Here is a 122140-nt window from a genome sequence, read left to right as displayed (position 1 = left end):
GATCTGGCTTTTAGCCCCATGATTCAATGGAAATTGCCCTCTCCAAAGCTGTGTACTTAACCACCCAATCTAATTAATGGCCTTTTCTCAAATCTCATCCTTCTCTGGCATTTAATAGCCTACTTCTTGGTATGGCCTCAAGTTTCTACCTATCCCAAATCATCCTTAACTCAGCTTTCAGTGATCTTCCAAAAATATAAGCCTTACCATATCACCTTCCTATTCAATAAACTCCATGGCTCCCCTATTACCTCCAGAATCAAATATAAAAATCCATGTTTGGTTTTTAAAGTTCTTAAAACATGAACCTTTCCTCTCCTTCCAGTCTTTTCACATCATAACCTCCTCCCCCATACTCTGGGATGCAGTGACACTGGTCTTGCTGTTCTTTGAACACAAAACTCCAACTCCAGATCCCCTTTCCTTCCCCCAAAGCCTGGAATGTTCTTCCTCTTTATCTCTGCCTCCTGGCTTCCTTCAAGTCTTGGCTAAAATCCCAGTTTCTCTAAGAAGCCTTTCACTGTCCCCCTTAATCCTAGAGTCCTCCCTCTGAAATTGCCCTCAATTCAACTGGTCCACATAGCTCTTTGCATGTTGTCTCCCCCATTTGATTGTAAGCTGGGGCAGTCTTTTCATTTTTCTTTGTTTGCCCAATGTACAGTAAAGTTCCAGGCACATAGCAAGTGCTTAATAATAGTAAGGCTTATATAGCCATCCCTCCAATTCAGCCACTCGTCACCTGGCCAATAGATTGTTGAAATCTGAACCGGTCTTTCTGTCCCATCTCTCCCCATCCCATTGTGTGGCTATCCATTATTTTCCTAGAGTACAAGTTTGACCATAATGGAGTATGAAACTCCAAAAGCTCTTTCACATGGGTACGTTACAGATTCATGTTGCCTTTTCTCAATCTGGCCCTCACTGCAGCAAGGCAATCCTTTTATTGATTCCTTATCTTATTCCTCACTTTTTCTTCCCTTTTCACCCTTCCCCTCCCCCAAGCCGAATCTCGGAGATGAGAACTTTACTTTATTTATTTCTTTACTTCACTAAGAAAATTGAGATCAGTAAACATGAACTGCCTTTTATTCCATTCCCTTCATCTCAAACTCCTTTGAGATTGTTTTGGATTCTTTTGGAGGCAATTGGGGTTAAATAATTTGCCCCTCAAACATCGCCTCTTCCTTCCCATCCTTTTTCAATCTCCAGCCTCCATCTACTGGCTCCTTCTCATGGGCTTCAACATGTCCAAAGACTGCTCTTTCCTTAATAAGAAAAAAAAATAACAATAGTAATAACAAAAATCCTTCCTTAGCCCTCCTACCCTCAAGCTTTCATCTATACCTCTCCTCCCTTTATTACACAAAATCCTAGAAAAATGAATCTACACTTAATACTTTCACTTCTCTTCTCTCACTTGGTCCTCAAGTTTTTGCAATTTCACTTCTAATTTAGTTACTCAACCAAAACTGCTCTTCAAAGTCACCAGAAAACCCTAAATGACCAGATATATTGGTCTTCTGCTGCATGTGATACTTTCCTCCTAGAGAGTTTCTCCTCTTCAGATTCTTTCTCGTGACCTTCCTTCCTCCCTCCCAGTCCTCCTCGAACCTGTCCGACTGCTCTTTTTCAATCTACTTGACTGGCTCTCAACTGCCTCATATACCATAACTTGGGTGTTCCCCAAGATTCTACCCTAGGCTTTCCTCTATTTTTTCTCTATATGTTCTCTCTGTAATTTTATCACCCTCATAATTATCTCTTTGCAGAAGACTCCCCTAAGTCTCTTCCCTGAGCTTCTGTCTCATATCACCGATGACCTACTGTACATTTCAAACTTGGGTGTCATGGACATATCTTAAACTTGAGGTGTCCCAAACCGAACTCATCTTTTTTTCCTCCAAACTTTCCTTTCTATTGAAGATACCACCATCCTTCAATGTCTCAGGTTTGTATTTGTACAGTTATTTCAGTTGTGTCCAACTCTTCATGACTATATAGTGGGGGTTTCTTGGCAAGGATACTGGAATGGTTTGCTATTTCCTTCTCAAGCTCGTTTGTCTTGAAGGGGAAAATGGGATAAACAGGGTCAAGTTTCTCGCCCAGGGTCATCCAGTTAACAAGAGTCAGAATCTGGATTTGACTTCAAAAGGAATCTTCCTGATTCTAAGCCACTGGGCAGTTCACAATCAAGGCATTATTCTGGACTCCTTACTCTTTTCCCCTCCCACTAATATCCAATCAGTTGCCAATTTTTGTATTCTTGTCTCCACGTCATCAAATCCAACTCCCCTCCAATCAAACACTTCTACTAGTTTTCACTCTTGAAGATTATTGCACATTTTCCTAATTGGCCTCTGTGCCTCAAGACTCACTCCATTCTAATCCATCCTACACAGGGACCTGGGTGAATTTCCTTAAGCACAGATAAGATCCCGTCACTCTCCTCAATCAACTTCAACAGCTCCCTATTGCCTTTAAAACATATACTTCTCTGTTCACTTCTTAAAGAATGACACAATTCAGCCCCAACCTACCTTTCCATGGTGTTGGGTATTCTCTCTCTTATTCTGAGAAATAACCGGACTGGCCTCTGTTCTGTTCTTCACACATACACGATATTCCATCTCTGATCCTTTGGTATATCATGCTCCATGACTGGAATGCATCTCCTTATTTCAACCTCATGGATTCCTCATTTTCCTTTAAAACATAGCTCAAACACCATTTTCTGCACAATACCTTCCTTGATCACCCCATTTGCTGAGTGATTTCTCTACCAAATTCTCTTCAAATATCTGAATTTCTTCAATTTCCTTTTATGCTGTATATATTTACACTTGTACATACACATGTAAACACATAATTATATCTACATATATAAATATCCATGTGTTTATATAAGTAAATATAGACATTATTCAAATGTATAAATATGTCACACATTATATATTTACATTTAAATATATGCACATGTAGAGTTACATGTTTTTATGTCTCTCATTAGAATTAAGTTCATTGAAGGAAGGAATTTTCATTCTTTATATTTGTATCCCCAATGCTTAACCTACTATTAAGCACATAATAAGTGTTGGTAGATGGAAATATAAATTCCAAGTAGAATTTAGAACTCTTACCTCGACTTTTTCTCTTTCCAGTCTTTTCCTTCTTACTTGTTCCTCACACAGAATATTTCATTTCCCCATCTCTTTATCTTTCCTTCAAACTTTGAACACTCTCCCATTTAGGACCTGACTTGCTGACTCACTTCAGAGGCCTTCTGCAAGCCATTCCCAGAATCCATAGCTGCCCAATGCTTGGTAGATGCATTTTCTCCTTCATTAGAATGTAAGTATCTGTTTTTTTAAAATCTTGTATTTTTTTGCCCCAGTGTTGAATTCATAGTAAGAATTTAATAGATGCTTTTTGATGAACTGATTCCAGATGCTTTTTGATTATGATTCCAGATTTGCCATGTGATGTCGGGCAAACCATTTCAACCTAAGCCTGTTTCTCTATCAGCAAAATGGGAATAATACTCATAAAAAATAATAATATTCTTGCCCACCTTACAGTTATTGTGAAGAAATGGGTACTGAGTTTCTCCCATCAAGGGATCCTGCCAACAGGATCTTCTTGTCGGGGTTTCATGCAAGGAAATTCATCGTGACTTTTATTTGAAATGCTTCCTCCTCTCTAAGTGGGAATGTTGGGCTAGTGTAGTGGAAAGGTGTTGGTTTGAAGCCCACTTAAATTGACTCCATTATCTGTAAGTCTCTTCCCAGCTCCAGAGGACTCACTGCTTTACTTCTCATAGCAGTCCCATGGCAATTCACTCCATTGTCTTCTCTAAAATCCTCATTTTCTACATGAAGCCTTTCTTGAGGCTTCTCAATGTAAATGCCCTCCCTGTCAATTACCTCCAATTTAACCTGTCTAGATCATGTTTGTATACATCTGTCGGCGGTCTCCTCCATTAAACTATGAACCTCTAGAAAGCTGGGGCTCTTTGCTATTTGGCCTGACCAGTAGATGGTGTTTAGTAAATGCTTATTAACTTCTCAGCACAAATGAATACATATGCTTTTCTTTTTTGTCTTATTTTTTTTTTATTCAATTGAAAACCCAGATAATGTTCCCAGGCTTCTGCAAATGGAGTTGGGGGAACAAGTCATGCACTGTGGCCAGCTAGTGATGGAAAGGGCAGGGTGACCTCTGACTTCTCTACAGAGGAAAGCCCATCTTCGGGTGACAGGGCGAGGAGACCTCAGGGCAATGAGCAAAGTAACCAGGCCCAACAGACCTAGAAGCCTGGGATGGCAGGGAAGGGAAATGGGGGGGAACTACCCAAAGGCTTTGGTCACATTTAAAAAAATCACACTTGACATAGGCTGGCAACATGATATCGACGTTCATCAGCAGCAATAAACTGTACAGGAGATCTAGAAATTCAACATGTAAAAGGCCTGGTACCTGGGATTCTCAGCACAATTGAGGCAGGAGCTTAACCCCAGAAATCGCATACATGCATACCAAAATGTAAACATTGATGGCATAGAAAACAAGGGGAACAGGAAGGAGCGGCTCCAAGTTCATACAAAACTACCACCACAAGAGGGGTCAGGGAGTGTTTGAAGCTTACCAACTTACACAGAACCCTGGCAGCAGAAAGCCCCCTGGTTAAAGGGGTGTGGGAAACAGCACTTGAGCTATTATAGGGGAGGGGAGCAGACACTGCTAATTCTTGTCTTTCAAACCACAGGAGGAAGCAGAAAGCTTATGCCATGGCAGCAACATTCCCTTGCTGCTGAATTTTCCATTACAAGTTGTAATTCTATGAAATGTTTCCCAAAAGACAAACAAGAAGTTGGTCCAGACATTTCCTTATGTATTCTGACTCTGGGGGGGGGGGGGGGGGGGTTGGGGTAGGGAAGGAGCTGGAAAAAAAATGTAAAAATTCCCATAGACATGCTGAACATTTCCTAGATTTCTTAATTATTCCCTCTAGAATTCAGGGCAGAATTTCCTCATCTGATCATTCCTACTTCCTCTCCAGATTTAATGGAAGAATAAGAAAGGGGGTTATGGGAAACTGGTCATTCAGAAATTTGGTTTACCCTTCTGTAAAAACAGAGGTTTGGAATAACTTCTACTTCTTGTCACTTACTGGCTAACCATATCTACCAAGACTCCTTCTGGCTACAGATGGATCATTTGGTCAAACAATCTCCTAAACACTCCCCATTAGGACTACAGGAACTCTGACCAGCGGATGGACCACTAACTGTACACAAGCTGCAGGTCAGAAGGGGCCGGCGTGCTACCTAAATAAATGTCTTGCTCAATACCCTGAGTATTCCTGCCAGATTTACTTCTATAGGTCTGCAAACAAGCTTCGGGAAGTCAGCTGGGACCCTGTGGGAATTCTGTGGGCGAGCTCTTGGGGTTCTCTACAAGAGGAAGACAACACTGTTGTCACACAACTTAAGTTCACACAGGTCACAATGAAAGGTTTTCTTCCTTGTTGGATGGAGTGGTTCCAGTTTCTACCACGATAAATGTTTTGCTGAACATCTAAGGTCTAGAAGAATCCAAGATTAGACTTCTGGCTAAGCTATTAAGCCTTAAAGGATGCAACCACCTGGCTTCAAAAGAGAAAAAAAAATCATTTAAAAATGGCTATTTCCTGTTTTAAAGGAAACGCAAGAGAAATTAAATCCATGGGTGTTATGCTGGCAAACTAGCCCTGGAATGTCCCTGTAAAGTCAAAGTCCTTCAACATAAACTTTTTTTTTTGTGCCTGAGATTAGGGGAATCTCCTACTTAGAGGCTTGATCCCCAAATTTATCAGCAGAGGGGCTGCAGCAGCCTGCTGTTTTTAACTCCTTGGGCGACCTGATGGCCCTTTACTCCCACAAGCTCCCTCAAATGATAACTTAGGCGGCTGCAGCTCGGAATCCTGAGCTCACAAAATCCACCAGCTGGAGCCTCCCCGGGAGCAGGGATCACAAGTAAATGACACTACTCCTGGCTTTAACCTAAATCTATCACAGATGGTCCTGAAGCTGCCAATGTATATACTCACATTTTTCAGTTTTGGAAAGTGACATCTTGCCCCAAATCTAAGCCCAATGATGTTGGTTAATGGATTTCTGTCCTGTTTCACTTTTGTCTGGCCCCAGAAAACCTGGGTGAGTTATTTTTCTTTTAATATCTGCATGCACACATGCTATGTTCACTTCTTTCTTTTTTTATGATTTTTTAACTCTTTTGATTTTTCTCTCCCAACGTGCTTCATAAAGAAACCAGGAAAAAAAATTAAAACAATTAAAAAAATGAAAGATGTCTGAATGATTAGGGAGACTGGACCAGTCCTGATTTTGCCAACGACTGCCAAAGCGTGACCTTGGACAAACCTCCTGTAAAATGGATCAATTGGACTGTAAGGTCCCTGATCCTCATGAATTAAACTACAGTAACACGGAGAAGTCACTTCAGCTCTGCCTGAAGCCCTCTCTGGAGAGGGAACACCTCCCAATCTAACATTGTTTTCAACCCCCCTTTCAGCTCGGAGAATCTTTTTTAAGATTCCTCCCACTTCTGACCTTGCTTTCTCAGCTTTAACATTTTAAGTTTCCTTCTGTTCTATGCATGTTCTAAGTACCTTCCAGAGCTGCCATTTGTAACTCAAAAAACTATGGCAGATATCATGATATTATTGGCAGATAATAATAAAGGGGCTCTCTCCCTCTGGGGAGAAGGGAAGGGCATAAACATTTATAGAACACCTACTGCGTACCAGGCACTGCACTAAAGACTTTACAAATATCTCACAACAACCCTCTGAGGTAGGTGCTGTTTTACAGAGAAGGAAACTGAGGCAGGTGAGATTTGAACTTAGTTCTCCCTGACTCCAGGTTCAGCCCCTAATCCACTGGGTCACTTAGCTGCCTCCAATAGGAAGGCAATTCAGCAAGACATCACTTAAGTAGGGAGTTTTTAACCTATCATCAGTGAACACTTAAACATTTACTTTTTTGATAGTTACCTCAATTCATAACTTTCATTTGTAATTCTACATGTCTTGTTTTAGACATTTAAAAAACATGATTCAGGACACACACAAGAGGTTAAGGGCACTGGGCTAATCCAGCCCCTTTGGATGACAGGGGTGGAAATTTATAGCCCGTGAAAAGTGACTGGCCAAATGTCCCGTGGAGGACGGTAGCAGAACTGGCTCTGAAGCAGTTCTTAAACTCGGGTCCACAGATACCCCTACCCTGCCTCCAAGTCTGTGGATAGCTATTAGGGAGTGTACAAAATGGATGGGGACAAAATGATGTCTTTATTTTCACTAACTTTTAATGGAAACTTGACATTTTCTTCAATTTTCTCCAAGGCCACACAGTAAAAGCCTGAGGGCACATTTGGACTTGCAGGACCACGGCTCTATCCACTGCGCTCCCTAGCTGCCTGATTTTCTTCACTTATTTGGAAACATGATTTTGAGAAGGAGCCGAGGATCATGTAGGGATCAGCAGAAATCCTGACTTGGAGGCCCGGCCTCCTGACTCACCATGAGAGAAATGACTACCTTTTATGCTCGTCTCTGACCCACTTCTAAGCTGCTAAGTGAGTGATTAATGATGATTTAATAAATGATTCCTGAGTTGACTTATGACCTCCTGCAACACTCATTAGCAAAGCTCTCTCCAGGTCACTATTTTTCTCTTATCCAACATCCACTATGCACCAGGAATTAGACTAGCAATGGGGAACAGCAATTACCAGCAGACAAGATCCAAGGAAGGAGCATGAAATCACTGGTCAATACTTGGGAAAGACGTGCAAGATAAAACAGGGATGACCATTCAGGGAAGCAAGGTCGTCCTCGTGGTCCCGTTGAGACCGGCTGTATCAGCAGAGCTTCTGCTCTTCCAGTCCCAGCTACCGGTTAAACCTTTGACTATGGGCCTCGGGCCTGACTGTGGTTGGAGGATTCTCCTGGGGAAGCATGAGGAAACTTGGCTCCAACACATTGGACACTGTCCACTAAGGATCCCAAGGGAAACTCCCATTGATGCTTTACATCTGGGGAAGTAAAATGTCCAACTGGAAGGGAAACGGGGAACCTTGTTCCATCTATTCCCCTGCTGTGGAGAACACAGATAAGAGATCACACAATTTTAAAGCATTATCCAAATGTAAAAGAACACGAGATAATTAAAGAAGGCAGAATGCATGTTCTCAAGGTTAAACAGGGGCCAAGGGTAAATGAATAGAAAAAATATTTTTAAAAGATAAAAATATATGACCGGGGAATTTATAAATGGTTACACCTTACCCTACCCCCTGAACATTTCCAGTAATTGGGCTTCAGGTCATGAGCTCCTACAAAAACCTGAGTTTCCTTCAGAAGAATGTGCTTCCAGAGGACAGGGGCTGGTCTCCCTCTTTATGAGCTGATGGATACAATAAGTGCTTAATAAATGCCCATGGATCTATTCTGGAAAGATGCATTTTTAAACTTCTTCCCATTGCTCCTCTTAGAACCAAGAAGTTTAAACTGGTCGGGCCAAGGTTTATCCCCGGTTCTCCCCCAGTGAAGCTCTATTCAATGCTTCTGGACTCTGCAGGTTCTAAGAGGCTAAGAGGGTGTGTAGTGGGGCCCACTATGGGTCTGTCATCACCTTAAAGTTGGCCATAAGATGACCCACTTTGTCAGTCACAACAGACTGGCCATTACTGATACTGATGGAGGAGCTACCTGCACAGAGGATAGTAGGAACATAAACTGAGAGCTGGAAAGGTCTTAAGGGGCAGCTAGGTGGCGCAGTGGATAGAGCACCAGCCTTGAATTCAGGAGGACTCCAGTTCAAATCTGGTCTCAGACACTTAACACTTCCTAGCTGTGTGACCCTGGGCAAGTCACTTAACCCCAGCCTCAGGGGAAAAAAAAGAATCCATCAAGCCCATTCCTCAGATAAGGAAACTGAGGTCACACAGCCAGTAAGGACTTAGGTCATCTTGATTTTCTCTCTAGCATTCTATGCTCCCAAGTCAACCAGCTTAAGGAATTTCAGGCCCTTTAGGCACTGTAGACAAAGCTTCAAACAATCTAACAAGAATAACAACCCAAAGAGCTAATCCATAATCTAATGTCCGGGATGGTGCAAGTTCCATCTGTTTTCGGCTGAGGTTTGGAGGACCCACTCCCTGCCGGAGTGGAAGTAATGACATCATTCACTGAACAAAGGGCTAGCCTTGTCTCTAGCTGGGCCAGGATTGTGGGGAAGAGCCCAGCTCAGGAACAGGGTGCCTGCAGGCCGACCCACAGGAAGAGAAGCTTCTCTGGTGATGGAGACTGGCCCTGCACTTCCCAGGGAGCCCGGCTTTTCCCTGGCTGGTCCCACAGACAACACAGCCCCACCTCAGCGCAGCCTTAAATACCCCGCTAGTCCAGACAGGAAAAATGCCAGTGAAGGTGTGCTCAGTGAATTAAAGAGGACCGTGACTTGCATCTTGAAGTAAGATTGCACTAAATTATAGCAAGGCAGCCCTATTCCTGGGCATCCGCCTGCCTAGCTGCACTTCTCACAAGAAGTTTGGAAGTTCAGAAATGCAGGTTGGAACTCTTGAAACCAGGGTTTTGGGACCAGAGACAAAGCAGAAGCCTTCTGTCCCCCAAGACCCAAAGAGAGAAAAATCCCTGCAAGAGGGACCCAGAGAAAAACAAAATGTAGAGCAATGCCCAGCTGGCATCTGATGGCAATGGCACAGGGCTGAAGGAAGAGAGAGATCCCGGGCTGGAGGTTCTAGGCAGGTCGTAGTCCTGGCTCTGCTACTAACCTTGGGCAAGTTAGACCAGCTCTTAACATTCTCAGTTCTCTGTTTTGCCATTTCCTGTTCTCAGGGCCCTCCCAGCTCTGATCTCCCGGGTTCTAGGGGCCCTCCCAGTTCTGACCTCCCGGGTTCTAAGGGCCCTCCCAGCCCTGACCTCCTGGGTTCTAAGGGCCCTCCCAGCTCTGACCTCCTGGGTTCTAAGGGCCCTCCCAGTTCTGACCTCCCGGGTTCTAAGGGCCCTCCCAGCCCTGACCTCCTGGGTTCTAAGGGCCCTCCCAGCTCTGACCTCCTGGGTTCTAAGGGTCCTCCCAGTTCTGACCCTCCTGGGTTCTAAGGGCCCTCCCAGCCCTGACATCCCAGGTTCTAAGGGTCTTCCCAGTTCTGACCCTCCTGGGTTCTAAGGGTCCTCCCAGTTCTGACCCTCCTGGGTTCTAAGGGCCCTCCCAGTTCTGACCCTCCTGGGTTCTAAGGGCCCTCCCAGCCCTGACATCCCAGGTTCTAAGGGCCCTCCCAGCTCTGACCTCATGGGTTCTAAGGGCCCTCCCAGCTCTGACCCCCTGGGTTCTAAGGGCCCTCCCAGCCCTGACATACCGGGTTCTAAGGGCCCTCCCAGCTCTGACATCTCTGGGTTCTAAGAGCTCTTCCAGCTCTGATTTTAAAACTGCCCGGGAAAATCCCACACTAATGCTAACATCCCATGAGAACTTCTGTTTTGGCAGAAGGTGTCCCCAGAGGCTCTTGTTTTCCTCCCAAAGTGCTGATTTATGGTAAACATTCAAGGTCTGTTTGGGTGTGAGGTGGAGAGGAAGCGGAGGAGCGCCTCCTTCCTTCTTTAAGGTCACTGGACAGAGCAGGGGCAGCTCCAGCCCGGGACACTGTTTAGGGGAAGTTTGCAGCTGTAGCCATTTCTGCTGTGCATGTGCATGTGCCTGGGGCCGGGGGGGGCATCTCACTGAAGGAGAAGACGGGGTTACTTCTGAGGCGGGGTGGGGGGAAAGAGGAGCTGCTTGTGTCATCTCTGAATCACACAGCCTGATCTAGACACCCCTGGCCAGAGGAGCTTCCTGGAGCAGCTGTCCGCACCATCCTGCTCTGGAGCAGAAAGCCCCCTCCCTCCCGTCTGCAGCCGGGCAGCATCCAGCCCTTTCCCGACCGCAGCCAGACCACGAGCCGGCTGGATCCCCCAGACGGCGCGAGTTAAACCCCAGCCCTCCCCTCCCCCCCGTAGAAAACCCCCAGCCGAGGGATGCGCAGGCGGGCTCCTCACCCCTGGGGGAGGAGGCAGCCCCCCACGCTGGGTCAAGGTGCCTTCACAGAAGCTCTGTGCTCCAATCTCAGCTTAGCTTATAAAAGTAATAAATTAATGGTAGGATCTGCCTCCTGGCTATTTACAAAAGTGCCCTTCTCTCACCCACGGCCTGCTACAAAAATAAGGAGACTTCTTTCCAGTTCGTAGAAAAAGACGCGTCCGAGTCCACGCTGCTCGTCCTGGGCTTGTTCCGACGGCCCGAGGCTCGGCCTTCCCTTTCTCCCGCTCCCGCCGCGAGGACGCATGCATGACTCGGCTCTGAGGCAGATGCGGGTGGGAGGGAGGGGGGCAGGCTCCCGGCGCGTGGCCCCTAGCGCCGGTCCCCGTCCTTCCTCCTCGAGGGACCCGCGTCTCGCGGACTCCGGGGAGTGCGAGGGTCAGGTCCCGCCCGCTCCTGGCCTCCCGAGAGCTGGAGGATCGGCAAGGACTTGGCCGCCTGCAGGGGCCCCCGCAGGGCCCGGCCCACCCTGGATGGCTGCGGCCCCGAGCCCAAGTCCCGGAGGTCCCGGCTGTTCCGCCGCTGGGACGAGAGGCTCTTGTACTCGACCGCCTTGGTCCCGTCCGTCTGCTCGGTGTAGACCTTGGCCACCAGCTGCAGGGGCGGGTAGGAGCCCTGGCACTCCCACTCGCCCGCGCCCGGCTCGTGCACCCGGCCCTCCAGGGCGATCTGGGGCACGGGCGGGGGCTTTTGCTCGCGCGCCCCGGGCTGCGCCTGGCCCTCCTGCCTGCAGGAGCCCTCGTCCCCCGCGCCCAGGGTCTCGGGCTCGTCGAAGCTCACCTCCTGGACGGCCTCCTGCTTTTTGAACGAGTCTCGGCGCTCTGAGAGGTTCAGGCGCCTCATGACCACCACCTCCTGGTCGCGCTCGTGCCGGTCTCCGGCCCAGTCTCTGCCCCGGCTCACTGAGCCCGCGTAACCGGCCCCCGAGAAGGCCTGGATAGACGCCTCCTCCAGGCCGTCCCCGTCTCCCGCCGGCATTTCAAGGGTGAGTTTACGGCCCCCCGACGGCTTCTTCTCCCCCAAGGAGGGGGTGATTTTGTCAGCAGACTGCCCTCGCTTCAAGAGGGGAGATCGGGGGGTCTCGGCGCTCCGGGGCCGGGACGTCTGCCTGGTGATCATTGGGGGGGACAAGGTCTTACCCTGGAAGGCATACAGGTTTTTGGGGTAGCCTGGTAAAGGGGATGGAGACCTCTGCGGGGAGGGGGGCTGCGGTCCTGGGGACGGCGTGCAGGCCAGCGGAGAGGGTGGGATGCTGCTTGTTGACTTCCGGCGACCCACTTTATAGCGCGGGGCCCCCAGCTTGGAGGCCAGCCCGTGCAGGGAGCTAGGCCGGATGTGGCCTGCGGGGGAGGTGGGCGTGCTGGAGGAGGGTGAAGTGCTCTGTGGAGACGCGGTATCTGAAAAACGAGGAACACCCCAAGTGGGACCCCAAGTCACAGCTCTCCCCAACCACCCAGGCCACGAAGGAGGGCAGCCCCCCAGAGAGCCCTTCTCTCCTCTCCAGGGAAACTCAGCCAAGCCTTCCTGAGCAATCCAACTGGTGTTCTGGAGAGTCGGGAATGCTTCCCCCAGCAAACCTCCTTCCTCCTCCTCCTCCTCCTCCTTCTGCCTGTTCCCTGACGAGCCCAAGCAGAGCCCTTGGGAGCAACAGGGGATGGTGGAGGCTTCTGGGGGGCAGCTCCCTATCAATGGTGCTTTCTGTCCCCGTGCTTCAGGGTGGAGCAGAAGCAATAGCAATGAAGGGGGTGGCCTTGGCAAGTGAGAGACATTATCATTAGGAAGGAAGGATTTAAGCACCTACTATGTGCCAGGCCCTGTATCAAGTGCTTTTCAATGATCATCTTAACTACTCTGGGACAGAAGGGCTATTACTATTATTATTATCATCATCATTTCATAACTGAGGAACCCAACCGAGGCAGCTCTTAGATCCCGGATTCAGAGCTCGACATGAGCAGAGGGATAATGTCGACCACGCCTTTGGAGGCCCCCAAGCAAGGAGACCTCAGGAGTTGTTGGTGGCTCCCTGGTGCCTCTGCTTGAGCCTCCTTCATCGTCCGGCCCTGGTCCATTGCTTGGGTTCATTACCCCAAGAATACCCTGGATGCTAAGTTTGAAGTGCATGGGTCTATTTGCTGTTCCCGACTATCTCTAAATTATTATTATTATTATTATTATTATTGCCTAGATGCTTCCTACGTCTGGAAGGCACACTCTCTCTTCAGCCCTGCTTCTGAAAAACCCCTAGCTTCCTTCAACCATCATCATCATCACTAGCATTTACATAGCATTACAATTTGCAGAGCATATTACAAAAACTACCTCACTCTAATCACTCTGGGAGAGGGAGATGCTACGACTGTCTCCATTTCACAGATGAGACAACGAGGCAGGATTCCCTTAGCTAGATAATATCTGGAGTTTTTTTGTTTCCAACTCCAGAGGGCCAATCGCTGCACCCCCTAGCGGCCTTCAGTGTTCAGCTCCCGGACTGTGCTCCATGAGAAGCTTTCCCAGGCTGCCCCTAGCGAACTAGTCCTTTCCTTAAACATCCTCCTGATGACTGACTCTTCTACACATTGTATCCCACAATAGAATGGACTCTTCTTGAGGGACGGGCAGTTTTTCACTGTTGCTGAACCCTTACCACTTGTCCAGAGTATGGCACACAACAAGTGCTTGTTGGACTGGACTGACTTGTCTGAAGACAGAGGGTGGTGAGGAGGAGGGGCAGACATTGAAACTATCTCTATTCCTAATGACCAGATGATTCTCAGAATAAGGTTTCACTTGGGGGAATTAGCAAAAATAAATCTGGCAGCTTTTTTCCCATCCCTGCTCATTTCTACCCTTGGATTCCCAGACTTCCTTCCAGTCCCAGTCCCTCTTAATTTCATGCTTTTCCCCTGTGAATGATTTCCATTTTCTCCTGTAAATAACTGGCTTGTACAGAATTGTTTTGCATGTTGTCATTGGAGTTCAAATTCTCTGAAAGCGGAGTCATTCTTTTGCCTTTCGTTGTCTCCTCTGTGCTTAGGAGAGAGCCTGACTCATAGTAGGTACCTGATGGTATGGATGATATTAAATTCCATGTTGGTGCACAGGAGAGACCCACACAGAGGAGTTTAAAATAAAAAGGCAGAATTGACCAAAATTCTGAGGAAGACAAACCTCCTTAGAGCCCAGAAGTGTGCTGCTGGTGAGAGCTAACCACCCACCTCAATCTGGAGTTTTCTACAAGGATTTTCACACTAAAAGACATTGATTCAACTGGAAAAATAAACCCGAGAGAAGAGATGGCCCCAAATACTGAGTGGGCTTCCTTCCTTCCCAGATACCTCCTGGGAAAGGGGGAACATCCTACCGGTACCTGGTGGGACGTCAGGGGCAGGGCTGCGGCAAGGGGTGGCCGGTCCAGGGGACAGACTGTGCGTAGGAGAGCCGGGAAGGCTCTCGCTGGAAGACAACGAGTGGTGGAGGCCAGAAGAGAAACTCCGACTCGTGTGTAGCATCGTTGACTGCTTGGAGATCTTTTTGAAAAGAGACTTCCTCCTTCAAAAGCAGAGAACAAAAATTTCCACGTTAGGAAAAAAGGAATAAACTTCAGCTCAAATCGTCCTTGGAATGGACACAGGGCCTATGAAGGCCAGAGTGTGGCTGTCCCAGGTCCCTTTGCTTCTCTCCTATCTTCCTCACTTGTAAACTAACAGAGTTTCGGAGGTCCTTAAACTTTTCTGTGACATGGTGCCTCTGGAAGTCTGAGGAAGCCCAAGGATGGACTGACCCCTTCTTTGAAGAACTTTAAAGGCATAAAATTAAGTCCACAGGAGTATAAAGAAAACCAAAGGGAGATGAAAATAAAGAATTTAATCTTCCCCCTCATCTTAAAATCTACTCCTAAACCAGGTAGTCTCTATGTCTTTTGTACTTAGTGCACTCTGACCATTAAAAAAGCCCCTTCCAGCTCTTACAGTCTTTATTCTGTTATAAAGATCTTTCTACCTCAAACATTTTATATTTTAAGTTTCTTCCCAGCTCTGACCTCCCAGCTTCTAAGGGCCCTCCCAGCTCTGACCTCCTGGGTTCTAAGGGCCCTCCCAGCTCTGACCTCCTGGGTTCTAAGGGCCCTCCCAGCTCTGACCTCCCGGGTTCTAAGGCCCTCCCAGCCCTGACATCCTGGGTTCTAAGGCCCTCCCAGCTCTGACCTCCTGGGTTCTAAGGGCCCTCCCAGCTCTGACCTCCCGGGTTCTAAGGGCCCTCCCAGCTCTGACATCCCGGGTTCTAAGGGCCCTCCCGGCTCTGATATCCCGGGTTCTAAGGGCCCTCCCAGCTCTGACCTCCCGGGTTCTAAGGGCCCTCCCAGCTCTGACATCCCGGGTTCTAAGGGCCCTCCCGGCTCTGATATTCTAAGGACTTATCTCTCAGGTTCTCAGGCCTATTTTTGAATCTATCAATTTATGCTAGGATAGGGAAAATCTCTGAATGTAAATTACTTTGAATGACATCATTCCCTGGTTTGAGGTGTTGGGAAAAAACTGTTTTATGTGTGATTATGCAACAAGTTCCAAGGCAGGCGGCCTTCAATGCTAAAAGGCAGTGGCAAGAATCCAGGCGACATGGGGGATGCTCGGGCACGGCCATCTCCTCTGGAGGAGGCTGGTTCTCGGCAGCCTTGGATGGTGCAGGGTCATCCCAGACATGTCTGGTGGCGGTACCATAAATGGCCCTGCTGGTTAGCCAGCGGTGCCTGGGGAATCGGGGCCCCTCGCCTTCTCCAGACTTCTGCCAGAGATTTATTTTGAGCAAAACCCATAACTGGAAAACCACAGATTCCTCATTTCTTTTTAGAGCTTATGAAATCACTCCTCTTGTTGCTCACCCTGAGAAACCCCATAAGGAAGTTTTCTGCTCAGAAAATAAAGCGGGGAGGGAAGCAGACTGGACTGGATCACTTTGCAAGGTCCCTTCCAGGCATTTTTATGTGAAAATCAGAGGATACGCAGACAGTTTGAGGCAGGAGACCTTAATTTGGGATCCATGGGCAGATTTCAGGAGAATGTGCAAACTGGAGGGAAAAATGCCCCATTTCCTTCAGTTACTCAGAATCCTTATTCTGAGGAAGGGTCCATCCGCAGGCAGACTGCCGAAGGGGCCCCCCTGCAGCAAAGGGGAAGGAGCCCTAGTTGGGAGGATTTTGCATCCTATGTCCCACACCCACCGGCGGACTTGAGGCAAGTCATTTGACATCTCAGAAGCTCAGATTCCTCATCTGAATATCTATAAAAATAATACCAGCATTTCTACAGCACCTACTATGTGCTGAGTACTTGTAAAATACGATTTCCTCTGATCCTCACAAGGGCCTTGGAAGGGGTGGGTGCTACAGTTATCGCCATTTTACAGAGGAGGAAACTGAGGCAGACAGAGCAGAAAGCACCTGTTCAGTCACACAGCGGAGGCTGAATTTGAATTCAGGTCTTCCTGACTGGAGCCTGGTGTTGTCTGCACCCCGGCTCCCTCTAGTGGCCTACTACAACACACACACCTGGGGATCCTGTCAGGTAAAGGATGTAATTAATTGTTCCACTGTTTCAGTGGGGACCAACTCTCCAGGAGTCCACCTGGGCTAAGGGGATTGCCCCGCCCTTCTCCAGCTCATGTTACCAATGAGAACACGGAGGAAGAAAGGAGAGACTTTCCCAGGTTCTCCCAGCTTCTGAAGCCACATCTGAGCTCGGATCCAGGACCTAACCCTAAATGCCCACTCTACCCTGTGCCACCCGGCTGCCCGCGCCGCAGTTCCCTGAGCTGAGCCACGCCGGGCAAGGCTCACCTTCCTGGAAGGGACCAGAGAACACAACAGAAAGCCCTCCCTTTTTTTTAACAGCTGGGGGAACCGAGGCCCAGAGAATGACTCCCCCAAGACCCAGGAGCTCGAGGGCTTCTCCTGTGCCTCAAAAAGAAACCTGCTGCTCCCTCACTTAATCCTCATCATCCCATTTAATCTTCAGGGCCAGCACAGAAGTGCTGTTAGCACCGCTCCCATTCTAAGACTGGCTGCCCGGACCGGGCTGGGGCAGAAACAGCTGGGCCTGCCGGACTCCGAGGCGGGGCTCTGCCCCAGCCGCCCAGGCCCCGGGGCCCTTCTACCCCGGCCTGCCTTAGCTCACCTGTCCTGGCTCTCCCGCTTCCGGCTCTTCTTGCTCCGCCGGGCCATGCGGCCTTTGTTGCTGTGTTTCCGGGCTGGGCCCACCTTGATGGAGGTGTTCTCCAGGGCGGTGGTTCTAAGGGAGATCTTGTTGTTGCTCTGAGGACAGAGGACAAAGCTGAACAAGCAGCCAGCGGCTGACTGGCACTCAGGGCCCGCTGCCCGCTTCCACCCTGCGCGTCCCTGCCTGTTCCCCCATCCTCATCCTGCTTTGTGTCCGTGTAACGACCTCCCTGCCCGGGAGCTCCTTTCCCCTTTCCATTTCTGGACGCCCCCACAGCTGGGAGGCCCCCCCTTCTTTGGTGCCTTCTCATCCCCCACTTTCCCCCGTTCCTCACCAAACCCCACCTGTCCATGGCACTCTCACTCGCTCCGCAGTCCCTACCACCGCTCTAACCCCTCCCCATTTGATCCCACGCCCCTGGCCTGGGAGTCCCCGGCCGCGGGTACCTTCAGCAGCAGCTCCACGACATCCATGTGAACCAGTCCGAGCACAGACTCTCCGTTGATGTGAGTGATGAGGTCTCCCGCCCTCAGTCCAGCTTCATGGGCAGGGCTGCCTTCCTCCACGCTCTGAAGGAAAGAGCGGCTGTTAGCGGCCAGTTCCCAGACTCGTGGGAAGCTGCAGGAACGCTGCCTTGCCCAGCCAAACGCAGGTGAAAGGGGCTGCAGACTGGCCCCACTGTCCCTTTGTCCACCCAGAAAAGTACATGAAAAACGTTCTCTGCACTGGATTAAATCACGACCTGCCTGGGCTCTGGGAGTGACGGCCACTAGCCCAACCTCAGCGCTTTCTCTCTGGGAACATCTCCAATGTATCTGTTGTTTTCCTCATTGGACTGGGAGCTCCTCGAGGAGAGGGACTGGATTTTGCCTTTCTTTGTACCCCTGGTGTTTAGCACAAGGCCTGACATACAGAAGGCATTTAATAAATGCTTGATACTTGATTCACAAAGCAATGTGTGTCAAAAATAAATAAACCTACTGCAATTAAAAAATAGATACTTGATACTAAATTCACTGCAAAATATTGGCAAATTACTTCCTTTCTCTGGGCCTCAGTTAACCTGTAATAACTGAAAATTTTGAGACATAGTTTTGAAGTAATTCAATAATTTTATTAATAAGACTGATAGGTTATTTAAAGAATGGAAGCTGGGCCATCTCTTTCAGACCAAAGTCCCTTAAGGACTGTGGGGTTACAGTCTGTCTGCCCTTTGAAGGAGGTGTTTTCAAGGGGACCTATTCAACCCTGATCGGTTAAGCAAACAGATGAGCTATGTTGGGGTACGTGACTGAGTTCACCCAAATCTTGATCAGAGAGATACCAATTTTCATGTTTCCAATCTCGATAAAAGGGATAATTATCCTAGTAAACACAGTGACTAGGAAATTGCCCATTAGCCTAAACTGATTAGACTTCAGTCTAGGTAAATCTATGAGAGAGATTCCCCACGCTTTAGTTTTTAATTACAAGAGAAATATTCATTTCTCACACAACTATAAAATGAGGCTGGATTAGATTCAGACTAAATCTGAGGGCCAGAGGTTTGTGAGTTGGAGGAGAAAAGAAATTATGCCTTAATTTTCACTAACTTTTGGTTTCCTTTGTAAGCTTTGTAATTTGTTTTAGACATTTAAACATGATCTGAGAAGGGGTCCATTGGCTTTTCCAGGCAGACTACCCCCCAGGCGTCCAGGAGGAAAAAATGGTGAATTCCTGGCCCTTTTCATTTAACTCCTTCCAGATGCTTCCCCCTCTGCCATTTCATGTTCTAAGGTCGGTGCAAGTGCCGACATTCCATTTTCTCAGTCATTCTGGGTACACGTTACTTGAGACATACATAATGTGGAGGATAAATGTAATTTCTCCAGAACATCTGAAATGAATCTACAAAGCAATGAACTGATTTTTGTTACGTGCAGCTTGTGAGTGCCACAGGAGTCGGGGCAGAGGGTTCTGGGCCCCGCTCCAACACCAAGAACACAAGACCTCGGGACAAAGTGTGACGCTAAGTGGGACTTAGCTCTCCTCCCACACGAATGAAACGGCACTAGAGGGGCTCAGGAAAATGAGCCTTCCTAATTCCGGGCCCACACTGTGCCACCTGGCTGCGAAGAAAGTGACCTGACCAGAAATCAAACTGTGGTGGGTGAAAGAGCCAAATCCAAATCACTGACCACCAGGGGTAAAATATAATCGATAATCAACGTCCACTACCTGCCGGATCCGACACTACATTTTAACCCCCCGCAGTACGTCGCCCATCCCACCCAGCCCCTTGGCTCACCCAGACCACGTGGTGCACGGTGTAGACGTCGCTGTCGCCCATGTAGACACGGATGGCTCTGAGGCTGAAGCCAAACTTCTTCCCGGAGCTGTGGATGATGATGGGCGGCCGCAGGTTGGTGATACCGAGGGAGGAGTCTCGGCTCGGGGAGGAGTCCCGGGAGGAGGGGTTGGAGGAGAGGGAACGGGGGGAGATGGGACTCATGAGGGCCCCACTACTGCAGTCATCTGTGAAAATTCAATTCAATGAGCCTCCGTTAATGGCCAGACCCAGAGCCACACAGAGGTGTGAGCAGAAGAGCCCCTGCCCTCGAGGAGGTTCCGTTCTACCGTGGGACAACGCCACGTGGCTCTGGTACCACAAGAAATGAACAGATGAAAAGAGCAGAGGGAGAGAAGGGAAAGGGAGCGATTCAGCGCTGGATGGGCCGTTTGCTCCTCCGTGACTCATCCGGGATCCCTGAACGCCATTCCCAGAGCAGAAGGTCAGAAGCCAAGGCTCCGACTCGCAGCCCGGGCCCTGATTCACTTTGTGACCTTGGGAACAAGGGCCTTAAGTGCCCCTGAGCCTCCTCTGTGCAATGGGGGTGAGTCACTTCCCCTCTCCGGGTAAAAGGAAGATCTGAATTAGATCATCTCTGATTTCTTTTTTCCGAGCTCCAAGTGCTTTGATTTCACAGAATTCTGGGGTGAGAAGGGGCCTCGGGAAGCTCCCAAAGGAACTCGGGCCACAAGCTTTCTGGCGGAAGACTCCGGATGAGGGGAGCAGCACCCCCACTAGCCTGGGCCACGCTCGGTCCCCTTGTGTTATCAGGACTTTTCCTGACCATCAAACCTAAGTATTTTCTAAGTAACGTCTCTCTGCTGCTCCTGGTTCTGTCCCCAGAGAGGACAAGTTTGTCTGACTAAGCTCCCCGAGGGCAGGAACTCCTTCCTCTGGTGTATCCCTACTGCTGAAAGCCCAGTTTCTGACAGAGACACAATAACTGTTTATTAACTGATTCTTTAAGTCACAAGTTCTTGCTCTGCCTCTTCCCTCCCTGGAGAAGGAATGAGACCTATGCTGACTTGAGCTCTGCCGAAAGGAAACACTGGAGCGGGCCACAATCTCTCGGGAAGTCCCCTGAGGAGGCCCGGAGAACGCCCCCTCTCTGTCCAGGAGTCGGGGGCTCCTGGGAGGCCCGGGGGTCAGGGGCCGCGGTCCGGAGGCCCAGCCTTACCTGAAGTGATGACCAGCGAGAGGGCTGAGACGGAGGCTGACTTGGGCACCCGGCCCCCCGCGGGGGACGTCTTCTGCTTCTCGGGAGTCTCCTTCTGGCCACCGAGGCGCCGGCTCGTCCCGCCCTCCAGGCCCCGAGGCGTGGAGTTCTTGGCCCCGGTACTGTTACTCCGCAGCCGGATGTGGCTGAGGCTCGAACCGTCGGCTACATGAATGACAACGGGGAGACCGTCGGTATGAGTGACCCTTGCACCGGAGCACCGACTGGGCACCTGGGAGAGGCCCCGAGCTCTGCGAGCCAGCAAGACCAAGACCCTCTCCCCCCTTGCAGAGGTGGAGTGGACGGGGCCGAGCCGGAAGCTCTGCATCCACACTATTCTCGGGCACTCGCTGGCTGGGGGTCTCGGAGCCGCAACTTCCCCATCTATAAAACAGGACTAGGAAGGCGCAGGAGCTCCCTGGCTGTCAGAAAGCACCCCCCCCCCCCCCCCCGTGGGGAAAAGGAAGCCCCCAGGGAAGGGAGGGGCAAAGGGCTGAGCCCCCAGCCGCACCCACCTGTGAGGGCAGATGCTTTGGCCGTTTCTTTCACCGGCTCCTCGGGTTCCCCCAACACAAAAATCGGTCTTTCCGGTTGGGAAGGGCCCTGGCTGGAGGCTTCGTCCTCGGAGGAGAAGGCGAACTTGGGCATGGGGTCCAGGCTGTAGGTGGTGCTCAGGGCCGAGGGGCTCTGGCTTCGCTCAGGCTGGGAGGACGAGGAGGAGGAGTGCCGCAGGGAGCCGGAGGAGGTCCAGGATCTCAGCCTGTAGGGAGAAAGCCGCAGGCATGGAGGGGCAGCCACTGGGCCAAGGTCCTTCCTCCCCGAGGTGTCGGGGCCCTGGCTGTGGTCTGGGCCTTCTACCAGCGCAGAAGAGCCCCTTCTCTGGCACTCAGGGCTTGCAAAGCCCTGCCTGTCCAGTCTTCTTGCATTGTGCTCCTTCCCATGCACCGATGACCGCGGGCCTTCCCAATTCTGGCCATGTTCTCCTGCTGCCCCCGATGTCTGGCTCCCTCCTGGTTTCCACCCGAAATCCCACTTTCTACAGGACTGTTCCAATCCCTCCTCTGCTGCTGATCACCTCCTCTTCACCCTGTCTCCATCTCATTCCCACATAGTAGTTTGAGTACTGTTTCCTCCCTGAAACCGGGAAGCTCCTTGGGCCTGTTTTTTTACCTTTATATCCCCAGCATTTAGCAAAGCGCCTGGCACACAGTAGGTGCTTCAATACTTCTTTCTCCCTATTTCTATTCCTCCTCTATGTCCTCTGGCTTCCCCTGAGATCTTAGCTAAAAATCCCATCTTCTGCCAGAAGCTTTTTCAAGTCCCAGTTAATAGAAGTATCTTCCTTCTGGACTACGCGCTGCCTTTCTTTGTACACTCCGCCCAAAGCCTGGCACACAGTAGGTGCTTAATGACTGCTTGCTAGTTTACCATCTGAGTAACGCAGGACCAGCTGATTCTTATGTCAGGGGTTCCTAACCTCAAGTCTTTTAACATTATTGGAAAAATGCTAGTAACTACTATGTCAATTATATATAATCGGCTTCCTTTGTAAACTTATGTATTTTATTGTAGGCATTTAGAAGCATTATTCCAAGGAGAGGCCTTGGAAGGCTTCACCAGGCTGACTGCCAAAGGGGCCCAGAACATAACAAAATTAAGAGCCTCTGATCTATGTAAGCCGGAATCCCCTCGGTCCCAAACGGCATCCAGCGTCTTCAGTGACGGGGAACTCGCTACCTTAACGCAGAATTCCGCTGCTGGACAATTCTGACTCTTAGGTCAGTGTCATGTGGGTTTATCGGACTCGTTCCTCACAGCTACCTTGTGAGCTTGGCAGTTCCCAAGCCCATTTTGCTAATGAGGAAATTGAGATTTGGAAAGAGGTAAATTGACTTTTTTCAGAGAGCCAGAAGAAACCCTGGGTGGGTGGTCTCAAGCCCCTAACCAGGCAATACCAGGTGTTGGTAAAGTGCCAGCAGTGCCCTCAGGCCTCCGGAATGGACAGCAGAGGCAGAAGGAACAGAAAGCGGCTCCCCTGGGCCTGAGCTGTGGCCCTCCCTGCCACCCATGGGGCTGGAAGAAAGCCAAGGCCAGACAGTGGGTGGTGGGCGGGCCCTGCGTGCTCCCACTCACCTGACTTCTGTGCTCAAAGGGCGGGTCTTCTCTTCCTCCCCTGAACCCCGATCCCACCTCTCCGATCGCTCTTCCTTGTCCTCGCTGTAGCTTCTCTCAGAAAAGGTCAGATTTGACTGAACAGCAAGGAATTCGGAACTGCTATAAACCTTCAGGAGAGAGTGGAGGAAACGCACAGGTTGGTCCAGAAGGGACAGGACTCGCCAATTCCTTTTTTGTTGTTGTTGTTATTTATTCATTTTAGCATTCTTTTCTTTTTAAACTGTGAGCTCCAAATTCTGTCCCTCCTCCCTCCTTCCCAGAAAGCAATCAATAAGTATCAATTACACATGTGAAATCAGGGAAAATGTAGCTCCCCATCAGCCACACTCTCCTAACTCCCGGAGGGAAACTGGACTCCTTTGTCTCTCTATGTGACCATGGGGAAGCCAGAATGTCAGAGCGGACAGCGGCCTCGGGGCTTTTAAGTATCAATGGAAAGGAATCTTCACCTGCAGAGAAGGCTCAGGGGACCAAGGGGACAAAGGCCTCTCCTGCAGGGGAGGTGAGGGTTGTTCTGCTTGATCCCATGAGGCAGAGCCAGGAGCAGCAGGAAGCGGGAAGAGACACAGCTGTGGTCTAGAAGTCAGGAAAACTTCTAACAATCAGAGCTGTCCCAAAAGGGAATGTTCTTCCCTCCTTTGGAAGTCACCAAGCATAAGCTAGATGGTGACGATGCTACTGGCTGGGAGTGTGCCTTAGATTAAATGGATGCTTAAGTCTCCAAAATTCTGTAAATTTATCTTCAACTATAAGAGCTGGGAGGGCCCTTAGAACCCGGGAGGTCAGAGCTGGGAGGGCCCTTAGAACCCAGGAGGTCAGAGTGGGAGGGCCCTTAGAACCCAGGAGGTCAGAGCTGGGAGGGCCCTTAGAACCTGGGAGTCAGAGCCGGGAGGGCCCTTAGAACCCAGGAGGTCAGAGCTGGGAGGGCCCTTAGAACCCGGGAGTCAGAGCCGGGAGGGCCCTTAGAACCCAGGAGGTCAGAGCTGGGAGGGCCCTTAGAACCCGGGAGTCAGAGCCGGGAGGGCCCTTAGAACCCAGGAGGTCAGAGCTGGGAGGGCCCTTAGAACCCGGGAGTCAGAGCCGGGAGGGCCCTTAGAACCCAGGAGGTCAGAGCTGGGAGGCCCTTAGAACCCAGGAGGTCAGAGCTGGGAGGCCCTTAGAACCTAGGATGTCAGAGCTGGGAGGGCCCTTAGAACCCGGGAGGTCAGAGCTGGGAGGGCCCTTAGAACCCAGGAGGTCAGGGCTGGGAGGGCCCTTAGAACCCGGGAGGTCAGGGCTGGGAGGGCCCTTAGAACCCAGGAGGTCAGAGCTGGGAGGGCCCTTAGAACCCGGGAGTCAGAGCCGGGAGGGCCCTTAGAACAAGGAGGTCAGAGCCGGGAGGGCCCTTAGAACCCAGGAGGTCAGAGCTGGGAGGGCCCTTAGAACCCAGGAGGTCAGAGGTGGGAGGGCCCTTAGAACCCAGGAGGTCAGGGCTGGGAGGGCCCTTAGAACCCAGGAGGTCAGAGCCGGGAGGGCCCTTAGAACCAGGAGGTCAGAGGTGGGAGGGCCCTTAGAACCAGGAGGTCAGAGCTGGGAGGGCCCTTAGAACCCAGGAGGTCAGAGCTGGGAGGGCCCTTAGAACCCAGGAGGTCAGAGCTGGGAGGGCCCTTAGAACCCAGGAGGTCAGAGCTGGGAGGGCCCTTAGAACCCAGGAGGTCAGGGCTGGGAGGGCCCTTAGAACCCAGGAGGTCAGAGCCGGGAGGGCCCTTAGAACCCGGGAGGTCAGGGCCGGGAGGGCCCTTAGAACCCGGGAGTCAGAGCTGGGAGGGCCCTTAGAATCCGGGAGGTCAGAGCCGGGAGGGCCCTTAGAACCCAGGAGGTCAGAGCCGGGAGGGCCCTTAGAACCCGGGAGGTCAGGGCCGGGAGGGCCCTTAGAACCCGGGAGTCAGAGCTGGGAGGGCCCTTAGAATCCGGGAGGTCAGAGCCGGGAGGGCCCTTAGAACCCAGGAGGTCAGAGCCGGGAGGGCCCTTAGAACCCAGGAGGTCAGAGCCGGGAGGGCCCTTAGAACCCAGGAGGTCAGAGCTGGGAGGGCCCTTAGAACCAGGAGGTCAGAGCTGGGAGGGCCCTTAGAACCCAGGAGGTCAGAGCCGGGAGGGCCCTTAGAACCCAGGAGGTCAGAGCTGGGAGGGCCCTTAGAACCAGGAGGTCAGAGCTGGGAGGGCCCTTAGAACCCAGGAGGTCAGAGCCGGGAGGGCCCTTAGAACAAGGAGGTCAGAGCTGGGAGGGCCCTTAGAACGAATCACTTAATAGAGGGGGAGGGGAGGAGAACAAAAAGAAGAAAATTCAATTTATTTACACTGCTGGAAAAGACATATACTTTATAAATAACCTGTTCCCTTTCAGTCTCCACACATGGATAGAGGAAGGAAAACTAAGAGGGAAGAAAAGGAATAGTGTGAGTACTCCTCTGATGGGACATTTGGTTAAACAGATAATTGTGACTGTGAGAAGCCAGACGGGAAAAGTGAGTTTCTGAGGCCAGAATGCCTGAACAAGGAGGAACATTTGGGAAGGACTTTTTGGCTCAAAATAAAGAATTTTTCAGAATTAGATTTAACAACAACAACAACAAGAAGTTTATAGCTAGTAAAGAAAGAAACCAAGATGTTTTATTTCTTTCCATCTCACTCTGTGTATTTTCTAACTCTGATGATTAGGAACACTGACTGTTATGCTAAAATACTTTCATAAGAATTTCCCGTCCTAATAACCCAAGGATTTTATGATTTGGTCGGTGTGGACAAGAGCTCCTCAACCACTGGTCTGCTAACTGGAAGAAAGCTGCTATGACCTAAGACCTTCTCCACTGGTGGAATCTGAACCACTCTGAGAAGCCCGGCCAGCCCTCGACGCTACGAGAACGCAGCAAAGCTGGGCTTTGGGGGAAGAACAGAGTCTTGCTTTTGTAAATGAAATGAGCACCGTGTAATTCGCCCTGATCAAGATTAGCCTGGAGAGGAGTTGAGAAAAGGCATGTCCCTCCTTTCCCAGCAGAGGTGGGGACTAGGAGTGTGGAGCACCATACAAACTGGTCAGACGTGGTCAATGAGGGGGTGGTTTTGCTGAACTCCACCTCCACCCCCAACTGCTAAGGGAAGGACTAGAATATACTAATACTTGAACATGAAAGTTTTTGTTTTTAATAAAAAACGTTTTCTCTTAGTAAAGTTCAGGTTTCTAATTTCATCTAGGAGAGATGACTCCATTGGAAGGAATCTTGACCTTTCCTACCCTAGTGGTGGCTGTTCCCTCTGTTTAGCTGTAGTGAGAGAATGCTCCTTGCCCCATTCCCTGGATAATGTTTATTACTGGTTGAAGAAAGAGAAGGGGATCTCTCCTCCAGGAGCTCTGGGGCTGATGAAGCCCTGAGCTGTCACGGGAACACTCAGATCCTAATTGCCCAGGCACATAGTCAGCACGTAGCAATCCCCCTCGAATCCACGCGCGTTTATTGTCTACTATTAGTAGTAATACATGTGATAATATATGGACCGACATATAATAATGTTACGTTATTATACAACATTACATAATAACGTGGAGCAATGTGTATTCTAGTGCAAGATCCCCTGGTACTTGAAACAAGAACGAGGTAATAATACCTAGCTCTGATCCATTACTGTAAGAACAGTCCCCCTCTTGAGGCTGTGGGGAATAAAAGGGTAAATACTCCACGAGCTCTGGCTCCCGCAGACCACAGGCGCGGTTCTGGAGCCGGGCTGGCATGAGGAGAAGTTTCATCTGGTAGAGGTTCTCACTACTAGGCAGTGTTCCTCAATTCCTAGTCTTCCCCGGCCCAAGGGTCCCCACAATACCGAGGAGTCTTCTCCTTTTCAGCCTCAACCTCCTCCTCAGTTCCTTCCGCAAACCCTCAGGGCACGAATCCGAGCTTCCCTTCTCTGCCCCCCAGGCTGCGGCCCCCACAACGGAGCGAACTTCTCCAGACGTGGTCGGCCCAGAGCCCTCCTCTTCCTCCTCGTCACGCAGCCCGTGAAGCCGCCAGACAGGCCGCTCCCGGATCCCTCTCAGACAAACTGCTGTTCAGCCAAAGATTGCTTGAGGAAAGCTTATCCATTACTACTGTTCTATCAGATACTACATAATGTTATATATCATATGTAATACATACTATAACGTACTGTGATAATATATTACTACTAATTCTAGACATAAATGTGTGTTGATAGACTGACAAACTTCTGGGTACAGTCCCCAAGAGGAATTAATCGTGCGTCTGAATGCTAGTTTTGCAACCCAGACTCACAGGAGCAGAGGCTCATAAGACACACACACGGAGTTCAGTACTAAAACAGCCCTGTACCTTACTGAACCGGTGTGAGCAGGAAGAGAACTGGGGGATTTCAGTAGAGGATTCCTCATCATTAGTCTCGTCATCCTCCGAGCCCAGGTGGCGGTAGCGTTCCGAACGAGCTGGAAGGAAGAACAAGGGTACGCGGGTGACGCCGGAGCTGGTTATAGAGGTCTCCACAAATCAAATAAGAGAATTTTCGACTTCTGTTTGAGTTTTTCTTGAAGGTGGCAGCCTTGGGGGCTGGGTGTGACATGGTCAGACCTCTGCTTTGGGAAGATTAATTTGACAGCTGGGTGGAGGATGGACTACTTCAGGGGAGATAGTTGAGGCAGGGTCGCCCACCAGTCCAAGAGGGACCCCAGAGTGTCAAGGGGAAGGATGGTAGAATTAATAGAACTCTCCACGTGTGAGCGAGAGAGGATGAGGAGCCAAGGAAGGCGCGTGGGCTGCGATGAGGAAAGCTGGACGGAAGGTGGGCTTGGGGGGAAAGATGCTGACTTCAGTTTTGGATCTATCTACACGATATCCAGCTCGGAGGTTCAGCCGGCAGGGGAGAGGTGAGAATGGAGGTCAGACAAAGGTTGGGCGGGCCGAATAAATCTGAGTCATCCTCCGGGAGAGAACAGTCAGATCCGTGGGAACTCCACTGAGACCCCGAGATCACCGCGGAGGAGGGACAGGAGCGACCCTGGCCAGAGAAAAGCTCAGGTACACCCATTTGGAAGCCAGGCCCAAACCCTCACACAGGAATCCCAACAAGAGCTCAGCCCTCAGCCTGACTTCCCAGGACCACCGAGACCGCATGTAGCGAGTGCTCAGTCAGTCATCTCCCAGGTACGTGTCAGGGGCTGGAGATACAAATCAAAGACAGTCCCATTCTAAACAAAACAAAACAAAAAACCCAGAAAAGCTTCCACTGTAAAACCGAAACCAAACCAACCCCCAAAGGAAAAGCTTCCATTCTACCATGGCTTACAGAGAAGATGGAATGACAGACACAGGAATAAATACAAGGTGTGTATGTGTACTATGTGATTCACAAAACAAAGAAAAGATAACTGGGCAGGGATGGGGAGGACAGTGGCAGGCAGGAAAAGCCTTCCACAGGGAGAGAGAACTGTAAGCAAGGTGGAAGTACGGGTGGAAGCATCGGCACAGGGACAGGACCTGAAACGTGTACCAGGCAGAGTCTGTGCTCCCTCCGTACCCCAGAGGTCCAGGCCCAGAGGACTCTGGCTCCGACCCCGGAGACGACAGGAAGCCAGTCCGCTTTCCTGATGGCTAAGGGCAGAGTGTCAGCTCCCAGCTGTGGGCACGATGGAGGGGGGAGGGAGTTGTGTTAGGGAGATTTTTCTTCACACTGAGCTAAGTCAGGCCTGGCTGGCACCAGAGCTGCCCCCTCTGAGGTTATACACGAGGGCTCATCCTCTGGCTGCATCAGGGACAGAGGCCTTCCTGCTGTCTGAAAGCAGGACCAAAGGGGCCTGGGGAGGCCAAGGGGCAGTCAGTCACCTGCAGCTCCCGGAAATCCTGCCTCGGGGCGTCACTCAGGGCCTGCTCCAAGCCCCGCAGAGGCAGCCCCCAAGGGCAGCTCCCTTCGTGGAAGGCCGGGCACATCCACAGCCCGGCTCCCAGAGACAACGCCCAGTCCCTTGTGCCTGGGCCAGGAGGCCGGGTCCCACCCAGAAGAGCCGGAGTTCTTGGAAGTGCTGGGGGAAGGAGGGAACCACGAGGTGGGAGCTCAAAGCTGCCCCCAAACTCAGTCTTGGTCGGCAGGATTTCACCTTCAATCCGGATCCAACATGAGATTTCGGAGCTACAAGGGCTGCAAAGGTCACCCGGCCCTGAGGAGGAATCTCATGTTTGAGAAGTGGTCCTCCGGCCGCCACGGGAATACTCGAGGTGCCGGAGAGCCCCTCCCTGCACACAGCCCGGCCCACTTGTGCACAGCTCGGAATGGCTGGGAAGCCGCTGTTTACAAGGATGTGGGAGCTGTGTCTTTCGTAATTTCCAGCCACTTGTCCAAGGGTTCCTCTCTGGGACCAAAAGGACAAGTCTAACGCCTATTTTTTTCTTATTCATTATTTTTTTCTTTCTTTTTGTTCCTTTTCTTATTTTTTTCTTTCCTTCTTTCTCAAGTGTTTAGCACTGGCACATACATAGTAGGAGCTTCATAAATGCTTATTGAGTGACTTACAGAACACTCTTCAAACATCTAAAGGCAAACAGCTGGCCCCAAACCTCCTCCTCTCTAAGCTAACCATCCCAATCTGCCTCTGTGAGACGAGCACTGAGAGTGCCATCCGTTAGAGCCTCCCTGTTAGGTAAGGAGCCTTAGCACTCTCCATAAAACAGGGAACCTGAGACACGGGGAGGCCGTTGCAGGGGGAAAGGAGAAGAGAAAGCTGGTCTGGGGTCTCAGGAGACCCCTGGTTCCAGCCTGCAGATGCGTATTTCTCACACTGGAGAAGGGAGAGCTCAGAGATGAGGAGATTTGGGATGGACCTCAGGCCGGGGTTAACAACATTTCCTGCCCCTCCCAAAGCAGAGAGGGCCAAGCTTCCTCTCGGCTCCTCACAGACAGTTCACTCCTCTCCCGCTTGCATTTCCTCTCCAAGGTCAGGGTCAGCAACAGCTTCCCAGCCCTGGCCACAGGGGACTTCTTTCTACCCTGCCTAGATGCAGCAATACAATAGCCCGGCTAGACAGGCTAAGGAGCAAGAGGCAATAAGGGGAGCGGCCTGGGGGTCACCAGCTGAATGAAACTCAGCCCCAAAGACCCAGGGACCACCAGCCCTCCACTGTAGGAGATTTCAGGACCCTGGACAGATGTTGCCATCTGCTGTAGCAGACTCACTGCAGACATACAATGTCAGAGCTGGGAGGGTCCTTAGAACCCAGGAGGGCAGGGCTGGGAGGGCCCTTAGAACCCAGGAGGTCAGAGCTGGGAGGGCCCTTAGAACCCAGGAGGTCAGAGCTGGGAGGGCCCTTAGAACCCAGGAGGGCAGGGCTGGGAGGGCCCTTAGAACCCAGGAGGTCAGAGCTGGGAGGGCCCTTAGAACCCAGGAGGTCAGAGCTGGGAGGGCCCTTAGAACACAGGATGTCAGAGCTGGGAGGGCCCTTAGAACCCAGGAGGGCAGGGCTGGGAGGGCCCTTAGAACCCAGGAGGTCAGAGCCGGGAGGGCCCTTAGAACCCAGGAGGTCAGAGCTGGGAGGGCCCTTAGAACCCAGGAGGGCAGGGCCGGGAGGGCCCTTAGAACCCAGGAGGGCAGGGCTGGGAGGGCCCTTAGAACCCGGGAGGTCAGAGCTGGGAGGGCCTTTAGAACCCGGGAGGTCAGAGCTGGGAGGGCCCTTAGAACCCAGGAGGGCAGGGCTGGGAGGGCCTTTAGAACCCAGGAGGGCAGGGCTGGGAGGGCCCTTAGAACCCAGGAGGGCAGGGCTGGGAGGGCCTTTAGAACCCGGGAGGTCAGAGCTGGGAGGGCCCTTAGAACCCGGGAGGTCAGAGCTGGGAGGGCCCTTAGAACCTGGGATGTCAGAGCTGAGTGGACCCAGAGAATGGCAGAGCTAGGAGGGCCCTACACTAAAGAATGTCAGAGGTGGGAGGCGCTCAGAGACTACCTGTTCTAGCCTTCTGACTAATATATACGGTTTTGATTCTAAAAGAGGCTCCACTCCTTCACCCCAAAGCAGGGGAGCATAACCATTCCCCTTCCAGAGGAGCACACCCTCCCCCACACCTCCAGAGAACTGCTTCCCACTCACTGTCAAAGTAGCTCGTGTCATCTTCCGCCTCCAGCTGCGGGATGAATTCTGCCTTCTGCCGGAGGAGCCCCGTCCAGTCGAGGTTGTGGAAGAAGGGGTGCTGCTTTACTTCATAGGCCCCACCTGCAGGGGTCAGACCGGGCTGGGACTGAGCATCCCGCTCCTTGGGCCTCTGCCCCCTCCCCAGCCCCCTGCCTCCACGAGCCCTTCCAGCTCCTTCTCTGTAGCTCAAGGGCGCCACAACCAATTGTCAGAAAGCTTTTTGGGGTGGGGCATTAGGGCACGCACCCTCTCAACAATTTCTTTTTTTAAACAGCCAGCTGCTTGTTTCTATCTATGTAAGTTACTGGCGAGTGAGGGGAGTAAGGCAGAATGGGGGCGCAGGAGGAGGCCAGAGTCAGGCCAGGGCGGTGCGGGGAGGGAGCGGCGGCAGGAGGGGCAGAGGGGGATGCTCTGAGCTCGCGCCCGCCGTCCATCGGGTACCAGGAAACGCTTGCTTGCCAGAGGACTGAAGATGGGCCCGAGGGGCCGGCTCTGGTGCTTCAAGGAGAGCATGTTAGGGGGCTTCAAGTTAAGGAACAAGTGATCTGACCTCCCTCAGGAGTAGGGAAGGAGAGAATTTGGGGCTGAAATCTTTAGAAAATTACAAAATGAAATCGAGAAACATTTAATGAAATAAAACTTTTAAAATATTTTTTAAAAAAAAGGAATTTGAGAAAACCCGTGGGTCAGACAGAGCTGGCTCATCAGGGTGGACACAGAGAGAAAGAGGGGCGGACACTCGGTGGGAAGGAAAACATAACTCAGGCCCAGCCTGCCCAGCAGGAAAACATGCCTGGGGCTGACTGGGCAGACCCATCTCAGCGGGGGGCAGGGAGAAGCCCAACTGTGCCTCTGAGCACCGGGCTCTGACTAGGGACCAGCTTGTAGAAGCCCAAGGTTCACGTGACCCGGGGCCTGTGGCTGCCGGGCCCCCCTCCCCCGGGCCACGTACCGGTACCGAGTCGGTCCAGGGGACTCTGCTTCAGCAGCTTTGTGATCAGGTCCTGAGCATCCGCGGGCAGCGCCTCGTCCCCGTCTGGCCAGATGATGTCATCTAGACAAAGAAGGGTCAGCTCCCAGCAGGGGTGGCGAAGCTGCGGGAGGCTCTGGCCCAGGCCCGCTCTGAGCAGAAGCCTCTGGGCCGGGGGTCTGCACAGCCGGCGGTAGCCAGCTGGACCCCCTCCCCCTTCAGTGCCATTTTGGAGGGAGGTCTGAGGGAGAGCTGGGGAGGATGCCTGGAAAACCTCCCTCACCCCCGCCCCTCTCCCCTGGATATGTTCTAGAGCTGGAAGGGACCCGAAAGTCCCTCAGTTTACAGATAAAAACCTGCTGTGTAGAACCAGCATCGTATCCTTCAACAACAATCCTATATGAGGAACAGTTCTGACGGACGTGGCCCTCTCCAACAATGAGATGAAATCAGTTCTGATAGATCAGTAATGAACTGAACCAGCTGCACCCAGTGAGAGAACTCTGGGAGACGACTATGGACCACTACATGGAATTCCCAGTCCCTCTATTGTCCGCCTGCATTTTTTATTTCCTTCACAGGCTAAATGTGCACTGTTTCAAAGTCCGATTCTTTTTGTACAACAAAATAATTGTATGGACATGTATACAAACAAAAGGTTTTGCAACTGTCAATGCTGGAAAATTACCCATGCATATATCTTCTAAATAAAAAGCTATAATAATATTAAAAAAAAAAAACAAACCCTGCTGTCCAGAGAGGGCCCTGCCCAGGGACACAAGAATTAGCACCAAAGGCTGTGCTGGGATCGAGGCTCCTGCGACCCTAATTCCAGTGTTCCTTCCACTGGAGCGGAGGGTCGGAGCTGTCCCACCTTCTTACAGGTGGGGGGCCAAGGGGGCAGAATGAGCCACATGCTTTTGGACACAGCCAAAGGGGGATTGTTGTCTGACTGCGTATTTGCTGCAGAGGTTCTGACTTTTTTTTCAATTGGAAGGGGAAAAAATATCTTTGTTAAGTGAAAAAAAATTTTTAAGTGGGAAGGCTCCTTCCTCCCCGGCTATCAAGCTGGAACCTGGGTTCCTTCGGAAGGGACAGCGCCAGAACATCGTGGTGACTCAGGGGGAGAAGCTGACTCACCCCGGGTCTCCTGACCGCCCCCGCCCCCTGCGCCCCATCCCCCGTCCGGGCCCATGCTCCACGGGGCCTCTCACATTCATCTTCGGGGGGCTGAGGGGGACGCCCCAAGTCCCGGGGGGAGACGTACCACTGATGACCTGGCCGAAGAGTTCCTCAGGGGTGTCGCCGAAGAACGGGACGCAGCCCACCAGAAATTCATAGAGAATGACACCCATGGCCCACCAGTCCACCGGCTTCCCGTAGCCTTGTCGGAAGATCACTTCGGGTGCGATGTACTCGGGGGTGCCACAGACCTGGGGGAGGAGACGCCCAGTGAGAGCTGGGCTCCGGCAGGCAGGGCCTAGGCCAGATGCTCCCATCATTCAATTAGACAACCAGCACTTCCTAAGCACTGACTGTGTACCAGGCTAAGCGGCGGAACCAGGAAGGGCTTCCAGTCCGAGGGGGAGGGAGCACGTACACGTACCAGACGAGAAGGGAAGTTCAGGAGGGAAGGCAGCAGGAGAAAGTCCTATAGAGGATGGGGCTCTGGGCAGCCCCAGGTGTGGTCAAGGGGGACCAAGGATAGGGACGCTAGAAAAATGGCCAACTCAAAGCATGTTCCTCGTGGGCTGTAGAATCAAGAGCTAGAAGAACGCCAACATTTCTTTCTACAGATGAGAAAAGGGAGTAGGAAGAGATCCGCCCAAGCTCCCTCAGACAGACAGACGGACACACACCGGGTCAATGAGAGAGCGGGCACTTGGGCCGTGCTGGGCAAGGGCTGGTGAGCCTAAAACACCCAATCTCCCTGTAGACCAATCAACCAATCAGTGAAGTCCAGCTCTGCCCCTTGTCCCGGGGCAAGCCCTGGATAATGAGGGCACAGGAGGGTGGTAGGCACTTTTAAATGCCGCTGTCTTAGGCAGTAGACAAGGAAGCTTCCCGACAGCTGGAGAGGGGCTGCCCGGCTCCCCACCTCTGGGGGTCTCATCCCCCCCACCAGAGCTGGCCGCCCAACTCCACCCCCCACTCCTAAGCCCGTTCCTCCCACAACCCCCCCGGAGACGGAGACACTCACTTGCTTGTCCACAAACTCCCGGGCGTCCTTCTCAATGTGGCCCTCGTACAGGTTCGTGGTCATGCTCATCAGTCCGATCTTGGACAGCCCGAAGTCCGTCAGCTTGATGTGGCCCAAGGACGTGATTAAGAGGCTGGAACAGAGCAGGGAAGGGGCCGTCACACAGGCTCAGGCCGGAGAGCCCGAGGGGCAGGGCCGAGGCCTCCGGGAAAGCCTCCACATCCTCCTGCGCTCCTGGAGCCCGAGGATGTCTCCAGCCCAACCTTCCACAGGGCACCGGCCCTCACGGGAGCAGGGGGCCAGGCCGGGACACTGAGCCAGCAGGCACCGGAGGCACGCCCCTGCAAGCAGCAGGCAGGGCGGAGGAACGCCTCCCGAAGGAGAGAACGGGGAAGGATGAGACCTCAGCTGGTGCAACTCCAGGCTGGTGGGTAATTAGGGGGACACCCCCTGCCCCGCACAGAGTTCCCTCCTCTGCAGTCGCTGGTGGGACACGCAGGATTTCAGATCCAGACCCAGCCCGTCCTTCTCCAGGGGAGGAAGCCAGGCTCGGCGGGGGAGGGCCAGGGCCAGGGGCTCTGTCTGGGGGAGGGGCTGACAGGCCAGAGGGGAACCGAACCGAGGCGCCAACATCGGGCTTCACAGAGCCGGCGCCAGGGCCCAGACTCTCCTAGGAGCCGAGGGCTAAGCCGGGCTTCCCCAGGAGTGTATGCTGTTCCCAGGAGGGATGATAAAGATTCAAAAGAGGAAGCTTCTCCCAGATTGGCCGGGCCCCCCAGAGGGAGGAGTACAAAGGGAACAGGAGCCAGAGCTGCTGCCCTCGAGCTCCAGTCCTGCTGGGCTGAGGCCTTTCTCGGAGGCGGCCCAGTTTCTGTCGTGGGGAGGCTGAAGCCCAGGAGCTCCAGGGTGCTTCTTCTGGGCTCTGGCGGCTGCGGATTTCCAGGAGCTGCCCCCTGCAGACCCTCCGGCCCCGGGGGCAGCCAGGCCTCCAGTGGATCCCGCCTCCCCCATGGCCTCCCTCCCGGACGCTGCCTCCTCTCACTTGTCTGGCTTGAGGTCCCGGTGCACGATGCCGTAGTTGTGTAGATACTCCAAGGCCAGCACGGTCTCCGCGAAGTACATGCGGGCCATGTCCACGGGGAGGGGGCCCATATTCTTCAGCAGCGTGGCGCAGTCCCCCCCTGCAGAAAGACCAGCATCAGGTGGAGTGAGGGGCGACCCGGCCTCCCCAGGGAACGGGGACCCCCCACGGGACAAGAGAGCTCTCCCCGGCTCCCGTCTCAGCTCCTGACGGGAAGGCTTCAACCAGAGAAGGTCGGGCAGATGAGCGAGAGAGCTGGAGGAAAGAATGAGCCTGAGCCACGGACCTGGTCAGAGGCCGAGGCAGCCAGGGAGGACAGGGCCCCCGAGGGCCGGGGCCGAGTGAGGGAGACAGGGAGCTCATCACCCCTGCAGGGGCCTGCTCATGAAACTGCTGTGGGCTTAAAACACTGAGTGTAAGGGCTGGGAGGGGGCTTAGAACCCAGGAGGTCAGAGCTGGGAGGCCCTTAGAACCCAGGAGGTCAGAGCTGGGAGGGCCCTTAGAACCCAGGAGGTCAGAGCTGGGAGGGCCCTTAGAACCCAGGAGGTCAGAGCTGGGAGGGCCCTTAGAACCCAGGAGGTCAGAGCTGGGAGGGCCCTTAGAACCCAGGATGTCAGAGCTGGAAGAATCTTAGAACACAAGATGCTGGAGCTAGGAGGAACACTTAGAGACCATCCAGTCACAGATGGGGAAACTGAGGCCCAGAGAGAGGGATTCACCCAGTTACACAAAAAGCCTGAGTAGAGCTGGGGAAGGAACTCTGAATACTGACCCCCCCTAATGCTGATCTCCTGCCATCACCTCCAGCTGCCCAGTACTGACCTTCCACGTATTCCATGACCATGCAGAGGTGCCTGCGGGTTTCAAAGGAGCAGAACATACTGACGACAAAGGGGTTCTCAGCAAAGGTGAGGATGTCCCTCTCCACAAACACTTGCTGGATCTGGTTCCGGAGCACTAAGTTCTGCTTGTTGATCTTTTTGATAGCGAAGCGCTGGCGGGTCTCCCGATGCCTGACCAGATACACCGCCCTGCAGGGGAGGGAAGGATGGGATGAACAAGGTGATGACGAATAATCTACGTTCTAAGACCCCTCCTAGCTTTGACAATTTACCTTCTAAGGGCCTTTTCAACTATGACATTCTATATTCTATGGTCATACGCTCTGCTAGGCTCCGACCTCGGGGTCCTAAGGCCTCTCTTAGTCTGGCACTCCATGTTCTGCAGATAAAGCCACAGCATCTTGCCCCCCTGGACTTCCCTGGAGAAGTGGCCCTTGTCAGCTCTGCAGCTGAGGACATTGGTGCCCCCACTTCAGGAAGGCTGCCTCCCACTTACCCATAAGCTCCGTTGCTGATCAGTTTGATGGTCTCAAAGTCACTCTCGCAGGGTTTCCTTCGGGAAGGGACAGTGAGAGATCGGTTCTGAAAAAAACCAGAGTGAAAGTGGAGAGGATTCCCCAGCTCCCAGTGCCTGCCAGACCCCAGGGGCACCGGGACCGGTCACCTTCTGCCCGAGAGCCCCAAGAAATCCTCTGCCCTTGGGCTCAGGAGGTCGGCCATCTTGTACCCTCCTCCAAAAGCTCAGCCTACAGCACCCTGCCTCAAAGGGCAGAGCTGGTGCAGGGAAAAGACCAATGAACTGGGACGTCCCAATCTCAGCTCTGCCCCGTGTGACTTCAGAGCAGTCTCACTCTGCGTTTGGGGCCCTCTGACTTGAGTTCCAAACCTGAGTCACTGCCACCTCAACGCCTCTGGCAAACTGTTTCACAGGTAAAAGTGAGAGGCTAGGACTGGATGATCTCTAAGGTTCCTTCAAGGCTCCCATAAACCCCAGAGACTCCAGCTTCTTCAATCTGGCTCATGACCCGTATGGGGTCTAGTCACTGAATGCGGGGTCACAGAATTGTGAGTTATCATAAATGTCTGATTTGCATGCCTATTTTATAAACAGGGTCATGTAAACATTTCTCAGGTTAAAACGAGGTCACAAAAGGAGAGAAGTGTAAGAAATCCTGTTGCAGACCTTTTGGTTGGGGGAAATTTGGGGGGTTCAAAAGGAGGCAGATTGAAGGAAGACTAGATCAGCCCTACAGGAAAGCTGTTGACTTAGGAGGTGAAGAGTTCCTTGTCACTGAAGTCACAGAGTAAAGAGCTTGAGTTAGACGGGACCTCACCGGTCATTTGGATCGATCAATACCATCAGCCAGTGTTAGCGGCCCCCCCCAGCTTCCCATTATCTGTCCATCTCAGAGGCATGTCAGAGCCCTCTCCCCATGCCGACCCTGCACATTAACAACTACTGTTTGACTCCGGCCACCCCGAGGTCGAGGAGTCCCCATCGCTCCGTCTTCTCTGCAATAACACAGAACACTTTAACCAAAATCTCGGTAAACAAGCACCGGCAACACGTCCTCCATCTCATGCAGAGGAACCCTGTCCCGAGAGCAGGAGGTTCATTAGGCAGGCCCTGTGTGGGACCAAGCTGCCGGGCCGATGCTCGGTGACCCCTTCCCTTTCTAGATGTTCACCAGCCATCTCTCCCAATCCCTTCTAGAGTGTTCCTGGAACTAATGTCAAGCTCACTGGCTTAGAATGAGCAGGCTCTGTTCTCTGCCTTTAAAAAGCCTGGAACCACGTTCGTGCTTCTCTAACTTTGTGGCATTTCTCTAGTTTTTCCCAAATCCTTCAAGTATCACTGACAAAAGCTCAGTAATGACATCTGCCAGCCCCTTCAGGGACACAAACAGAAGCCAGTGGACTTAAAGGCTTCCTAAAAGGGAGCCCTTTAATCCCCACACTTCTGTCATGTTGTCTGGTCCCTTCCTGGCAGCAATTCCCTCTCCGAGGTCCTAGAATTATTAGTGCCCTCCGAGTGCCCATTCCCTCTGGGCCCCAGGCTGCAGCTTGTTTCACTTCTCCATACTATCTGGCCCAGTTTTACTACCCTCGTTTCAGTTCTGGAAATCAAAGAAATAAAAGTAAGCAACTGTCATTGTTCCTGAAAAGTGTCACAACTCTTCTGTGACTCCATTCCCCTTCCCGGTGTCTTTCTAAACCAAAATACCCTTTCCCACTTCCACACCATTATGTGCATAGTCTTCTTCCATTAAAATGTAAACTCCCTGGGGCAGCTGGATGGGGCAGTGGGTAGAGCACCAGCCCTGAAGTCAGGAGGACCTGAGTTCAAATCTGACCTCAGATCTCAAATACTCAACACGTCCTACTGTGTGACCTGGGCAAGTCACTTAATCCCAACTGCCTCAGCAAAAAAAAGCCAAAACAATCCAAAAAACCAAAAACTTCTTGAAAGGCAGGGACTGTCTGATTTTTATTTGTAGAGCCAGTACTTAGCAGAGTGTGTGGTTGATAATAAATGCTTTTCCATCAGACAAATTATTAAGCACCTATTATGTGCACAACAAGGATAGGGCTGAAAAGGTAGATGTACTCATTTTAAGCATAGAGATAATTGAATTCCTCTTTGCTGACAAGATCAGCAAGGGAGAAGGTACCATCAGCCTTCATTCATTAACTCATTAAAATGAGCTCAGGTCAGAAAGGGCCTCCGACCACTAAGGTCCCTTCCGGCTCTGGGATTCCAGAAGCTCCCCTCTGGCATTTTCCCAACCGAGAAGATCCAGGTCTTTCTTTCCCCAAGTGTAGAGTAGAAGTGTACTTGAAACAAGGTGTTAACTCAGTGTGATGGATTCTCTGAGTTGAGACATAATCAGTAAGCTGTAATGATGTAATTACAATAAGGTTTATACAGGCTAAAGGGCTGGAAGAGTCTCAGGGTGGCTCCCCTGCCTCCTGCACTAAGATCAAGGCTGGGCCAGAATAAAGAATCTAGACTCACTTATCCTCTGGGGGAGGGGGTGGGGGGGAGGAGGGAAAGGTTGGAACAGAAGGCTTTGCAAGGGTCAATGCTGAAAAATTACCCATGCATATGTCTTGTAAATAAAAAGCTATAATAATAATAATAAAAAAGAAGAATCTAGACTTTATTCCTGATCATTCTTGTGGTGTCTATCTTGCTGAGACCAAGGCCCGTCCCACCTTCCTGATTTCTCCAGCCAGAACGGCTAGTACTTCCCTTTCTCTTTTCCCCCGATGCAAGAACTCAGAGCCTGGGCTCCCCAGACACCATGCTTACCCCCACACCAAACCAGGGGAACCCTGCTCCCTGCCCTGCTGAGGCCAGACAGAGACGGAGCTCCCTCCAAAAGAAGCAGATGCCAGGGGAAAAGTTTGCAACCTCCAGAGTGTCCCCCACTGTCCTCCAGCTGCCTCTGTTAAGGAAATCCCATCCCAACAATGATCACTTGCATTGACAGTGCAACTTGAGGCTGGCAGAGTATTTTGTGTCTATCTCTTTGAACCACACAACAACCCTAGGAGTTGAGGATAATTATTACTGCCATTTTATAGAGAAAGAAACTGAGACTGAGAGAGGGAAGTGCCTTCGCCATGATCACACAGCTAGCGAGTCCAAGACAAGACTGGATGTCAGATTTTTCTGACTCCAAGCCCAGCTGCCCAAGCCCTTACCCCAACCAGAAGAAGTCTGCAGTAGCCACTAGTGGTAACCAGACACAACGTGTCTCACCGATCCCTCACTTGCTCCCCATTTCCTCTAGCTCTGATTCTCTCGGGTGGCCGGGCCCTCCCACCACAGACGAATCGTTTTCAACCCTAAAGACTGGTACACTCACCTCCGGGGGGTCTCCGGCGTCAGCATCCTGAGGACCCAGCTGCACCATCTCTGGAGAGACAAAGAGAGCCAGGGTTAGCCAGAGTCAGCCAGAGCAGGGGGAGGCCTGGTCTGGGAATGCTGGCGCAGGCCGGGAAAACTCTTCAGTGTCTCAGCTCTGTCACTCACTCCGTGCCTCCCCAGGGAGGGTGGGAATCACAGGGTACCAAAATTGGCTGGGACTTGGGGGGCACAGAGAGAATCGGAGGATCCCTTCCCCAAGCCCTGACCAAGGATGCCTCGTCTACAAAGCCGGTGAGCTTCTGGGCAGCCCCAATGCCTTCCTGGCCACTCTGGCAAATCAAAAGCTCTCTCCCTGGGTGCCAAGGGATGGGCTGGGCTAAAGAGAGGCAAGCAGCCCCAAAATTCACCAGCGCTGCCTGAAACACATTACCATGGAACTGGGGAATGATTAACAAAACAGAATACAATATAGCTAATGTTGTCAATAGTAATGGTAATCGATTATTAATGTTATAATCAATAAGTCAATATACGGCCAGCAAGGATCACTTCCCATCTGAGTTTACACCAGTGGCCATGGGGATTCTGAGGGCCCTCCCAGCTCGGAATCCTATAGTCCTCTGTTAAAGACTTTTAGTAGAGAGCCCACCACCTCCCAGGGCAGGACTAGCAACTTACCCTCTAAGTTTCTGGCTGTAAAATAAAGAAATTGGAACAGATGGTCTGCAAGACCCCTTCCAGCTCCTGCACCTTGGGTTCTGAGGCTCCTCCCAGCTCTGATGCTCCTCCTAGCTCTTGTACCATGTGTTCTAAGACTCCTCCCAGCTCTGATGCTCCTCCTAGCTCTTGTACCATGTGCTCTAAGGCTCCTCCCAGCTCTGATCACCTGTGCTCTAAGACTCCTCCCAGCTCTGAACACCAGTGCTCTCTAAGACTCCTCCCAGCCCTGACTTTCCAGCATTCTGTTTACTTTCTAGATAACTTCACTGCTGGCAGGACCTCAGTGACAGACCCAGAAGTCTCAGGATGAAAGCACCCAAATCTTCTGCTCCGGGGAAGAATGCCAAGAAGCCAAGTCTCCTAGCACCAAGTACTCAGCCGCCTACATGCCACATCTGCTTAGCACAGGGTTCTTGGCAACTACCCAGGAAGCTGCTTCCCCCTCCTCCTCCCCACCCCCATCACCTGGAAGTTTCCAAGGACCGAGCTTCCTTGAGAAGCAGCAATGTATTGGGGGAGCTGCTCAAGGGGCCTTAGAGGTCAGCCGGTTCAACCAGTGGTCTCTGGAGCTTCCCCAGCAGCCCCATTAGCCACGTGTGGAAGTCCTTGCCCCAAATGGAATTTTTTAAAATGAGAAATAATTCATTATTACAGAACTTTAAATTATGCAGAGAGCTCTATATAGCTCGGCTCATTTCTGTCTCACAACAAGCCGGGGCGGCAGGTCCCAGAGCAGTTACTGGCTCCATTTTACAGATGAGGCCTGAGTCTGGGAACAGCTCACGCGACACCCCCGGTATCAGAAAGAAGAGCGCCAGCGTCAGGATCTGAACTCAGACTTTTCCCACTCCACACTTCCAGATCTGGAAGCAGCTACCTCACTGTCCCTCTCATTCCTTCCCCTGGCTCCCCAAGTGACCACTCAGCTCTCCTTCTCTCACACTGCACTTACACTGGACAACCTGTGTCCTGGTTCATTAGGACAGAGGCCATCAGAGCTCCCCCGCCTCCAGCCAAAACCTCCCCCCCCCCATGAGCCTCCCTCTAAACAAGAAAATCTGTTTCTTCGGAAACCAGAGCTGGTCCTTCCGCTTCTTCCTTCCCATCTCTCCTAGGACCATTTCTCTCTTCAGGTTCTAGGGACTCTTGCTCCTTCGCCTACAAAGAGGTTCCCCTTGACTGACAGCTCTCTACCTCTCCAGCCCTCAACTTCCTGTGAAATTTGTTGAAAAAAAGTTGTCTAAGGAGGACTCCTTAGAACCCAGGATGTCAGAGCTGGGCCCTAGAGCAGGGGAATGTCAGAGCTGGTCTTTAGCACCCAGGACGTCAGGGCTCTTGGAAACACAATGTCAGGACTGAGGGCTCCTTAGAACAGATTATGGAGGCGATTCTTTGGGCCCAACCTGTTCATTATACAAACAGGGAAATTGAAGACCCCAAAAAATCCCTTACCTAAAGCAAACACGTAGCAAAGCCAAGATTAGACCAAGTGTTGCAGCTTCAGGATTTCAGCAAGGACTGACTCAGTTTCCCCCCACTTACCCACCAGAGGGTCCTTGGTAAGGCCTAACTGGCCAATGATGTATCGAGGAATGTCCGTCTTGATGCCCTGACCCACCCGGGCATGTCCTTCCGCGGCTTCCAGAAGGTGATAGAACTCCTCAGGATCAAATTCCTGGAAAACAGGAGGGGAAGACGAGCTGGAACGGAGCCCCAGACTCTCGCACCACTGCCTACGTCCAGCGGGCAAGTGCCCGACAGAGGGGGCTGAGCACGGAGCCGGGCACATCTGACTCGCCTGACTTCCCCCTTCCCCCTCAGTCACAGGAAAATCACCTCTGCTGGTCTCTAATACTCCTCTGCCAATTAATCAGACAAGCTTTGTGGGTCTCAGCCCCAGAAGGCGGGCAGGGATCACGCCACAGGATCTGAGATCTCTGGATGGGGTCCAACAAAGTCACATACTCTAATCCTCTCCGTTAGCAAAATAAGGAAACCGGGGACACTGAGAACTTGTCCATGGTCCCATCACTGGAAGAGGGCTCACCTCTTCTGTGTCTCCTTTAACAATTAGCACAGTGAATGGGACATAAAAGGCATTTAATAAATGCTTGTGGACTGCCTCCTCCCACTGTCCCAACCGCAGGACAAACATAGGACCAATCAGCCACCCAGAGTCCAACCCATTTATGCACAAGGATCCCCTTCCACAACAGTCTCTCAGGGTCCATCCAGACTTCTGGATCATCCCTCACACTCCACTATTTTGGACAGAGAACAAAGGGTCTTTCCTCTCCCTTGCTACGGGCATGGTGGCTCTAAATACAGCTTAAGATTATGGCAGCCCTTTCTTGCTGTCATATAGACAAAGCAGTATCTTATTGTGCTTCACACTTTAACTCCAAATTAATTCCTCTGCCTCAATTTCCTGACAGTCTCGCCTTGCCTCCCAAATCTTATTCTTGGGTTAGTGACCATTTGAACCTAAGTGTAAAACTTTACATTGAATTCACCCTCTTGGACTGGTTTTGCCTCTTTTGGAGCCTGATTCTGTCGTCCAGCGGGTCCTATCCCACCATGCTTTTATGTAACCCGCAAATGTAACCAGGGGCTATCATGGCCAGTTCCAAGGGGAGCGCTTTCTCTTTAAGGCGTCAGTGTGGAGCGGCCTCCCCCTCCTTCCCCACGGGAGGCTGCCCCAAGCTAGGCAGGGCATGCTTACCAGGCATTCCAAGAGACGAGCTGGGCGTGAGATGACAATTAAGAGCTTTCGAACCAGCTGGCCAATGAAGGTGACCTCCTGGCTCTCCGAGCGTTCGTGCGCCTGTGGGTCACACAGAGAAGGGGCAAAGAGCATCACTGACTGGGAAGGTCTCTGTCTCCAAACAAGTTACTTTGCCCCTCATGGAAGCAGGAGGCAAAAGAGACTCGGCCCAGAGACTTTCCCTGTAGGGGAAGCCTCCACAACAGCTCCTCTATGCTGTGTGGATACCCCCATGTACAGATATATACAAAATTATATACACATATATGAATACACACAAAATTAGCAGTACTGTTGACCTGAGAAAGGACACAGGGCTTCCCTAGTCAAGGTCTGAGCCCCTTGGATCCACAGGAGCCTCCCCAACCATGCTGTCACCAAATCTCTTGTCAGACTTGATTTTCTCTTCGGGCTGGGCAGGAAGGTGACCTCCCCATACTCACTGGCATTTCTTTAAAGGTAACTAGGGCCCCAGACCTACTCTCCTCATCTCTGCGAGGGAGCCATGGAAGGCTAAAAGTCTGCTGAAGATGCACAGTGTGGTAGGAGGAGGAAAGCCTACAGCTTAGACTTATCTAGCTTTATCTCGGCCCTGACCCATAGCTCTTTAAGCAGGAAAAAGTTCTCTGGGACTGATGTTCCCTCATTGGTAAATTGGGGATGATCTCTCTTTTTTTTGGGGGGGGGGCAGTAGACAAATAAATGAGATGTTTAATACAAAAATATTAGCTATCAAATAATACAGCACAATAATAGTTTTCCTTAATACCATATTGGAAGATGGGCATACTACACTGTGCTCTTCCATTCAATTGGAAAAAAACTTTTTTTTTTAATAGCTTTTTATATACAAAGCATATGCATGGGGAATTTTTCAACACTGACCCTTGCAAAACCTTTTGTTCCAACTTTTCCCCTTTTTCCGCACACCCTCTCCCCTAGATGGCAGGCAGTCCCATTCATGTTAAATATGTTAGAGTATATGTTAAATACAATATATGTGTGCATATTTATACAGTTCTCTTGTTGTATAAGAAAGATCAGATTTAGAAAGAAGGTAAAAAAAATAACCTAAGAAAAAACAAAAATGCAAGCAAACAATAACAGAAAGAGTGGAAATGCTATGTTGTGGTCCATACTCATTTCCCACAGTTCTTTCGCTGGGTGTAGCTGGTTCAGTTCATTACTGATCAATTGGAACTGATTTGGTTCATCTCATTGTTGGAGAGGCCACGTCCATCAGAATTGATCATCATATAGTAGTGTTGTTGCCATGTATAATGATCTCTTGGTTCTGCTCATTTCACTTAGCATCAGTTCATGCATGTTGGAGATGATGTCTTAAGGCTATTCTGAAGTAAACACCTTATAATTGGGATAGTTGCTCTATAGGATGATCCAGTCCCTTTCTAACAGGTTCTCAGAGAAGGAAAAAGAGAAAAAAAAGGGGAAAAGATAGAGAAAATGGGAAAGGAGAAAAGGAAAAGGAGGAAAGAGAGGGAAGGAAGAAGAGGAAAGGAAAGCAGCGGGAAACTCACATCTTGCAGCATCTTCTCCAGCTTTTCCTGAAGCTCCAAGAAGTAGCGAGAGGTGACCAGGTCTTCCCGAGCCTTGGCCAAGCAGTCCCGAGCCAGCTCCACGATCTGGTGGTGAATGAAGCTCAGGACGCCATCAGCCAGGGCCAGGGTGTTGGATGGGGAGAAGGTGGTGATGATGTCCTGCAGTCGCTCCTCCATTTGGGCAGTGGCCTGTGGGGGGAGCGCAGAGTAAAAAAGTGGGGAAGAAGGGGATAGATCAAGGCTCTCCATGGCAACGCTGCTTCTGCCTCAGCCCTGCTCTATCACTTGGGATGTATCCCACGGACCTCTGCTGGGTCTTAATTTCCTTTTTGTAAAGGGACTGGGCTCAGTGGTCAGAGGTCATATCTGTTGGTTTGGGACATTTACAACCTGCGTAACCTTTTCCTCATGTGTATGTTAGCCTCTTCTCTTCCACAGGGAAGTCCCCTGAAAGAAGAGACTCTTATTCACTATATTATTATTTTTGTATTATATTATATATGTGTATGTTATAATTTTGTACTGCCCTCTGTGCTGAGAACATATAATACACAATATATAATAAATGTGCATCAAATGGAGTGTCTTTCACGTTCCCTAAAATGAGAGTATCAACTCCTATACTTCCTACTCCACAAGGGCATTCATTGTGAGGAACAATGGCGATAATACATATGAAGTAGGGTTTCTTAACCCAGGGCCCATGGACTCCCAAAGGGAAGAGGAATTGTTTTTTTTTTTTAATATTTTGATAACTGGATTTCAAAAGAATTCATTTCCTTTGTAATCCTATGTATTTTATTTTATGGCTTTATAAACCCGATTCTGACATGAAATCTTTGACATTAAAAAAAAAAAAAGTAAAGAAACCCCACTATGGAGAGTGATTGCACAGTGGTAGAGAACTGGATCCTTGAATTCCTGTAGCAATCACAGAAAAGGATCACAATGGTTCCGTCTCCTCCAGACCATTAAGACAGAGACTGACTCTCGCAGAGCCATAACCAATGTGAGACAACTGGGGCTCTGGCCCAGGATGCTGATATTGAGGGGTTGCTTCCATTCCAATTTCCATTCCCAAACCTTGTAGCCTGTTAGTTCCCCCTGGCTCCCCGCTCTAGGGCCTCTCTCTTCCCATCCCCAACTCCCATGGAGATCACAGGCTCGCCTTCTGGGGGAAAGGTGGCCTCCCAGCTCCCAGGGTAACCCTGCATGTGAATCCCTGAGCACTGTCACAACTACCTGCAGCTCCGGCTTCCCCCGTGACCCCGGCTAGGAAGGGGATGTTCCATCAACCACAGACATCACAAGTACAAGCGTCTGTGAAGGACTCGTCACCCTCCTCATTCCTAATCGGGCACCTTCCTGACTAACATCCCAGTCTCTCCTCAGAGACCTTCAGCAGGAAGTTCGCTGCCTTTTAAAGTCGCCGGTTCCACTTGGGGATGATTACAATTATTAGGAAGTTTTCCCATATTATCAAGCTGCAACCTCTGCTCTACCTCCCCCACACACTGTTCCCCATTCTGCCCTCAGGGCCAAGCAGAGCATCTCCCGCGCACCTCCCCCACTGCCACCCAGGATTCTGCTGGCGAGCGGCCCTCTCCCCCTGGGGAGTCTAACCTTGGGGAATCGTTCCTTGTAGACATGATTCATCATGACAATGTCACTGTCAAAAGCTCCTGTGGTTCGCCCGGGGCTGCAAGAGGGGAAAAAAGACCAGTTCCAATCTGATTTAAATGAGGTCAGGCCACGAGGGGCTGGGCTGGAGACCACTGCCACCCACCAACGCTCCTCCCCACCCACATCTACCACAGGACGAGGGCTCCAAGGAAATTTCACTGACCCACAGGACCTCTTGGAGAGGGCTGGGGGAGCTCAGGACCCACTACCTGAGGCTGCGGGAGCGAGGACGCATGCAGGGCGAGCGGCGGCCCCCATCCTCGTCCACGATGCTCTCCGAGCTGCGGAAGTGCTTGGAAAGAAAGTGGAGCTCATCTGGTGTTGGCTGGTATGGCAGCTGGTGCAGCCGTTCTCGGGAGGATGAGGAGGACTTGAGCAGGAGGAGAGAGAAAAGCTGTGGGTCTCAGGCTCACCTGCCCTTGGTCCCCTAGGGCTGGGAGCTCAACCATGAGGCTGTCAGCCATGTCAGCCATGACAGGGTGAAGGACACACCTTGGGCTGCCACTGGCAATGGAACAGTGGTGGGGGGGAGGGGAAAACTTCCTTTCAAGGCCCCATGCTGTCACTAACCCATTCAGCAAATCACTTCCTTAGAAGACCCTCCCCTAATAGATTGCAGCCCAATGAAGGCAGGGTCTGGGTTCTGGCTGTCTGTGTATGTTCCTCAGTAGAATGGAAACCCCTAGTTTCATATCCCCCTTACTGTACAGGAGGTGCTTAATAATTGTTGAAGTTGGGTCTTTAACTGCCCTAGGCAAATGACTGACAGATCATTTAATTAACATATGCCCTCATCCATCAAATGGGGGTAAGAGCCGCAGGCCTGCCTGCTCCCTGATGGGATGGGAGACTGACTGCGAGGCAGAGGAGACACGTGAGAACCATTTCTGGCCCTGCCACTTATCTGCTGCGTGGTTCTGGCTAAGAGGTTTCCATTCTCTGAGTCTCTGGTCTCTACCTGTCAAATGGGATGGATAATCCCTGCCCTACTTGCCTCAGCCTCACTGGCTGTGAGGGGCCAGCTAAGATCCCCGTCAGGGTAATGTTTGAGGAGCTTGATAAAGTCCACGGGAAACAGCTCATCTCTGGAGAAGGGACCAGGGGTTGGGGTTCCCTCCAGTCAGGGAGAGCCTTACCGAAACAGTCGAGCTGGGCGTATTGGTCCCATAGCCAGAGGAGGGGAGGGAAGCCAGTGACCATCTCCGGCCATCAGCCCTGGAAGAAGAAACAAGCTGTGGTCAGTTGGTAGCTGGACTAGGGAGTGATGGTGGAGGAAGGCTGCATTCAGACCCCACTGAGGGCTCTGTGCCCACTCAGGGAACTGAGGCCCACGAGATCTCAGCGGGCTTCTTATTCAACCCATGCCTGAACAGAAATCCCCTTTATAAAATCCTGGACAACTGGTCATCCGGGTTCTGCTTGGACACATTGAGTCATGATGGAGTTAGGGAGTTGGGATGGATAATGAGGAGCCTGGAACCCAACCCCAGGAGGGTCAGCTGGAGGAAACAAGGAGGAAAAATGAGAAGGCTTTGGTGGAGGTGGGGAGGAAAAACGACAGCAAAGTGTCTTGGAGGCTGGCCGAGCTGCTTCTTTGTGGTCCCAGAGGGCAGAAGGGGGAGCAATAGATGCCAGAGAGGTGGATTTCAGCTCCCTCCCAATCAGGATAAAGAAAACCCTCTTAACAGTGAAGACTCTCCCAAACTACACCTGGCGCCTCGGGAAGGGGTGAGCTCTCCATCCCTGGTAGCACCTGAGCCATGACTGGGGGGGGGGGGCTGCAGAAGCGGGGGATTGTGTACATCTGGGTCAGGCTAGTGGCAAGTTAAGGTTCCATCCAGCCGCCCGGTCCTGGGTCTTCCCCGAATCTAATGTTTAAAAATACAGTCACATCCCTGTACTCTTATGGGCTGGGCTGATCTGCGAGGCCCATAAGCTCTACCACAGACTCCCAGAGAGTCAGAGGAACAGGCAAAGGAAAAAAGGAAGAAAAAATGGGGAGGGAGCCAAGTGAGGGGAAAAGCTAGCAAGGACCGAATGGGACCATCCCAGCTACAAGGCTAATCCCAACTGGAGGAGATCCTCAAACACTGTGGGAGCAGGTGGCAGGCAGTCCACCTCCTCCTGGAAGCCTGTCCTGACTGCTGCTGCCTACCATGCTCTCTCTTTTTCCTGGAGTTTGCGGGACTTGCTGCCAAGACCAAATGCATCCAGTCTGTCTCCCTTGGCAGTGTGACTGCTTCTGGCTGGCGGCAGGTCCTACCTCCCCAGCTAGCCCACACGGCAGCCAGGGCCAGGAATTCCTGTCCCCCAGCCCCTCTGAAAAGGGCCCAGCCTAGAGCTGAACCCACCTCCCCCTTGCATCCCCACCCACGCTGGCCCAGGATCTGCCCTGGCCTAGATCAGCCTTAGCCCAGGATCATCTCTGGCCCAGAATCAGCCCTAGCCCAGGATCTGCTCTAGTCTGGGATCTGCCCTGGCCCAGGATCTGCCCTGGCTCAGGATCATCTCTGGCCCAGAATCAGCCCTGGCCTAGATCAGCCCTAGCCCAGGATCTGCTCTAGTCTGGGATCTGCCCTGGCCCAGGATCTGCCCTAGCCCAGGATCATCTCTGGCCCAGAATCAGCCCTGGCCTAGATCAGCCCTAGCCCAGGATCTGCTCTAGTCTGGGATCTGCCCTGGCCCAGGATCATCTCTGGCCCGGGATCTGCCCTGGCCTAGATCAGCCCTAGCCCGGGATCAGCCCTGGCCCAGGATCATCTCTGGCCCGGGATTTGCCATGGCCCAGGATCAGCCCTCAGAAGCCTATCAGAGGTGCTAGGAGGTAAGAACACTTCTGACCCACTCATGAAAGAGTTTCCCTGGGGGATTTCTTGGGGGAAAGTGGGGACAGAAGGGGGCATCTTACATCCTGGGGTTCTGGAAGCGGCTCTCAGATCTCAGGGGGGAGGGTCAGCTGACTCCCTTCATGCTTGAAATGTGACTCTCACAGCACCCCACCCCCACCTCCTGTCCTCAGCCATTCCTCTGTGTGTGTGTGCTATCCCATCCCCCACTCCACCAAAGGAAGCACTCTGTGCCAAATTCCTGGAAGAAATTACCTGTCAGTCCGGGGCCCATGGCTGCATGAAGATTGGCAGTTTATCTGCCAGGAAAGGGGAAGGACAGTGGGGAGGGGAGCAGAACCAGGGCCAGGGAGGGCGGAGGGGGCGGGGAGAACATAGGAAGAAAGGCCGGATTTAAGGACTGGGGCACGGAGACCGGCAGCCTCTCAGTTATTGGACTTCAGGTTGGGGTCACCCCCTCTGGGGTGAAGCCAGGGGCTCTCGGGGAGGAGCAAGAAGGAAGTATTCTGAGAAAAGCTCTAGGCTGGGAGGCGGGAGGGAGGCTTTGAGACCTGGGACAAGCCATTTTTACCTCCGGGGCTCAGTTTTCTGTTCTATAAAATGGGATACGTTGGGACCAGATGGCCCTCTCAGCTCTAGATCTAGGATCCCCCAAGTATGAAGGAAGCCCCCTCCTTCCCAAAGATGGAACTTTGGTCCCACCCGCTGCTGGACATCACCAGATTAGGGAAACTTACCTGCGTGCGAAGGGGAAATTCACGGTAGTGCTGGCTGAGAAGTTCCGGGGACTGTCCAAGGGGCTGCTACCAGCTATGGGGGAGGAGGGGGTCAGAGCAGGGAAAGAAAATGAGTCACAGAACTCTGACACCAATCCCTCCTTATGTTTCCCCCCAGATGTGATGTCTAGGTCGAGGGCCTTGTGCTCATCCCCCAAGATGAGGGCGAGGGCAGGAGGAGAGCCGGGGAGGGGATGGGCAGGGTGTCTGACGTCCTCCATCTCACACTCACCTGTGGGCACAGAGAGCGGGGACAGAGGTCGGGAGAGGGTGGGTGAGGGTGTCCCCACCACCAGGCTTTTTCTGTTGCCACTGCGGCAGCTGCAAGGGAGGAAACCAGGAAAACATCAGTGGGCAGGAAAGGTCTCTCCTCTCCTGGAAGTGAACCTGGGAAGACCCCACATCCCTGTCTCCTAGGGCCACCTCCAATTCTCTCCTTTGGCCCTCAGGTATCAAGATCCCTCCTAGTTCTAATCATCCACATGCACAGGACAGCATCAAAGGCCCAAGGGCTGAGAGGAAGCCCATCATTCCACTGGGGACACCTCACAGTTGGGGGCTTCTCCCCTACCTCTTGTCTAACCCTGGCTGCCCACAGCAGTTCTTGTCTCTGCTGCCTCGGCCCCAGCAGAACTGGGTAAAACCATAGGAAACCCCTCAAACACAAGAAGGTGGAGCCCCCTCCCCCTGCTCTCCCATGCACACGGTCCGTTTTCCAGCTTCAACGGCTTCTTTCTTTGAAATGATGGTCAATGGAGGCAGCTAGGTGGTGCAGTGGATGGAGCACCAGCCTTGAATTCAGGAGGACCCGAGTTTAAATCTGGTCTGAGACACTTAACACTTCCTAGCTGTGTGACCCTGGGCAAGTCACTTAACCCCAGCCTCAAAACAAAACAAACAAACAAACAAAAAAAAGAAATGATGGACAATGGCATAAACTCCAATATCCTTCACCATGCAGCCTTCCCTTCTCTGTACTTTCTTTCTTTTCAATGTCTGGCCTTATGCTGGCCAGCGAACAAGGCTTCTTTCCAGTGCTCCAATAGGCCGGGCACAATTACAAAAAGCCAAAAGAGTCACTGTCCCGAAGGTTCTCAGGGACTCCCTTGCTTTACTAACATCCTCTGTTCTGCTCTGACATTCCATATTCTAAGGGCCCTTCCAGACAATGTATGTTCTACGTTTCACATTTATACATTAAAGTTTGCAGTGTTCAACAAACATTTTATTTGATCTTTGTAATAGCCCTGTGATGTGAGTGCTACTATTCCCATTTCACAGAAGAGTAAACTAACAGTCTTAAATTACTTGTCCAGAATATCTGAACAACCATTGTAAATCAGACCTACCTGATCCCAAGCCCACCACTCTTTCCATTAAGTCCCCACACTTTGTGTTCTATTCGTTTTGTCCGTCAGAGGCCCTTAGAGTATAGTTGGGGGCCCTGATTTGGATGGCCTCCCAGAATTCTGCTGCCTGGTGGAATGGAGTCTGCCTTCTCTGGCACACTATGGATGCCTCTGGGCACCCCCCTCACACCTAGACTGTCTCTTCTGTGGCCTGGCTTAGGCCCCCTGCCCTCAAGGAGATCCTCCCTAACTGCCCTCTGCCCACAAGATACTGGTACATTTCCTCTCTTCGCCTGTCTGTCTCTGTCCTCTGTCTCTGTCTCTCTGTCTCTGTCTCTGTCTCTGTCTCTCTCTCTCTCTCTCTCTCTCCCTCTCTCTCTCTCTCTCTCTCTCTCTCTCTCTCTCTCTCTCTCTCTCTCTCTCTCTGTCTCTCTCTGTCTCTCTCTTTCTCTCTTTTTCTCTTTCTCTCTCTTTCTTTCTCTCTCTCTTTCTCTCTCTCTTTCTTCCCTCTCTCTCTCTCTTTCTCTCTCTCTTTCTCTCTTTCTCTCTTTCTTTCTCTCTCTCTCTCTCTCTCTCTCTCTCTCTCTCTCTCTCTCTCTCTCTCTCTTCTCTCTTCTCTCTCTTCTCTCTCTCTCTCTCTCTCTCTCTCTCTCCTCCTGCCTCCTACTGTCTCCATCCATGTCTCTCTCTTCCTTGTCCCTCCATCTCCCTTTATGAACCTCATATCCTCCCCCTTGATCCCAGAGAGCCCTTTCTTGTTCTCCCTTCTTGTCTTCCCAAGCAAACTATGGCTTGTGGAGGGTACTAGACTCTGTCCTCCCCTCTCCCAAGTGCTGGCCTTGGCCTGGCCTGGTCAGGTCCCAGCAGGATGCTTTGGGAGCAGCCCCAGGACAGGCCCCCTCAGCCTTCTGTGCTGAGCCCTCTCCATTCCCACCTAATGAGGATGAACAGAAGGAATAAGGGAGCCGCCTCCACCCTCCACCCCCCACCCCCACGCAGCCACCCGAAGAACAGCTCCTGACACCCTAACAAGTCAAGCTTTGCCCACAGAGCCGCCAACGCTCCCCACAGCTCCCAGAGTGGGTGCCTTCTGAAACACACGTACACATCTTTAAAACATGATATATATGTACATGGAGATGGAGGAGAGCACAATAGGAAGCCTTCACAACCCAAGCTGGATGAGGCCTGTTAGCACTTCCTATTTCTACAGTGCAGGGGGACGGGGGGGGGGGGGTCCTCTCTAATGCATTCTAATTTAAGCCTGTGGAAGGAAGTCGAGTGGACTTTACAGGCAGAGAAATGGAGTCAGAAATGTTGATGTTTCTCAGCATTCATTATGTAAAGAGAAAACCCAAGCTCTGAATCAGGAAAGGGGACTTCCACTAGTATATTTGAACAATTACTATTGCTACTAAAAACAGGTTCCACAGCAACCCTGTGAGGTACATTGGTACATGGATCCCTCAATTTACAGGTGAGAAAAATAAGATCCAGAGACTCTCCTCACAGTGAACTCCACAAGGGCAAGGCCCTTTGTCTTTCCTAATTCTCTGCTGAGGATAGCCACTTCATGAATATTTGCTTAATAATAAAAATTATTATGGTTTCTCTTAGTAAAATCCAATCAGGTTTACAAGGCAGCACTCAACAGACCTTATCTCCTGGGGACCCACACAACAGCCCTAGAAGGGGGAAAGCTAGTGTTTATGCTGGTTTTACAATTGAAAGGACTCAGGAAGGCTGAGAGATTTGCCAAGATCTCAGGGTTTGCCCCACAGGTCTTCCTATTTCCAAGTCAGATTCTTACCCGTCAGGCCAACAGGCCCCTTACAGAACAAATTCTATGCTCCTCCCCTGCATTGGTTTCTGCAAGGGGAGGAAGAAAGGGAGGTTAATAAACATTTATTAAGAGCCTACTAGGTGTTAGGTACCATACTTATAAATATCTCTTTCATATTCACTACAATTCTTCAATGTAGATATGGCCAATCTCCATTTTACAGGTAAGGAAACTGAGGCACAGCTGCTCAGAGTCACAAAACCAGTACATATCTGAAGCTAGTTTTGAACCTGAATATTTCTGACTCCAGGCCCAGGGCTTCCTCCACTACGCCATCAAATGTTTACTGCATGAATACACTGCTGAAAGTCAAGTGTAATGGTAAAAATCAGCCACAGACTTAGAGCTGAGGGTCCTGGATGTTAGTCCCAGATGGGCATTCCTTAATAGCCTCGGTTCCCTTGACTGTAAAACAAGATAACTAATTAAGCCGGCCCTGAAGATACCCTCTTTTCTGTGACTGTCCTTAACATGTTAATACTGACCTTATCATCTCTACCCTAGAGATGCCTCACCTGCCTGCTGGTCTTGGTAAACTTCCCTTATTAAGTATAGAAGAACACCATTTTCCCAGGCTCTCAAGCTCCCAACTGAGGAAACTCCTGGACTCCCCACTACCTCTCACCTCCACGTCCAAGCTGTTGTCAAGGCCTGTCAGTATCACCTTTGCAGAATCTTCTCTCCTCCAACACTGTTATCCCTCATCATCTCACACCTGCATTACTGCCAGAGCCTGCCATGGGTCTGTCTGCTGTAAGCCTCTCCCCACTCCCCACTCCAGTCCAGCCTCCATTTAGCCACTAAAGTGATTTTCCTTTTTTTTTTTTTTCAAAGTTTAAATTATATTTCAATCTCTTTTTTTTAGAAATAGTTTTTTATTTTCAAAATACATGTAAAGATAGTTTTTCAACATTTACCCTTGTTCCAAGTTTTCTTTCTTCCCTTTCCGCAGCAAATAATCCAATATGGATGAAATATATGTAATTCTTCCAAACATATTTCCACATTTATGATGCTGCACAATAAAAATCAGATCAAATTCTGATGGACATAGCTCTCTTCCATAATGAGATGATTCAAACCAATTCCACTTGTTCAGTGAGGAAGAGAGCCATCTACACCCAAAGAGAGGACCGTGGGAGCTGAGTGCGGTCCACAACATAGCATTCTCTCTCTTTCTGTTGATTTTAGCTTGCATTTTGTTTTCTTTCCCACTATTTCTTTTTCTTTCTTGATCCGATTTTTCTTGTGCAGCAAGATAATTGTATAAATATGTATACATATATTGGATTTAACATATATTTTAACATATTTAACATGTATTAGACTATCTACCATCTGGGGGACGGGGTGGGGGGAAGGAGGGGATAATTTGGAACAGAAGGTTTTGCAAGTGTCAATGCTAAAAAACTACCCATGCATATGCTTTGTAAATAAAAAGTTTTAATTAAAAAAAGAAAAGAAAAAAAATTAGATGAAAAAGAAAAAAATGAGAAAAAAAAGCAAGCAAACAACAAAAAAGGTGAAAATATTATGTTATGATCCACATTCAGTCCCCATCTCTCTGGATGAAGATGGCTTTCTCCATCATAAGACCATTGGAATCGCTTAATTGTTGAAAAGAGCCAAGTCCATCAAAGTAGATCATAAAGCAATTTCTTAAAGCACAGAACTGACCAGACCATACCTGTACTCAAGAAATTCCAGTGGCTTTCTATTGTCTGCAGGAGTAAATATAAAATGCCTTACTTGATATTCAACCTATCCTACTCCTACATTTCCAGTCTTCCTATAACTTAACTCTCCAACAGTATTTTTGATCCAGTGTCATTGGCCTCCTGCCTATTCCACAAAAAGACACTAGTCTCCAGACATTCTTTCTGGCTCTCCCCCTTATTTCCACCTCCTACCTTCTTCTATAAGAAGCATTTCCTGATTCACCCTTAATTCTAGTACCCTCCCTCTTTTGATTAGCTCCAATCTGTCCTGTCTGTAGCTTGCTAGTACATAGCTGTCTCATTAGACTGAAAGCTCTTTGAGGTCAGGAACTATCTTGCTTTTCTTTGAATCTTCAGCATGTAGCACAAGGCCTGGCACACACAGAAAAGGGGCACTGGAGAGAATGCAAGAAAACCCTTAGCTCAAACCCTTCGCTTTGCCAATTATTATATGTATGATTTTTTTTAATGTCTGTTTCCTCAAAGTTTTCTCGATGTAAAATTAGAGGGTTGCATTAGATGCCTTCAAAGATCCATCCCAGTTCTGAATCTATGATCTCATGAAAACAATGAGTAGGAACCTTTGGGGACATCTATGTGGTTCAACCTATATCTGAATAAGAAACCTACTTAATAATGTCGTTGGCAAGGGACCATCCACCCTTGCTTGGATACCTCCAATGATTGGAGGTATCTCTCTCTCTATCTAGATCCATCCATCCATCCATCTATCTATCTATCCACTCATCCAATCTATCTGCTGAAGCACTCCATTCTCCTTAGGGAGTAGCTATAAGCATACTTAATAAGGAGTCTGACTCAGATCTCAGCAAAACTTCCTGTCCCTGAATGTCTGACTAGTCCTGAGCTGCCCTCTCAACTCTGGATCCCCCCAATCTCTCCGGTGTGGTCTAGTTTAGTCTACCATTCTGGAAAGCTTGACTAAGCCACTCCCTCCACTGATGGCCTTGTGTCAGATCGGGAGGAAGCACTGCCCTTGATGCTCAGCTGAATCCCAGGGGCATATGTATGTGTGTGTGTGTGTGTGTGTGTGTGTGTGTGTGTGTGTGTGTGTGTGTGTGTTTACACATGTGAAACCAAACGGAAAATCTGCCTGGCAAAAAACCAGAACCCACTCCCTGCCCTCCTGCCCCACCTTCAAAGGATGTGATGGTGTTATCACAGGGCTGATCGCAGTAGAAGAAGCCCAGGAGAGAGGGAGGAAATCGCATCTCACTCTGAGGGATAGACTGGTGTCAGCTGGACAGGGGAGGCTCTTGCTACCTCTTCTTCCCCTAAGACACACTCCCTCCTCCCCAAAATCTCCCTCTCCTTTGAGATCTGGCTCAAGGCCATCTCTTCCAGGGAGCTATTTCTTCCAGGAAAGCCACTGCTTTCCCCAGTGACCTCTCTCTTCTCAAAGAACTGGAAGAAACCTGAAAGACTGAAGCAAGGAGGGCTCTTAAGAGATTGTCAAGTCTTCTCTCACTTTACATCTTAGGAAAACTGAGGGCAGAGGTGAAAGGCCTTGGTCAAGATGGTAAGTTTGCACAATAGGGAGTAAGCAAAGGAAACAGGATTCAAATCCAGGGCCTCTGGCTTTGAAGCCAAAGCACCTGCCACTTCCAAGGAGTTGGTACATCTAGACTTGAAACCCACATCTGTCCTAGGGAGCTCCCTCCCAGAAGTCTTGTCTCTGAATCCCCAGCACCTCAAGTGGCTCTACTTTGACCTGGATTTGGAGGTACTCTTTCCCATCCTTCTATGGGAGCATGGGAATAATCTTTCAAGGCCCTGCTCTAATACCTTCTCCAGGAAGCCAGCCCCAATCCTATCCTTCCTCCCCAGTGGTCCACAGCTCACACTACCTTGTCCTAACATTTTAAAAATGGCATCCCCTGCTTCTTGGACCAGAGATCCTTAACTCTTTGTGTTATGGGTCTGCCAAGAAATTGCCAGAACAAGGTCTTTGAATGCATAATTAAAACATTTAGAATTAGCAATCACGTTGGAATACAGAAATTCCAATATAGAAAACCTATTATATTAAAATATATTATAACTTTTTCCTTTTTTTGAAATCATGTTCATAGATCTCATGTTAAGAACCCTTACTTTCTTAAAACTATAAGCCTCCTGAGGGCAGGGACTTCTTGGAATCCAACCCCAAGGACTCTCAGAAGGCTTGGTGACTGACTAAAAAGATCCCTGAAAAAAATTTTTTCACCCTATTTCCCACCCATGGTCTAGATATGCTTCTATCCCAGAAACCTACAGGCTACACATTCAGAGAAGACACATGCACATATATAATATACATATATATAAAATAAAAGCTCACAGGAAAACTCAAAGGAAAAAACAAAGCCCAAAAGGCTATTATGTGTACCAGCAAGGTTCGGAAAAATACAGAGATTCAACATTCTAAGGCTCTATATTCTGGAGTCAGGAAAACTGAGTTCAAATACAGGCTCACTTATTAGCTGCATAATCCTGGACAAGTCACTTTACCTCTGTCTACCTCAGTTGCCTCAACTGTAAAATGGGGATAGTAATAGCATCTACCTCCTAGGGTTGTTATTCTGAGGTTCAGATAAGATAATTGGGAAGTGCCTTAGCACAGTGCCTGGTACATAGTGGGTACTTAATAAATGCTTGCTTCTTTCCTTCCCTGACAGATCTGACGTTCTAGTTCTGTTCTGAGCCCTGACATTCTATGTGGGCTCCTCTATTCTAAGGACCCTCTAAGCTCTGATATTATAGCAAAGCACAGGCTCGAATCCAGCCCTGCTGGTTGACGAGATAGTCTGTTGTGGTTTCCTGTGAGCCACGGCCTAGGAGCATACTCTATGCACCACTCCCTGCCTCCCCCCCCTTTCTTGGCCTAAGCTGTGCTTGCCACCCCAAGCCAGGGCTGCTCTCCCTCACAAATGCCTCAGACCCTTATTCCAATGGTCCAAATATTCTAGAGTTCCTCCCAGCTCTGCCGGGCTGGAAATCCTGTTGGCACAGTCAGCAGACTGGGTCTAGGGCCTCTGGGACCATGGCCGAGCCCTTAAGCTTTCAGAAATCGGTTTCCTCCTCTGTAAAAAGAGAAATAATGAAACCCACAAGCACCTGCCTCTTTGCAGAGGCCCCGGAGAGGCTCTACAAGTTAGAATACTGGATCATGCATTTAGAGTTGTAAGGAACTCAGAGGCTGTCTCTTCCTATCTCGACCACCTCACTTTGCAGAGTAGGAAACTGAGGCTCAAGGAAGAGGTGGACACAAGGAAAGATTCTGCCCCTCCTCCCCAAGAGACAAGGGCTTCCTTAGGGTTGATTGTTACTCCTACTGTCAGGCCTCTGAGGTCTGTTTTCTCATCTGTAACACAAGACGTTTAACTGGATAAGCAGCTGAAACCCTTTCCAGCTCCAGGACACAGTCCTACATGGACCTAGGACTAGGGCATTTTCCAGCTTTGTGGCTTAGGGTTCCCCTTATTCACCCACACCACTCCTTACCAAGGAGCAGGGGCCACATAGGGATGGGGCAGGAGGGAAGGGGCCAGAGGGAAGGGGCCAGAGGGAAGGAATGCTCCAACAATCAGGCCTGGAGACACCTGAGATGCCCCATTCCTGGCTGCCAAAGAGCAGGAGATGCTTTCTTGGCGGAGTCACTGCAACCCCAGGCTGTCCAAAAGGGGGAGGGCAGGGCACAGGGCTGGAGAAGGGGATGAATCACTGGGAAGGGGGAGGAGGAGGCATGGGTGTAGACCACCAGATCTATTCCTGCTTTCTCCTCGCCCACCACGGTGCTAGGGTCTCCTTAGCGCTTTGAGGTGGAGGATGCTTCCCTATCTTTACCTTGTTTTACCACCCCAATACCCTCCGAGATGGGATGCTAATATTATGCCCCTTTGTGAGGAGGGGAAACTGAGGCCCCGGATAAGTGACCTCCTGGTGGGATCAAGGAGCTAGACAAGTCCGAGAGATGCCCAGAGCCCTGACCACCAGCTGTGCCAGGCTGTCTCCCCCACCCCCCACCTCCTCCCTCGCCCACGCCGTGCTGGCTCCACGCCCACCTAGGAATCTGCGGATGGACGCTCGGCTCCGGGGCACCCCTGAGGATCAGGAAGACCCCTGCTCTGAGACGCCTGGGTGGGGGTGGGGGCTGACGGGAGACACAGGCAGCAATCAGCTCCCTCCCACCCCGCTTTAATCCGGCGGAGGGGGGGAGGGGAAGCCCCGCACCCGGCCCCCTCCCCCGGTCCGCGTCGGCAATCCCGGCGGACCGCTCCGAGGCGGCGCCCGGCCCCCTCCCCAGCTCCCTCCCTAGTCCGGTACCTTTTGGAGCGCTGCAGCAGCGCGCCCTTGGCCAGGCGGCTCCGGTGGCCCGGGGCTGGCGCGGCCGTCCAGTAGCTGGGGTCCGACATACTCCGGCCTTTGTCCGCCGCGGCGGGAGCCCCCCGGGCCCGGGCCAGGCCGCCGGGGCATGCACAGAGGGCGGGAGGCGGGCTCAGCACGCCGCGGGGCCCGGGAGCCGCCGAGGGAGCCGCGCGCCCGCAGCCGTGGCCGTAGCCATGCCCCGGCCCGGCCCGGGGGGGCTGCTCCACGCGCGGGCGGCGGGGGCGGGGACGGAGGCGGAGGAGCGGGCGGCGCGCGCCAGGCCGCCTGGCGCGTGGAGCTCCGCGGGGGCGGGAGGAGCGCGCGCGAAAGGAGCGCGCGCGGGCCGGCGGGCGGCAGCCACTGCGCTCTCGCCGCGCCCCCGGGCCAGCCGGGTGGGGAGGGGCGGGGCTGGGCGGGGCCGGGCCCGGGCTGGGCGGAAGACTGGGCGGGCCCCACAGCCCACGTGCAAAAGGGGGCCGAGCCACCGGGCGGGCCCCCGCCCCTCAAGTCTGGCCTGCGACCCTCGGCGCCCAGGGCCTGAAGAATCTTGCATCGAGCGGTGCTGGTATCACACCCCAGCCCCCTTCACTGAGGACTAGAGGGCGGACACAGGGACTCGTGGGTGCCTTAGGGACCTGCCCAAAGCACCAGGGTCCCACCTGTAAGTAAGCATGACGGTAATAGCCTAAGATTGTAGACAGGAGAGAATTCCCCCCTCCCCCCAGTCAAGAAGTCTCATCTTCCTAAATTCAAATCTATACTCAGACCTTTACTACTTACTGGTGTGACCCTGTTTGCCTCAGTTTCCTCCTCAGTAAAATGAGCTGGAGAAGGAAATGGCAAAAGCCTGCGGTATCCCCAAAGGGGTCACCAAGAACTGGACGCAGCAGCAGCAGCAATGGTCTAAAAGGAAGGGGCCCAGTGGAGCAACAGTGGATCCTGGGCCCCGGGCTTTGTGTGGCACTCAGGACCCGGCACATCCACCCCTGGGCCTTTTACCGGCTTAGCTCCCTGGGGCTTCCCCGACTGAGTGAAGGGAGGCAAGGTGGTGGATGGGAACCTGGCTCCAGATAGAGCCTCCAACTCCCCCTCCTGGCTGTATCCCACAGCAGCAAACTGAGTGTTCCCACACAGAGGGCCCAAGCATTGGCCTGGGGCCCTGGGGATCGCCTTGTCCAGCCCAAGATCTTCCGCAGTCCCAGGCCTTGAAAGGTCACAGTTGGTAGCAAACTCCTGATCTTACTCAGAGGTGCCTCCTCATCGAAGGCCCACGTCAGTCCTTCCCTCTCCTGGGACCAGTCTCAAAATCAGAGCTTACTGGAGCTGGGGCTCCCACTGTCCAGGACGAGCCACCCTGGGAATGCGTGCTGCCTCAGACACGGTCAGGGAGCAAGAAAGAGGGGGGCCAGGCTCACCGGCCTCTTTCAGGATGTATGCAACAATTTCCCAGCACATGAGATATTTACAAAGTCTCTAAGCCTGTTTCCTCATCTATAAAATAGGGATGTAAATTACAGGAAACAATGTTTGAAAGGGGAAGTATCAATAGCTCAGGCTGCTGTCTTACCTGCTTACTTCCTGGGGGAGGGCTTCCATGAGCTCCTGGGTTTTAGTTGGGTGTTAAAGCCTTCCTCTCTGTTGATTAGTTCCGATTTATCCTGTCTACATTTTGTTTATAACATCCTACTTTGCACCCAATCAAAGGGGAACTTCTTAAGGGCAGGAACTGTCTTTTGTATTCCCAGCATTTATTTAGCACTTAGTAGGTGCTTTGCACATAGTAGATGAATAAAAAAATGTTTTCCTGCCTGCCTGACCAACCACAGGTGTATAGTGTGGAAAGGAAAATCCCAAAATTGGGATGCAGGAACATCGAGCCCTACCTTGGCTTGTGGGTAAAATAGAAGGTTGGGCAAATCAGGAAGTCTCTCCTTTTATGTTTTTAAATGCATAAAACACATAGGGTTACAGAGGAAACCAGTTATATAGAAGTAAAGATATATTTTCCCATCCAAATTAACACACTTCCCCTGAAATCTATCCCCAGACCCCCTTGCTGATTATGAACTCCAGATTAAGAACCTCTAGATTAGTTGACCTCTGAAGTTTTTTGTTCTTAGGACAATCTGTCCCAAGGGCTCAACCAGCTCTGACATTTTTGGGTTAAGGACCCCCTCAGCTCTGACATTCTGATTTGTAAAGGCCTTTCCTGCTCTGGTGTTCTGTGACTTTAAGGATGACTCCTTAAAAGTCAGATTTCATTCTCATTTTCAGAGGCTAGGAAAGTCCTAAGCTGTGACTCAAACATAGGCCAGAGTGATGCAAAAGGATTCTTTTACTCAATTTCCACCCATCTTGAGCAACCAAACAGGAAGTTGGAAAACACCTTTGTCAAGTCCATGTTTCACTTTGTCCTCTCAACGGCGGGAGTGTTTATGACTTGGGAGAGAGAGGGCTCACATGGGAACCATAAAAAGGGGATGGAAAGGGGCTGAGAACATGAGCACCCTCCTACAACAAACCAGCAGATCAGTGTCCTGGGATCTCCTCCACCCAACCAGACGTGTACTTGCCATGTAACCACATGTAACCATGTAACCACTTCCCATCTTTTGGCCCTTCATAGTGAAGAGCTGCCCTAGATGGAGGGCCCTCCCAGCTCTGACATTCTAGACTCTACATTCCACCGTCCCTCCCTTAACTCCGAGCAGTTTGATCTCAGCACTGAACATCCAATGAGCAGACTACCAAATGCAATGGCCTTTTCTGAGCCTTCTGGAGCCATCTGCAGCCTTCCATGCTATGGATTACATCCTCTCTAGTTCTATCTTTGTTGGATCTCCCCCTGGGTCACACAGATAACTATGGGTGTCCCCCAGTCTCTGACCAGGACCATCTTTTGTTCTCTCTTTGTATCATTTCATCTCTGATTTTATTAGCTCTCATTGATTCAATTATCATTTCTTAACATCCTTGATATTGCAGTCCTCACATCACTAACTTCTTCCTGGTAATCTCTTACTAGATGCTCCCTAGACATCTTATACTCAACCTGTCCTAAATTGAACTCCTTACCTTTCTCTCCAAGCCTAGTCCTCTTCCTAAGTGGTGTCAAGAATATCCCCATCCTTCTAGTCACTCTTTGTTAACCTTCAAATCTCCTCTCTCTTACTCAGTTGCAAAGTCCTGTTGATCCCACTTTCAAAAGATATCTCTCCACATATGTCTCTGCCTCTCCTGATAGTGCCACCATTCTGGCCCTAATCATCTCACACCTGGATTCCAACAATAGTTTGCTAATCTCTCTGCTCCCATTCCTCTATTCCAGTCCATCATTTGCTTAGTAATCAAATTAATCTTCCTCAAGTCTGACCACATACACCCTCCTGCTCAACCAGCTCCAGTGGCTGCCTGTGATCTCCAAGAAGGCAGTTGGGGTTAAGTGACTTTCTCCTAGGGTTACACAATTAGTAAGTATCTGAAGCTGGATTTGAACTCAGGTCCTCCTGACTTTAGGCTTAGTGCTCTAACCATTGCACCACCTAACTGTCCCTTCTGTCTAGTTTTTAAAGCCTTCTATAATCTTCCCAGTCTTCCTTCTTCCTTTTCTCTACGGACTCTTAGATCTAGTAGCACTAGCTTCTTTTCTGTTCTTTGAACAAGAGACTTCATCTATTCACACTGGATATTTTCTTTCTTTCTTTTTTTTTTTTTTTATTTTACAATATTTTTTTTTCCCAGTTATATGTAACAACGACTTTTGACATTTTTTTTAAATAAAATTTTGAGTTTCCGATTTTCTCCCTCCCTCCCTCAGACAGTAAACAATTTAATATATGTCATATATGTTTTGGCCATCTTCAAAGTCTCCCAAGACTAGAATTCTCTTCCTGTCCTTCCCTGGATTCCCTCCAGTCTCAGCTAAACCTACCTTCTCAATGCTATCCTGTATACACCTAGTTTATACATAGTAGTTTGCATGCTGTCTCTACCAGATACCATTTTGAGATCCTAAAAAGCAGACAATGGGTTTTTGGGTGTGGGTGTGGGGATGAGGGGTTTGTCCTTTGTAACTCCAACACTTTAGCACATCTAGTAGGTACTTAAATAAATACTGGTTCCCTAAATTAGGCTTGGTCCCTCCCTGCTTTGAGGGTCTATGTTTGATGGGCCTTAGCTCAAACTTCCTTTGTTCTATGCTTAATTCTACTGAATTCTTCAGTCCACACCTATCACTTCCTCATAGGAGAGAAGGTACTAACAATCAGAGCTGAGCTGCCCCACTAAGTTATGGGCTGTCTTGTCCAAAACCAAACTCTCTCCTCTTCTGAACTTCCCTATTTTGGTCAAGAATGCCAACACCCTTCCAGGCAGTTGAGTTCAAAACCTCAGAATCTTCAATTCCTTGCTCCCCTCCTCCAATCAGATGCTGTCTTGTCAGTTCCATATTCTTCTCCATTCACATGACCATCACCCTATTTTAGACCCTCATCCCCTTTCTCCTGGACTCCTGCAACAGTCTCTCTATTGGTTTCCCTGTTACAAGTCTCCATGTGAATTCTCCAAACAGCTGTTCATGTACAGCCCTAAAGTAGCCCTTTCTCAATAAATTTCAATGGCTGTCTATTGCTTCTAGGTATACATACAAATCCTCATTTCTGACATTTGCAGCTTTTCAAAAATCCCTCTGGAGCTTACCTTCTAAGACTTATGTTCTATAATTGATAGAAACTAGAAATTCCCTTTAATATTTGGTCCAGGCAGACTGACTCACTTGTGGTTCCTCATCCATTAATCTCCATCTCCAAACTCCTCTTTGCATTTGCCTATGCTGCTCCCATACACTCCCTCCTCACCTCTGCCCTTTAAAATCTTCAATTTCCTTTATTGCTCACTGAAAGCTCCATCTTCTATAGGAAATCTTTCCAAATCCCTCAGTTGCTAGTATCTTCCCCCATCAAATTACTTTTTATTTTCTTTGTTATGTATTTTATATTAATATGTATGTACACGGTATTTTTGCTGAGAGACTGTAAGCCCCTTGAAGGCAGGGACTATTTAATTTCTCTTTATCAATAAGTTATGTATATGAATGTTATGGAATATTACTGTTTTATAAGAAACAATCAGCAGGATGATTTTAGAGACGTCTGGAGAGACATGAACTGATGCTGAGTGAAATGAGCAGAACCAGGAGATCATTGTACATGATACAATAAGATTATACCATGATCAGTTCTGTTGGACATGGCTCTTTCCAACAACGAGATGATTGAGACCAGTTTCAATGATCTCATGATGATGAAGAGAGCCATCTACACCCAGAGAGAGGACAGTGGAAACTGAGTGTTTATCATAATATAACATTCTCACTCTTTTTGTTGTTTGCTTTCATTTTGTTTTTTTTCCCTCATTTTTTCCTTTTCTGAACTGATTTTCTTGTGCAGCAAGATAATTGTGTAACTATGCATACATATATTGGATTTAACATATATTTTAAGATGTTTAACATATATTGGATTACTTGCCATCTGAGGGAGGGGATGGGGGAAGAAGGGGAAATTTGGAACACAGGTTTTGCAAGGATCAATGTTGAAAAAACTTTAATAAAAAAATAACTTTTCTTTATCTCTCTACTTGTGTAGCATATAATAAATGCCTAATAAATATTTAGGGATTGATATAGAGTACGTGCATAACAATTATTAATTGTTGATTAATTGAATGGGAGCATCCTAACACTGGAGAGCTTAAAGCAGACTATTTCTTGAAGAGGCTGTCACAGAGATCCCTTGGAGGATGGATTAAATAGTCTCTCAGGCTCCTTGGGGGCACTGGGACTAAAAAAAGTAATCCCACCATTATAACTGGGCAGCTTTCAGAAAATCACTTCCTCCTTCAGGTCATTTTCCATCTACTTGGTCTACATTCCCATTATTTTCATGTTACCTCACACATTACAATGTAAATTTTCTGAGGGCAAGAACTGTCTTTTGTCTCTCTTTGTACCCCTGGCATTTGGTGCACTTCCTTTCATGCTGTAAGTACTTAAGAGATGCTTGCTAGTTGACTTTAAGAAGAATTTTACTTTCCCAGTTTTCAAAATGGATACAACTTGCCCTTCCCCGTCTCTTTCTCAGAGATGCTCAGAGGCTTATATGATTATAAGGCACTTTAGAAATAGCCATTATTACTAGGAGATAATGATAGCATGCTACATTTGTCTTTTTTTCTCCCCCAGGGCTGGCAGGTACTAACCAGCCCTAACCTGAAAGATCATCTGGGCTGGGGAAGCTGGAAGTACCAGGGTCAGGATCAGATTTTCAAACTTGTACCAATAATGGAAGTGACACTCAGTGAAGGACAGCTGTTTTTTTTCTGAAATCCTATTGGGTTGGGGGCAACTAGGTGGCACAGTGGATAGAGCACCAGCCTTGAATTCAGGAGGACCCAAGTTCAAATCTGATTTCAGACACTTAACACTTCCTAGCTGTGTGACCCTGGGCAAGTCACTTAACCACAGCCTCAGAAAAAAAGAAAAAGAAAAAAAAGAAAGAAAGAAAGAAAGAAATCCTATTGGGTTCTGAGGCCCAGACAGATATTCTAGCAAATCCCAGGATGATATAAGAGTCTATGTAGAATTAGAGGGATGGTATGAAATCAACCCCCAAAGAATTGGGAAAGAGCCTGAGTTTTGGATTCAGGGGACTTGAGATCAAATCCTGTTACTGTCACATACTACACAAGTGATCTTGGACAGGTCATTGATCTCTGTGGGTCTCAATTTCTCCATCTGTAAAATGAGGGATTAGACTAAATGGCCTTTTAAATTATTTTCCATCTCAGCATGTATGATTCTATTATTAGGATCCCAAGTCATCTACTCCAAACTTCTCATTTTCAGAGTCCTGAAGAAGTGGCTGCAGGGAACCTGGACCAGCCTTCAGAATCACATAGGGTTAGAGAGAATCCAGGGAATCATTTTGGTTTTGCCCTCTGGACTGTGGAACTAGCTATTGAGCAATTGAGCCTGTAGAGACACAAATGGAAGGCACCAGGAGAGAAAGATCCATGAATTGGGTGGCAGAGAATCTGGGTTTTAGTCTCAGCTCTACCACTGATTCAGTTTGGACAAAGCATTGCCTCTATTTTATATCTTTAAAATGAGGGGATTGTACAAGATGTTCTCTAAATCCTTTCTGGCTCTGATATTTTAAAACTTATATCCCAAGGCTCTCTCTAAAACCTTAGAAGACATAATGAACTTGGAAGGCCCTTAGAACACAGAATGTCAGGGCTGGAAGGGCCTTTAGAACAGAAAATATGAGAACTAGAACCCAGAATGGCAGAACATAAAGGTGGGAGGGCGCTTAGAGATGATCTTTTCTTAGCACTGAGCGTATTATCAAGGATACAATATATAGTTTCAAAATATTTGTTAAATCGTCTAATAAATCCCCTTTTTTCATAAAAGAGAAAACCAAGACCCAGGTCTCTTATTATTACATTGCTCCTCTCTATACATCCAAAGTAACATGTCTGCCTAAATTTGAGTTTCACCTCTGACATGTAACTAGCTGTCTTATCATTCTTGAGCCCTTCTCATACTCAAATATACCTCCACTAGGCCAGCTCCCTTCTCCTATAGTTCAGTTCATCCAGCAGCCTCCATTTTCTTTTTTTTTTTTCAGCCTCCATTTTCATTCCTCCCTTCAACTCCCTTTAGTGTGTTGCCTCTCTCTCGTTTCAGAATGTAAGCTCCCTGAATTCAGACAAGTATTTTGGTTTATATTTGTATCCTTAGGGCATAGTACAGTGACTGCACAGAACAAGCACTAGTTTGTCCTTTATTCTCCAAGAGAACATGACATTAAGGAAGGTTTTGTAAGATCTCCTACCTCACTTTCCCCTCCAGAGCCATCTGGGTCCAATAGAAAGAGAAGGATGCTGGGAAAGGTCCTGGATGCAATGGGAGACCTTAGCCTTTAACAGGTCTCAGTCTGAATGAGACCACACTCATTCAGTGACTGGAGACCCAATTGGAACTGTAAGTTGGGAAACTCCCTCCCTCCCTCCCTTCTCTTCCTCCTTCCCTCTCTCTGTACCATACTCTTATGTACACGTGCTCTTAAAAATTTTATTTTTTGGATCGCTACATCCTCCCAAGAAACCTTGAGGTTTTCTGGCTAGATTTATTTTTTAAAGACTATCCATCCTTAAACCAAAACTATTCAGACTCTCATTGGTTGACCAACAATAGGTCCCAGCCAAGCCCCCGCTGGTTATTTGTTTGGTTCCTGATTGATTCAGAGTGAAGGTAAATAGCAATCATTTCTGGTTTCGGCCAGAAACTCTGAGGATCTTCCCCTCCTCCCCTCCAAGATTTATTTAGATTTTTTTTTAATTAGGTAAATGAAGCCATTCTTTGCCTCTATGCTATCTAGGGTGTAGCCTCAGTCAAACTGAGACTTGTTAAAGACCTCACTTCATCCAGAGCCATCTTTTAATAGTCCAGATCTGTATTGGCTTCTGGGCCCAGATGGCTCTGGAGGGGAAAGAGAGGCAGGTGACCTAGTACTGCCTTCCCTCACTTAAATCCAATTCACTTGCATAACATTGCACCACCGCCCAGATATCAAGATCATCTGGGAGAAGAACAAACAATAACAAGAAAGCACTTGTATCCTTCTTCGGATAGTCTGGGCAACTCAGCCTCCAATTCCTCATCTATAAAATGGATACAATAATACCTCTCTTATCTACTTCTCAGTATTTTTAGGTTCCAATGAGGAAATGAACATAGAGGGTTGGCCAACAGGACTTGATTTCTTAGATCTCCGAACTGTCCAAAGGCAACTTCATTAAGGCTCACTAGCTCTTCCCCTTCTTAAAGGATGAAGCTTCCTTTTAGCCAAAGTCCCTCAGAATCAGGACAGCCTCAAATCTACCTACAGTGAGCTGGGACACGCTGCCCCCTCCTGGCCACCAAGAGCAAAAGCTTAGCCTGCTTCTTTCCCACCAGCAGCCTTCTTGAATTAATGTTCAAAAGGTTTACAGGAAAGAAGGACTAAATAACCTGGTGTAAGTTGGTATGAGGGTGTCTAGGGAAGATCAGCCCTTTACCCCCAGGGAATAATTCTGCTTAGAGAATTCTCTTTTAAAAATCGAGGTTCAAGATATACACTAATGCATTGCTGGTGGAGCTATGAATTAGGCTAGTCCTTCTGGAAAGCAATTTGGAACTGTGCCTTCAAGCTACTGAATTGGTATATTTTTTCACCTAGCTAAACATCACCATGTACTCCAACAGAGATCAAAGAAAGAAAAGGATCTGTGTATAAAATACATTTATAGTTCTTTTTGCAGTAGCAAAAAAAAAAAAAAAAAAAAGAAGGAAGAAAGAAATAGAAGAAACAAAAAATACTATCTATATTAAAGAATAGTACAGTAAATGAATACAATGGAATCTTATTGCACTGTGAGAAGTTATGAAATGGACAATTTCAGAGAAAACTGGGAAGACCTCTATGAACTGAGGCACAGTTAAGTGAGCAGAATAAAAGGTACAGTGTGTTGCCTTATCAGTAGACAGGAGAAAGGGAAGAGGAAGGAGAAGAGGAGGAAGAATATGGAACAGAGAAAGAAAAAACTTTGAAAGGCTTAAGTACTTTGATCAATCTTGCCAGAGGTAATAGACTCAGATGCGATGTGACTTTTGGACACAGACAGAGAGGGAATTTGCTTTGCTTGATTATATATTTCTAATCATTTCCTACTGCAGATATGTCTTCCCCTATTGTGAAAAAGCAAACAAACCCCAAACTCTTAATTTGATCACTACTAATTTCCTCCGATGCCTCTTCTTGGCCTTTATGGCCAAACCCTTCAAAAGGCTTAAGACTGTCTGCAATATGCCCTTCTACTGCTTGCCATCTGGGGGAGGGGGTTGGGGGAGGAAGGGAAAAAATCTGAATAGAAGTAAGTGCAAAGGATAATGTTGTAAAAATTTACCCATGCATATGTACTGTCAAAAAAATGTTATAATTATAAAATAAAATTAAAATAAAAAAATATATATGCCCTTCTACTTTCCCTTCTTTCACTTTCTTAAGCCCTAACAATCTCATTTGTGGCCACAACACTCTACCTCCTGTCATGCTGATCTATTTTTTTCTTCTTTTAACGTCTGAAGTTTATTTTTCATAGTACTTTGTTTTTCTAACTACATGCAAAGATAGTTAAACATTCACCTTTGCAAAACCTTGTGTTCAAATTTTTTTTCCTCTTCCCCCCCTTCCAAGACAACAAACAATCCAATGTAGTTAAATTTGTGCAATTCTAAATATATTTCCATATTTCTCATACTGTGCCCCCAAAAAAAATCATATCAAAAGAGAAAAAAAAAAACACAAGAAAGGGAAAAAAACAACAACAAGCAAACAAAGAACAAAAAGATGAAAATGCTATGGTTTGATCCACATTCAGTTTCCATAATTCTTTCTTTGGATGTAGATGGCACTTTCCATCAGAAGCCTATTGAAATTGACTTGAATCACTTCATTGTTGAAAAAGAGCCAAATCTATTACAGTTATTCATCACAATCTTGTTACTATGAATAATGTTCTCTTAGTTCTGCTCATTTCACTCAGCATCAGTTCATGTCAGTCTCTCCAGGCCTTTCTGAAATCAGCCTGCTGATGATTTCTTTCAGAACAATATTATATTCCATAACTTATTCAGCCATTCCCCAACTGAGAGACATTCACTCAGTTTCTAGTTCCTTGCCACTACAGAAAGGGCTGCTGCAAACATTTTTGTACATGTGGGTCCTTTTTTCTTTTTTATGATGTCTTTGGGAAACAACTGATTCCAAGGGCATGCACACTTTTAGAGCCTTCAGCGCATAGTTCCATATTGCTCTCTAGAATGGTTGAATTAGTTCACAACTCTACTGACAAAGCATTAGTGTCCCAGTTTCCCTACCTCCCCTGCAACATTCATCTTCATCTTTTCCTGTCATTTTAGCCAATCTGAGAGGTGTGAAGCACTACTTCAGAGTTGTCCTAATTTGCATTTCTCTAATCAATAGTGATTTAGAACATTTTTTCATGTATAAATGGCTTTAATTTCTTCATTTGAAATCAACTGATGCTGAGTGAAATGAACAGAACCAGAAGATCGCTGTACACTTCAATGCTGTATGAAGAGGTACTCTGATGGAAGTGGATATCTTCAACATAAAGAAGATCCAACTCACTTCCAGTTGATCAATGATGGACAGAAACAACTACACCCAGAGAAGGAACACTGGGAAGCGAATGTAAATTGTTAGCACTACTGTCTATCTACCCAGGTTACTTATACCTTCGGAAGCTAATAATTAATGTGCAACAAGAAAATGGTATTTACACACATATATTGTATCTAGGTTATATTGTAACATATGTAAAATGTATGGGATTGCCTGTCATCAAGGGTAGAGAGTAGAGGGAGGGAGGGGATAATTTGGAAAAATGAATACAAGGAATAATATTATTAAATAAATAAATAAATAAAAGAAAAAGAAAAGAAAAAAGAAAATTGTCTGTTCACAGCCTTTGGCTATTACCTGATCTCTATCTGGCCACTGAACCCAGAAGGCTCTGGAGGAGAAAGTGAGTCAATCAGCCCTCCCTCTTAAGTCTGATTCATTTGTATATTATGGCATCACCATCCATTGGTCAGGATCTTCTCTGAGAACAAAGGACAACATTCCACTAAAACTGCTTTCTCCAGAGTGACCATTGAAGCCAAATTCAATGGCCTTTTCTCAATTTTCATTCTCCTTGATCTCTGCAGCTTTTGCCCCTGTGAATTACCCTGTCTTTCATACTTCTAGGTTTAAGGGAAACTGCTCTCTCCTGATCCTGCTACCAATTTAGTAGCTTGGAGGCACAGTTCCAAATTGCTTTCCAGAAAGACTAGCCTAATTCATAGCTCCACCAACAATACATTAGTGTATATCTTGAACCTCAATTTTTAAAAGAGATTTTTTTTTCAGTTTCCTTTGCTGGATTCTGCTCCAGATCATGCCCTGATGTCCCTCAGAGCTCCGTCCTCCTTCTCTATTCCTATAAGACTTAATTTAATGATCTCATCAACTTCCATAGAACTGAACCAGCTCTCATCAAATCTCCCTTTCCTGCCAAAGAGAATGGCCATTGTGAATTCTTCACATGACTGAACCCAATCTCTCTGCTCCCCCAATTTCACATCTCCAACTGCATTTTCGTCATCTTAAACTATATATGTCCAGTAAATATCTGAATAAAATTCAGTGTCTAAAACAGAACTCTTCTTTCCCTCTAAAGCTTCCCCACCTCCTACCTTCCCTATGACTATGAAGGACAACACCATCCTTTCAGACCCTCGGGCTCCGAACCTATGAGTCATTCTGGACTCCTCACTCTCTCACCCCTACCCCCCCATTTCCAAGCTGTTGCCAAGGACCGTCAACTTCACTTCTAAAACACCTCTTGAATATACTCCCTTTTCTCTCAGACACTGTCCCCACTCTGGAGAAGACTTATCACTTCGAATCTGAACTATTTCAGATCTACTGAAGGATCTACCCATCTCAAGTCTGCTCGAGATCTCTACAGAAGTTGGAGCTCAAGAGTTTGACATAACTTGGATTTCAGACTGGTCAACCTCCCCAGAGGGTGGGATCATGGAGTTAAATTGATCTCTATCAGAGTCTGCCTCAGGGATCAATTCCCCTGCTAACCACACCTAACATGGAAGACCTCATCAACAAATTTATTTATTTTCAATTTAGGAAAAAAAATCATTTGAGTGGCTGGATGGAGAATGGACTGAAGTGGAGAAAGACTTGCCATGCCCTGTCAGAAATCCCATCATGTCTCTGAGGTTAAATTTTCCCTATAAAATCTACTTATCGGCCATCCCATGGCTGCTGCCTTCCTTTGGGTGAGTCCATCATGGCACTCTGCCTCGTAGTGTCTTTCTCCTTACCAATCTGCCCCCATGCCATATGGTATCTCCCTTAATTCCACTATGCTTTCCAACCCTACTTACTTCCAACCCAGCTTCCTTACAGCTAACTAACTTTTAGGTTGCTAAGCCCCTTTTAGAATTTAGTCAGCCCCAACCTGTTGGGGTGCTCCCTTTCTAATGGGTAAGTGGGAGTGCCACTGAGAAACTTGACTTTCACATGCTCTCCCACTCTATTTCATATTTACCATTCCTGGTGTCTACTGTATCCCTTCATTTTGCGTATCTTCTTCCCTAAATAAATCTACCTTTTGCCAAAGAGAATGGCCATTGTGAATTCTTCATGTGACAGAACCCAACTTTTAGTCCTAAGCTCTACATCATCAACCCCACATCCTCAACCACATCAGTTTGATTGAGGCTGCACCCATTCAGTGATTAAGACCAGGTAGTAACTGAGGCAAAGAATGGCCTTTTTCACATAGTTAATTCCACCTCCCCCAAAAAGCCCTCAATCAATCAACCAATCAATTAATCAATCAATCAATCTGGGAAGGGAAAACTCTCAGGATTTCTGATCAAAGCAGAAATGATTGCTATTTACATTCCATCTGAATCAATCAGGACCCAAATAAATGGTCAAATGGGACTTTGCCTAGGACCTACTAGTGGCCAATCAATGAGAGAGTGCTTTTGGTTTAAGGTATAGTCCTGAAGAAAGAAATCTAACCGGTAAACACCAACTTCCATCTTGGGAGGATTTAGAAATCCAAGAAGAAAGAAAAAAAAAAAAGCTTTTCAAAGCACCTGTAGGCTATGAGACTATGTGGATTGAAGGGGCAGCTCCCAGAGAAGTCCTTCTAGAGCTGTTGCTCTGACTTGGCTCAATCAGGATGGTCATTCTCATTCTGGGCAGGGCCCAGGTCTGGCATGAGGCACCCCACAGCTGGTCTAGCAGAGATAAGGCTCTAGGGCTCTGAGAGTCAAAGGATCAGTATCTTAACCTTGACTCTGACAGGATGATGTGGCAAAGAGTGCAGTACCTGAAGTAGGGACTCCAACAGAAATCCTTCCTCTTCCACTTATGTGTCATGTGATTGTAGGCAACTGACTTCTTTATTCTTGGAAGAAACCCTGGATTTGGGTTGAGAGGATGGGAAGTCTAATCATGCTCCCATTATTTAGATCTTGGGCAGGTCAATTTACTTCCCTGAGCCTCAGTTTCCTCTCTTGTAAAAATGAGAAGACATTTCAGCTCAAAATGTAGGATTTCTATAATTCTGCCACTGGGTTGCAATGCGAACTTCAGCAAATACCTTCCTTTTTCTGAATCTCAACCAAGCTGGTGGAGCAGTGGATGGAATCTGGAAAACCTGTGTTCAAAAGCAGCCTTAGCCACTAAATAAATAGCTGTGTGACTGTGGGTATGTCATTTAACTTCTGTCTTTCTTCAACTATAAAAAAACCACTCAGGGTTGTTGTGAAAGATATCAAATATCAAATGAGCTAATATTTGTAAATATCCTTTCCTGTCAAGTAAGATATTTGTAAAGCATTTAGTACAGTTAATATATGCTTTTCCCTTCCTTATCCATGTAATGGGAATAAGTCACCTGCTCTTATTTCCTGAATAGGAGGAGGGACAATGAAATAGCACATTGGATAAAGCATTGGCCTTGAAATCAGGAGAACCTGAGTTCAAATTCGATCTCAGACAATTAGCATTTACTCTGTGATCTTGAACAAGTCACTTAACCCCAATTAAAAAAAAAAAAAAAAAGATATCGTGGCTATGAAGGGGCCTTAAGGAGACCCCTAAACATTTCTAGGAATAGTAGCTGAAATTCATAAATCATTTTCTCCTGACCTACAGACCCAAAGGCAGCTTCCTATCCTGGTTGATTGAAGAGAAGGGAGTGCATTCCATCACTCTCTGATGAAATTTTAGATGCTCTCAGGCAGAGAGTCTGAGATTTTTTTTCACCTTTTTACAAACTCCTTCATTTGGAGCCTGGAATACAACTCTGATGAAATCAAATAAAGAGGCTGTGCCTGGAGTCTGGAAGAATTAAGTTAAAATCTAACCTTAAGATATTTACTTGTGTATCCCTGGGCAAAACACTTCCCCTTGTTTTGCCCCTTAGTTTCCTCATCTGTAAAATGGGACAATAATAGCATTTACCCTATGGGATTGTTATGAGGATCAAATGAGATATTTGTAAAAAGTGGCTAGCATGATGTCTGACACATAGGAGGTGGTTGTGGTTTATTCTTGAAGAGGATCAAAGGACCAAAAAAGGACCCCTCAAAAACGACAGAGAGATGTAGCACTCTAGGCTCAGGAAGAAGGAAGTTTTATACTGATAGTAACAGTCCAAATCGTTTTTATGATGCACTGAAGTCTATTTATGGTGCATCTCAACTACTCAGTGCTGATGGAGTCTCACTGATTAGCGATAAAGACATCATCTTAGATGGGATGAACACTTCCACAGTGTTCTCAGCAGATCATCAGTCAATGCTGAAGCTATTGTCTGTTTACCTCAAGTGGAAATCAATCACTCACTGAGTGCAATTCCAGCTGAAGGAGAGATTTTGAATGCCATTTGTGTGGTAAAGCACTGGGTGCTGATTCTATTCCAGTTGAGATTTACAAGGTGAGGTATCTATTGCTTATTAAAAAAAACAAAAGGCATCAGGAGCTATAAATATGATTATTCTTCCTTTCCAGGGACTTTCCCCTCAGCTTTTTCCTCCTCCAAATTATTTTGCATTTACATATTATATAAACTATGCACACATGCACATGTCTCCTTCATTAATCTATAAACTCCATGAGGGTAAGGATTATTTCACTTTTGCCTTTGTAAAGTACCTAGTAGAACAAATAGTGCATAGTAGTAGCTACTTAATACATGTTTGCTATCAATAAAGTTGTTTCTTTGTAGTTGTACACCCAGGGCCTAACAGAATGATTGTTACACGTCAGGAGTTTGATAAATGTTTATCCATTGACTGATAAGTAATTAAAGGGAAAAGTCCTCCCTACCAGAAGGTCTATAGCTCTACTTATATTTACAAAAGGTGGGGGAGGGGGTGTGTGGAAGAGGAGGGGAGAGAGGAAGGGGAGGAAGAAGAGAAGAAATAGTGTACATTTAGAAAGGGTTTGGTCTTCCTATCAGGAGCCCTGGGTTCCAATATGGCAGCTGTGGGACTTAAGACAAATTTCTTTTCCCTTTCTGACCTAATGTGTAAAATGAGTGACCAGGCTCCCTTCCCACAAATTAAATTCTAATAAATATATCTATCTAACAGAGCTCCATGCTCAGTGCTTGAGATAGAAGGGTAACAGAGCCCTGTCTCAGCAGTGCTTCAGACAGAAAGATAGATCAGACAGAGCCTGCCCTCCAAGGGTTTGCCTCTGATGACTACCCATCAATCTGATTAAGAGAGGGATAGAAGACAAGCACACAAATAACTCTGGTAAAAACAGCTTCGGCTTTGGTAGAAATCAGCATATCACAGGTCTTAGAATATAGACCTGGGAAGGAGATAAAGAAAAGTATAGGTCAAAGTGTGAGGAGAGGTGAGAGGAGGGAGAGCCCTGAAACCTTCTGCAGAGGGCCTAAGGAGATGGGCTCCAAGATGGGGAGTCCATTCCAGGCACAGAAGATGGCTTTAACAATGGCTCAGAAACAGGCCTAGAGAGCAGGATAAGAATGGCTAAGAGTCATTCAGCTTAGCTTTGGATATAGGAGGAATCACTTTGGAACGCCAACATTAGAAGTTTCATCTTCTAAACATTCCCTCACTTTCACCTCTTGCATCTGGGCCATTCCATATCTGAGGGTCTAAGACCTCTCTGGACTCAGAATTCTATTTTAGGGACCCTCCCAGCCTATTCTAAGGGCCTTTCCAGCCCAGACATTCTGTGTCCTAACAGACCACCTGGCCTAAACAATCTGTGTCCTGAGGGCCCTCCTGGCCCAGTCTGTGTTCTGAGGGCCCTCCCAGTTTCGATATTCATTGGAACAGATTTTGAGATTTAGCACAGTCACCCTTTGCTGAGGTTGCATTACCCATCAAGCAGCTGGCAGAGATGCAGTGGGTGCTCCTCCACACACACACACACACACACACACACACACACACACACACACACACACACACACATCCTTCCCTTGAAGGTAATAAGCAACAGGTTCCCTGGGGAAAAGTAGGGGATGCTGAGTTCCAGACAAGTCTTTAGTGTGCCAGAGTCCCTCCCCCTCTCCCAGCAGGCAATCCAGATCTTCCTCTTTGGCCTGGCCTTACCTCCAGGGGTGCAGGGTTTGTAACGGGCTGCAGGGGCTAGCAGGGCTGCAAGGGCTCAGCAGGGTCGGGCTCTGGCTACTTGGTGACAAACTGCAATGAGAGGACCGCAACCTGTGAATCTTCCCCCAGAGCAGGCACCCCCTGAGCCGCTAGCTCCCCACGCCCGGGCTGCCCGGGAAGCGGCAGATGGGAGATGGGAGATGGGAGGAAGGGGAGAAGAGAGACACCAAGGCTGGGCCTCCAAAGGATCTAGTCCAGTCCACAGGGCAAGGGGGCGCTCAGAAGTGCGGAGAAGGAGGGTCAGCCCAGGCCAGAGGGCAGGAGAGGGCGCTGGGGGCCGGGGAGCTGTCCCTCAAACTGCCCCAGATTCCCCTGGGAAAAGTCCCGCTCCCCGATTCTGTCAGGGGTTCCGGGCTCTTCAGGGAGGAGAGGCTGGGGACGTAGGGATTCATGGAGAAGGGTACTTTGAGATTCCCCAGGAGGAGGGGGAATCACGGACTTTCTCTGTGCCCCATCAATCAGAAGGGGCCCTGCTCCGGTCTCCTGGTAACCTCAAGCAGAGGCAGGGGCAAGGCACTCCGGGATCCCCTTCCCCCCCGGCTCTCTCCAGCCCGGGGCTTCGTTGGCCCCACCTCCCTTAAAACTGGGGCCGCCGCCTCCGGACAGTCCCCCAGGCTACTCACTCCAAGGTCAGGGCCGGGATGTTCAGCTTGTCCCGCCGGGATTTCATGGCCACGGGAGGTGGGTAAGAGTGGGGGAGGAAGGGAAGGCCGGTAGCCTCACTCCTTCAGGAGCTGTCAGTCCGCCTGTGCCCACAGCCGCCGGCGCGGAGGGAGGGAGGGAGGAGGGAGGAGGAGGAAGGGCGAGCTGATGGGGTGGGGGTGGTGGGAATGGGGTGGGGGGCGGTCCTAGGCTCGGAGCCTCAGTCGGAGCCGGGAGGAGGCCTCCACGCTGTGCGGTACCCGCCCCCTCTACGCGCGTCACTCCTTGCACCTCCTCCGGGGAGTCCGCCCCGCGTGCACAACTGGGCCACCGGAATCCCAAGCCGTGCCGGGAGAAGAGAGACTGACCCCTGGAGATGGGGTCTGGTCGGAAGGGGGGGCTTTCCTCCAAAGGGGGGGCCTTCGATGAGAGGCCCGAGGCCAGAATAGGGACCTGTCCCGGGGAGGAGTTTACAATGGGAGGGGCCCCTTGGTGGGAATGGGGGCAGAATAGAGATCCGCCCCAAGGAGGGGTGGATTGATAGAAATGGGCGTGGCGGGGCAGAAGGGGGAATTGCCCCAAGGAAGGACTTAGAGTTAGGGAGCCAGCTGGGAGGAGGGGCAGAGAGGGACCTGTCCAAGGGAGGGGCTCATTAAGAGGAGCAAATGGGAGGAGGGGGACACAGGCCCGAGATTGTCTCCTCGAGCAGGGGCAATCCCTATAGCACCCAGGAGGAGAAGACTATTCTCATTAATAACGGCAGTCGATATCAATATAATATAGTAGTTTAAGGTTTGTTAACAAGAGCCTTTTTGGGTGATTGGAGTATAGTTAAGCACTTGCTGGTCTCAAGGCTGGGGCCCCAGGAATCCAGGGACTCAGGGTCAGAAGTTGCACCCGAACACAGCTGGAGCTGCCTTTTTATTCCAGCCGCCTTTCGGAGAGAGGTGAAATATTCCTCCCATTTCACAGAGGAGGCGGCTGAGTCTCAAGCGGATTGGGTGATCCGCCCGTGGCTGCAGTTAGTACACTCAGGGGCAGGGTTCAGACCCAGCTCCCTTATGATTCCAAAGTCCAGTGCTTTTATGCAGAGCTGCCTGGGGGTGGGGGGAGGACACTGAGTGACTGTCCCCCAAATCTGGGCCCACGTTATCTCTAAGGTCCCCAATCCTGGCTGTTACTGCTCAGAGTCTGGGCTCCAATGCTGCGTCTGCAGTGTGCCAGCCCGGCAGGAGGAAAACTGGCCGTCCTGTCCCACTGCCGTTATCTGCTCCTGAGGCTTCACCCCACCTTGCTCCTTAGAGATTGGACTCCCACAGCCCTGGCCGGGTGAAGCTCAAGGAGTGGGCCCCAATCCCAACCTGGCCCAAGGCCAAGGGTCTGGGAAGGAAGCAAGGTGTGTCCTGGTCTCCCTCCCGTGCCCTGCCAGATCAAGGGAGAACGGCCATCTGCTGCTGTGCCAGACTAGGCACCACCCTGCTCAAGCTCAAGGCACCCCAAGGTGAACCAAAAAGCTCTTCATTCAGAGACTGTACCTCGTCCTACTCCACCCCAGCTCTCCAACTTCTGAGATCTCCCCAGGCCTGCTCTATGAGCCCCAAATATGAGATCCGGGACACAAAAGTCCGAACGGAGAGAGACCTCAGGACAATGTCAAAGCTGAGAGCACCCTTAGAACCCAGAATGTTAGAGCTGGGAAGATCCTTAGAACTCAGGAGGGTCAGAACTGGGAGGGCCCTTAGAACCCAGAATGTCAGAGCTGGGAGGGCCCTTAGAACTCAGGAGGGTCAGAACTGGGAGGACCCTTAGAACCCAGGAAGGTCAGAGCTGGGAGGGCCCTTAGAACCCAGGAGGGTCAGAACTGGGAGGGCCCTTAGAACCCAGGAGGTCAGAGCTGGGAGGGCCCTTAGAACCCAGGAGGTCAGAGCTGGGAGGACCCTTAGAACCCAGGAAGGTCAGAGCTGGGAGGACCCTTAGAACCCAGGAAGGTCAGAGCTGGGAGGGCCCTTAGAACCCAGGAGGGTCAGAACTGGGAGGGCCCTTAGAACCCAGGAGGTCAGAGCTGGGAGGGCCCTTAGAACCCAGGAGGTCAGAGCTGGGAGGGCCCTTAGAACCCAGGAAGGTCAGAGCTGGGAGGGCCCTTAGAACCCAGGAGGGTCAGAACTGGGAGGGCCCTTAGAACCCAGGAGGTCAGAGCTGGGAGGGCCCTTAGAACCCAGGAGGTCAGAGCTGGGAGGACCCTTAGAACCCAGGAGGTCAGAGCTGGGAGGGCCCTTAGAACCCAGGAGGTCAGAGCTGGGAGGGCCCTTAGAACCCAGGAGGTCAGAGCTGGGAGGGCCCTTAGAACCCAGGAGGGTCAGAACTGGGAGGACCATTAAAACCCAGGAGGTCAGGACTGGGAGGGCCCTTAGAACCCAGAATGTCAGAGCTGGGAGGATCCATAGAACAGACTGTCAGGGCTTAGAGAGCCTTTAATGATACAGAACATGGAATATGAGACCTGGGTAGCCACTGAGCCCAATCTTCTCATTTTATAGCAGAAAAAGAGGCTGAGAATGGCTGAGCCATTTGGTCCAGGTCACACTAAAGATTCAGTAGTAGGATGAGGAGTTGAACTCTGCAGAAGGCAATAGAAAGAAGCCTAACCTGGGATCCAGAAAGCAGGGGTCCTAGTCCCAGCCCAACACTGACTCTGTATGTACTAAAAGGTAAATCACTTCTCCTTGGGAGTCTCCCCATCTATAGAATGGATCATAGCCTCATAGATTTAGGGATCTTGGTGGTCATATAATCCAACTTACCCATTTTACAGATGAGGAAACTGAGGGACAGGGAATTTAATATAATAATATTTGCCCTACCCCTCTCACAACAAGGTTTCTGTGAGAGCCACAAGGCATTATTGCTTTGAGTCTATCCAACAAGCTCTGTGAAGGCAAGGGGACTGGGTTTTATCCTTCTGTTTCCTTTCCGCTCTTAATAAATGTTACAAGAATGAATACATGAATGCAGGATCATCCTTGCAGAAGGCTTCAGTAAACAGGGCCTTATCACCAAGGGTGAATCAATCTATTGGACAGTTGGAGATGGAGCTTGGTCAGTCAATAAGCATTTATTAAGCATTTACTATTTGCCAGGTACTGTGCTAAGCACTGGGATACAAATACAGGAAAGATTTTTCAAGCAGAGCCTTTTGGCCTAACATGGCCCTGAGAACAGAAACAATCCACCCACCAGGGAGGTTCCTCCACCCCCTCCACGAGTCACGCAGCCCTGAGCTGCAGTTCCTTCCTTCCCCACTAGGGGCCGCTCGGAGACACCACACAATGGGAAGATAAGGAGAGATCTGAGATCTCAAACTTTGATTTTTCGTGTCTTGTATCCCTGGTATCAAGCAAAATGCGGTATATTCACTAGATGCCTGATATATGTGGGTTGAATGAAATTCAATTCACAAATGCCAGTGTTGGAAGGAAAATTAGACCGAATACGGTCTAGGCAGTTCATTTTATAGATTAGGAAACTGAGGCCTGCAGGGAGGAAAATGATTTGCACTCGAGCCTGGTAAACTGAGGTCTCGAGATGGGGAGAAATTTGCCCAAAGTCCCACAGTAAGTCAGCGACAGAGAGAACTTTAGGGAAGACCCCTAACTCAGAGCACGACCTTGGATGCATCTCCGCTAGTGTCATCCCTCTCGGGTCACCCTGCACTTTGTCTCCTGTATACATCTGTCTCTGTCCATGCGGTCTCTTCCCCCTTCTCCTTTTTAGGACATAAGCTCTCTGAGGCTGGGGGCCCTTCGCCCATTGTGTCACTCCAGAGCACTCATGCCTCTCTTGCCCTTCTCTCCTGCCTGAGCCCTAATCTGCCGGCGCCCCCGCTCCCCAAGGAAGCCGGTAAGGGACCCAAGTTCCAGATCTTGGCCAGAACGAGGCTCCACCTCATGAGGCTAGAAGTCACCCCAGGTACTTACGACCGTCCCCGACGTGGCAAGCTGAGTTCTTTCTGCAATTAAAAAAAAAAAAAGGGAGAGAAGGTCAGACTATGGTAGCAGATGTCAGGGGTCAGAATGGCCCAAGAGGCCAAAATTCCCATCCGCCTCCCATCCCAGCCCGGTTTCCTAGTGTCAGGAATGAAGCTCGGCTCTTGGTCCAGGTCTTTCCCCAGAAATCATAACAAAATTAACACTGAATCCTTATCTATAGGAGTAACTTTCCTTACAATAGCCCTAGGAGGATTAGTATACCCATTATACAGAGCAGGAAACTGAGGCTCCAGGAGGAAGAAATGTCTGACCCTAAAACAAACAGTGAATCAGTGAGAAAACTGGAACTAGAACCATCAACCTGATGATCTTCACACACAGACTCTTTCTATTTTAAGGACTTGGGGTGGGAAGGAGGACACAGAGAGCAAGGAATGGGAAAGGGGGGGCAGGGACCACACTTTCCCTCTCCATGTCCTTCAAGTACTAGGAGAGTTTAGAAGAACTGTCCAAAAGGACGTGGTGGTAAATGGACTTCTTAAAAATGCTGAAGTTTTCCAAAAAGACTCCTGTGCAGTCATGGGAATGATTCTATGCTCTTAGGTCCCATGGGGTGTGAGATCTGTGAGAGAGAGTGTGGAGGCTGAGGAAAGTAAGTTGGCTTTGTACTGCAAGGACCTTGAGTCAAATCCTGGCCTGGCTACCTTAGCCACGATCATGGAAGCTGAAAGAACCAATGGGTTTTAAGCCCCTCCTTTTACAGAGAAGCAAACTGAGGCAGAGAAAGATAGTGTGGTTCACCCTAGGCTACACAGCTACTAAGTATCTAAGGTAGGATTTACAAGGCAAGAATCGATTCTTCTTAATTCTAACTTAGCTGCAAAGGACCTTAGAGACCATCGAGGATAACCATTTCAAGGGAGAAATGAGGCACAGAAAGGAGACTCAGCGGGCTCAGAGATTAGGACAATGCCTGCATGCAGAAGGTCCTTTACAGAATTGAAGCCTTTCCTGGTCCTCTCCCCTCCCCTCCCCTCCCACTCTGTCTTCTGCTCCAGGGATATCTTAGAGAATATTTGTTTTGTATGTGTGCTGCTGAATAGTTAACAATCAGTTCTCTAGGAAAAGAACTGGATGCAGGATATACTTTTAAATTTAATCTGCCTTGCTAAAGTTTTCCCCCCCAATTCTTCTTAAGTCTAGACAATTAACAAAAGTATAAAACAAGGCCTGTTTTGTAGTTTGATTTGGAGGTGTAAGAGTTCATAAGAAAACTGAACAGTTTCGAGTGTACCACATGTGTTTGTGTGTACACGTGCATGTGTGTACCTATTCGTGTAGTCTGCCTCAATAGCGTGTAAGTTCCCTGAAAACAGACTTTCACTTTTTTCTTTATATCCTCAGAGTCTCGCACAATGCTTGGTACACAGCAGGCACCTAATAAATGCTTGTTGCCTGGCTCAATTGCTTAGATTCTAATTCTTTGATTCCAAACCCCCAAGACTTTCTCTGCTTCGAAAGGCACAGATAGGCACAAGGATGTTTTTGGCTTTCTTTGTACGTCACCTATGATTAGCACACAGGCTCAATTTAATGCTTGTTGACTGCTTGGCCATACTAATTTGGACAAATTTCAGAGCCTGGGAGCAAGACATGCTAGTTGACTGAAGTTTAAGAATGGCTGAACTGAAAGCCCTTAACCTTTGGGAGTCCTCAGATTTTAGGAGTTAAGCCTTTTTAGCTCCAAAGCCTATAATTATGTGGAGATTATTCGAGCTCAAGGTCGCATCCACCTAAGGTCTGGGGAGGCTTCCAGGAGCAAATAGCTTTGGAACCAGACCTAGAAGGACCAGGAAGCTTTTGACAGGTGGAGATGGGAGGGAGGCAGAGAGGAAGGGAAAGGTCATTCCAGGTGAGAAAACAACTTGTATTCTGTAGGAATTCCCCCTTCTTTCCAGGCCCCCCACTCCATGATCTTCCACGATTTCCCCCACGGGGACAGGACACATGGTCCACGGGGAAGGAGGTGTTCCTACCACCCTCTCTCCACACACCCCAGGGGCCCAGAGGGTGCTTAGTGGGCTGGGTGGGCTGCTGGTTCGGGAACACAGCTATTTTTGCCTGCAGGGTTGGCTTGGTGGGCTCAGGGAGGTTCAGGGCTGCCCACATCCCAGCCTTCCTGGCAACATCCAGGGAGGCAACAGGCGTTTGCCATGGAAACCAGATGACGTCAAAGATCTCCAGTCACTGGCAGGGAGACAAAAGATCAGCTTTCCCTTTGAAGCCAAACACATGTGGGGGTGTATGTGGGGGGGATCTCTGAAGGCTCCCTCTACTGGAGCAAGGCAACTGGGGGTGTATGGCCCAAAGAAGAGAACAATGGTGGGAGAGGAATGGCCTTCACAATTAGCTCATTAGATCTTGGGCTGCATTATTCCGAGAAGCAACAAAGGACAGGACTGTCCCCTTGTGCTCTGCCCTGGTGACACAGGATGGGGAGGACTGCGTTCAGTTTTGAGGTCTCAGCTTAGTGAGGACATTGGCAAACTGGTGACTCCCCAAAAGATGTCAGTCGTGATGGTGAAGGACACAGAGAGAGCATTCAGCTCTCAGCTGCAGGAACCCAGGGAGGAGAAGACCAGATGAGGACAGGTTCCTTGCTACCTATCTTTAAGTATCTGAAAGGCCATCGAATGAAAGAAAGATTAAGGTCAGAAAAAGAAAGTTACACAGGCACAAATTTCAGTTCAGAGTGAGAAACACTTTCCTACCAAACAGAGCTGTCCCCAAGGTGGAAAGGGCTACCCTCAGGGCTGGTGGGCACCTAAAAGCAAAAGGACAATGGACTCTGATCAGTTAATTCCTGCTCAGGTCCAGGTTGGACTAGATGCCATTTTAAGTCCCTGGAAGCTCTGGCTTATCTGAAATTCCACAATCCATGAACAAACAACAAATACTCCAAGGTTATTCTCCTGCTCAATAAACTCTAATGGCTCCCTATTTCTGCTAGAACCAGAATTCTTTGTTTGACATTTAAAACATTTAAATCTTCTTCACAAATTGGTTCCTACACATCCTCTCAGACTTATTTTATATTACTCTCCATTACATACTTTCCAGTCCAACCAAAGGAGCTTTCTTGCCATTCTTCCTACATGATGTCCTGCATATCTTTGGCCAAATCATCTCCTATACCTGAATGTCCTTCTTCCTTATCTGAGCTCAGCTCAAATGTCTAGAGGAGGCCTTTTCAAATACTATAAATTAGTGGCTCCCCCAAGTCACTTTTTCTTTATAACATGAATATTAATAAATGTATGTATTGTTTTCCCCAAAAAGAATGTAAGCTCCCTGAAGGCAGGGCCTGCTTTTCCTTGTGCTTCCTCTTCCCACTAAAATAACAATCCATCTATGGAGATCTGATAATATCTCTTCTCTGCTCAAAAGTTCTCAGTAGCTCTCAAAGACAGACAGTTAAGTTCACACTTTTTGGGACACTCTGGAATAGGGCCTGCCACATAGTAGGCACTTCATAAATAAATGATTGTTCACTGATTGATTTTTTCTTTTCTTTTTTTTTTTTTTAAATCTTTTTTTTGAGGGAAGGCTGATTTTTTCTTTATCTCTTCAAGAGGCATTACTTTCAAGTGTGTAAGTCATTTAAATGATTTGCCCCTCAGTTTTTTTCTCTAACTAAGCACTTCCAAGGGCTTCCTAAAATAAACTCATTTCAAAAATAAGAATAACAATGCACATACTTCCTACTTCAGTGAGGATGAGGCAAATGCTTTGTAAATCTTGAATTGCTAGAGGAATGGGAACTATAATTATAAAGAGAAGTGCTGGGGAAGGAAAGTCACCAGGAGACAGATTTCAGCTCTGTTATAGAGAAAACAATCAGAGCAGGCAACAATAGAACAAACTGCCTCAGAAGGTGACCTCCCTGTCACTGGGGATGTTCAGACAGGGAATGGAGATCTTCCCATCAGGAATACTTCGGAGGCAATTTCTGGATTTAAATAGACATGTCTTTGGAGGTTTCTTCCACTTCTAAGCTCAGCTCTCTGCCGGCCGGGTCCCACCGACTTCCAGTCCATCACAATCCATCTGGTCTTTGTTTCCCCAAACCCAAACACGGATGACAGGAGTAATTCTGCTTTGCGGGGGTCCTGGCCGGGCCGGAAGGGGAAGCCTGGCGGGGGAGGGAAGGCTCGTCCGCTCCTGCTCCGGAGACCACAGGCCTGTTTATTTTCTCAGCCCCCTCCCCGGTCTCGGCGGGCTCCGGGACGTCACTGCAGGCCCCTTCTCTAAGGACAGACCCTGACGGAGTGCAGGGCCGCGTCTGAGGCCAGCATCTGCCGCGCTTCCCGATCTGCCGGCCCGGACTGTCAGGTCCACCGAGGGCTGGCCAGAAAGGGAGTTTATGAACTGACCGGATCTGACCAGCGCCAGCTTTCAGACAGGTGCCTCGGAACGATCTGATTGGCTGGGACCCAGGCACCTCTGAACACGATTGGAGGAGACTCCGGGGCTTACTGTGCCCCTAGGGAAGAGGTCCGAAGTCATTCAGCGGTAAACAAACACACGTGTCAGCCCCGGGAAATGTCGGAGCCCTCGTTACCGTAAAGGCCCTAAGAGCTTGGCATACCAGGATCTAGGGCGGGGCGGAGAAACTTGGCTGGCACGCGTGCACCCCCAAACACATGCACGTACCATACACGTGCGCACACAGACTGTGCACATGCCTCCAGCACGCAGGACAGCTTCTCAGTCACTGTCACTCAAAAAGACATTGATTAAAAAGCTTACTGTGTGCCAGACACCGAGCTAAGCGAAGAACATCAAAACCTCACCCCCCCCCCCAGTTTCTGTTCTCAAAGAGTCCAGTTAATGGGGAACACAACATACAAACAGTTGTGTACACAACGTGCAACGTGAAAGATATCAGTTGGAGACAGATCTCAAAGAAAGGCACTAATCAATATTTATTAAGTGCCTTTATGTACACTACAGTTGTGTGACCCTGGGAAAGTCACTTAACCCTGTCTGCCTCAGTTTCCTCATCTGTAAAAAGAGTCGGAGAAGGAAATGGCAAACCAAGATACTGATCTTTACAAAAAAAAAAAAAAATCCGACAAACCCATATGGGCTCACAAGGAACTGGGCATTGTACTAAGAGCTGGAGAAAAAAAGGGGGACAACAGATAGCCATCTGCCTGGGGGGGGTGGACAACATGAAACAAATCTATACAAAGCAAGCGGGATATTAGTAAACAGCTGACAGAGGGAAGGCACTGGAAATAAGCCTTGGGGAAGACTTCTTAGAAAGGTGGGATTTGAATTGGGACTTGAAGGAAGCCAGGGAGCTCTGTGGTCAGAGCAGAGAAGGGAAGCATGGAAGGCATGGGGCCTGTCAGGGAAAACCAATAGTTGGAGGGTCTTGTTCATGGAACAGACAGGAGGCCAGAGTTGCTAGACTGAGCAGTGTGGTTGGAGAAATAGGAACTAAGGGGCCTGGGAAGATAGGAGGGGGTGGGTTATGAAGAGGGAGCAGGAAAGACTTCCTACAGAAGGAGAGATTTTAGGTGAAACTTCAGAGTCTCTTTGTCTCCAGCCTTTCTGCCCCAATCTCTGTACCCATCCCCCCTTCCTCCCCAATCCAATTCGTTTTCATGGCTCATTCATCCGCATATCTCACACTCACACCCACTGAGCCACCACCCTAGGCCCAACCCTCCCTGCAAGATGGCAATAGCCTGCCAGGTGTCTCCTTGCTTTCAGGCTAACCCCTTTCCAATCACTCCTCCAAGCATCTGGCCAGAGAATCTCCCTGTCAGATTCAAGTCCAATCAGGTCACTTTCCAGTACAAACATTTCAGGAGTTCCCTATTACCTCGAAGGAAAAATAAAATTTTCTCAGCATGGAATAACCCTCTTTTTAGTGAAAAGAGCAGCAGATTTGGAGTATGAAGACCCTCGTTTAAATCTCAGATTTGTCACTTCTTAGATGTCTGATCTCAAGCAAATCGTTTTATCCGTGGGGCCTTAGTGTCCTCATCTGTAAAATGAGGGGAGAGTTGGGCTAAGTAACCTCTCTAAGGGTCCTTCCAGCTCTAGTTCTAATGCTCTTTTCCTGATTTTCTCCCCAAGGTAACTGGAGTTGTGTAAATTGTCCAAAGTCACTAGTAGTGTTAAATATCTGAGGCTGAACTCAAATCCTCTGTATTCTAGAGCCAGTGCTCTAACCAATTGACTATCTAGCTGCCCTGTTCTAGGATCTTTGGATCCTACCTCTCCAGGCTTATTTCAAGCATTCATTCAAGCACTTATTAGGTGCCTATTGTGTGCAAGGCACTAGACTAAGGCTGTAAAGACAAAAATAATATCCTCTTTGCCTTAGGAGGCTTATGTTCTAATCAGAGGAAGGGAATAAAATAAAGACAGATAATTACATCAAAATATTTACAAAGTAATGTACAGTGGAGCCCAGCTAGAAGCCAGAGGTAGGGGAACAAGAGCATTTCAGACATGGAGAAAGCCTAAGCAAAGACTTGGAGATGGGAGATGGAATACAGCAAACAAAAAGCAAGCCAGCTTAGCTGGAACATCAAGTTCGGGGAAGCATGACGGGACTCTCCGTTCCAGCCAAACTGGACTGCTCTGCTTCCCAAACCAACATACTGTCTCCCGCCTCCATGCATTCACACAAGCTGTTCCCCACGCCTCTGATGGGTTCCTTTCCTCCTCTCTGCCTTTCAAAATCCTTTCTTCCTTCAAGGAAGGTCTAGCTCAGGTCAGTCCCCTTGTGAAGCTTTCTCTGATCCTTCCCAACCTAAAGTTTCCCCTCCTTCTTCACATTTTCCAAGAATACTTTGTCACAATTTCTCTTTTGTCCCATCACACCCAAGTATGATATCATTCTTCTCTGCGAACATGTCGGATCTGCCCAGTAGAATTTTGGAGGAATTGTTTACTCCGGGTGCCTAGCACACAGAAAGCACTCAACAGCTATTTAGTGAACTGAATTCATAAACAAAACACAGAAAAACACAGGGACAGAATATACAGGCTGGCCAAGTCAACAAACATTTCTTAAGTGCCTACTATGCACCAGGCACTGCACTGATGATACAGAGAAAGACAAAAATAATCTCGAGTTGTCCAGAAGCTTGCAGTCTAATGGGGGCAGAGGGAGGCAAACAGTCAGGTACAGATAAGATAGAGACAGGATAAATTGGAAATAATCAATACAGGGAAGGCACTCAGGCTGGGAAAGGCTTCTTGCAGAGGGTGGGATCTGAAGGAAGCCAGAAGGCAGAGATGAGGAGGGGGGAATTTCAGGAACAGAGGGACAACCATCTGGCATTTGACATCTTTGTCTTTGTAGATAGTGTTAATACTACCTACAAAGACATTGGAACTGAGACTCAGTAGAGATTAAATGACTTGCTTAAGATCATCCAGCTAGTAAGCATCAGGATTTCAATCCAGCTCTTCCTGAAGGGGCTGAGACCAACATTTTATCCAGGGGGTTATGCTTTCTCTCACACACATGCTCACACAGATCTGTAAACATATGGCTTTGTAAACACACGTATATAAATCTACATAAGTACCACTAACATTATTTTTGACTACTGCACACATATACATAAACAATATGCTACAAAGTCCACGTAGGAGCTCTCTGAGTGGAGATGCTCTTCCCCAAATCTCTATGTAAGGAAGGCACCCAGTCCAGCAATCTCTTATTTCTCATCTCACTGTATGTAATTTTCCAGACTTTTTTTTTTTATCATCCCCCGCCCCCTTCCTCACTCCCCTTTCAGCTTCCTGTTGGGTGTTGTTTTCCCCCATTAGATTGTTTTAAATTCAATTTTATTTTTAGTTTCAAATTCTCTCCCTCTCCCACACTCCCCTAGCCATTAGGAAGGCAAGAAAAATAGAATCCATGACAAATATGTATAGTCGTGCAGACAAATTTCCACATTAGCCAACCCCATTGGATTGAAAGCCCCTTGAGAGCAGGGGTTATCTTTCTTTTACCTAGTTGTATTCCTTGACTTAGACCATGCCTGGCACATAATAGGTGCCCAATTTTTTCCCCCTGCGGCTGGGGTTAAGTGACTTGCCCAGGGTCACACAGCTAGGAAGTGTTAAGTGTCTGAGGCCAGATTTGAACTCGGGTCCTCCTGAATTCAGGGCTGGTGCTCTATCCACTTCGCCCCCTAGCTGCTCCAATAGGTGCTCAATTAATGCTTATTGACCTACTGCCTAACATAGCTATTCACACATGGCTAAACAAGGGGAAGACAAATGTTCAAAAGGAGCCTGGACGTATTACAGAAAGGATTTGACACTCCAGAGTTCTAAATCTTCTCTTTTCTTGCACCTAGTATCATGTCTGGCAATAGAGGGCATTTAATACATGCTTATAGAATGGACTCCTGTTCAGGTATGGTGTTGGACTACATGTCCTCTAAGGGCCTTTCAGCACTGGAATTCTGGGATTCTAACATCCTGAGAGCAAAGGACATTAATCAACACTTTCAGTCTCCAATCTATTCAGATACCAATCAATTAACCGACATTTACTAAGCCCTTCCTGTATGCCAGGCACTAGGTACAGGCTGTTCTATTGTCTCTCCATAATCTCTCCTAAGGAGAAATCCAGCTGCCATGGGTTCAAGGTTATTTCTGTGCTAATGACAGCCAGAAGTATTTATCTGGTCTCAGGCTCTATTCAGAGCTTTGTTCCTGCATCACCCTTTGCCTATTGGGCATTTCAAACTGGACATCTTGGAAACATTTTCAGTTCCACATGTTTGAAATTCACCTCAGTAATTCTCTCCTAAACTTTGCTGAGATCACCATCAACATTCTTTGAATCAACTGATCTTTGTCATCACCTTGGTTTGCAACTTTGGGGTCTTCCTCAATTCTGAATTCTTCCTCACCTCCAATTTCCCATCAGTGATTACACTTCTCTAACATCTCTCTTACCTGATCCCCTTCTCCCCCCCCCCCAATTCAGGTCCTTAGCACCTCATGCAGAAATAGCTTCTTACTTAGTTCCTCTTGTTCAAGTCTCTTTCCTCTCCAATTCATGCTCTACACAGCTGCTACACTGACTACTAGCCATGTCACTAACCTACTCAACAAACTCCTGTGGCTTGTTATTGCCTTGAAAATCAAATACAAACTTCTATGTTTAAGCACTTTACAACTCTTCCCCAACATATCTTTCTAACCTTATTACAATGCTCCTCACAGACTCTACAATCCAGTCAGATTGTTCCTCATACACTATTCCCCATCTTCTATCTTTGAACCTTTGTCCCGGCTGTCCCTCAAGCCGAGAACACCCTCCCTTCTTATGTTTGACTTTTAAAATCTCTAGTTTTCTAGAGTTTTCAGCTCAAGGTGAAAATCCTGCATGAAACCTATCCTGATCTGCAATGCCCTCCCGAATCCCCTTTACCTCCCTCAACTTCCTACCATAATTACCTGGTATTTACTTTGTATCCACTTTATATATGTATCTATTATCCTCCCTCTTCTTCTTCTTCCCCCCTCCAAGCTCACTTACATGTGTCTTTGTATTCCCAGTGCTATCTAAGTCATATTTAAGTCCATAACAGATTTGGTGATTGATTGTTGGGAACACTATAGCCTGAAGATCATGGGGGAAACAGACCCATAGAATCTGAGTTCTAGACTCTCAGGATTTTTTAAGAGACTTTCTCCCCTCCCAATTCCCCCCCCCAAAAAAAAAAAAAGGATCCAGTCCAACTCAGGGCTGAGTTTGGATAACCTCTGCAGCAAGTGGTTATGTGGGGCTGGGCTTGGAGCTGTCCAGAAGCCTTCCAGGCCACTCTGGGACATTTCATTATTAGGGTTTTTCTTGCCATGACTCTAAACCTGCCTCGGTGCACTTCCCCTAAGAGTTGTCACTTCTGCTCTAAGAGACCAAGAGAATGAGCCTAATTTCCCTTGCACTCATTTCAGATTTTTGATATCTGCCCTCCTTCTTCTAGGCATGACCTCGCTCTGCCAGGGATGGATCTTAGGACCAGGAGAAGGGATTTCTGGAAGATTCTGTGGTTGAAACATGATTTAGAGGGTCTAGAATACTTTCCTTGAACAGGCTGAGCCCCTCCTAAGTCTAATTTGACTTCAGTATTTTCCATTCCAATCCAATCTTTCTCTACTTGAACACTGAGAAAATGATTTTTTTTTTTTTTTTTGCCCAGTTTTTGTTTGTCAGGATCTACTTTAAAGGGGAGAAACGGTGGTGAAAGAGGAAACTCAGATACAAATTCAGAGGAAGACCTAAGTTATTGACATAAGGACACTTCCCTGAGAACAGGAAGCTGGTGCAAAGGAAAGATGAATAGATAGGAGACCCGGGCTGCAGTCCTAATTTTGACACTAATCTGTCCTGTGCTCATGAACAAGTAATACCTATCCCTTTTCGGGGCCCTCAGTTTTCCCCTTTGTAAAATGAAAAGTGTAGTTCCTGTTTAGCTCCGAGGATTGTTATGGGTGCTGACGAGAGAACTGAGAGAATGCTTTGTGAGGTGCTATGCAGGTGTGAGATTAGGGAGTCAGGGCCGGGGAGTGCACGGAGGGCAATGCCAGCCTGATGCTGGGCACAGCCCCGTTGGGAGGGCAATGCCAGCCTGATGCTGGGCACAGCCCCGTTGGGAGGGCATAGCAGGAAACTGGTACATGAAGGGATGGCTGAGAGCGGCAGAAAGGAAATTGGGTAACTTCATAATTTTACTGCCTGTGGTTAGATTTGCTTGGCCCAGACCACACCCCTGGGGCTCTGCCTGGGCTAAGGGAAGTCCTTGAGCCTTTCGCCCTCCAAGGTTTGTGGGGAGGGTCTCAGGACGGATTCCCTCAGTCCCCGGCTCTCTTCACAACTCTCCTCTATTACCCAAGTCTCTCTTTCAGTCCTAGGATTCACTCCTCCTGCTTCAGAGCCCCTTTAATCACCCCACCCCTACCCTGCAGGTAAACTGAAGACAGATTCCAGCTTAGGGAAGGTGGGAAGGGGATCCCAACATTTCTGTCCCTAATCTCTAGTTTTATTGTTCCCTCGGAGTTTCTGATCTTCCATCTTCTATCGCCTAAGCTCCCGAGCCCCTTTTTCCTCAGCTTCTTTCCATACAATCTCCCGTAAAGGTAAACTGAGGCAAGGGTCCAGAAACAAGAAGTCCTAATTAGGGCGACGCGGGCGGGACCGGGTTCCTGAGCCCCAGACCCTTCCAGACGCTTGGATGAAACCAGAACTACGCCGAAGGAGGGACCCAGTCCACACCCACCTCCCTTTCTCCAGCCCCAGCTCCCCAACAGCTAAAGGGACGCTCCCTTCTATCCCCCCTCCCGCCCTTAACCCGGTGCATTGTGGGCGGGGAGAGTGCCTCCCCTTTTCCCTCTCCCCCGGGCGGGGCTCCGGCCAGGCTCACCTGCAGCCCCCGGCGCCTCAGGATGCTCGGTTCGTCCATGGAGCCGGCTGTCCTCCGCGGCAGCTGGCGGCCCGCACTCTCGGCTCCCGCTCCCGCTCCCGCTCGGGCTCCGCGCTCGCCTCCTTCCTGCGCGATTGGGCTGCGGCGGGTCAGCTGATCCTCCTCGGACCCTCCCGCCTGCGGCCCCCAAACCCTGGAAGCCCCGGCACGGGGGAGGGCCCCGGAGAGGAGGGGGCGAGAGGGAGTCAGAGAAAAGAGAGCTTGGGGCCCCGAAGAGAGGGGCGGAACTAGGGGCAGGCTGGCGACGCAGGGCCCCAGGGCGCACTTTCCTGGACATGCTCCCTTGTGATCCCCGCCGCATCCAGGGCAGGAAGAGGCAGGAAGGGACTATTTCCCCCCATTTTCCAGAGAAGGAAAACTGTGACCGGAATGGAGAAGGGGATTGACTGTCCACCACTATAACAACAAAAGAACGTTTACCTACCTCTCTTTGCGCAGAATTTCCTTCCTGGAAAGTCCCGGACCGAGATCGACTTTGGTGCGACCTCGAACAAACCTTGCGTCTCTGGGCCTTGCTTTCCCTCCCTCTCCCAAATACAAGGATTGGTGGCCCAGCCGCCTTTGGCAAGGTCCCTCCCAGCTCGGAGGTTCCCGACACTCAGGGTTTGGGGTTCATAGAATTTGGAACTGGGATCCTCATTGTCACATGAAAAAATTGCGACCATGAGAGGCTGTGTCACTTACGCAAAGTCCCGCAGGTCGTGACTATCAGAACCCCTCCCCTGAATTCAGGCTCTCAGCCCCCGGACTCTGGACCTGACACGTGAACTTGCATCTTAACTCGCCGAGAACCGGCCACCTTGTCACTGCTCTGTCTCCCTCTCTCCTCCCGCCTTCTAGTCTGAGTGACCTTGTCTTGTCCCTTAGGAAGTAAGCGCCTGGAGGGCAGGCTCCGTCTTGCTTGTTTGTATTTGTATCCCTGTCCTAACATAGCTGTAGGAACTTAGTCAATGCTTAAGAAATACTTTCCCTTCTTCAACTTCTTTTTCTCTTCTCCCTCCTCCCCCTCCGCCTCCTCTCTTCCTCTTCCTCCTCCTCCTTCTCCTCCTTTTCCCCTTTCTGCTCCTCCTTCTTCTCCCTCCTCCTCATCGATATTATTATTCCCACATTCATTTCAACAGGCTGTTTTGAGAGTGAAAAACTCCCTGGCTCTGGCATCAAAGGAACCAGATGCAAATCCAGTCTCTGATATTTACTATTATGGGATCATTTGCTGATTCTTCTTCCATAAAATTCTGGGTTTAGACCAGATGCTCTCTGACTCCGGTCCTTCCCAGCTCTGTACCAGTGTCCTGTGATAGCACAGTTATCATTCAGTCCCATCTGACTCTCATGACCCTACTGAGGATTTTCTTGCCATAGACACTAGTTCCTCATTTTCTTTTCCAGCTCATTTGACAGATGAAAAAACCAAGGGCAACAGGGTGAAGTGATTTGCTCGGGATTACACAGTAGTAAGTGTAGAAGGCTGGACTTCAATTCAGGGCTTCTGACCTCTAGCCTTAGCACTTCACCCCACTGTGTCATCTAACTAACCCTATTTTGTTTTTGAGATCAACTTCCCAACTTAGTATAGAATGCAGGGAAAATTGCTAGGGTGAGAAGGCAAAGGTTAGCCTTCAGACTCTGCCACTTGCTTACCTGTGTGACCAGCCAAGTTATTTTACTTCTATGGGCCTCAGTTTCCTCTTCTGTAAAATGGGATTGGTACTAGATGACCTGTAGAATCTTTCCCAACTCTAAGTCTTACTGGGTAATTGGTTCCCAGGCTCCTCAATCCTCCCATGCTGGGGGTTCTAAGCTGCTTAAAGACAGGAACAGTAGTCCTTATTATTGGCTAATCTTGGTTAACTAAACCCAAGAGTCTGACTGTGAGAAACTGGGTCAGGCCTCCATGTGATGAGGCAAAAGTTCCCAGATGCCAGACCAGAGAGGTCCCTTTTGGAGTCCTTTCAGGAGCTACTTAATGAAAGGCCCTTGAAAAGTCCTGAGACTCTCCTTTTATTGACTTCATTTATATTTATATGTGCTGTTTATGTTATATATCATTATTAGTGTTATTGTTGACAGCTAGGTGGCTTAGTAGTTAGAGTGCTGGATCTCAAGTCAAAAAGACAAGTTCATATCTGAATCGCAGACTCTTATTAGTTGTATGATCCTAGCCAAGTCACTTTACCCTGTCTGCCTCAGTTTCTTCATCTGTAAAATTAGCCAGAGAAGGAAATGGCAGATTTGCCAGTATCTTAGCCAAGAAAACCCTAAATGGTGTCACAAAGAGTCCCTGATATGGCTGAACAAGTATTACTATAATTTATTTATTCAGGAGGAAATTTCTTATTGAAATCATTTTGAAATGGTGATGGTTACATATTTGTCTTTTATATATTAATTGAATAAATTTAAAATAACCTAATACATGGAGACTATCTTGATCCCCATGGCTGCTGGTGTTCTTCAAAATCATCTGGCATGTTGATGAAAGGACCTTAGACAAGTAACTTAATCTCTCAGTGCTCTAGGCAATTCTAAGACTGTAAGTTACAGAGATGGTGCCAGAGACATTTCTCACCTGGATCGATCTGCCTATATTGTGAGCACTTTGAGGGCAGAGACTTGTCTTTTGCCCACCTTTGAATCCCTGGGGCTGAACACAGTGCTCAGCACGTAGTAGGTGCTTGATAAATGTTTAGTGATTGACTGAATTTTGTCTTTGTATCTCCAGATATCTCCAGAGCATGGTACCTGGCATGTTGTTCAGGCTTTCAGTCATGTCCTCCAACTCCTCATGATCCCATTTGGGATTTTCTTGGCAAAAATATTGGTTTGCCATTTCCTTTTCTTGCTTATTTTATAAATCAGGAAATGGAAGCAAACAGGGTTAAATGACTTATGGAGATTCATACAGCTAGTTAAATGGCTGAGGCTGGATTTCAATTCAGGTCTTCAGAGCTCTATGTGGCATCTCTAGTGACTTAGATCCAGCTCTCCCAACAGGGCTATTTGATATGTAATTGGAGAGGAGAAGTGTCAGTGGGTCACAATGGGTTCTACTGCCTACTTCTTCCAGGTTAAAAAAAAAAAAACTCAGCAAACATTTATTAAGCACTTACTAAGTGCCAGGTATGGGGCAACTGCTTTGTCTGGAGCCCTTATGGAAGAGGGCAGTGAAATAATGCTGAATGGTATCAAATTGTGGAGAGACTTGAATGCCAGAAAATAATAAAAGTTTTTGAATTTGATTCCATTTACCATAGGGACATATTGAAGATTATTGAGCAGAGGAGTGCCATGATCAGATGAGTGATGGATTGAAGGGGGACAGAAAGGGCTTTCTGCTTGCTGGGGGCAGCATGATACCAATAGGAGGGAAAAATCAATAAAGGCATTTGCATGACTGATACCATTTTTTAGACTCAGGATCCCAGAACTACAAAGGAGGTCAAAGGTCACTTAGTTCAATCCTTTTATCCAGCATAGAGATGCTCTCTATATGTCCCTGATTGGGGGGTGGGGAGGACTATCATTCAGCCTCTGCTTAAACATTCTCAGAAGTAGATCCTTCCATTGATGGACAGATCCGATTGTTAGAAAGGTATAGCTGGAATCTGCCTCTGGATAATCCCCCTCACTCCTTACTGGTCCTAGTCCTGCCCTCTGGGGCCACACAGAACACTCTTGCTCATAAAGACAATGATAGCATCCCCCCTCTTCTCTGGCCCAAAAAGTATCAAGGGCACACACCTATTTTGCATTTAAGCTGGGTGATTTGGCTAAACACTGGCCAATCATTCTCATTGGCTTGTGAGAGAGAGGATGGACCCTTGATCCCATTTCCACCTGGGCTGCCCTTTGCTCCAAGTACAGCTTCCCTCTCTTCTTCCCTCCTCCTCCCTGCCCTCCCTTCCAACCAAGATAAAGGCCCTCGATTGTTCCTGCCTGGGCACTGGGTGAATGGTCCTCTGTCCGACTACACTGGGCACCCTGGCTCCCGGGGACATTGGCTTCTTGTGAGCTCTGAGCTCATACAGGCCTTCTGGGCCTAGCTCCTCCCTGGGCAGGGCTGCTCCATCCTGGGCCAGGCAGCATCAGAGGGGCCCTGAGCCAGGCGTTCAGACTTTAAAAGGGAAACCATTCCCAGTCCCACTCTTGCCTCTGTGTGGCTCTGTGCCCAGGTTAGGGTGCAGGCAGGGCAAGGGGTGGAGGCCATTCCAATTCTTTTTCAGGAGAGTTTTAGACAATTGTTTAATCTATTGACTGACTTCAAAGGACCTTGCTCATGAATATACAGTTCCCCTTATCTCTCAGATTGATTTGTTACTCAAAAGCATCCCCCTTCCTTAGTCTGCCAATGGAAACTATATCCCAATCATCCTGTCTCTATATTCTACTAAGAGAAACAATACCTGATTATTCAAACTCTTCCCTCTTCTCCCTTTCTTTCTACTTCAATGGCAATAATCAAACTGTACCAAGTCTTCTGACCCAAACTCTAAATGCGCACTTCCTTGTTCCTATGGAAACCGTATCTAAACCATCAGATGTGATAATAATTGTAAAGCTCAGCACCTGACACATAGGAAGCACTACAGAAAGGTTGGCTGCTACTACTACTACTACTACTATTACTATAACTACTGATGCTATTACTGTTACTTTTATTACTACTTTTTACTACTACTGCTATTACTACATCTACAATTGTTGCTGCTATTACTATTACTGCTACTTATTACTACTTCTATTGCTGCAGCTACTACTATTACTGTTGCTATTTCTACTTCTATTCTGCTGCTACTACTATTATTACTTCTATTATTGATGCTACTACTATTACTGCTACTATTTCTACTTCCATTCTGCTACTATTACTATTACTGTTACTGTTATTGCTACTACTACTATTGCTCCTATTTCAACTTCTATTATTGATGCTACTACTATTACTGCTACTATTTCTACTTCCATTCTGCTACTATTACTATTACTGTTACTATTATTGCTACTACTACTATTGCTCCTATTTCATCTTCTATTATTGATGCTACTACTATTACTGCTACTATTTCTACTTCCATTCTGCTACTATTACTATTACTACTTCTATTATTGCTGCTACCACTATTACTACTACTTATTATTTCTATTGCTGCTGCTACTATTATTACTGTTACTATTGCTACATCTATTGCGACTACTAGTATTATTACTGCTACTATAACTACTTTTACTTTCAATGCTACTATTACTATTACTCTTGCTACTGCTGTTTCTGCTACTGTTACTGCTACTACTGATATTGAGGTATTCTGCTGAATCCTTTTCAGGGCTGCTTTCCACCTCAAATGTCCATCTAATTCATTCAATTCTCACCAAGCCGATCCAAATCTTATTCCTGAGTCAGAAACTTGCAAAGTTCAAACTAAGAAAAGAAGTGAGCAGACTTCAGTCTAGATATCCTCATTTTAGGAACACTGAAAGCCTGAAAACTTGGTCTCCAGTCTGATCTGTCCTTGAAAACCAGGCACAATATAGCACTCAAGAAAACAGTAGAAAGACACACAAGCTCAGTCCAACTATCTTCCCCTGCCCCAATCCCCAGAAGTGAGTAGAGCCCAAACCTAATGGTGGCTCTGAAAGATGAGGAACTCTTGTGAGAGAATTCAGGAGGAATCACATCCAAATATTAACCTGAAATTAAGTTTGGCAAATAAAGGGCAGCTTGACGAAATCAGAGCTGTCTATATGCTTTTCTTGGAGTGATTTCAATCCTGGAGAGCCTTGTAAAGCAGCTGTGTATTTCTTAATCAAAACTAATCTAGATAACAAGCTTGTATGCTTCCCAAAAGGAATGAATGAGAGGCTCATGACAATGGGATTGTCACTTGCAGGAAAGCACCATGACACCATCATCCATGTATATGCTCTTTCCATGAGGAACCCTGATGAGGTCAAAGAAAAATTTTATGACGATATGGATACCCTTATCATCAGTGTGTCAAAAGGGAAGAAGCTTATAATTCTGGACCACTTTAATGCTAGAGTAAGCTCAGATTACCAGACATGGCAAGGAGTCCTGGGGAGGATTGAAATTGGAAACAGCAATAGGCATTGGTCACTTACTACTGAAGACTTATGAATTGCATGACCTTCTTATCACCAGTGCTATCTTCCATTTACCTAAACTCAATAAAACTTTATAGCAGCAAACATTACATTTATTGGATTATATCATTATAAGGAGAGGAGAGAGATAGGATGTGAGAGTAATAAAGACAATGTGCAGTGCCGAATGCTGGATCAGTCATAGATTTACAAAAGAAGTGGCCCCAACATAAGAAGAATACCAAAGGATTTAATAGCAACAGATTAGATTTCTTCTCTAAAGGGGAATACTTTGTCGTATTAATACTTTGTTGTTCACTGAGGGAAAGCTGAGCAAACACATGGTTGGGACAGTGAAGCAAAACAAAGAGTGGGCAACTTGCAGAGATTTGGTTTTAAGCCCTAAAGTTGCTCATCTATTCTTGTAAACCAAGATTGACTTGATGAAATTGATGAGGAAATTTGGGAGTAGCTAAATTAAAAGTGAGAATTCCATAACAGGATAGGTTTATCTTTTTCTAAGAAAGCAGAGTAAAGAGCAAGTGATGCAGGATTCTTTTTTTTTTTTTTTTAATTTTATTTTTTTTTAATTATATATATATATATATATATATATTTTATAATATTATCCCTTGTATTCATTTTTCCAATTTACCCCCCCTCCCTCTATTCCCTCCCCCCGACGACAGGCAATACCATACATTTTACATGTGTTACAATATAGTCTAGGTACAATACATGTGTGCGAATATCATTTTCTTGTTGCACAATAAACAATAGAATACGAAGGTACATGCAACCTGGGCAGACAGATATTAGTGCTAACAATTTTCATTCCCCTCCCAGTGTTTCTTCTCTGGGTGCAGCTACCTCTGTCCATCATTGATCAACTGGAAGTGAGTTGGATCTTCTTTATGTTGAAGATTTCCACTTCCATCAGAATACATCCTCATACAGTATTGTTGTTGAAGTGTACAGTGATCTTCTGGTTCTGCTCATTTCACTCAGCATCAGTTGATTTAAGTCTCTCCAGGCCTCTCTATATTCCTCCTGCTGGTCATTTCTTACCGAGCAATAATATTCCATAACCTTCATATACCACAATTTACCCAACCATTCTCCAACTGATGGACATCCATTCATCCTCCAGTTTCTAGCTACAACAAAAAGAGCTGCCACAAACATTTTGGCACATATATGTCTCTTTCCGCTCTTTAGTATTTCTTTGGGATATAATCCCAGTAGTAGCGCTGCTGGGTCAAAGGGTATGCACAGTTTGATAACTTTTTGGGCATAATTCCAGATTGCTCTCCAGAATGGCTGGATTCTTTCACAACTCCACCAGCAATGTATTAGTGTCCCAGTTTCCCCACATCCCCTCCAACATTTGTCATTATTTGTTCCTGTCATCTTAGCCAATCTGACAGGTGTGTAGTGGTATCTCAGAGTGGTCTTAATTTGCATTTCTCTGGTGATGCAGGATTCTTGGTTCAGTAAGAAGGCAGATGAAATTCAGTTTTACACTGAAAGTAATGCTCAAAGGACTTTTATGAGTCCCTGAAGGCTTTTTATAGGCCAAAAACCTATGGTGTACTTCAATTTCTCATGCCGGTAATTCCACATTAATTAGTGATAAGGACATAACCCTGGAGAGGAGGACTGAATGCTTCCAGACTATCACCAATAAATGCTGAAGCCATTGACTATCTCAGGATGAAGTCAACCCCTCTCTAATCAAACTTCCAACTGAAGAAAAGATTTTGAATGCTATTAGGCTCTTCCCAGAGAGCAACACATCTGTTGATTCTATTCCAGCTGAGATCTACAAGGCACGGGATGCATTGCTCATATAAAAGCTGACTGAAATCTTTTGGGTAATATGGCAAAAGGAGGTTATCCCTGAAGAGTTCAAGGACACTTCTATTGTCCATTTCTATAAAGGAAAAGAAATAAATAGTGCTGTGAGAATCATGGGAGCAGGAGTCTCTCTTTTAGTCATTGCTGGCAAAATTCTTGCCAAAGTCCTCCTTCATCTGGAAAATGATCATCTCCCAGAGACCCAGGCTGGCTTTAGAAAGGGCTGAAGAATGGCTGATATGATGTTTGCTGCTTGATAACTCAGGGAGAAATGCCAAGAACAAAACAGAGGTCTGGACATAGTGTTCATTGATCTGACAAAAGCCTTTGATATTGTCAATCAACGTGGGCTTGTGGAAGATCATAGCAAAATTTGGTTATTCAAAGAAGATTATCAATATTGTATGTCAATTTCATGACAGGATATCTAGTGGAATATTGGATGATGGACAATTGTGCTTTTCCAGTTGCCAATGGAGTGAAATAGGCCCTGTGCTTGTACAGTTTTTAGTATGATGTTTTCAGAGATGTTGTCAGAAACTTTCAATGACAATGAAAATGGTCAAGGTCAATTTACCACACTTTTGGTAAATTATTTAATTTGAAAAAGCTATATGATAGGACTAAAGTGAAAAGGGAATTGGTGTATGACTTTTTGTTCACAGGTTGTTCACTCAACTCAGATTCTGAGACCGAAATGCAACAAAGTATGGATTCATTTTCTGCTACTTATGTTAATTTTGACCCAAACAAACAGAGGTTCTCTACCAGCCAGCACTGTACTATCCATCCATGGAACCCTTGGTTACAGCAAATGGAAAAGTTTTGAATACTGTGGATAAGTTCACTTTGACATTATACTTTCCAGGGATATATACATTGATAATAAGATTGACACATGCATTGCCAGAGTTAGCTCAATATTTGGGAATTTCTGAAAATATGGGAGTTATTAGGCTGATTACCAAACTGAAGGTCTGCAGAGCTATTATGTTGATCTCATTGTTGTGTGTTTGTGAAACTTGGACAGTCTATTAGTACCATTCCAGGAAGCTAAATGGCTTCCATTTGAAATGTTTTAGGAAGATTCTGAAGACCACCGGGCAGGATAAGATAAAATCTTTTTTCGAACTACACTGCCAAGCATTCCAATGCTGTGGAGAGAACAACTCTGTTGGGTTGGCCACATTGTCTAAATGGCAAATATATGCTCGTCAAAAAGATTGTTTTATGGAGAACTCACACAGGGCAAGCACTCAAATGGAGATCAAGAGAAGTGATACAAGGACACTCAAAGTATTTCTGAAAAACTCTGGAGTTGATTATTAGGCATGGAAGACATTGGCATAGGACTACTCAACATAGGATGCCCACATCAAAGAAGATGCTGTGTTCTATGAGCAAACAAGAATTGTAGTAGCTCAAAAGAAACGTAAGATGCACAAATTGAGGAACATCTCCTTTACAAATGTTCATATGGATTATTTGTGTCCAACCTGTGGTAGAGTCTTCCAAACTTCTATTGGTCTGATCAGCCACCATTGGACACACTGTACATTGACACCAAAAGAGAGATGTCATTTCGATGCTTTTTGAGCACAAAGGGCAACAACTAACTATATTTACTTCTATTATTATTTCTAGTACTGTTAATGTTGTTGAGTCATTGAGTTGTATTGTTGATATTAAGTTAGGTCCAACTCTTTATGACCCCGTTTGGGGTTTTCATAGTAAAGATACTGGAGTGGTTTACTATTTCTTCTTCCAACTCATTTTACAGAGGAGGAAACTGAGGCAAACAGGGTGAAGTGACTTGCCCAGGGTCCCACAACTAGTAAGTGTCTGAAGTCAGATGTGAATTCAGGAAAAGAAATTTTCATTGTTTCAGGGCCTGCCACTCTATCAACTATAAGCTGCTGTTGTTGGTACTATTGCAGCTGCTACTGATGAGGTAGCAGGGAACCTCAAAATGATGAGGTAACTTGAACCAAATCATGAGGTAAATACCTAATAATGAAGTATATACCTCAATAGAATTACAAAGTTAAATCAGGTCTAGTGGGGGCGAGAGGCCCCTGTAAATTTACAGGCCGAAAACCTAGATGGGTAAAAAGATGTTTATTGCCAGGTTTGGAAGCAAGGTTAAGGTCTGGTTAGTAAAAGGCATTAGATAGAGGAAGATATACGCCGAAAGCGGCGGGGACAGAGAATCTCTGATGCAAGCATCTTAGCTGGCATCTTTCAAATCTCTGAACCCAAGATGATTCTAGCTTTGCTCTTTTTATCTACTTGAAGAAGTAATGGGCGGAGCTCAGGTTAATTCCTTGAAGGCCAGATTTTTGGCGGGCTTTATCCAAGCCAGCTCAGATCCGGTGGGGGGGCTGGGTACAGCCCAAACTAGTTCTGACCAGATCTTGTATCAAAGGGGGCTGAAAACCCAAACCAATTAGGGGCTGGGTACAGCCCAAACTGGATCAGATACAGATCTTTTCCCTTAGGAATATCTAGTCCCAAAGGTAGATCAGACAAGGAATCTTAAAGGGGCTACGCCCACTACACTACTATTATTACCAATACCATTACTGCTACTGCCATAATTACGAAGGCAGCAAGGGAGCCCTAACTTATGGGAATAGAGGAGATTCCCTAAGGGAACAAAAGGACAAAGCTTATACAGGTTTCTATTTAGGCAGAATGTGATATGGATATAGGGTACTGAGCTATTGCTGGGGGCTAGTAACTGAAAAGCTCTTCTTCAGGTTATTTATCCCTTGTAACCCCAACCTAATAGATAGGACTCTCTTAGCTGTTTCAGCAGTAAAAAAAATAAATAAATAAATAAGCAAACAAACAAACAAATAAATGAATGAATAAATAAATAAAGTCCCAGATAGGAGCAGGAGCTGCAATACAAATGGGATGAGATACAATATAAAGGAACTATAGACACAATGGAGTTGTTTTAGCTCTTTCTGCTCTCCACAGATGTCCAGAAAACAGTTGGAGATGTGAGAACAGACTTCAGAAGAGAGGTTAGACATGGATGAGTAGTTCTGAGAATCATCAGCATAGAGATGATAGTTAAATTCATGGGAGCTGATGAGATCAACAAATGAAATAGTATAGAGGGAAAAGAGAAGAGTCTGTCTTTCATCTGGCTGCAATGTTCTGCTTCCACTCCTAGAGCATGCTACTCAGAGCTTGACCTGCTTCTTTCAGGATCTTTGACCTTTTGCCTTCTACTTTTTTTGTCCCAAAGCCCATTTACCCCTTGTTACTGCCTACTGACTTTTAATCTAAGGGATAAATAAATAAAAATATTAAATTTAATAAAAATAACAACCTAATAAATAAATGATAAAATAGTATTTTTCTACAATTATATGGTTCTCCCCTCACCTTTGGATACCTCATCCCATTATTTTCTTTTTCTGTATCCAAATGAGTCAGAGAAGTAACATATAGGTCACTGTAGTTCTCTTGTATACGAAATTGAAATTAAAATAAAATTAACATACTCTCCTATTCCTTACTGGGATGGATGTTGCATTTCTTTCCTATCTCCCATCAAGTTCAGAGTGGGCAAATTCCCCATGCATTCTTGTAGCTCATAAAGTATGAGAGGAGAGCTTGGATTCCTCAGGGACAAAGAAAGTCAATCTGATCATCAAGTAGCATTTTTAGCATCTTTAGGGCTGCAGCAGACTCTGGGTGGCAGCTAAATGTGGCCCAGCTCAGCCTCATGTGATCCTACAGATATCTATCTTTTCCTCCTGCCATGATAGTGGTAGCTCTACTGAAACCCCCTCAAAGGGACCCTAAATTACAATCAATTTTTGTTGTAGGTGATTAGAATCATACAGCATATGTATTTGGCCTTGTATTTAGCTTATTTAGCTTACATGGTTATTTATATGTCGAAGCTTTTAACTGACAAAGGGGATAGAGCACAGGTCCTGGAGTTAGGAAAACTGAGTTCAAATATAACTTCAGACACTTATGAGCTGTGTGATACTGGACAATTTCATGTTCCTCAGATTCCTCACCTAAAAAAATAGGGATAATAATAGCAGCTACATTTCAGAGTTGTTGTGAGGATAACATATTTGTAAAACCTTTTGCAAACTTTAATATAATATATAAACGCTAGCTATTATTGTCTCTCTATTAGAATGTGAGCTCCATTAGGACAGAAGCTAAGTTTTTGTCTTTTTTTTTTTTTTTTTTTTTTTGATCTTCACTACTTAGCACTGTGTCAGGTACATGTGGTGCTTAATAAATACTTGCTGACTGTTGTTTGCTTGCATTTTTGTTTTTCTTCCCAGGTTATTTTTACCTTCTTTTTAAATCTGATTTTTCTTGTGCAACACAAGATAACTGTATAAATATGTATACATATATTGTATTTAATATATACTTTAACATATTTAACATGATTGGGACTGCCTGCCATCTAGGGGAGGGGATGGGGAAAGGAGGGGAAAAGTTGGAACAGAAGTGAGTGCAAGGGTCAGTGTTGAAAAATTACTCATGTGTGTGTTTTGTCAATTTAAAATACTATAATAAAATATTCATTAGGAAAAAAAATACTTGCTGATTGACTAACCTTCTTACCCTCACCCCAGGACAGTCCCTTTATGGTAGAAAGGTTCTGAAATTTGTTCTAGCTTGCTCCTTCCTTTGAATCATCTAGGGCCTTGAGAAATTCAGATAAGCAGAAAATAATAAAGCAAAAATTCCCACCCCATCCCCAGTTATGTTGTCAAACTGGATTACTTTTCTAACTCAGGGCATCAACTGATTAAAATCAAAAAACTGATTTTAATATGTTGATATGGAGTTGATATGTTTATCAACTCCAGCTCAGATCTTGTGTGTCTATGATCATGAGAGCTTCTTTTTCTTCTTCTTCTTCTTTTTAATTTGCTGAGGCAATTGGAGTTAAGTGACTTGCCCAGCTCACACAGCTAGGAAGTATTAAGAGGCCAGGTCCTCCTGACTTCAGGGCTGGTGTTCTAATGTTCTAACCATTGTACCACTTAGCTGCCCCTTGAGAGCTTCTTTAACCTGGGGTCTCTGAACCTTAAAAAATCTATTTTGAAATTATATTTCAATATAATTTGTTTCCTTTGGATTCTTATGTATTCTGTGCATTTAAAAACATTATTCTTTCAGGGCTTCACCAGGCTGCCACAAAAAAGCTTAAGAACCTCTAATTTAGACTCTAATATCCTTCCTTTCTTCTTTTCTTTTCCCCTCTATTTCTTTCTTTTTTTCTTCCTTTCTCTCTCCATTTCTTCCTTCTTTCTTTCTCCCTTCAATCTCTCCCCTTCTTTCTCTTTCTCTCTCTACCCTTCCTTTCTTCCATCATTTTTCTTTTTTCTTTCTTCTTTTCTTGTTTCCTCCTTCCATCTCTATCTCTTTCTTTCTTTCCTCCTTCCTGCTTTCCCTCTCTCTCTCCTTTTCTTTTTTTCTTCCTTATTCCCTTCAAACCTCCCCCCTCCCTGCCTTCCTTTTTTCCTCTCTCCTTTGATTTGAGCCCAGTTCCATTATTCCTTGGGGCTTTAGTAGCAGATGTTTGTTTCTGGAGCTTCCCTGTTGCCATAATAACTCTTTGTGATGAGATTCTTCTTTTTTTTTCTTTTTTTTTGGGGGGGTTGCTTATTCTTCCACCCTTTCTTGACTTTGTACCTTCTGTTAGGCTATACTCACTTTTGGGGGGTGGGGCAGGGGAAGATATTTGGACAGAATTCTTTTTTTTTTTTTTTCCCCTGTTTTTATGCCTAGTTTTCAGAGACAGATCAGACTGGAGACTTGGAATATTTCAGTTTTCCCAAAGTGATGATATCCAGCAGGAAATTTGCTCACTGCCTTCCTGGTCTGGTCCTGGATGGAAATTTCAGGAGACTGCATTTTGAGTCCTTAGACCCCTGGGAAGCTCTGTAGATTCAGATTGTCTGAATTACACACTCCCCTCTGCTCTAGGATTTCTTCCCAAAATATTCTGTTGCAGGACGCAGCCTGGGCTGGTAGCTAGAACAGATTCCCTGGCTGTGCTCCTAGACTCAGAGCCACATACTCAGAATTCAGCCTAGGGCTTGTGACTGTGACTACTCCTAGTTAGCACCCCTAGGTGCAGATCCCTCCTCAGTTACCACTGAATCTGTGACCCAAAATTCAGCAAGGATCAATAGAACTGTCAGATGACCATTGTTCTCACAGCCCCAGAGCTTTCTGTCTCTCTATGTCAACCTGTGCTGGAAAAATGCCCCACTACAATTTTTCCTTCTTGAATTTTCTGTTGAGGATTCAGTCTGGTATACTTTCTAGATCTTTGTATCTAGATTTCACACACACACCTAAACTTTCCCTGATTGAGAAAACTGGGTTATACTTCTTCCTGCTATTCCATTTTGATTCCACCTATCTGATTCCAGTTCTGGTTAAATTCTCTGCCTCTGGCATTTTCCATTGTAACCCTTGTAGCTCAAAACCAAAGGCTTATGAATAGAAACAAACTACTCTTGAGACCTCATTTGGGATAATAGATTTCTGTCTAGGTTTTCTATACTAGCATTAAATTAATTTAGACCTTTGTAAAGACCAAGGCTATTGGGACAACTAGGTGGTACAGTGTAGCTTTTCCTTCTGTAAGATGGGGATAATTGCTACTTTCTAGCTGCTAAAAGCATTCACCATCTCCTTGAAGTTGTTTTGATGATTAAATGAGATAATACTTGTAAAGAGATTAACCATCATTATGCATTGGGGGTAAGGATAAACAAACTAAGTCTAAACAATATAGGCAAACCTGGACTTTCATTAAAAAGTGTTGATTTCTATAGAAGGCATGGATTGTGATGAAAGTACCAAAAGGAGGGATTTCCTGCACTTTATTTGCTTGCTATCTCCTCATTAGAATGTAAGTTCCTTGAGACAGAAACTGTGTTTTTGTCTTTCTATTTAACTCTAGTCATTAGTACAATGCTTCCTATATAATAAGTGCTATATAAGTAATGGAATTGCTATGAACTCTGAGGAGGTTGGTGGTGTAAGATATGTCAGTTATTTAAGAAAGGGAAATGGAGCTATTGCATTGAAGGAACTGCTGCCTGCCACCGTGGAGCTTCCAGAGAGACAGAGACAAAAAGACAAAGAGACAGAGAAAGACAGACACACACAGAGAGACAGACAGAGACAGAGAGACAAAAGAGACAGACAAAAAGACAAAGAGACAGAGAAAGACAGAGACACACAGAGAGAGAGACAGAGACACACACAGAGAGAGACAGAGACAGAGAGACAAAGACAGAGACACACACACAGAGAGACAGTCAGAGACACAGAGAGAGACAGACAGAGACAGAGAGACAAAAGAGAGACAAAAAGACAGAGACAGAAAGAGAAAGATAGAGGCACACACAGAGAGACAGAGACAAAAAAACAAAGAGACAGAGAGAGAAAGAGATAGACAGAGGCAGAGACAGAGATAGACAGACACAGAGGCAGACAGAGCAACAGACAAAAAGACAAAGAGACATAGAAGGACACACAGAGAGGGAAGACAGAGACAGATAAAGAAAGAACCAGAGCATTAGGATTATAGAATTGGGGGACTGAAAGCTAAGAGGACCTTCATATAGTTTTCAACAACTGAAAATTTTTTATAGAAAATCCTTCCATGAAATTGTAATTGACAAGGTTAACTGCATATTAATGAGGTAGGGTTTTTAAAAATAGAAATTAAGTCTTTGGCATTAACTTGTTTTGCCATAAGTTCTGGTTGACCCTTTCCATTATAATCATTTCCCACCTCACAACAACCTGATTTCCTTGTAACAAAGAAAAATACTTAAGTAGATTGCGTATGAGACAATATACACAGTGTTATGTCCCACTCTGCTGTGATGAGGAGGGATGTTTTATGATTGCTTCTTCTGTTACCTCATTGTGTTTTTTTTTCCCCAGTTATTTGGAGTTCAATTCCTTTTCAATGATCTTTTTCATTTTTATTGGTCATAATCATTGAAAGCAAACATAGGTCAAGAAAAAAATAAGAAAAATAAACTTTTGAAAAAGTTTGCTTCAATCTGCATTCAGACTCAATTTTTCTTCCTGGGCATGGATAGCATTTTTCATCATAAATGCTTCAGAATTGTCTTGGATCATTGTACTGCTGAGAATAATTCACAATTGGCATTGCCCAATAATATTTTCCTAGATCTTCTCATGTTCATGTTCATGTAAGTCTTTCCAGGTTTTTCTGAGCATATCTGCTTTGTCATTTCATACAGTAGAATAGCATCCCGTCATTATCATATTACACAACTTATGCAGCCATCCAGCTAATTGATGGGCATCCCCTCAACTTCCATTCATCATAAAACACTGTTATAAATATTTTTGATCCTTTTTTAAGGAACATAGTGGGACATAGACTAATAGTGATATTTATTTTCTGATAGCAGCAAAAGAAAGGTCCCAGGGCCTAAATCCAGAATGCAACAGAGAAGTAAAATGGAAAATGCCTTAGCATTTTAGCAGTTAGCAGTTCTGCAAACCATTCCATATTCTGATTTGGCTTATGTAATAGTCTCTCAGCAGATTTTGACAGTAATTTGAGTTGTTACTGAGTCCTGTATAAGTCATCCTGTTGACTAGCGACTTTCATGTTTAGCATTTCTTCAGTGTCTAGAAATAAATTACTTGCATCATACACAATTCATATTATATACCAAGTATCTCTTTTTTCCCCCTGATTTTGGGAGAAATCCAGACATGAGGTTTACCCAAGAAAACTATAGATAAATCTGTCTGAGAATATTGGATTGGGAATTTAAAGAGTTGAAAAGTATTCTTTCATTAGAGATCAGGCTCCCCAAGGCTGAGTCCAATCCTAATCACATTCTTGGACTAAAAAAAAAAAAAAGAATTGTATAGTACCCCAACCTCTCTTGGTCCATCAGTGGACCAAGGAACATATGGAAAGGAATAGTGTGTAAGAAGATTCCATATAATTGCCTAATATGATTGTCCTAAATCACAGATTTAATTCTCAAAATACTTCAGCTGCTCCCTCTTACTTCTAGAATCAAATACAAATTCTTCTATTTCAAGCTCTTCACAATTTCACTCTTTCCCTTTTTTTCTGATCTTCTTACACATTACCCCTCTTGCTAGTGGCCATTTTCTCAGAGAGGACTAAGTGGGGACTTCTCTCCTGCCATTATTCAGTTCTGACACAATGGAATTCAAGGTATTTCAAGATTTCAGATTTACAGGTCACTGCCAAGCCTGGCTATGTCCATCTTTGGATAGATACTCATTCATCTAAAATCAGTAAAGAAACACAAAAGTAAAAAATGCCATTGGGAGTTCAGATATAATTTCATTTAGTTGCCACATGTGTACAGACAGTCAACATGATGTTGAGCTAGAGAAAAGTTAGCTCTTCTCCATTTCTCACTAGAAGCTAGCTGAAGAGTCAAAGGAAGAATACAAAGTGGAAATTCTCTCTTCTTTTAACTGATAGAGCACCCTCTTCCCTGACACTGTAACAAGATGATGGAAAACCAAGGTGTCACTCAAGGAGTGCCGCATTATCCCAACACGCAAAGTTCTTTTGATGCTTGGTGACCACATGACTGAAAGCAAACCCCAAAGTTCCATGTGGTTGACTAGCGCCAGCAATGACAATTCTGAGAATGGTCCATGGAGGGTGCTCCCTGTCCTTTTCTCTTGGGTTCACATTTTTTGTTCTAGCAAATAAGCTGGGATACATTTGGTCCATTTGTCCACATCTCCAAACCTGGGTCTCAGGGTGGTTCAAGCAGTGTCCTTTCAAGTGTATCCTCCAGTGCCTTTTGCCAGAATCTGAAACAGTCCATGTGGAACAATTTTTAAATAATCCTCAGAGAGAATTCTATTTTAGGGAGAAGGTCTACGGCAGTGGGTGGGCCTGGAGGTCACAATCATCCCAAATACAAAGTTTGCAAGTTCACAAATGACATTTCACAAAACTTAGCAGAGATTTTTTTAAAAAGTTAGCACCAACTATGTGCCACACATTGTGCTAAATGCTGCACATAAAAAGAAAAGCAAAAGATAGGGAATTTAGCAGTTAAAAAGTACTTGTCCTAATCCCAGCAACCAAAGAAAAAGAAAAAGAATAAAACAAAAAACTAAAAGCAAGGGAAAGGAAAAACCAAGCCTGTCTCTCGTGGAGAAAAATTCTTGTTCTAAATGAGCTTCTAGCTCACCTGCCTGCTCCCTACCCCAAAGAGAATAGGAACCTAGTTGATTGGAAGTCACCTCCTCATCCCCAGATGAAAAACCAAACTGTCCTGGGTGAAAATTCTCCCATGGTTCTCTTTAGATAATTCAACAGTGGATGTCTGAACAAAACTTCTCCAGAGCTTCCATTGTGCATACAAAATTTCAGCCCTTCTCTCTAGGTATCAGTTTGGTTTCTGGTTAGACTTTTTAAAGCCACATTTGAGTATAATTGATTAAATCACATCAGATCATAAGCAAGGCTATGATCTTGGACTTGGCATTTATAAGGAGGTCTGGAGAACAGGAGACATATAATGCTGTATCTGCCTTTAAGTGAAATGGAGTCAGCACAGGAAGGGTACACTTTTCTATCAGTCAGTGAATAAGCATCTTTTAAGCACTTAACATGTTCCAAATATTGTGCACACAAAGAAAAGCAAATGATAGCTCCTGCTCTCAGAGAGCTCAGTCTATTAATGGGGGGAACAATATGCAGACAACTATGTACAAATAAAATAAACACAGGATAAATTGGGAGTTTTTTGTCCTTCATTTTTGAAAAGGTCCAATCACATCATGGAGTGATACCTTGACTTGTGGATGAATCGGATTTAAGTAAAATTAGAATAATTCTATAGGAAGTCCAGACCAAAAAGAAAAATTTCTTCAAGATCTCTGAACTACAGGGTACCCCAGATTTTCTCCAAGAGATTCCCACTAATGCATAAGCAATCTAAATTTTAACTCAAGTAATGAAGAGAAGGATTAATTATAAAATAATTCAAACAATATCATTTGAGTTCCCGCTTGTGTGAGGTTCCCCAAAGAGAATAAATGCAAAGGGAATGATTGGAATAAGCCTTTCAAAAACTAGAGGCAGTCTGCATATCTAATAAAAAGAAGCCTGAGTCTGTAGTGGCTCTATACACACTCTCTCTTTCTGTACCCAAGTAAATTTGGAACTAGTACCAAAAAGGATCCATAGATGGTTCGGAGTCAGTGGAATATCCTAGCAGTCTATGCTTGGTCTGGTGCATTTTAACATTCTTATCAATTACTTGGATTGAAGTAGAGTTGACTTGCTTATCAGATTTGCAGATGACACAAAAATAGAATCCAGAATTTTGCTTTTGACAGGCTGAAGCACTGTATTTAATCCAATAAGATTTTTTTTGGTGGGTGGAGGCAGAAATACAATTTCATCACTATAGAAAGCTCATAATATAAAAATTCCTTCTCCCAACATAGATCTGCAATTGTTCTAATAATAACAATGAAGAGAACAACAGCTGGCATTTATATAGCACCTACTGTGTGCCAGACCCTGTACCAAGTGCTTTACAAATATTCTGTCTTTTAATTCTAAGGTAGTTGCTGTTATTATCTTCAATATACAGTTGAGGAAACTGAGGCAGAAAGTTTTGTAATTCATAGTCTTACAGCATGTCCAGAAACATTGAGATGACTGTCTTTATTCTCAGTGTCTGAAATGTAGGAAAAGGACATTTTTCTTGAAGTCAGCAGAGACCTTCAGCATTTATCAGTGATGTGGCTAATTAGTATCAATTAAGTCCTCTAATCCCTATCAGGAAAATGGGGAAAATAATGCTGACTTCATGGGGGGGAGGGGGGAGAATTCGAGGGCACTAAAGATTGTTTTGTTTTTTTAAAAAATCTTTTTCCATAGGATTTAGAGCTATAAGAGATATAAATCTCTTAAATCCAATTCTTTTATTTGTTGGATCTAGAATTGGAAAGGACTTTAGTATCTCTTAAGAACTTTAGAACTCTTGCAAAACATTGTGTTCCAAATTTTTTCTCCCTTCCTTCTCTACCCTTCCCTAGACAGTGAGTAATCCAATATAGGTTAAACATGGGAGACACTGCCACAGGACTGCCCAGCATGATATGCCCTCATCAGGGAAGGTACTGTGCTCTATGAGCAAAGCAGAATTGAATTAGCCCAAAGGAAGTGGGAAATACATAAAAAAGAGAAGCTAACCCCAAATGTTCATATGGACTATTTGTGTCCAACCTGTGGCGGAACATTCTGAGCTCATATTGGTCTGATCAGCCATCATCGGATACACTGTAATTCGATTCTGACACAGTGATGTCACTCTGGTCCCCTTCAAAAACGAAGGACAACAAATTAAACACACATTTTATTTTTATTTTTTTAAATAGCTTTTTATTTTCAAAATATATGCAAAGTTAGTTTTCAACATTCACTCTTTTTTATTATAGCTTTTTATTTACAAGACATATGCATGGGTAATTTTTCAACATTGACCCTTGCAAAACCTTCTGTTCCAACTTTTCCTCTCCTTCCCCCCATCCCTCTCCCCTAGAAGGCAGGTCGTCCAATACGTGTTAAATATTCAACATTCACTCTTGCAAAACATTGTGTTCCAATTTTTTTCTCCCTTCCTTTTCCCTGACTCCCTTCCCTAGACAGCAAGTAATCCAATATAGGTTAAACATGTGCAATTCTTCTAAACATAGTTCCATACTCATCATGCTGCGTAAGAATAATCAGATTAAAAAGGGAAAAAAATGAAAAAAAGCAAGTAAACAACAGCAACAACAACAACAACAACACAAAACCCAACAACATTCAGTCTCCACAGCACTCTCTCTGGATGCAGATGGTTCTCTCCATCACAAGTCTATTAGAACTGGCCTGAATCAGCTCATTTCAACTCATATCTTTTTTAAAAAATTATTATAGCTTTTTATTTACAAGACATGTGCATGGGTAATTTTTCAGCGTTGACAATTGCAAAACCTTTTGTTCCAATCTTTCCCCTCCTTCCCCCCACCCTCTCCCCCAGATGGCAGGTAGACCAATACATGTTAAATATGTTAAAGTATATGTTAAATACAATAAATGTATACATATTTGTACAGTTATCTTGCTGCACAAGAAAAATCAAACTTAACATAACTTAGACATAAGGTAAAAATAACCTGTCAACTCATATCTTAAAGTGAAATGAAATCTGTCTTCAAGGAGTTTACATTCTTTGCAAAGTGATAGAATGAAACTCTGTTTATGCTGAAAACAACTTTTTTGCTTTCCACTTCTGTTCTTTTGTTTAATACTGGTTCACATTGAAATGATGACAAAATACTCTCCTTGCCTTATGAACTGGTAGCATGAATAGTATGATTTTACATTTTATTATGTTCTCAATGCTAAGATCAATGTCTTCATTAACCATTCATATTTATATAATGCCTACTAGGTGCTAAATGCATCATACTTATTAGATCATTTGATTCTCACAACTGATGTAGGATCTGAAGTAGTCAGAGATTAAATTACTTCATCAAAGAAGAGAAGGGAATAAGCATTTATATAGCAACTACTATGTGCCAGGCATGGTGCTAAATACATACAAATAATCATTGAACTCTGGGAGGTAAGTATTATTATCAACATGTTACAGATGAAGAGACAGATGAATGACTTGTCCAGGATCACACAGTAAATGTCTGAAGTTAGATTTGAACTTAGGTCTTCCTGACTTTAGACACTGAGCTTTCTCCACAGTAAGTCCTTAATAAATGCTTGGTGATTGGCTGATTCTCATTCTTTTTTAAAAACAGTATTTTATTTTTCCAAATACACTCAAAGACGGTTTTCTTTTTTTTTTTTAAGTTTTTATTATATATATATTTTTATAATATTATCCCTTGTATTCATTTTTCCAAATTATCTCCCCCTCCCTCTATTCCCTCCCCCCGATGACAGGCAATCCCATACATTTTACATGTGTTACAATATAGTCTAGATACAATACATGTGTGTGAATATCATTTTCTTGTTGCACAATAAACATTAGAATCCGAAGGTACATGCAACCTGGGCAGACAGATATTAGTGCTAACAATTTACATTCACTTCCCAGTGTTACTTCTCTGGGTATAGTTATTTCTGTCCATCATTGATCAACTGGAAGTGAGTTGGATCTTCTTTATGTTGAAGATTTCCACTTCCATCAGAATACATCCTCATACAGTATTGTTGTTGAAGTGTACAGTGATCTTCTGGTTCTGCTCATTTCACTCAGCATCAGTTGATGTAAGTCTCTCCAGGCCTCTCTGTATTCCTCCTGCTGGTCATTTCTTACAGAGCAATAATATTCCATAACCTTCATATACCACAATTTACCCAACCATTCTCCAACTGATGGACATCCATTCAACTTCCAGTTTCTAGCTACAACAAAAAGAGCTGCCACAAACATTTTGGCACATATATGTCTCTTTCCGCTCTTTAGTATTTCTTTGGGATATAATCCCAGTAGTAGCGCTGCTGAGTCAAAGGGTATGCACAGTTTGATAACTTTTTGGGCATAATTCCAGATTGCTCTCCAGAATGGCTGGATTCTTTCACAACTCCACCAGCAATGTATCAGTGTCCCAGTTTTCCCACATCCCCTCCAACATTCATCGTTATTTGTTCCTGTCATCTTAGCCAATCTGACAGGTGTGTAGTGGTATCTCAGAGTGGTCTTAATTTGCATTTCTCTGATCAGTAGTGATTTGGAACACTCTTTCATGTGAGTGGATATAGTTTCAATTTCTTCCTCTGAGAATTGTCTGTTCATATCCTTTGACCTTTTATCAATTGGAGAATGGTTCGGTTTCTTATAAATTAGGGTCAGTTCTCTATATATTTTGGAAATGAGACCTTTGTCAGAACCTTTGTTTTTAAAAATATTTTCCCAATTTGTTACTTCCCTTCTAATCTTGTTTGCATTAGTATTATTTGTACAGAAACTTTTTAGTTTGATGTAATCAAAATCTTCTATTTTGTGATCAATAATGATCTCTAGTTCTCCTCTGGTCATAAATTCCTTCCTCCTCCACAGGTCTGAGAGGTAGATTATCCTCTGTTCCTCTAATCTATTTATTATCTCCCTCTTTATGCCTAAATCATGGACCCATTTTGATCTTATCTTGGTATATGGTGTTAAGTGTGGATCCATATCTAATTTCTGCCATACTAATTTCCAGTTTTCCCAAGAGTTTTTTCCGAATAATGAATTTTTATCCCTAATGTTGGTATCTTTGGGTTTGTCAAAGATTAGGTTGCTATATATGTATCCTTTTTTGTCCTTTGTATCTAATCTGTTCCACTGATCTACCGGTCTATTTCTTAGCCAATACCAAATGGTTTTGGTGACTGCTGCTATATAATATAGCTTTAGATCAGGTACACTTAGACCACCTTGCTCTGAGTTTTTTTTTCATTAGTTCCCTTGCAATTCTCGACCTTTTATTCTTCCATATGAATTTTGTTGTTATTTTTTCTAGGTCATTGAAATAGTTTCTTGGGAGTCTGATTGGCACAGCACTAAATAAATAGATTAGTTTGGGGAGTATTGTCATCTTTATTATATTCGCTCGGCCTATCCAAGAGCACTGAATGTCTTTCCAATTATTTAAATCTGATTTTATTTTTGTGGCAAGTGTTTTGTAATTTTTCTCATATAATTCCTGACTTTTCTTTGGTAGATGGATTCCCAAATACTTTATACTCTCAACATTTGTTTGGAATGGAATTTCTCTTTATATCTCTTGCTGTTGCATTTTGTTAGTGATATATAAAAATGCCGAGGATTTATGTGGATTTATTTTGTATCCTGCCACTTTGCTGAAATTTTGAATTATTTCTAGTAGCTTTTTAGCAGAGTCTTTGGGGTTCTCTAAGTATACCATCATGTCATCTGCAAAAAGTGATAGTTTAATTTCCTCATTTCCTACTCTAATTCCTTGAATCTCTTTCTCGGCTCTTATTGCCGAGGCTAGCGTTTCTAGTACTATATTGAATAGTAATGGTGATAGTGGGCAACCTTGTTTCACTCCTGATCTTACTGGGAAAGGTTGCAGTTTATTTCTATTGCATATTATGCTTACTGAAGGTCTTAAATATATGCTCCTGATTATTCTAAGGAATAGTCCATTTATTCCTATACTCTCAAGAGTTTTTAGTAGGAATGGATGTTGGATTTTGTCAAATGCTCAAAGACAGTTTTCAACATTCACCCTTCCAAAACCTTGTGTTCCATATTTTTTCTCTCACCCTCTCCCTTCCCCCCTTCCCAAGTGAGCAAATCAATATAGGTTAAATATGTGCAGTTTTCTAAACATATTTCTATATTCATCATCCTGTACAAGAAATCAAATTAAAAGGAAAAAGAAAGAGAAAGAAAAAAAGCAAGCAACAACAACAAAGATGAAATTACTATGTTTGATCCATTATTCAGTCTCCATGATTCTCATTCTTTTACATGAGGCAACTGAGGTTTTACATGACTTGTCTGAGTTCACATGGCTAGCAAATTTCTGAGGTGACATTTGAACTCAGTTCTCATTTAATGCAGCTCTAGGCTTGGAAGCAGAAAGACCTAAGTTTTAATCCTGCCTTAGACACTGATTAGTTGTATGACCCTTTAGTCACTTAACTTCTAATTAGCCTCATTTTTACCAGCTGTAAAATGGGGATGCTAATAGCATTTCTCTCCAGATTTATTGGTGTATCCAATGGGATAACATATGTAAAGTACTTTACAAACCTCAAGGCTTTATATAAATGCAATTCTCTTCCTCCTCTTATTCTTTCTTTTTTTTCCTTCTTATCATCATCATCACTGATATTTTTGTTCCCTCTGCCCCCACATGAAAATAGCCTTACTGTTAATTTGTTAATTGAGAAAACATATCACAGACTCTGAATTTATTCATGTGTTAAAGGGAATTTGTATTCATAATTCTATCATTTGAAAAAGCAATTGTGTATACCAAGATAAGGTCAAAATGGGTTCATGATCTAGGCATAAGGAATGATAGTATAAATAAATTGGAAAAACATAAGAGAGTTTACCTCTCAGACCTGTGGAAGAGGAAGGAATTTGTGGCCAAAGAAGAACTGGAGATTGCTATTGATCATAAAATAGGTAATTTTGATTATATTAAGTTAAAAAGTTTTTGTACAAACAAAACTAATACAGAGAAGATTAGAATGGAAGCAATAAATTGGGAAAGCATTTTTACATTCAAAGGTTCTGATAAAGGCCTCATTTCCAAAATATATAGAGAATTGACTCAAATTTATAAGAAATTAAGCCATTCTCCAGTTGATAAATGATCAAAGGATATGAACAGACAATTTTCAGATGAAGAAATTGAAACTATTTCTAGTCATATGAAAAGATGCTCCAAGTCATTATTAATCAGAGAAATGCAAATTAAGACAACTCTGAGATACCACTTCTTACCTGTCAGATTGGCTAGAATGACAGAGAAAGATAATGCAGAATGTTGGAGGGGATGTGGGAAAATTGGGACACTGATACATTGTTGGTGGAGTTGTGAATGGATCTAACCATTCTGGAAAACAATCTGGAATTATGTTCAAAAAGTTATCAAATTGGGCACACCCTTTGACCCAGCAGTGTTTCTACTGGGCTTATATCCCAAAGATTTCTTAAAGGAGGGAAAGGGACCCACATGTGCAAAAATGTTTGTGGCAGCCCTCTTTGTACTGGCCAGAAACTGGAAACTGAGCGGATGCCCATCAATTGGAGAATGGCTGTATAAATTATGGTATATGTATGCTATGGAATATTTTTTCTTTTTCTTTTAAAAAAATTTTAAAATTAATTTTATAATTATAATGTTTTTTGACAGTACATATGCATGGGTATTTTTTTTTACAACATTATCCCTTGTATTCACTTCTTTTCCAAATTTTCCCCTCCCTCCTTCTACTCCCTCCCCTAGATGACAGGCAATCCCATACATGTTAAATGTGTTACCGTACATCCTAGATAAAATATATGTGTGTAAAACCAAATTTCTTGTTGCATGCTAAGAATTGGATTCCGAAGGTAAAAGTAACCTGGGTAGAATGACAACAGTGCAAACAGTTTACACTCATTTCCCAGTGTTCCTTTTTTGGGTGTAGCTGTTTCTTTTCATCATTGATCAACTGGAACAGAATTAGATCTTCTCTATGTTGAAGATATCCACTTCAGTCAGAATACATCTTCATACAGTATCGTTGTTGAAATGTATAATGATCTCCTGGTTCTGCTCATTTCACTCAGCATCAGTTCATGTAAGTCTCTCCAAGCCTCTCTGTATTCCTCCTGCTGGTCATTTCTTACAGAACAATAATATTCCATAACATTCATATACTATAATTTACCCAATCATTCCCCAATTGATGGGCACCCATTCAATGCTATGGAATATTATAAGAAACAACCAGCAGGATGAATTCAGAGAGGTCTGGAGAGACTTACATGAACTGATGCTGAGTGAAATGAGCAGAACTAGGAGATCATTATACATGGCAACAAGGAGACTATATGATGATCAATTCTGATGGACGTGGCCCTCTTCAACAATGAGAGGATTCAGACCAGTTCCCACTTGTTCAGTGATGAAGAGAGCCATCTACACCCAGAGAGAAAACCATAGGAACAGAGTATGAACCACAACACAGCATTTCCTTTTTCTGTTATTGTTTGCTTGCATTTTTGTTTTCCTTCTCAGAGTTGTTTTTTTCCTTTCTAGATCCGATTTTTCTTGTGCAGCAAGATAACTGTATAGATATGTATACATATATTGGATTTAACATATTTAACATGTATGGGACTACCTTCCATCTAGGGGAGGGAGTGGGGAGAAGGAGGAGAGAATTTAAAACAAAAGGTTTTGCAAGGGTCAATGCTGAAAAAATTACCCATGCATATGTTTTGTAAATAAAAAGATATAATAATAAAAAGGTATAAGAAGAAATTTACATGATAAATTTATGATATATTTAAAAGAAACAGCAAGTTGTATACAATAAATTTGAAATTTCATATGCAAAAAATAGCAATTGTATTATGTGCTTGAAACTGGAAATCAAATGAGTTAATGTAAGTAAAACTGAATACACTTGTAAGCACTACATAAATGCTATTTGTTATCAGATCCCTATTCAAAATGGAATGAAATGGAGAAAAGCATTCATTAAGCTCTACTTTTAGTGCATCAAGAAACATTTATTAAGCACCTACTATTTTCCTTCACCAGGAATACAAAAAGAAGCAAAAGATGGTCCCTGCCCTCAAAGAACTTATAATCTAATAGAAGAGACAATGAGCAAACAAATATGTACAAACAAGGTATATACATGGGATAAAAAAAAAAATAGTTAACAGAGGAAAGGCCCGGGGGTTGAGGGATTCCTGTAGGAGATGGGATTTTAGCTGGAACCTAAAAGGAAGCCAGGGTGTTTTGTAATTGAAATGGAGGGAGAGTGTCCTAGGATGGGGGATAGCCGGAGAAAATGTACAAAGCCAAGGGATGAATATCTTTTCATGGAACAGCCAGGAAGCTAGGATTACTGGATTGAAGAATATATGTCTCAGAGTAAGCTCATTTTGTGCCAAGTACCTGAAACATAAATAGAAAGACAAGATAATCCTTGCACTCCACAAACTCACAATCTAACTGGAATACAACACCATACTATATTCATCCAAGGATTCAATGCAGATAGTTCCTAGAGTGCCACAGCCTGCTGTAGCCTTCAGATACACTATGGAGAAGAGAAGATCCTGTTGGTTTCTGGGGGCACAGAATTATAGTGGGACTCTTGGGGGATAAAGGAGTCCTAATTTTTCTTATGACTGATAGAGTCCAAGTTCTTGAAGTTGGGGTATCTTCTTATTCAGCTTTGCATCTATTTAGGGGCTCTGTACAAAGTACTTTATAAATATTTGCTGAATTGGGGTGCAGGGGATAAAAAAGGGTTCTTGTACTAGAAAAAGGTTGGGAATCCCTGGCTTGCACCAAATTACTGATGCTAAAGGATGAGCATCAGCAAAGATGCAGTCTCAGTCACCTTCGTGCTCAGTGAGCTGAGCAGACAGCCCTCTCCTGGTGACCAATGGTAGGACACAGAAATGTCAGAGCTTAGAAGTACCTTAAAACACAGAAAGTCAGAGCTGGGAGGGAAAGTCCTTAAAATAGAGGATGTTAAAACTAGGAGAACTCTTAGAACACAAGATGAGAGCTGGAAGGAATTTGAAATTTTAATTATAAAAATTCTATCATTTTAATACAAGCCATTCTTCAACTGAAAAACGGTCAAAGGATATTAACAATTTCCAGATGAAGAAATCAAAATCAAAAATCATATGAAAAAATGCTCTAAATTACTATTGATCAGAGAAATGCAAATTAAGACAACTCTGAGATACCACTACACGCCTCTCAGATTGGCTAAGATGACAGGAAAAGATAACGATGAATGTTGGAGGGGATGTGGAAAAACTGGGACACTGATGCATTGTTGGTGGAGTTGTGAAAGAATCCAACCATTCTGGAGAGCAATTTGCAACTATGTCCAGAGGGCTATCAAACTGTGCATACCCTTTAATCCAGGCAATGTCTCTTTTGGGTCTCTATCCCAAAGAAATCCTTAAAAAAGGGAAAAGGACGCACATGTGCAAAAATATTTATAGCAGCTCTTTT

At 46.7% G+C, this 122140-nt stretch overlaps 1 protein-coding gene across 6 annotated transcripts; it reads right to left on the bottom strand.

Moving 5' to 3' along the window:
• Window positions 1-4084: 4084 nt before the first annotated feature.
• MAST3 (microtubule associated serine/threonine kinase 3) lies at window positions 4085-93530 on the bottom strand. Of its 6 annotated transcripts, XR_012488199.1 has the most exons (28): window positions 77823-77971; window positions 77140-77229; window positions 50786-50874; window positions 50515-50587; window positions 48068-48146; window positions 47141-47301; window positions 46872-46947; window positions 45228-45437; window positions 43648-43749; window positions 42468-42600; window positions 40204-40253; window positions 36828-36913; window positions 36312-36520; window positions 35451-35589; window positions 34409-34541; window positions 33476-33641; window positions 32191-32292; window positions 31197-31319; window positions 27444-27553; window positions 23041-23189; window positions 21423-21667; window positions 20869-21072; window positions 19650-19876; window positions 17809-17931; window positions 17321-17457; window positions 14515-14702; window positions 10431-12547; window positions 4085-10298 (listed from the first exon to the last, which is right to left on the bottom strand). XR_012488199.1 is itself a non-coding variant. In XM_074302457.1 (27 exons), the coding sequence occupies exons 1-27, from the start codon at window positions 93338-93340 to the stop codon at window positions 11463-11465; spliced, it is 4470 nt and encodes a 1489-aa protein (XP_074158558.1). In that variant the 5' UTR covers window positions 93341-93530; the 3' UTR covers window positions 4085-11462. The 6 variants fall into 6 exon arrangements, 5 of the variants coding, with proteins under 5 accessions (XP_074158558.1, XP_074158535.1, XP_074158545.1 ...); XM_074302457.1 differs by lacking the exons at window positions 77140-77229; window positions 77823-77971 and adding exons at window positions 81816-81847; window positions 93302-93530 and having other exon boundaries at window positions 4085-12547; XM_074302434.1 differs by having other exon boundaries at window positions 4085-12547.
• Between the last annotated feature and the right edge of the window lie 28610 nt (window positions 93531-122140).

Source organism: Sminthopsis crassicaudata, chromosome 1 (assembly GCF_048593235.1).
Source record: "Sminthopsis crassicaudata isolate SCR6 chromosome 1, ASM4859323v1, whole genome shotgun sequence".
NCBI lineage: Eukaryota > Metazoa > Chordata > Mammalia > Dasyuromorphia > Dasyuridae > Sminthopsis > Sminthopsis crassicaudata.
This window is presented reverse-complemented; position numbering and strand designations above follow the sequence as displayed.

Excerpts from the sequence above, each read along its gene's own strand:
- MAST3 (XM_074302434.1), bottom strand. The coding sequence starts at position 77,869 with ATGAAATCCCGGCGGGACAAGCTGAACATCCCGGCCCTGACCTTGGA. Across the intron at positions 40,254-42,467 it reads TACCAAGGACCCTCTGGTGG|AGATGGTGCAGCTGGGTCCT; the intron begins GTAAGTGGGGGG and ends TTGTCTCTCCAG. Across the intron at positions 32,293-33,475 it reads CTTCGGCCAGGTCATCAGTG|ATGACATCATCTGGCCAGAC; the intron begins GTACGTCTCCCC and ends TTCTTTGTCTAG.